This window comes from Peromyscus leucopus, chromosome X, assembly GCF_004664715.2.
Source record: "Peromyscus leucopus breed LL Stock chromosome X, UCI_PerLeu_2.1, whole genome shotgun sequence".
NCBI lineage: Eukaryota > Metazoa > Chordata > Mammalia > Rodentia > Cricetidae > Peromyscus > Peromyscus leucopus.
Window position 1 is genome coordinate 20021524 of NC_051083.1, and position 121896 is coordinate 20143419.

At 43.6% G+C, this 121896-nt stretch overlaps 2 protein-coding genes and 1 long non-coding RNA gene across 8 annotated transcripts; all 3 read right to left on the reverse strand.

Moving 5' to 3' along the window:
- Positions 1–3791: 3791 nt before the first annotated feature.
- Positions 3792–14539, reverse strand: LOC114702861. 2 transcript variants are annotated; one of them, XR_005090032.1, is made up of 3 exons: positions 14010–14539; positions 13668–13901; positions 3792–4585 (listed from the first exon to the last, which is right to left on the reverse strand). It is a non-coding gene; the product is annotated as an uncharacterized LOC114702861 (long non-coding RNA). The 2 variants fall into 2 exon arrangements; XR_005090031.1 differs by having other exon boundaries at positions 13673–13901; positions 14010–14537.
- Positions 14540–43588: 29049 nt separating this feature from the next.
- Positions 43589–68414, reverse strand: LOC114702862 (protein FAM156A/FAM156B-like). The gene is made up of 2 exons (XM_028883438.2): positions 68331–68414; positions 43589–46292 (listed from the first exon to the last, which is right to left on the reverse strand). Exon 2 carries the CDS (start codon positions 46167–46169, stop codon positions 45555–45557), a length of 615 nt encoding a protein of 204 aa, XP_028739271.1. The 5' UTR covers positions 46170–46292; positions 68331–68414; the 3' UTR covers positions 43589–45554.
- Positions 56189–117933, reverse strand: LOC114702863 (protein FAM104A). Of its 5 annotated transcripts, XM_028883439.2 has the most exons (5): positions 117830–117933; positions 109879–110016; positions 104041–104152; positions 68331–68430; positions 56189–57210 (listed from the first exon to the last, which is right to left on the reverse strand). In XM_028883439.2, exons 2-5 carry the CDS (start codon positions 109928–109930, stop codon positions 56977–56979), a joined length of 498 nt encoding a protein of 165 aa, XP_028739272.1. In that variant the 5' UTR covers positions 109931–110016; positions 117830–117933; the 3' UTR covers positions 56189–56976. The 5 variants fall into 5 exon arrangements, with proteins under 5 accessions (XP_028739272.1, XP_028739276.1, XP_028739274.1 ...); XM_028883443.2 differs by lacking the exons at positions 104041–104152; positions 109879–110016; positions 117830–117933 and adding an exon at positions 83126–84712; XM_028883441.2 differs by lacking the exons at positions 104041–104152; positions 109879–110016; positions 117830–117933 and adding an exon at positions 82914–82988.
- Positions 117934–121896: the final 3963 nt, after the last annotated feature.

Consider the following 121896-nt stretch of genomic DNA (forward strand, 5'->3'; position numbering starts at 1 on the left):
ATGAACCAATTTTGATTGATTTAAGACCTACTCCATGAAGTGGGACCCAAACCTGGCACTGTTAAAGTGTCCAGGATTCTGAGACTACTTAGATCATGGGTCTACAGGAAAAGCTACTACTATTGATCTTGTAAAGGACCATAGCTATAGGTATAAACTAATTCCTAATGAGATACTGCTAACCCATAGATCAGTACCTACTCAACACACATTGGAGAAGCTTTTTGTTGCAGCATATGAGAATTAACATGGAGAACCATGAATGGACAATGTGCAGAGAGTAAGAGACTTTGGAGCACTTAGTGCAAAATGTGATGTCTTTATCAAAAGCTTCTTCTCAAGGCTCAGGGATATATGTAGAAGAGGAGGAGAAAAGATTGTAAGGGCCAGAAGCAAAGGGGACTCAAAAGAAAAAGTGTCTTTTGCACAAAACAGGACCAATACACATGTGAATTCACCGAGACTGGCAACAGGCACAGGACCTGTACAGGTTCAAGCCAGACTGTGTCCCAGCACTGAGAAAGGGAAGTGGACACAGGGTCTCACCATAACCATGTGGCTATTTGCAATTGACATCTGCTGGCAAAGGGAAAACCAGTTTTCTACAATGAATTGTCACTGGGTGTATCAACCACAGTCCAGGACAGACCCCATGCTATGGAATAGTTGGCCAGGACAAATGAATCTGGGAGGAGTTGGAGTAGTGTAAAAACATGATAAAAATATATTGTAATGGAGAAATTTTAAATCAGCACAAAGAGGAAAAACAAACAAACGAATCCTAAAACCTAATGCAGCAATACACAATGACAAACAAAACAAAAGAAGTCATGACAACAAACAAACAAACAAACAAACAGAATACAGTGCGGTCCTGGGCACTAGAGGGAGCCCACTACTGCCCCTTCCCAGACCAGGACCCTTTCCAGCTGCACTCTGAATACTTATCCTTATATGCACAGATGAGCTTGGTTTGCAGCAGAGGGAGACTAGTACAGAAATGCAGAACCGGGGAAATTGTTGAGAATACTGACTGTGGGGGCTCATCTCCAACGAATATATCTACAGCACAACCCCAATACCAAACGCTTAGGGAATATTTTGAAAGATGGGGCAGAAAGATTGTACGAGCCAGAGGACCAGGGCGTCTGAGATGAAAAGGTGTCTTCTATATTGATGGGGAAGCTATGGTCACCTAAACAAGGCCTACACAATGACAGTATCAGTTTGCATACCAACGTGGATGGTGAAAATCTCACCAGGCCCTACACCTAAAAAAAAAAAAAAAAGAAATCACATGCACACATATACATGCCACCACATGCATGTGTGTGTGTGTACCACAAACAAAAACAAATACAAAGAGATAGTGTATCAGTCAATAATGTTTCTTCCTTGTTAGGATGCATTTTACATTGTCTCCCTCTCTGTGATTTTCACTCAGCAGAGACCACTAAAAGGGGAGGTGCAATTTGCAATAGCAGTGTAAGTGTGTGGAACCAGATTAGGGGTGTGCATTACCCCAGTGAAATGTGTGTTTTCTAATGTATTGAATACATATATAACTTCTAATAGTTTTACTTTTGATTGCATATTACTTCATAAAGTTTTAGGATTGTTTCATTTGTTTCTTTGTCTTGATAGGGACTGAACTCACGTTCCTCTGCATGCCAGGTAAATTCTCCAAAATTGATCTATATCTCTAGCTAGAACGTTTTTCTTTTTTTTTTTGCACTCCTAATCTTATGACTAAAATTCTAGTATGCACCATATACTGCCCTTGTTTATCCTCCAACAGTTATTGAAGGGAAAGGGGCCAGTGTTTTTAATTGGCCCGTAAAATATTTGCATATTGGATACATGTAGCAGGTGTTGTTGTTTCCACAGTGCATATCCGATGTCCCACAGTTAATATAGAAGCCAGGCCCCTGACCCCTGAATGTTTTTCTTCCCCGTGTTTCTCTTTTCTTTCTTTCTCTCTTTCTGTCTTTCTTTCCTTCCTTCTTTCTTTCTTTCTTTCTTTCTTTCTCTCTCTCTCTCTCTCTCTCTCTCTCTCTCTCTCTCTCTCTCTCTCCCACCCTCCCTCCCTCTCTCTCTCCCTTTCTTTCTTTCTTTCTTTCTTTCTTTCTTTCTTTCTTTCTTTCTTTCTTTCTTTCTTTCTTTCTTACTTTCTTTCTTTCCTTCTTTCTTTTTCTTTTTCTGGAAAGATGGTATCTCTTTTTAATAGTCCTAACTGTCTTGGAACTCACTCTGTAGACCAGGCTGGCCTCACACTCAGAGATCTAATGCAGTAAGTCCACGGGATTCTGGTTAAGGAGTATGCAGTAATTTTTATTGAGGAAATACACTCATGAATAGAGATCAGAGTAGACAGCTGAGGTTGTCCTCTGATCTGACCAGGAGCGAATCCACCTGGCAGTTCGATCAGACCAGGCAGCAGGCAACAGGGACAAGGGGCTTGTGACCCTTCTCCCTTTCCTGTTAAAAGGTCACCTACAACAAGAAGCACCACCTCCTTTGGGCCCTATGGCCCAAGGTCATGGGCAGAGCAAATACCACCACAGAGATCCACCTGTCTCTGCCTCCCAAGTGGTAGGGTTAAAGGCATGTGCCATTACTGCCCGACTCAGGCCCCCTGAGGGTATTTTTTTAATTTAAATTTTTTAATTCATTTTACATACCCAAAATCCCCCTCTTCCCTCCTCCGACCCTCCCAGCCTCCCCGTCCCAACCCATCCCCCATTCCCTCCTACAAGAAGGTAAGGCCTACCACTGTGAAGTACATTTAGTAGAGGCAGGCCAAGCCCCTCCCCCAGCCCCAAGGCTGTGTGAAGTGTCCCATCATAGAAGTGGCCCCCTGAGTTATTTTACAAGTGGTTTTGATGGTAGTTTAAATCAAACAAAAGAAAATCTTGCCATGTCGCCCAGAGATTGTACTTTTGGGTCTTTGTCCTATTGAAAACTTCTGTACACACACAACTTTTCATTCCATTGTTTATGGCAGCTTCCTTTGTAGCAGCTAGCCAAACTCTGGAAACCAAAGTGCCCAACAGATGAGTGAAAACAAGAACTGACAGCACACCAAGACCATGGTATGGCACACAGCGATGAAAAGGAGTAGCAGGAGAGAGTCCATCTTTGTTTTTTCTTGTTGTTGTTGTTGTTGTTGCTGTGTGGAGCTGGGGATTCAAAGCTAGAGTCCCACACATGCTGGCCAAGCAGCTTGCCCAAAGCTACATTCCCAAAGAATAGAGTTTTGATATAAGCAATCAAGTGTGTAGAATGAAGGGCATGGCGGTGAGTGGAAAAGGCCAGCCCCAACATTTATATATGATGTCCTTGAAATGATTGTGGAAATAGTGAGCAATGCAGTGTCTGTCCCAGGTGAAGCATGCTGCTGGGCGTTAGCATAAGAACTAGCATGAGTAAGATGTTTCTGAAGGAACAGAGAAGAAACTGGATTGCAGTGGGAATTGCATGAATTTTCCCATGTGATACGATGACGGAGAGGTCTGTACACCCAGTGCACGAGTGTGAGTGCCCTGCTTTTGATATGTTATAGTTGTGTCACATATTAGGTGGGCCAATTAGATGAAGAATGCTCTAGATGTTCTGATTCTTCTCTATCGATAATGGTTTTGAAACACAAATTTCACATAAACACACACACACACACACACACACACACACACACACACACACACACACCTCCACCACACCTAGTGCTCCTTCTTTGCTCCAGTCAATAAAATGGAATGGAAGCAGTTTTGAAAAGGGCAAGCCAGAAACTCTACATCGATGTTTTAACTTTATTGGCAACAAAGTAAAGGAGGAAAAGCCGAGACCCGAGGAGGGGAAAATGGTAGATGGCCCCATGGGAACAACAGCATGGGGAGTACAGAACCATCGCTATCTGGTTGCCCTAGCCAAGGAGCATCTGTTCCCAGAATGCCCCAGAGGGGATGCCAAAACCACTAAGAAAACGACTGTTACATTTCTGGAAGAGGTTTGAAACTCGCCATCTGAAGGTATTATTGTCATCAGGCTGGACATTTTTACTCCTTTTGACCATGCTCCCAAAAAGATTTCACCCCAGGGTTTGGTGATGTTGACATTCATGATCCCGTGGGTTCTGATCTTCACATGAGGATAACAATGCCAGAGTTATTCTGTCCATTCGTGGAGAAGCATTTGATACATCTTTTTGTTTTTCTGCTGCCAGTGCGTTTTGTTCTTTTCTCTCTTTTGTATTTCTTGCGCAAGAGGGGGCTGGGTGGCATCAGGGTTGAGTGACAAGTTACTGAGGTCTAGTATCAGGTTTTCACAGGAGGGTGAATGAGAGGCTGCTTCTGTCGTGGTCCCCATTCCCATGGAGACCCCAGACATGTTCCCCACATCCTTCTGACAGTAGCAGCATTCACATTTGAAGATCTCCTGATCTACATCTTGAGGGGAGGAGGGTCTTCTTTTTCTCTCAGTTTGGTGAGGCAAGAGAAACCTAACACGTTTCTTTTTCTTGATTTCAGCTAGTTTTGTTTTCTTTTGGGGTGATTTTGAACTCTCCGAATGCTGATCTTCTTCCATCCTTTCCAAGAAAGAAAGCACATATTAGAAACACAAGGGTCTACAGAAAACAGCTCATGCTGTCCACATGCCTGGAGCACCTACCAACATGCGCAGATACACACACATCTCAGGAGACCCTGATGGTTTCAGCAAAGGAAATCTTAGCTTCTAACTGCTTTGTGCAGCCCTTTTCGGTTTGTTTTGTTTATGGGTACCCACATATCAATGAGCAAACGGTGTGTTCTTTGCATTTGAAATGCTGATTTTAGCCCAGTTTTCCTTGTACTTGATTATGTGTGCCACCAGGAACCCCAGGACAGAATTCCTTCAAGGAGAGCCCACAGATCACTACTTCTTAGTGTAAGATGCTGATGTCTTTAGAAGCGATGCTTCACAAATAACCTCTTCTTTAACTTCTCCTTAAGGCTCTTATTCTCTCCACATAAATGTGATTTGAGGCAGTCCCCTCTCAGAGGACGTCTTTGAGGTTTGAGGCTCTACAAGTACAGTAGGTTCTAACACTAGTACTTAGGCCTTAAGAACAGTGATACATTTGCAGTCCAATTTGTTTGGGCAGGAGAACAGGACCAATCAAAAAGACCTCCCCTAATCCAACTTCAAAGGACCCTTTTGTCCATCAGCCACAGCCACATTAACCAGAGAGGGATAAATGTGCAGCGGGACTCCTGGGCACAGTATGTGCTCTATGTAACCTGCAGCTCAGGCCATACTTGGTTTACTCGCACCCCTTGCTGAGACAAATACAATAACAGAGAACAGCAAAATGAACCCAAGGAGAAAGCCACTGGACACAGATTGAGGTTGGTCTGTGATGTGCCATGTCTTCCAATCTTTTAGTAGCATGGGTCAGATCCTGGAGAGCACAGAATGCCGTGCTAACAGCAGCAACAAAGGCACGGACCATCTTTCACATGCCGCAACCCTGTCCTTGCAGCTAGTAGCTACAATGATTCTTGGGACAGAACCTGGGGTTGGAGGTCGTGTGTGGGGGTGTGAGTGTGGGCAGAGTGGGGTGATTTCAATGAATAAGACTTTAGATAATTGTAATTCCTAGCTATGGGTGCATTTGTGGGGGGCAGGTTTGGGATCCAGGCATGAAAGGGTTGATGCATGGGAGAAAAGCTGACTGTTTTAGCAGGGGAAAATTTGGTTCCTGGCAAGATCTTTACCTCTCTGAACTCATTTGCCTCCCGCATCAAAGGGTACTACAACCTACCACTCCCAGAAATAGTTCCTAAGAGTGATAGCACAGAGGTTATGCACTAAAGGAGTTTATTGGGAATGACAGCAGTTTCCCTTTGAAACCTAGGAAATAACTGGACTAGCAAATGAAGATTTGTGTGCAAGGATGCTTATGCTACCTCGCTCCACATACACATACACATAAAGGGGGAAAAAATGAAAGCAAAGGCCACATGCAGGACTTGGTTGAATGAGTTAGGAAGGCTTTGCACCAGGATATGTAAATCAGTCTGACCATTTTGAGATAGTTATGGAGGTGTCTCAAAACATTTCAAATAGAATGACCACATAGTCTACCCATCACGCTCATGGCTATAATGCAAAGGAATCAACAGTGCCTTACGACAGTGATAGCTGAGTATCCATACTACTAACGAAAGCCACATAATGGATTCAGCCTAGGTGACAGTCAGTGGATGAATTGATATGGGAAATGTGGTACCCATACAAAGGCAGTTTCACTTGGCTGCAAAAAGGACGGAAATACAGTGTTTGAGGAAAGACAATGGATCTTGTGTGAAAAAATCAGATTTGGAAAGACAAATATCACGTTTCCTCTCATGTGAAAGCCATAAAAATCAAAAGTAAGCTAAAAGCCAATAAAAAAGGAACATAAAATTAAATGAAGGAACACTGGGGCTGTAGGATGGGATTGGGGAAAGGGGAGGAGAAGGGATAACAGAGTAGTAACAGGGGTGAAGACAGCCAGGTTCTACTACGGCGTATACAGAACTATCATAACTAAAGCCTCCTTTTGTATGGTTAATATACACTAACATAAACTGAAAAAGACAAAGCCGCTTTGGATGGGTGGCTGGGCACTGTGCCCTCCAAGTGTGCTTTCAAGTTACCAAATGTAGCAAGTGATGTTTGACTCCTGAATAAAACAGATCAGAACAACAAGCTTTATCTCCTTTGAGTCCCAGTACCTAGCACATGCTGCTGTGTGGGTCCTTGGGAGACTTTTCCCACACATCTGGTACCCTGGACCCAGTCCAGCCAAGCATTAGGTGTCTTCCCCTGCCTAGCACAGTGTTTGCATGCCTTGCCACAGACTCTGAAACTCTCCTGGATCTCCTGTACTCATTCCTCCTGTTCTGACTATTCCTCCAGACACCTTTACACCCCGATCCTTCCCTGTCTTGATCTATCTGCTCAGGTAGGATCTTGTCGGTAAGGCTGGCCCTGAACACTTCATTTAAAAGTGCAAGCTGGGCCAGAGCTGGGCGTGGTGGTGCACAACTTTAATCTCAGCACTCTGGAGGCTGAGAACCAGGACAGTCAGGGCTATGTAGACAGCATACCCTATCTCAAAAACAAAAGAAAGCAAAACCACAGCCACAAAAGGATTTGCCCTGGCATGCTAACCCGAAGCGTATAATACTGACACACGTACCTTGTCTGTAAGCAACAGCTTTCAAATTAGACTTAGGATTCACTCAAAAAAGAGAAATCATGCCTGCTCCTGGAACGCCAGCCAAGTATCCCCAGTCTGATGCGGTCATGAATCTTGAAGGAGATTCCACAACTGCCATTTTACTAAAGCAGCATAACCCCCAACTACATTCTAAGTATTTTCTCTCATACCCACAGACAAGTGTGGTCCTCAGGCCTCACTGAGGAAACCTCACTTTGGGACAGACAGAGGTCAATACAGAAAACCACAACCAATCAAAATGCAGAGATGTGAAGCCAGGTCCCCACAGGTTCATCTACATAAAACTCCTGCAGTTACGGCTCAGGGATCATTGTGGAAGAGGGCCCAGAAAGATTGTAAGAGTCAGAAGACCAGGGAGATTGCTGTGAGACTAGGCTGTGCCTCCTGGGAATGTCAGAAGCTACACACTTATAAAACTCCACCGGCATGACCACATAAACATGAGCTGAACACAGACGACCCAAAAGACATGCTGACATGGATGGGGTCGGGGGTGGGGGCGGCAGGTGGGGATCCTGAAGTCTTAAAGAACTACAGGTAACTAAGGAATGCTGAGACCAGGGAGTCATGGCCTTCCCAGAGAAGGTCCTCAAAAACGGGTTGTCTAATACCATATGCTCAGCCTTGAAAATCTATACCTAAACGTAACGTATTACAGACTGAGCAGGTTGTCTTTATGCATTTAGGAATATGTATACATATATGAATACAACAACGATTCAGGAAAAAGAGACAATGAATTTGAAAGAGAACAAAGGAGGAGTATATGAGAGGTTTAGAAGGGAAACAAGGAGACAGGAAATGATGCAATTTTAATCTGAAAAAAATATTTTTAAGTGCATGCCCAACAATCACCACTGGCAACAGTCACCGCAACCACCCTCCCATCCCCCATCCCTGCTCTGCTTTCCTAACAGCAAAAGTCTGCTTCCTACTGCACTACACAGCATGGCATGTTGGTTCAGTAAGTTCAGTGTTGATTTCTGTAGACCACAGTACCACGTAAACTCCACAAGGGCTGACATTTTCAACAGTGCCCTGGATCATGTCCAGCTCCAAGGCCACTTCCTGCCACATGTCCAGCTCTTGGGCTACTTCCTGCCACGTAGAAGGCCCTCAGTAAATGTACCTGGAGAAAAAGAAGTGCCTGGCATGGAGAAAGCCTCCGTAAATTACAGCCTTTGTTATTATTGCCCTCCATCCCTGTTGGGTGAAGCTGGAGAGCAAGCAGAGAATCAGGGAAGGAACAGTAGAGTCTGATGAACCCCAGAGGGAGAGTGGGCATTAATGGGTCATCACAGGCCACACAGTTTGTGCATACGAGAGGCCTGGAAGTTACTCTCCATTGGCCGAGCATCTCTCACTCTCCAGGGAGGTACACCGTAAGTAGTCACCATCCATATCACACTCTTGGAAAGGACTTGGAGAGAAGCCTTGCCATAGACAGTGGGAGCTGAGTTCCCATCTCTCTTCCTCCAGAGCACGTGGCCAAGCCTCAGGCTCACCTTCTAGGTGCTTCCAATTCCCAGTTGCCCAGTGTTCAGGTGTACACACCAGCACCAGAGCCAATACCCCGTGACACTGCAACTGTGTCTCTCCTGACTACTGAGAACAATGGAGAGCAATGACCAAGACTGCTCCGTCCAGACACATATCCACACTATAATATCATAGCCCCTGCAGATAAAGGAAATGACAGTTTAGCCGGAAACAGAGGCAAGCCTGAGGGAACAGAGCCAGTCACAAGGATGGCACTGACTGGAACCATGGTAGGACTAGCTCTGGAGCCTGTGAACTTACCATCCCACGTTTCAGATGGAAACATCTACATCCATGGGGGGAAATGTATGTGTCAAAGTGAAGGGTCAGAGGGGGAATGTTAATAGACCTGAATGACTTGAAAAAGAACATCACAAGTGGGGCTTAAGAGTAGAATCTGTTCCTGAGTGGAGAAGTGGTGGCACACGCCTTTAATCTCAACACTCAGGGAGCAGAGCCACGCTGAACTCTGTGAGTTCAAGGCCAGCCTGGTCTACAGAGCGAGTTCCAGGACAGCCAAGGCCACATAGAGAAACCCTGTCTCAAAAAAACAAAACAAAACAAAACAAAACAAAACAAAACAAAAAAAGGGTAGAATCTCTCCCTTTTTAAACTTTTTTCCTTCGTTCGAAAATAGATTGTTTTCTCACAAAATCAATCCTGATTACGGTTTCTTCCCCTCACTCTACTCCTCCCAGTTCCTCCCCACCTCCCCTCTCCTTTTGTGTCTCTCATTAGAAAAGAACAGGCTGCTAAGAGACAATATGGAAATATAACAAATTAAATGCAACACGGTAAAACAAACACCATCACATCAATGAACAGCATCGAAAACGGACTTGGAACACCTACCCGTATCCCACAAACAGTGGCTCCGGGGAACTCAGTGTGTTCAGTCGCCTGATGTAAAATGGAAACAAGCCGTTCCAACTGAAGGCACAGAAAGAAGATGGAGCCACACCCAAAGTCACACGCTGGTACCCCAAGGCCAGCAGTGGGAGTGTGGGAAGGCATGCAGGGAGGAGAACTGGGGAAGATATCTGAGATGTAAGCAGGTGGGGACCAACCGGGATGCACCATCACTGCACCACCCACAGAGGGTATCAGCAGTACTCTTCCTTCTCGTTCTCACTGAAGCCACAGGCACTGGGCTTTGTTTGCTTGCTTTCTAGAGCAGGTGTCTCACTTCCACTGCTGGACTCGAACTGACCACCTAGTGAAGGACTAATGTGGATGATCTTGACCTCCTGATCCTCCAGCCTCCACCTGCTCAATCCTGGGATTACAGGTGTGCGCCCCCAGGCAGGGCTTTATGCCATGCTTGTGTGCCCTGTGTGAGAGGCAAGCATCCTAACCACAGGGCTACATCTACAGTCCGCGATGGATATTTTCTAGGGAAATTTGTCTCGTAGAATGAAGTATAAAGAGCACACACGTCCACTTCACAAAACTATGGTCCATAAGAGGTTCTGAGAACGCTGGTACTGGAGACATGAGTTTAAAGAAGGACTTGTATTATTTAAGAATGGAGGCAGTCAAGAAGGCAGACGGTGTGGGAAATGATAGATAGCAAGGACAATCCCCTCCAATGAATGGCTCTCATAATGCATCTTTGTGGGAGGAATAACACGGATCAGGGTGGAAACTATTCTGAGCCCTCCATATGCCTTCCTTGACTCAGGGCAATGTGACCGGAGAAAGACTCACAAACGGTCTCTTAATTCTTTCCCGTGTGTTAGTTCTCTGCCTCTGTGATCAAGGCACATGCCCCAGGGACAGAGACAGCGCAGTCTCTGGTTCTGCCTTCATCCTGACAGATATTCTGGCAGAATGGGCTGACAAAGCATTGGAGTTCACAGATGAAAACCTTGACCTCATGACATGCTGGGCCGTCTGGAATGACTCAGGAGAACTGAGAAGGCTGCCTGGCAGCGGGGAAACCACTGAAGGAAAGAGGAGCCTCAGCCTCAGCTCCCCAAAAGTCTATCCTGGGAGGACGCTGAGCCACCAGAGAAACGGCACAACCAACCGGACAGGGGGTGGAAAACGCAAGTGAAGGAGCTCACCGAAATATCTCAAGTCATGGGCATGAAGACCATGTTTCCTGAGGGCTGCCAGCTCGGGGTTCACATTGCTTGTGTCTATGTCCCAGCTAGAACACCTGTAAGCTTGTGTCTGTGTCCCACTCCAGCATTTGTGAGCTTGTGTCTGTGTCCCACTCCAGCATTTGTAAGACATGCTGTGTTGTTTTCTCTCAGCCCTCCAATGTGCTACTTAACACAGCCCATGCCCAGAGTGTTAAGTAACTCTCACAAGAGGTGTGTGTGTGGGGAGGGATAGTGGGGTGGGTGTGTGTGTGTGTGTGCGTGGGTTGGCAGGAGAGCATCTTAAATCTATGTCTGTTGAAATGCAGAGCCTTTATTTACCCTGGGAGACTGTAAGCAATCGCCCCACCCGGAACTGTTCATCTCTTTTCATTTTCACTCACAGGCATCTTTGCTCCCTGTCACACTCTTCAGTCCTTCTCAGTATCTAATTTAGGAGCTCTCCCGCCACCTAAGGGATGCCATGACTGTGACCTTGCCCTACATCTGGCATGGACTGAACCAGAATTCTCTGCTGAGTATCAATACGAGTCCTTTAAAAATCCTGTCCACATGCAACCACCAACTGGAAACCCACAGCTCCTGCAAGTCTGTACACATATGCTATGGTAGGAGTTCATAGAATGCCCAAAGTGGCCATGCACCAGATAATGATGTCTCCTAATTTTCCCACTTGTGCATGGCAGCTGCTGGACTTGGTTTAAAATACTGCTCGTCTGGATGCAGAGACACACAGCCAAACAAGTATACATAGAAGGAGCCCAAATTGCAGATCTGCTTCGGTTTCCTCACCTTGGTGCTCAAAAAACTTCCTCAGAAGAGCGGGCTGGGAGGTGGGAAGATCTGTGGGAGCCAGGGGGCTGTCAAGAAAACTAGGAGAACAGGACCCACAGAATCTATTGAGCAGGGCCCTTGGGAGCTCACAGAGACTGAAGAAACGTTCACAGAGCCTGCATGGTTGTGTCCTAGGTCCTCTACGCGTATGTTGTGGTTGTCAGCTCGGGATTCTTAGGGAAATCCTATCAGTGCAAGTGGGCATATCTCTGACTCTTTTGCCCGCCCGTGGGACCCTTTTGCTCCTACTGTTTTTCCTTGTCCAGCCCTGATGAGCGGGTTTGTGCCTTGTCTTATTGTAAATTGTTAGGCTGTGTTCTTTTGATATCTCCAGGAGCCTGCTGTTTTCTGAAGGGAAACAGGAAGAGAGGATCTGGGGCAGAGGGCAGGTGTGGGAGGGTCCAGGGAGCAGTGGATGGAAGGGGGACTGCTCTGCTGTGGTCAGGATATATTGTATGAGAGAAGAGCAAGAAAAGACTAAAGACAAAAAGAAAAACTCTGTGTGTGTGTGTGTGTGTGTGTGTGTGTGTGTGTGTGTGTGTGTGTACTGCTGGCCAACCCTTTGTAACTTTCTTATTTCCCCATCTTATTGTCTTCATCACTAATGACTGGGCAATGAAGCCAAGGAAAGCTGGGAACACCTGATTGTTTGGACATGTCACTCAGGTCACTCAGATTTCTAGTCACATTGCAGTTCCAGTGGTCACCACCTTGCAGGAGTCTGGCTATCCACGGTGTGGCACTCACTAGAGATTCTGGACAAGCTTGGTTAAACAATAGCCAGTGCAGGAATGCAAACGCTTGCTTCATAAATTCTGACAACACCCTAAGCATTCCAGGACAAGGGCTCTCTGATTGCTTACCTCCAGGGTAATAGGCCCTACCCAAGCCAATTGGTGTTCTGACAACGCTCTGCCAATCAGCCACCAAAGCTGTGGCTTCAGGGTACTGAAATTTCTCATGCGATCGAATCCCCGCTTCAGAAGGCCATGTAGGGTTGGCCATATGCCCTGCCTTGGGGGTTACCAGGCCCCAAGCCAGATGTCCCTAGTGCTGCTCTCAGTACAGGAGGTCCTGAAGGAGCTGCCGGGTCCAGGCTCACTCCAGTTGCTGGGGGAGTTTAGCTCCTTCGACACGTGGGCGACAAGACCCCTGCACCCCTGCTGCCCAGCAGCTGAGCACAGTTGGGTGCAGCTGGAGAGGCTGCCCCAGGTCCCTCCTGTGCTCCCCTACAGCCTCCTCCAGCAGCCCACTCCCGAGACAAAGCCCTCTCTCTATACCTAGGTCCTGTCACCTGTTGCTTCCAAGGTCCAACAGGAGCAGGAAAGAGATGCTGGCACAACTTCCGGGAGGGTCACGAGGGCATTCCCTTCTCCTGACAATGCACACAAGCGCTTGAGTCATTTACCTCACCGCTACTGTGGTGACCCTCGTTAGCATTCAATATTCACTTAGTACTACGCCACAGAAGACTTCATATCATCCAAAACGAGAGACATGGGTACATCATATTTTAATTACCCTATCATCAGACATCTAAGACATTTCCAACCCTGACAGTTATGGAGTGCTCAACAAACATCATTTTATACACACCTTCCTCTACATACTATCATGCCCTGTAAATTCTGGGAAAAAAATGGGGTTTGGGGTTGTTGTAAGTCATGTGGCCCAAAGCCTGAAAATGGAGTCTCTTCTGTCAGTCATTCAAGTCTAGTTGGCTCCCGATGGACATACAACCTATGGAGGTCCAGTTTCTCCAACCAGAAAGGGACCAAAAATATTCTGAACAGGGTTTTAGATTGTTAGATCATAGTCATGATCTAGAAACAGGTTACAATCCCTTACTTGGGAAGCCCATTGGGGTTGATAAAGAAAGATCATATATATGTGCCCAGTCTGGTGGAAACACCCAATCTCACCTCACCTGATGGTAGCAGATCACCTTTCTCTGTCTCTGGACCGAGTCCACGCTGCCTGGATGTCAAACTCTGCTCCACTTCTTCCTGCTACTGGATGTTGTACACTGGAGAGTGGCCTAACGGGATACAGAGCTGAACTCCTGGAGCTGAAGGCCTACAAGACAGTGCGGAGAAGATGGGCCCTCCTTGCCGAGGTCTCTGTGGAACTGGAGCCTGGCTGTGTCCAGAGCCTCTCTGGGGAAACAGGATTCTTTCTCAGGAAGATTGGCTCTCTCCCTGAAGGGAGAGGGTAAGTTGGGGAAAGGAGACAGGACTAGGTCGAATTGGTGATCAGCTTCTTACCTTTCGGAGCCAGCTAGATTTCTTTTTTCTTTTCATGTGAAATCAAATTCCACTCCCTGATTGAGGGCCCTGAGACCATCAGCCCCCCACACCACTCCCAACCCATGTGGACAGTGTGGCAGCCCTGGAGGAGACCTGCCAGAGGCTCTGCGGCCTTGCTGGGATTCATTGTGACCAAAGAAGAGTTTCCAAGGTGCTGAGAGTGACCTAACAGTGGAGGGAGGGAGATCTGGTCCCAAACACTGTCCTCAGGGTGGTGGTGTAGGGGGAAGTGTCCGTGGTTAGGCCTGCCCATTGAAAAGGAGGGAGAACCACTGTGTGACAGGCTGGGATTGCCTTTCTGTTAGAGTCCAAGGAAAGGAGGAATTCAATGTGAACCCTTATGTATTTATTGAAATGAGTTGAAATTGGATATTTATCAGGGTTTGGAGGTCAGGGTCTCATGTAGCTGAGTCTGGCCTCAAATCTCAAATTCCCTTTCTTTTTATTTATTTATTTATTTATTTATTTATTTATTTATTTATTTGGTTTTTTGAGACAGGGTTTCTCTGTGTAGCTTTGCGCCTTTCCTGGAGCTCACTTGGTAGCCCAGGCTGGCCTCGAACTCACAGAGATCCGCCTGGCTCTGCCTCCCGAGTGCTGGGATTAAAGGAGTGCGCCACCAACGCCCCGCCTCAAATTCCCTTTCTAACCAGGATGATCTTGAGTTTCTGATCCTCCAGCCTCCATATCCCAAGTGCCAGGATTGGAGGCCTGTGCCACCACACCCGTTTTATGTGAGGCTTTGATCAAACCAAAGGCTTCCTGCATCATCGGCACGTCTGTCAAATGAAATGCAGTCCCAGCCCCATAAAGGGTTTGGAAGAACAGAAATGACGGGTTTCTTCACAGCAGTGCACACATGAACACCGTTGTACCCAGCCTATACTCACCTGCTCCACAGGCCTCACTGGTCCCCCTCTGCCCTTCTGCTTAGCCCCTTCCTCGACAAAGCAGCATCTCTGTAGAGCCGATCATCATCTACAAAGGCCACATTATCGTTCACTAAGTGAAGGCCGCAGCATCTCGGTGTTACCGTCACCTTTTTGTTCCCATCCCTCTCGTTGAGACTGTGAAGTGGGGGAGGCACAGAGGGCTTTGACATGCTGTACCCAGTGAAAGATTTAACAGGTCCTGGAACCCCCATGTGAACCTAGGCATGTTGGGTCTTAACTGCTGTGCTGTGTCGCCATCTACTGATGACTCCCAGCTCCACAGCTGCACCTCCATCTTGGAGATGGTCCTCAGTTTCTAGTGTCCTCCCAGTCCCCTCTTACCTGATAGTCCCAGGGATCCTGGACTCTCTGAACTCACCATCGCCAAACATTTGTGAACCTCTGTCTCCTCTAGTCTGGGTAATCTTTGAAAGCCTCCACCATCTACCGGACTGGCCCACTCCCTGACAGTCCTCCACTGCCCCCACTGTCCCTAAGACATCCAGATCGTCTAGACGACCTGCCAATTCCTCTCTCATCCACTCATCATCCTCTTCCCCTGCTTCACTCATCACCATGCAAGGAGGGACGAAGCAACACAAAGAGGGTGCCTACTATTCAGAGATCTCTTCTCAGGTCGTCACGTCATTGTTACTTGGACAGTGTGTAAGCATGCATGGTGAGTATGTAAACATGTGTGGTGCCTGTGCACGTGTGAGGGGCTGTGTGTGTGTGTGTGTGTGTGTGTGTGAATGCATTCTCCAAGAGCCTCGCAGATGCATGTGCACAGTTACCTGGAATCCCCAGACTGCAGCAGTGTGTAGGAGGTTGAATATGCTTTATCACAGTTGGAAATCAGGTGCTGAGAAGCAGCGGCATTACGTGCAGACAGGAAAACCAAATCTAATTTCGCACCTTACACAAAGGTGGTCAAGACTGGGTGAAGGACAAAGGGGAAGAAGGATGTGAAATCTTGACGGAGCAGACTGCTGGGGAGGCTCTGCCTTCCCTCCACTGGACTTAAGATAGGACTCTGGTTTCTGGGAATGCATCCCTTGCTCTCAGTGTGAAATGTGCAGTGAAGAATCGGCTCCCCGTCAGCCACATCACGCTTTCCCACTTCCCATTGCTCTTCATGAACAAGGTGGCAAGGGAATGGGTGGAGAGGGAAGAACAGCACCACCAGATGTGATTTAAATGACCGGAGAAAAACTCTGTGCACGGACACCACATCATCATCATCGGCCGTCATGGTTAGAATCGGCCCCCAGTCCAGATGGTATCTTCAGGCAAATGGAGCTGCACATCTGAGAATTCTCATTCTGCTGGAGTGGCTGGGGGCCTGTTCGACATGCGTTTCCAGGAAGGAGAGAACCATCTGCCTGACAGCTTCTGGAGTGCCATTCAGAGACATGAGGAGGCCTCAGCCATTACACTTGTATCCTCGGAATGCACGACCCACTCATGACAGCGAAAATCTCATTTCCAGTGATGGACATGGAAAGCCTCCTGTGGCGGCTTCACTCACGGTCTGTCATTTTAAACCACTTAGCACACGACGCCTAAATGTGGGGAGGTATAGAGAATCAAAAGTAGGACAGGTACAGATGCTGTACTTACAGTGATGCCCTTTTCCCTGGTCACAGGTAATCCAGAACTCCGTGCCTGTGCCACATCCTTCTCCTCCTCAGAGGCCGCTGTCTGTCCCAGGGCCTGGGGGGAATACAGGCCCTGAGAAGCCGCTTTGGATTCTGAATAAAGAAAGAAAGCATCAGATCCTCACTTGGGCCCACAAGGTAACTAACTACAGTGAAGGACAAAAGTCTGGCATCCCTTTCCTGTGGGTCTCCTTTCCTTTGTCAGACCCCTGCCTCACCCTGCATATCTGCAACAGTCACTCAACGACTGTCTAAAGAGCCATTTGTACCTAACCCTGTCCTCACTCCCATCCAGACTGAAGGCCCAAGTGGAGTCATCCTCCAAAACCTGTAGTCACCCTGGATTCTAGGAAGAGCAGAGTCCCTCAGCAGAGGGACGATTACACTCCCTTGAGACCAGTTATCCATGATGGCGAGGCTACACATCCTGCAGGAGCCAGATCCACGTCCTGGGGGGTAGGGGGTGGCGGTATAACAATTTCTGCAGGTAGTCTTACAGAACCAGACCTGGGCAAGACAAGCTCAGCTTGACTTTTGCTCTGGATGTCTTTGTTATGGACATTCCTTGACTGTTTTCCCAAGTTCTTTCTCTCCTTAAACTAAAAGCATATGTCAGGATCAGCAGAAGGACCTTGTGGTCACCAATCCATGTGCCCATCTCAGACCGGATCACCTCTCATCTCTTAAGAGGTCCCGGGCTGGGGAGCTTAGCCTAAATTTTGAAGTAGCTGAGGCTGGAGGGGTTTCTCTGAACTCTGATTACAGCTGGGATGTTATATCTCCATGCCTCTCATCACGGAGAGGGGGTAAGGAGGGAAATTAGGTCTCAGGGTCTCAATGCGTCCTGACAGGTGGATCACCACCTACAGGAAGCACAGGCCAATACGAAAATGGTTCTCTGAAACTCTCGATTAGACACCGCCCGCCCCGCCCCCACCCAAAGCTCTCTGGACTAGGAAGGCTGGCAGTGTGTTTGGAGTGCTTGGAAGAATGTTGTTTTCCAGGCAGGCCAGAGGACATTTACATTCCTTTTGACTCAAAAACTGTGACATAGGAGAAAACCAGCTAGACTGCCCGCAGGCCTTCTCCTGTCTCTGTTCCCCCAGATTCATCCTCCCAGTCTGGTCCCTGGTGCTGCAACAGGCCACCAGCCGGAGCCTCCCCCTCTCCCCCTAGAACTCCCATGGATCCCACAGACCGTCCCTGCCTAGTCTTCCTCCCCCACACATGGCTGTATCCAGGCTCCCACCTCCAGCAGGCACCCCTGCTAAAGCATGGGCCACGGCTGTCAGAAATCAAGGTAGCAGGAAAGCTGCCTGCAGATTTCTCCTCTCTATGTTCATCCAGATGCATTCCCCAGTCTCTTCCCCAGCTCTGCCCCTGCCTCCATCTACTGGCTTTCCCACAGAGCTTCCCCTTCCAACATCACCCCCCACACTTGTTGCTTTGGTCCAGAAATCAACTCCAGCAGGCACCCCTGCTAACCCAAGGGCAACTCCTTCCAGGCCAACAAGTAGGCTGAAGGCAGACCCATACCTCTCCTACTGCTCCTGAGATAAATTCCCCCAGTCTCATCCCCAGCTCTGTGGGAGGAAACCTGCTGTGGTCTCCCTTTCCTCTCTGACCCATCCCCAACAGATCATGAGGACCTTCTCCTCCAACCTTCCTTCCCCCAACTCATCCAGTATCCCAGCCTCCAACACCAGCAGGCATTCCCTGTAAACACACCGATTGAGCAGGCCAGGAAAACAGGCAACACATGGCCATAACACACTCTGAAAATCAGAGAGGAAACAGACACCAAGGAACAAAACACCCACCCAATGAAGACAATACCAGATATCAGCATCTGGAATTGCAAACTTCCGAAACGCAGATGCCTAGATGCCAGTGTATAAACACAACCAATAGCACCCAGACAACATGTCACCACTAGAGCCCTGCTGTCCTTCCATACAGAATCTGAATATTCCAACATAGCTGAATCACAAGAAAAAGGCCTTAAAACAGCCTGTATGAAGATGACTGAGGTCCTTAAAGAGGAAATAAAGAAATCCTTTAAAGAAATCCAGGAAAACACAAATAGTGGAAGGAAATGAATAAAACTGTGCAAGACCTGAAACTGGGAAAGGAATCAGGAAAGAAAACCCAAACCAAGGTAATTCTACAAATGAAAAGTTCAGGAAATCCAATAGGAACTACAGAGACAAACTAGCTTTACCGTCAGAAGACAAGAGATGAAAGACTGAATCTCAGGCATGTAAGATATTATAGAAGAAATGGATACATTGGTCAAAGAAAACATTGTCTGTAAACAAACTTCTGACACTAGGCAAAGACTAAACCTAAGAATAATAGGTATAGAGCAGTGGTTCTCAAGCTTCCTAAAACTGTGGCACCTTAATACAGTCTCTCATGTTGTGGCGAACCCCAACCATGAAATTATTTCGTTGTTATTTCATTTGTGTGATTTGGCTACTATTAGGTATCATAGTGTAAATATCTGATGTGCAGGACATCTGATATGTGACCCCTGTGAAAGGATCTTTTGACACCCCCCCAAAGGTGTCACGACACACAGGTTGAGAATTTGTGGTAGAGAGGAAGGAGAAGAAACCCAGCTCAGACGCCCAGAAATTGTTTTAACAAAGTCATAGAAAAAAATTTCCTAACGTGGAAATAGGGAGATGCCTATTATGGCACAAGAAGCATACAGAATACCAAATAGGTTATAGTGAGAAAGAAAGTGAACCCACCACATAATAATCAATACAATAAATGTACAGAACAAAGGCAGAATAATAAAAGCCTCAAGGGAAAATGACCAAGAAATATATAAAGGAAGACTTGTTAGAATTACACCTGACTTCTCAATAGAGACTCTGAAAGCCAGAAGGGCCTAGGCAGATGTGCTACAGACTCTTAAGAGACCACAGATGCCCAGGCAGACTACTATACCCAGCACAACTTTCAATCACCATACATAAAGACAGGAAGATATTCCGCAATAAAGTTAAATTTAAACAACATCTATCTACAAATATAGCACTACAGGAGGTGCTAGAAGGAAACCTTCCACACACAAGGAGGCTGACCACATCCATGAAAATACAGGAAATATAATCTCACACCAGTAAAGTCAAAGGAAGGGACTCACGCATACACTCAAGTGGTGCACCACCATCAACAAAAAAATAACAGGAGTGAACAATCATTGGTCTTTGGTATCTCTCAATATCAATCGTCTCAATTCCCCAATAAAAAGATACAGGCTAACACAATGGATGTGAAAACAGCATCCATACTTCTGTTGTATCCAAGAAAAACACCCCAACATCAAGGAAAGTGCTTGGGTAATAGGTAATTTACCTCAGTGTAAATGGCTTGAAAAAGATATTCCATGCAAACGGACCCATGAAGCAAGCTGTTGTAGTCATTTTAATATCTAACAAAATAGACTTCAAGTCAAAACCAATCAGAAGAGATAGTGAAAGACACTATATACTCAAAGTAAAATCCACCTAGAGGATATTACAATTCTTATCATCTCTGCAAACCAAACCCAAGGGCACCCAATTTTGTAAAAGAAGCACTACTACAGCTTAAATCGCATATCGACCCTCACACACTGAGACTGGGAGACTTCAATACCGCACTCTCACCAAAGGACAAACCATCTAGTCAAAAACTATACAGAGGAATGCTGGAGCTAACAGACTTTATAAGCCAAAACTGGCCTAACAGATACCTTACAGACCATTTCACCAAAACACACATAAAAAAAAATCTATATTCATCTCTGCACTCGATGGAACTTTCTCTAAAACTGACCAAGGCAAATCTCAACAGATACAAGAAAATGGAAATAACTCCCCGCACCCTATCTGACCACCAGAGATTACAACTGCATATCAACAGCAACAGAAAGTTTACAAACTCAGAGAAACTGAACAACAACCCTAATGAATAAAAAAATGCCCCATGAATGAAATTCAGAAAGAAATTAAAGACATTCTAAATTCAATGAAAGTAAATACATAGCATTTCCAAACTTATGGGACACGATGAAAGTGGATCTGAGAGGAAAGTTCACAGTACTAAGTGTGTACATAAAAAAAAAAAATTGGAGAGCTCACATACTAGCCATTTATAATAGCACAGAAGAAAGCTCTAGAATAAAATTAGTAAGCACACTCAAGAGGAGCAGATGGCAAGAAATAATCAAAAGGAGGGATGAAACCAATAAAACACAAACAAATCTTTATACTAACTAATAAAAAGGCAGAGAGAAGATCCAAATTAACAAAATCAGAAACAAAAGGTAGACAGAACAACAGACACACAGGAAATTCAGAGAATCATAAGGACATAGATTAAAATCCTGTACTCCACCAAATTATAAAATATAAAAGAAATGGATAATTTCTCAATAGATACCACTTACCAAAGGTAAATCAAAATCAGATAAAAAATGTTAGTAGACCTCCAACTCCTACAGAAATAGAAGAGGTCATTAAAAGCCTCTTCAAATCAAAAAAAAGAAAAGAAAAGAAAAGAAAAAGAAAACTAACCTCAGGGTTGAATGGTTTTATCACAGAAGTTGATATCAACCTTTCAAAAAAGACTTAAAGCCAACGCTCTTCAAATTATTCCATAAACTACAAAAGAAGGAACATTTACCAATTTATTATATGATGCCACAGTTACCCTGATATCCAAACCACATAAAGACTAAAAAAAATGAAACAGAACGGTGGCCCCAGCAAACAGAAAGCAGCATCTTCCACTGCATCAGTGACCCCAGGAGACACAGGCCCCACCTGCACCAGTTAGAGGAAGAGATGGGTAGATGGCAGTGTAAGAATACATTCAACAACATAAAGGTCAACATGGCAACACCAGAACCCAGTAATCCTACAACAGCAAGACCTGAACATCCCGACGCAGATGAAGCAGAAGAAAATGACCTTAAAAATAACTTTATGAAGATGTAAAGAGGAAATGAAAAATTCTCTTAAAGAAATTGAGGAAAACACAAACAAAAAATGGAAGAAATCAATAAATTCCTTAAAGAAAGCCAAGAAAAAACAAACAGGTGAAGGAAACAGTTCAAGACTGGAAAATTGAAAGAGCAGCAATAAAGAAAACACAAACCGAGGGAATCCTGGAAATGGAAAATCTGGTTAAGAGAACACAAACTACATATTCAAGCATAACTAACAGACTAAAAGAGATGGAAGAGAGAATCTCAGGCTTTGAAGATACAATAGAGGAAATAGACTCATTGGCCAAAGAAAATGTTAAATCCAACAAATTCCTCACACAAAACATCCAGGAAATCTGGGAAACCATAAAAAGACCAAACCTAAGAATAATAGGGATGGAAGAAGGAGAAAAATTACAGCTCAAGAGCACAGAAAATATATTCAAGAAAATCATAGAAATCTTTCCCAACCTAAAGAAAAACATATAAAGGTACAAGAAGCTTACAGAACACTAAACAGACTCAACCAAAAAAAAAGTCCCCTCACCACATAATAACCAAAACACTAAACATACAGAATAAAGAAAGAATATTAAGAGCTGCAAAGGAAAAAGGCCAAGTAACATATAAAGACAGAACTATCAGAATTATACCCGGCCGGGCGGTGGTGGCGCACGCCTTTAATCCCAGCACTCGGGAGGCAGAGCCAGGCAGATCTCTGTGAGTTCGAGGCCAGCCTGGGCTACCAAGTGAGTCCAGGGAAGGCACAAGCTACACAGAGAAACCCTGTCTCAAAAAACCAAAAACCAAAAAAAAAAAAAAAAAAAAAAAAAAAGAATTATACCCGACTTCTCAATGGAGACTCTAAAACCTAGAATATTCTGGACAGATGTTTTGCAGACACTAAGAGACCACGGATGCCAGGCAGACTACTATACCCGGCAAAACTTTTAATCACCATATATGGAGAAAACAAGATATTTCATGACAAAACCAGATTTAAGCAATACCTGTCCAAAAATCCAGCAATACAGAATGTACTGGACGGAAAACTCCAACCCAAGGAAATTAGCTACACCCACGAAAACACATGCAATAGATAATCCCACACTGACAAACCCCAAAGAAAGGAAACACACACACACACACACACACACACACACACACACACACGCACACGCACGCACGCACGTGCACGCATGCACACAGAAACGATAGCCCACACAGTCATGATATCACCGCCACCAACAATACAACAACAACAACAACAACAACAACAACAAAATAACAGGAACTAACAATCACTGGTTGTTAATATCTCAATATCAATGGACTCAATTTGCCTATAAAAAGACAAGGGCTAACAGAATGGATTTGAAACATGATCCATCCTTCTGCTCCATACAAGAAACACACCTGAACTTCAAAGACAGACATGACCTAAGAATAAACGATAGGGAAAAGATTTTCCAATCAAATGCAACTAAGAAGCAAGCTGGTGTGGCTATCCTAAAATCTAACAGAATAGAATTTAAACTAAAATTAATCAGAAGAGATGGAGAGGACATTTCATATTCATCACAGAAAAAATCCATCAAGATGAAGTCTCTATTCTGTACATCTATGCCTCAAATACAAGGGCACTTTCATTTGTAAAAGAAACATTCCTAAAGCTTAAATAACACATCAAAACCCACATATTAATAGTGAGAGACTTCAACACCCCACTCTCACCAGTGGACAGGTCTGCCAGACAGAAACTTAACAGAGAAACAAGGGAACTAACAGATGTTATGACTCAAATGGACTTAATAGACACCTACAAGACATATCACCCAAACACAAAAGAATACACCTTCTTCTCAGCAACTCACGGAACTTCTCTAAAATTGACCACATACTCTGTCACACAAATATGTCAACAGATACAAAAAAAATGGAATAACCCCCTGTATCTTGTCAGATCACCATGTGTTAAAGTTAAGGGTTCAATAACAACACAAACTACAGAAGCCCTATAAATTCATGGAAATTGAACAACTCTCAACTGAATTATCACTGGGTCAAGGAAGGAAGAAAGAAAGAAATTAAAGACTTCCTAGAATTTAATGAAAGTGAATGCATAACATACCCAAATTTATGGGACACTAGGAAAGCAGTGCTAAGAGGAAAGTTCATAGCACTAAGTGCCTACAGAAAGAATGTGGAGAACTCTCACATGATCGGCTTAACAGCACACCTGAAAGCTCTAGAACAAAAAGAAGTAAATACACCCAGGAGGAATAGACGCCAGGAAAAAAATCAAATCGAAGGCTGAAATCCAAAAAATAGAAGCAAAGAGAACAAAACAAGACATAAATGAAACAAAGAATTGGTTCTTTGAGAAAATCAACAAGATAGACAAACCCTTATCCAAACTTACCAAACGGCAGAGAGAGAATATCCCAATTAACAAAATTAGAAATTAAAAGGGGAACATAATATCAGGAAATCCAGAGAGACACTAGGCCTATACTCCATAAAATTGGAAAATCTAAAAGAAATAGACAATTATCTTGATAGGTACCATGTACCAAAATTAAATCAAGACCAGATAAACAATTAGAACAGACCTATAACCCCTAAGGAAATAGAAACAGCAAAAAACAAGCCCAGGAGCAGATGGTTTCAGCGCAGAATTCTACCAGATCTTCAAAGAAGAGTTAATACTAATACTCTTAAAATTGTTTCACACAATAGAAACAGAAGGAACATTACTATCCTCTTTTTATGAGGCTACAGTTACCCTGATACCCAAAACACACATAGATGCAACAAAGAAATTACAGACCAATCTCCCTCATGAATATTGATGCAAAAATATTTAATAAAATACTGGCAAACTTGCCGGGCGGTGGTGGCGCACGCCTTTAATCCCAGCACTTGGGAGGCAGAGCCAGGTGGATCTCTGTGAGTTCGAGGCCAGCCTGGACTACCAAGTGAGTCCCAGGAAAGGCGCAAAGCTACACAGAGAAACCCTGTCTCAAAAAACCAAAAAAAAAAAAAAAAAAAATACTGGCAAACCAAATCCAAGAACACATTAGAAAAATCATCCACCATGATCAAGTAGGCTTCATCCCAAAGATGCAGGGATGGTTCAACATACAAAAATCTGTAAATGCAATCCACCATATAAATAAACTGAAAGAACAAAAATCACATGATCATCTCATTAGATGCTGAAAAATCCTTTGACAAAATCCAATACACTTTCATGATAAAGGTCTTGGAGAGATCAGGGATTCAAGGAACGTACCTAAACATAATAAAAGCAATATATAGAAAGCAGACAGCCAACATAAACTAAATGAAGAGAAACTCAAAGCAATTCCACTAAAATCGGGAACAAGACAAGGCTGTCCATTCTCTCCTTCTCTATTCAATACAGTAATCGAAGTGCTAGTTAGAGCAATAAGACAACAAAAGGAGATCAAGGGGATACAGATTGGTTAGGAAGAAATCAAACTTTTGCTGTTTGCAGATGATATGATAGTGTACATAAGTGACCCCAAAAGTTCTACCAGGGAACTCCTACAGCTGATAAACACTATCATTAATGTGACTGGGTACAAGATTAAATAAAAAAAATCAGGAGCCCTCCTATATACAAATGATAAACTGGCCAAGAAGGAAATTAGAGGAACATCCCCCTTTACAATAGCCACAAATATTAAATATCTTGGGGAAACTTTTTTTTTTTTTTAGTCCATCTCTTTATTGATCTAAGTAAACTACTCTAAAATCTACTGCTTCTTTTCAGATCTCATTCTTAGCTCCTCTCTTGCCTGACTATCCTTATATTTCTTTTTTTTTCTTTTTTTTTCAGGCAATTTATTTTGTTCTATTCATTCACAGTTAATACAGAAAATACTTGGAAACATTTCCATATAATGTTTGACACAGAAATCATCAAATAGAAGTATACAATGTTGACAGGAAGCAGTACATTTATTATTTATAACCCCAAATGTATTTATAAATTAGAAATGGAAAGATCTACAAATGAAATTATGAAGGTTCACCAAAGTCATTTAATCTGTCAGTTTCTCATTCATTTTTATGTCTTAATAATATTCTATTGTATGAATAAGCCACATTTTATTTCTCTCCAGTATTTAATAGCTATTTGAGTTGTTTTAACTTTTTTACTATTAGCAACACACTGCTGTAAACCTTCATGTACATGTTTCATAGGTGCACATTTTCAGTAGTTTGAGGATATATTCCTAAGGGTAGAATTGTTGAGTAACAGAGTAACAATGTTTTGCATTTTGACCAACCACCAAACTGTTTTGCCAAAGTGGCACACCATTTTACATTCTCACCAAATCCTTGTTTTTAAGGCTCTGATTTTTGTACAAAAGCATTCAATCATTCTGTCAGACCAAACCAGGAAAAGTAAGCTATAGTTCAGAGCTGTTCTATTCCATTTACTATGCAAAGCCATTCTTGGCATTTGCAACTCTCAGCCCTTTTGAGTATTCTTGCAGTGTTCACCTTTTCCTCCACCACTTTTTTTCTTCTTTTTTTCTGGTTTATTTCTTTTCTTTTTTTTTTTTTTTTTTTTTTTTTGTCGAGACAGGGTTTCTCTGTGTAGCTTTGCGCCTTTCCTGGGACTCACTTGGTAGCCCAGGCTGGCCTCGAACTCACAGAGATCTGCCTGGCTCTACCTCCCGAGTGCTGGGATTAAAGGCGTGCGCCACCACCGCGCGGCTTTTCTGGTTTATTTCTATCTATTACAAATGTATAAAAAATCCTCCATCAACGCTGCTGTTAGCAGAACTTTGAGAAATATACCTTTGGTTTGCCTCGGAAAAGGAACACATATTGCACTGTAAAGTTTATAAAATTGGCGCAAAACATTGTGATAATGTTACAATACCAGTTTTAAGAGTTCAGTGACTAATGGGGAGCCGATGGGATACATGCAGAACTGTGAAAGCGATCTCACTTAGCCAGCTGTACACGTAGACTGTAAATCTACATTCAGATCATTTCTGAACTAAGACTATCATCTCAGTTTATCTGTTGAGGTCAACCAGGAAACCCTAGAATATACCTTGATTTTTGCAAAAAAACAAAATAGGGGGAGGGGTTTCTTCAGCATTTCAGTCCATGAGTAACAGTATCCTAACAGGCAAAGTGTTCTCTCACTGTCAACATAGAATGAACTGCTGCTGGAGGTCAACTTGGGCTTTAATTTGCATTAGCACTTACATGCATAGTAGTCCAAGTTGTTGACCTTATGACTTTTAAAAGTAACTCTAAAAAAGTAAAATGGCCCTTCTTGGAAAACTAAAGAAAGACATCCAGCCACAGTTGTAAAAAGTCTCATCAAAACAATATACCCTTTTATGAATTATGCCTCAATAAAAAAAAGTAGCCCCAAATAAGAAACAGCTCTGAAAAAGAAAATATAACTTAAGATATTTGAAAAAAACAAGGTGAATACAGGTTCAAAAGTAATTAAGATACGTTTTCTTGAGGCTATCTAGAATTAGGCTTTAAAGAATTCTACCATTTCAAGTTTACCACTAGTTACTAGATACCTATTTACAAACAAGATGTTCACCTTTTTTGTTCCTTTATCAAGAGAAAAATCTACCTTCAGACTATGAGGGTGGTGATGGGGAGGGACTAGAAAACATGATTCAAACAATCCCATGCAAATATCACATTTTTCAAATGGAAGAACTCCAAACTGCACTAGAAGTTCCAATCACTAAGATACTTTCCATTGAAATGATTTAAGTACAACTACATGGCACCAAGGTTTCGGCCTAATATAGGCCTGACAACCAAGTCCTTGTTTTCTGGAAGAAAGGCCTCAAAAGTCCCACTCAATTCCACATAACAATACTTCAAAGATCAATTAGGTTTTCCTTTCCTTAATATTTTTGTTTTTGACTTCTAATCTTAAAGACTAGATTAAAACTTAGCTCATTTCCCAGAAGGCATTGCTTCCCTTTGCTCTATGAAAGAGTCCACCAAGACCTCTTCCTCAAAACCATCTAGCCCCTAGCCTCCAACCTGTGCTTGTGATGCATCTTTCTCAACATCCTGAAAAGGTAATGTAGGTAAAATATGCTCATAAACATTAAAACTAGTTGTTAGAAAGACGTAACTAGCTTTATAATTTATGTTTTAAAGCATAAATACTTGCAGCTTAATCTGTACTGACAATGATTGTCAAAGCCTAGAATTCAACATTTACAAATTCTCATTCACACACACACAAAACACACTATTATCACACAACTTGTGTCTTGAGAGAATCTTCTGTTTTTTAAATCTTTGGCCTCCCAGTCAATCCCAAGTTCTACCAACTTTTCCGAGTTCTGGTAGTTACCTGGACCACTGAGGCATTGCCACAAGACTTCTTCTCTTTTGAAACATCCTTTTTCTCTAGATATTAGGATAGCTACACCAGCTTGTTTCTTCTGTGGTGTATGTTGGTGTGGGATTATCTATTGCTTGATTTTTCATGGATATGTTTAGCTTCTTTGGGTTGAATTTTCCCTTCTAGTGCTTTCTGTAGGGCTGGGTTTGTAGACAGGTATTGATTAAATCTGGTTTTATCCTGGAATATTTTGTTTACTCTGCCTATGGTGATTAAGAGTTTTGCTGGGTATAATAGTCTGGGTTGGCATCCGTGGTCTCTTAGTGTCTGCATGAGATTTGTCCATGATCTTCTAGCTTTCATAGTCTCTATTGAGTAGTCTGGTGTTATTCTGATGGGTTTACCTTTATATGTTACTTGGTCTTTTTCCTTTGCGGCTCTTAATATTTTTTCTTTGTTCTGTGTGTTTAGTGTTTTGATTATTATGTGGCGAGGGGACTTTTTTTTTGGATCCAGCCTATTCGGTGTTCTGTAAGCTTCTTGTATCTTCATATGTATTTCTTTCTTTAGGTTAGGAAAGTTTTCTTCTATGATTTTGTTAAATATATTTTCTGTGCCTTTGAGTTGGTATTCTTCTCCTTCTTCTATCCCTATTATTCTTAGGTTTGATCTTTTCATGGTGTCCCAAATTTCCTGGACGTTTTGTGTTATGACTTTTTTGTCTTTAGTGTTTTCTTTGACTGACGAATCTATTTTCTCTATCATGTCTTCAGTGTCAGAGATTCTCTGTTCCATCTCTTGCAATTGGTTGGTTATGCTTGTTTCTGTAGTTCCTGTTCGTTTTGTCACGATTTCTATTTCCAGCATTCCCTCAGCATGTGTTTTCTTTATTGTCTCAAATTCATTTTTCAGATCTTGGAATGTTTCATCTGTTTAATTGCTTTTTCTTAACTTGATTTGATTTCTTCCCATTTTTTGTTCGTTTTTTCTTCCATTTCTTTAAGGGAGTTTTTTATTTCCTCTTTAATGGAGTTTTTCATTTCCTCTTTAAGGGAAGTTTTTATTTCCTCTTTAAGAGAGTTTTTCATTTCCTCTTTAAGGGAAGTTTTTATTTCCTCTTTAAGGTAGTTTTTCATTTCCTCTTTAAGGAAAGTTTTTATTTCCTCATTGAGGGAATATTTTATTTCTTCTTTAAGGGCCTCTATCATCTTCTTAAAGTCATTTTTAGGGTTGATCTCTTCTGTTTCTTCTGTCATGGTATGTTTAGGTCTTGCAGGTGTAGAATCACTAGGTTCTGATGTTGCCATATAGGTCTTTATGTTTTTGCCTGTATTTTTGCACTGGCGTCTACTCATCTTTTCCTCTGTGTGGTGCAGGTGGTGTCTGTGTCTGAGAGTGCCTCTCTTGTTCTAATTTTTAGTCTTGGTTTAGTAGGGGTTCTTGGTTAAATTGGTGCTATTGGGCTGTTTCTTCAGGGACAGCTAATTTCAGTCGGTGAATTATATACTTATGATTCTGGTGATCTGTTTTGGTGACTGGGTAGCACCTTCTTCTGTGTTCCCAGGTCACGTTTTGTTCATTTGTCAACTCCTCAGCTGATCTTGTTTCTTTAGACTTCAAACTGTAGGCATCTGAATCCTCTCCCAGATGGGTTTCAGCTGAGCAGGGTAGTCTCACAAACACCTCCAAGTTGTTGGGTTTCACAGGATCAGCAGTTGGGCCCTGGGTTGTCCCCAGACGGAGTGTCCAGACTCGCCCTGGTTCCGACCCACGGAGATAGCCTCTTACCCAGGTGTTGGGGCTAGGGGCATCCCCCTTTCAAGCTGCATCCACCCCTCTCCGTCCCCGGGCCTGTCCACCCCTGTGGCCCGCTGCCACAGGCCCACCTGCGTCCACTTGTCTCCGCCGCTGGGCCTGTATGTCCCTGTCAGCTGCCGCTGGGTCTGTCTGCCTCTGCGGACCGCCAATGGGCCTGTATGTCTCTGCCGGCTGCCACCGCGGGCCTACCTACCTCTGCTTGTCACTGCTGCCGGGCCCATCCACCCCTGCGGGCCGCCACCGGGCCTGTATGTCTCTGCCGGTTGCTGCTGGGCCTGTATGTCTCTGTTGGTTGCTGCCACCGGGCCCTTCCACCTCTGCGAGTCGCCGACCTGGGTCCGCCTGTCTCCGCCGTGGCCTGTCTACTTCTGTGGGCCGCCGCCGGGCCTGAATGTCTCTGTCGGCCACTGCCGCCACTTCTGTCCACCTCTGTCTGCTTATCTCTGCCGCAGGGCCTCTATCCTTATATTTCTAACAGGAGTCTTGTTGCAATCCTGAGAAAAGTTTCAAAACCCTCAAGGTCATAGCTTATTCCTCTAGACGGACTAGTTTTTCTCACATCCACATTGCTGGTTCATCTTTCAGGAGACCCAGTGGGACAGAAGAGAGCAGTGACCAGCATTTTTACATTCTGCTTGTCCTGGCGGCGCCTGGCAGGCAGTGACTCCTTCGCCTTCCTGGTTTTTTATTTCTTCTTGGGGAAACTTTAACCAAACATGTGAAAGACCTGTAAGACAAGAACTTAAGTCTTTGAAGAAAGATATTGGAGAAGATATCAGAAAATATTAAGATCTCCAGTGCTCATGGATCAGTAGGATTAACATAGTAAAAATGGCAACCTTACCAAAAGCTATCTACAGATTCAATGCAATCCCCACCAAAATTCCAAAACAATTCTTCACAGATCTCAAAAGAAGAATGCTCAACTTCCTATAGAAAAACAAATAACCCAGGATCGCCAAAACAATCTTGAATAATAAAGGAACTTCTAGAGATATCACCATCCCTGAATTCAAGCTTTGCTATACAATAGTAATAATAACAGTATGGTATTGGCAAACACACACACACACACACACACACACACACACACAAAAAAAAAAAAAAAAAAAAAACCAAAAAAAAAACAGGTGGATCAATGGAATCAAATCAAAGACACTGACCTAACTCCACACACCTATGAACACCTGAATTTTGACAAAGAAGCCAAAATTATTCAATGGAGAAAAGAAAGCATCTCCAACAAATTGTGCTGGCATAACTGGATGTCAGCATGTAGAAGAATGCAAATAGATCCATATCTATCACCTTGCACAAAACTCAAGTCCCACTGGATCAAAGACCTCAACATAAATCCAGTTACACTGAACCTGATAGAAGAGAAAGTGGGAAGTAGCCTTGAATGCATTGGCACAGGAGACCACTTCTGTTCTGAATAGAATGCTAGTAACACAGACACTGAGAACAATAATTAATAAATGGGACCCCCTGGATTGAAAAGCTTCTGTAAGGCAAAGGACACTGTCAATAAGACGAAATAACAGCCTACAGAATGGAAAAGATATGCACCAACCCCACAACTGACAGAGTGCTGATCTCCAAAATATATAAAGAACTCAATGAACTAGTCACCAAAACACCAAACAATCCAATTAAGAAAAGGGGTACAGATCTCAACAGAGAAATCTCAACAGAAGAATCTCAAGTGGCTAAGTTACACTTAAAGAATTGTTCAACATCATAGCCATCAGGGAAATGCAGATCAAAACAAATATGAGATACCATCTTACACCTGTCAGAATGGCTAAGATCAAAAGCACAAATGACAGCTTATGTTGGAGAGGATGTGGAGAAAGTGGAACACTCCTCCACTGTTGGTGGGAGTGCAAACTTTATACAGCCACTTTGGAAATCAGTATGGCACTTTCTCAGAAAATTGGGAATCATCAACCTCAGGACCCAGCAATACCACTCTTGGGCATATACCCAAGGAATGCTCAATCATACCAGAAGAACACATGCTCAACTATGTTCACACCAGCATTGTTCATAATAGCCAGAACCTGGAAACAACCTAGATGCCCCTCAACAGAAGAATGGATAACGAAAATGTGGTACATTTACACAATGGAATACTATTCAGTGGAGAAAAACAATGACATCATGAAATTTGCAGGCAAATGGATGGAACTGGAAAATATCATCCTGAGTAAGGTAGCCCAGACTCAGAAGGACAAACATGGTATGTATTCACTCATAAGTGGATATCAGCTGTAAATTAAAGGATAACCAGGATACAATCCACAGCTCCAGAGAAGCTAGGTAACAAGGAGGGTCCTAAGAGGGATGCATGGATTTTCCTGGGAAGTGGAAATAGAAGAGATCTTCTTGGTAAATTGGGGGCAGGGGCTGGGGATGGGAGGATGGGAACAGGAGAGATAGGGTTGTGCTTGTTTGGAGCATGATGCACAGAGAGAGAGTATTGAAAGAGATAATTTGATAGGAGAGAATTTTGGAGTTAGAGAGAAACCTGGTGCCAGGGAAACTCCCAGTAATCCACAAGGATGACCCCAGCCAAGACTCCTAGCAATGGTGGAGAGGGTGCCTGAACTGGCCTTCTACTGTAATCGGATTGTTATGAGAGAGCATTCATCCAGTAACTGATGGAGGCTGACGCAGAGATCCACAGCCAAGCACTCTGTTGAAGAAAGGGAGGAGGGGTTGTACAAACCTGGGGGGGCAAGTTCATGAAGTGTGGTGGGAACCCACAGACACAGCTCACCTGAACTCCTGGGAGCTCACAGACTCTGGATCAACAGCTAGGGAGCCTGCAGGGGACCAACCTTTGCATGTGGGTAACAGTTATGTAGCTTGGTCTGTTTGTGAGGCTCCTAGCATTAGGATCAGGACCTATGACCACTATGGGAATCAATATGTAAGTTCCTTAAAAAATTTGGAATCAATCGACCTCAAGTTCCAGCTATAACACTCGGGCATATGTGCAAAGGATTCTTCATCCTACTTCAGGGACACTTGTTCAACCATGTTCATTGCTGCTCTATTCATAATAGCCAGAAACGGGAAACAACATAGAAGTCTGTCAAAAGAAGAATAGATAATGAAAACATGGTACAATTACACATTGGAACAGAATGCAACTTTTAGAAATGACATGAAATTTGCTGGCAGTGGATGGAACTAGAAAAAAAAAATCATTCTGAGTGAGGTAACACAGACACAGAAAGATAAATAATTATGCACTCACTTATAACTGTGAGTTAGCCTTTAAGTAAATGATAACCACTGGGAAGTGGTGGTACAAGCCTTGAATCCCTGCTCGTGGGAGGCAGATCTCTATACATTCCAAGCCAGCCTGGTCTACAGAGTGAGGTCTAGGACAGTCAGAGCTATACAGTAAGATCCTGTCTCGAAAAAAAAACAAAAGAAACAAAAGTAAATGATAACCAAGCTTCAATCCTTAGACCCAGAGAGGTTAGGTAGAGAGGAGAGGTCTAGGTGGGGATGCATGGATCTTTTGGAAGGAGGAAATATAGATTTTAAGATAGGGCTGGGGGCAGGTGGGAACAGTAAGGAGGTGAGGAATTAGGTGGGGGGGGGGTTGGAGGGAGAGAGTGTGGGAGGGAAGGTTGGATTTGGGGAACACTTGGGGAGTGGTATAGAAACCTAGTGAATTGAAAACTTTCTAAAATCTATGGAGATGATCCTAATGAAAACTCCTAGTAATGGAGGATGGACACTGAGTCGCAACTGACCATCTCTTGAAGCCAGCCAAGACTTTCACTGGAGGGACGGGTTGCATTCAATTGAGTTCGGGGCCAAGGTGAGCCCATGGAAATCCTCAACCCAGGCTGTGTTTAAGACAAAGGGTTGCACTCTGAAAACTGACAATTGTAAACCATTGCTGAGGACACACAACTCATTGAATATGGAGTTCAACTGCCTACAAGGAACTTTCGCCCCTATGTTCTGGTCCTTTTGGTGTGGGAAGGTACTCGGCAGGCCAACTAAAGACAAATGTGGATGCCAACACAGCCACAAAACCATTGACCTACAATTTGTCCTGTTTGCAAAATGTGCTGGAGCAGTGGTGGTACAGAAAATGTCAGAGTAGCCAACCAATGTCTGATTTGACTTAAGACCCACTACTCAAGAAGGAATTCACACATGGCATTATTTGGATAACCAAGAACCAGAGACTAGAGAGCCCACAGACCTAGGGTAAAACCAAACACTGCTGGTCTAAAAATATCCATAAAATATTTTCTAATGATGATCTGCTATGCTCATAGATGAGTGCCTTATTCAGTCATCATCAGAGAGATTTCTTCCAGCAGTAGATGGGAACAAATGCAGAGACCCACAGCAACATGTTATGAGGAGAGAGAGTCTACATTGGAGGTCTCCATCAAATCTCTCCCGTCAGAGTTCAGGAAATCCCAGGAGGCTAAAGATTGTAAGAACCAGAGGTGCTGGAGGACACCAGCAGAAGAAGGCCCTTTGAATCGACTAAGCAAGGCGCATAGGAGCTCACAGAGATGAAACAGCAAGCACAGGGTCTACCTGGATCTACACCAGGTCCTCCGCATAGGTATTACACCTACTGGCTTAGTATTGATATGGGACTCCTGACTAGGAGGACATGGAGGGTCTCTGACTCTTGTGCCTGCTGGTGGGACTCTTCCCCTCCTGTAGGAACACCATGTCCAATTTGATATGATAGTTTTGACTTCATCTTATTTTATTTATTTTGTTGTTTGGTTGTTATCTCTTAGAAGCCTGTTCTTTTCTAATGAGGTATAGAAAGAGAGTGGATCCAGAGGAGAAGGAAGGTCAGGAGGAATTGGGAGGAGTAGAGGAAGAGGAAACCATAATCAGGATATATTATATGAGAAACAAATTTATTTTCCATAAAAAAAAACTGTGAATAAAGATATTGATGTTTGGAGTATATTGGACACTAACTGAATCAAGAGAATACCAGTTTTTAAAAACCTCTTATTTCAGTTTGTGTGTGTGTAGGTCTGTGTGTGTATGTGTGTGTGTGTGTGTGTGTGTGTGTGTGTGTGTGTGTGTGTGTGTAAGGGACGGGATCTTCATGTAAGTACAGTGCCTGTGGAGGCCATAATAGGGCATGGGATTCCTTGGAGGGATAGGCTTCTTTGCATTTGTGGGGTGCCCCACAAGGTTTTCTGGAACCAATTCCCAGTCCTCTGCAAGAACAACACATGCTGCTGTCCATTGCCAGACCCTCTGCATTTTATTATGTTCACAGAACTTCTTGGGCATACTTTTGATTTCTTTACCATTACTACAGGCACACTGCACTTCCTCAGGATCGACCTGACAGAAAGTGGGACAAGCTTTGTTAATGGAACACAAGGAAGATCCAAAGAAATCATGACTGAGAAATGAGGCTCAATTGAGTTTGAAAGGCTTTGGACTACAAATGTGCAAGCTGGTGGAATCCATCTAATGGATACATAGTCAGATACTGCCAGGGGGTCCTTTCTCCATTCTGTTCCCCTCAGTGGCCAGATATCACCCATGGGACTTTCTATCAAGCACAGCACTGGAGCCTGCCCAGTTGTAGTGTGACACACAGCAGCCCAGGTACATTCTGAAGGCAAGGCAAGGGACCCTTCATCGTGTGTGCAGCAAATACTCAGGATGGTGTACATGGCTTGTTATATTTGCTTAAACGCCACAGTGAGCTCTGGGGATTCATTGGCGAATGTGGAGAGATCCTAGCATGGATGCTCTTGGGAACAGGTCAGTCACAGCGTCCTGTACCTGGAGGGTGCCAAGAAACCCTTTAGCCACCGGGCAAAGGAGAAGGTGTGTTCATGGGGGATTTAAGTCTTCCCTGAGTTCCCCATGCTTCTGAGTAAGTTTATGAGGGAAGGTGTTGATTAGTGTAGGAAGGGGGAGGAGTATGTGAGCTCTGTGGGGGAGGGGGCAGGGAGGCAAGACAGAGGAGGGAATCCAGAGGCTGATGGGCAAGACAATTGTTGGGCAAGGGCGAGGTATGCCAGAGTAGTTTCATGTTGAACAGGGAGTCATGAGTTCACAAGAAATGGGTCATGAAGGATGTCCTCTGGGGACGACACAGACAAAGGGGTGACTGTGTGAGGAACCTGGTGAGGTATATATGGCGTCTCTCATTCTTGTGAGTCTTGCTCCTAGGCTATGGAGTGTGAATATGGGAAATCTCATGGTCACATCATTAATTACCACAGAGGAAGTGGAACTGAGACACAATTAGAGATCAGTGTGTTACTAGAAGGTCAGTGTTCTTGGGCCGGGAGCAAGTATAACAGACAAACTTTGGCCAAAAGGAAAGTACTTCTCTTTTCTTTCCTCAGACTCTGGGCATCAAAATGAGACCAGATTTGGAGACTATAACCTGGGCAGGGTAGCAGAGGTAGAGGTTTCAAGAACCAACTGTTTCCTACCAGAACTACAATATCCTCTAGCTGGAGGGGCCATCAGGACAATACAGGATCTCCCTGTTTGGTAAGGGTGAGAATCAGTCTTACCACACAGACTCCTGAAGGTCTACAACTTTCTGGGGATTCTCAGGAAGAGGACCCTCTCAGCCACAGATTAGATAAGAGGGAACGGGCACCCGATGGCGGAGGCGAAGGGAAAAACGTGGTAGTTGGCTGTGGGTCTCTTGGATCACGAAGCTTGGCTGGGAAGAGAAAGTGGCAGGGGAACCGAGCATCCTAGCCATGAATTCTGGTCCCTCCTCTTCTGAAGAACGGCAGCAGAGGCTGGCTAGCCTGTGAAAAGGAGTGAGGCAAGAGCAGGGAGAGGGGCTTCTGAAGACACATGTCCCTTTGTCCTGGATGAGCTGTCACCGTCCCCACACCATACTCTAAGGTGGGAGCAGCTTCCGGTAAGAAGAAGAGCAGCTCCTTACCCTGGGGGACTCTAGTGGATTATCCTCCTTTGTCATTGGCTTCAGGTCCCACAAATGTGTCAGCATGGCCAGGATCTGTCCACTGCCAATGGGAAGTCCTTCTTTGCACAAAGAGCCAAAAGGAACTCCAGAGCTCCGTCTTGAGGTACAGTGACTGTGATCTGGATTTTTGGATCTGAAAAGATCAGTCGTCCCTCCTGAGACTGACCATTTGGAGAGTGGTTCCAGGAGTCATTAGGAATGAGCCTCTAAATTGTTTAAATAGGATGCCACAAGCCACTGGGTCACTTCAAAGGAGAGTCTCATGGTTGGAGAGTGGCAGGCTTTGCCTTTTTTTTTCTGTCTTTCTGTCTCTATCTCTTTGCCATGCTCTCCATGAACATCCTCTACCACACAGACGTGATGGCTGTGGTTGAGTGTGTCCCCTCAGGCTCACAGAAAAGAAGCTTTGTCCTCTAAGGAGCAGGGAGAGGAGTTGGTGGGATGCTTAGATGTGGGGCAGAGGAGGAAGAAGTGAAGTTAAGGCCAGTTTGCCTCCAGAACATCTTTGACGTATGTCTGTGTTGTTTCTGTGGATGTCATATGTGAGCAGATACATGTTTGGGGGGGGATATGTACCCAAGGGGAAGTGTGTTTTGGTCATGACACCCACACATGATTCAGGCATTGGCTACCTTGTTCGTGGAGACAGTCTTTCTGGTTGATTGAAGCTCATGATTAGCCTGGCCTTGCTGGGCGGTGATCCAAACCAATCTACCCACCAGTCTGTGCCTCACCAGATCTAGGATTCTGAGGGCAAGCCGCCATGCCTGGCTTTTCCCACTGAACTCAGGCACTCATGTTTGGGCTGCAAGCACCATTACTGTCAGAGATAACCCCCAGACTTTTCAAAACGGTGTTTCACAGATCTCGCGTGAACCTGCCCAGGGTTGGTGCTTGCTGTCTGGACTGCTGTGAGTTCATCCCTGCAGCTGCTCTTGGACATGCACACATCCAAGAAAATTCTTTTTTTTTTTTTGGTTTTTCGAGACAGGGTTTCTCTGTGTAGCTTTGCGTCTCTCCTGGGACTCACTTGGTAGTCCAGGCTGGCCTCGAACTCACAGAGATCCACCTGGCTCTGCCTCCCGAGTGCTGGGAATAAAGGCGTGCGCCACCACCGCCCGGCTAACAAGATGCTTTTTTTTAAAAAAACATTTTTTTTTTTTTTTGGTTTTTCGAGACAGGGTTTCTCTGTGTAACTTTGCACCTTTGCTCGAACTCACTTTGTAGACCAGGCTGGCCTCGAACTCACAGAGATCCGCCTGCCTCTGCCTCCCGAGTGCTGGGATTAAAGGCGTGCGCCACCACCGCCCGGCCCAAGAAAATTCTTGTAGCACACAGTGATCTTCAAGAAAAAAAGTCTTCAGATTTAGGTGAATGTGGAAGGTTGGGTGGATCTGGGAATAATTGGGGGCAAGGGAGTGGGGATGATGAAAACAAAGTGTATGAAAATCACAAAGAACTAGTAACGGTAATTTTAAAGGTATGTGATAGAGGTCATGACCTCTCAGATTCTCTCTCATTTCCTGTCTCAACTGAGTGTCCTGTCATCCTGTCCTATGTACCCTACAAGAAGCTGAGCCTTTGCTGATGGGACACTCAGCCCCCAAACTGTCACCGAAATAAACATTTGAATGGGGTATGTGGTGTTGTCATTCATTACCGGAACTGGAGTTTCAGTAGCCGTGAGTCTCTTCATCCAGCGGGTAATAATGCCAGCACATTTCCAGTCACAGTATATTTCTTTTGGGGGGCAAGGAGGGGGGGTTCGAGACAGAGTTTCTCTGTGTAGCTTTGGAGCCTGTCCTGGAACCCACTCTGTAGACCAGGCTGGCCTTGAACTCACAGAGATCTGCCTGCCTCTGCCTCCCAAGTGCTGGGATTAAAAGCATGCCACAGTATATTTCTTACGTCCACAGTGAAAAGGTTTCCTGTGATGTTTACCAACCAGAGGAATTCTAGGACACAGAATACATGAAAATCTGAGACCAGGGAACAGCCAGATGATAAACCAATGTGTAAGCAAGCCTTTTGACCTGAGTAGAGTTCCTCGACCCCATGTGGTGGAAGGAGAGAACAGACTCCCCGTGTTGTTCTTTAATATTCACATATGTGTGCTATGGCGTGCACATCTGTGAACACACACACACACACACACACACACACACACACACACACTTTTGAAATGTAAGAAAATAATCAGAAAAATTGGAAATTATATTCTGGAAAGCACTTGGGTTCACAGCACCCAGGAAAGACACCGTCTTTTGGTGTACAGGTGCCTAGGAACATGAGAAAGTCAGTTTGGACACTGTTGCTTGCTCTCCCCAAGGCCTCTCCTCAGCCAAGCACGGAGGGAATGGAGGACAAAATGGTTATGCAGACAGAACCCGGGAACTGTTGCTGGTGAGCCCCTTCTTCCTATGCACGTGCACTTTCCCCTAAAATATGACCTTCCTCCCAGGATCCCTCAATGGTCCCAGCTGAAAGAGACAATGCATTCCATGGCCCTCACATGCAAGAGACCTGGACAGGACCAGAGCTGTTGAGTCCTCTGCTCTAAAGCTGTCTTTCTTTGTTCTCCAGACTATTTGGAATTCAGCTCCACGTTGTGTGGACCGAGGGGAACAAGCCTGCCTATTAGATGAGTGTGTCCCTACCTCTTCCCAGAGGACTCCCCTTAGTAGCTGCTAGGAAAAGATGCCAATCAGGCAAGCAGCAGTCCCATTTGGACAGTGAGTATAGGAGCTCAGAATGCCATTAATACTACTGAAGGTGTATGGGTGGGGGATTCACTGTCTTGCTAGAAGGTTCCTGTTCGGGCAGTAGGGTAGGTGTTTTGAAGGACTCAAAGCAGAGTTTCTTTCTCTGTCCTTTCTCCTGGTATCCGGGTTTTCAGTTCCTACTGCTCACATTGCCCTGAAGCCCTATAGACTATCCATTGACTTCAGGAAGGAGAGGCTTCTCCCGTCCCACAGTTTCATCTGTCTTATGTACCCAGACACCACAAAGCAAGGACATCCATTGAAGTCTGAAGTCTGTTCAGCAATTTCAGCATCCAGTCCCCGGCATCAACATATCTGGAGGCCAAACCTCAGACCAGGCTCAGTATAGAGCAATGGACAGAAATGCTGAGGGCCACCATCAAGAAAGCAAGCAAATCTATAAACCCATGAGGATGCCCTTTCCGAGGTCAGTACCAACACCTCACCACCCCCACATGCACAGCACTCAGTTCCCCATGCGTCGTCCTGTGTTGCATGTGCTCTGTGGCACACGGCTTACCACAGGACCTCACTATAAATGGGGACAGTCGCACGTAAAGTTGAGAGTCTGTAGGTGGCTTAGTTAGGGTTTTCTTGATGTGAAGAGACACCATGACCATGGCCACCCTTACAAAGGAAAACCGTTAACTCTGCCTGGCTTACATATCAGAGGTTTGGTCCATTATCATCATGGTGGGAAGCATGGCAGCATGCAGGCAGACATGGTGCTGGAGAAGTAGCAGAGAGTTCTACATCTGGATCCACAGGCAGCAGGAAGAGACAGTGAGTGAGCTCCTAGGCCTGGCTGGAACTTCTGAGACCTCAAAGCCCAACTACCAGTGACACACTTCCTTCAACAAGGCCACACCTACTGCAACAAGGCCACACCTCCAATAATGCCATCCCTTGTGAGTCTCTGGGGGCCATTTTCCTTCAGACTACCACAGTAGGCATAGCACCCATTCACTGGACATACTCATGACTGTTTCCATTCGAAGGACAAGGAAGTCATTAGGAATGGAGACTGAGCTGGGCGTGGTAGGTCTCACCTTTAAACCCAGCATGCAAGACCCAGAGGCAGAGAGATCTCTGTGAATTTTCTTCCTCACTGGGATATTTATAGAGTTCTGGGACAGCTACAGCTACGCAGTGTTGCTCAAAACAAAAACAAAACATAATGGAGATGAAGGCAGAATGCCTGCTTCTCCTATCTCATCCCACTACCTTTCATGTCCTCTAATCTTGTTCCAACTTCTTTTCTGGCAGAGCTGGATATTCACACTGGGTCTCATGTAAACTCTGGTGGTACCCACATGCAGTGCGTTTTTGTAAGGTTGAGTAGATCAGACATATGAACGCGGTGGGATTTGGCCCATGGTACTAGACAGGCAGGATGAAACATTGCACCTTAGGGGCATTCATCATGGGTTCGACCCTTTCCTTGAGAGGCACCTGCACAGGGTCTGTCCATCCCAGTCTTGACTTCCACCCGAGTCAGGGCGATAGAGCAATGGCAGCTCATTTCTTATATTTTCTTTTTTCCCCTTGATTTTGGGGAAAAACATGAACGGGAATTGTTATCCTCAAACTCCATGGTTGGATTCTGCTTGGAATCTGTTGTTCACGCTTTTGAAGTCAAGTCTCAGTCAGGGCACATGTGTTAGCGATTTTACTTGGCATACAGCTCTGCATACGTCACCAACATGCACCTCACCATGACGAACAACTTATTTCATCATTGTGAAAACAATATGACCATTTTTGGTCCCACACACAGTGGGGTCATGCAGTATACATGTATACATATAGTCAAGCTCATTTACCTCAGAATTACACCCTGTGGGTGAATATATGGTGTGGAACATATGACACTTTCCTCTGTTCTGTGTCCTAACAGAGCAACTGAGAGAGAGGGAGAGATGGAGTGGGAAGGTGAGGGAGAGGTTCTTCTGTAATCTTGAGAATTCCTTTGTGCACCCGTGAGACCATGGATTCTGAGCTTGCTCCATTGCAGCCCCTTTGTGAAAGCACCCGCCCATGCAGCACAACAGGGCGGGCGGCACAGAGAGCAGAGCATCTGTGGCCCTGGGACCAGGGCTGCACAGGTGTTCCCAGACCCGCTCCGGGTTGCCAGCAGGAGGAAAGGAGCTGCCCCATCTGGACGCTCTCACTGCTAATCAATGGGCCCTGTAGCTAGTGCTCGAGTCCCTGTTCTTGTCCTCTCTGACTTTGCTTCTCACAAACAGGCTCAGAGTACCTTCAGGAAACTCCTAATGTTGAGAAGGCTCTGAAATACTGAGCATGCTCTCCCACACTCTTGCTTCAAGTCTGGGTCCTGCAGAATGAGGCTGGTCACGTGGCAGTCTCCATGAGCCCTGGCTCTCTCTCCTGGTAACCTAGGCAACCACCCGCACTCCATCCTTTCAGAAAAATCTCTTTTGCTCCCAGGTTATTGATTTCCTCTGGCACAGAGGTGTCGGGATGAAATTACCAACCCACACCTCTGCCACCGCCTCCTTCCAGAGTCCTCACAGGGCCTCACACTGAGTCACGACATTTAAGGAACACGTATCTCCAACCTTTCATGAGAGAAAATCAGAATGGGGCACTGGGGGAATGTCTGTCCATTTCAAAAGGGCTGGGAGGGGTTGGCACGACACAGTCATAGAGGTAAATCATGTTGCACGATGAAAGGTATTCCAATGGCATCACCATGACAACTCCAATCAAGGCATAATTAGAGTCTCTCTTGTAGCACCAGCTTTTGAAACGTGCTTGAGGTTTTGAGAGCGGCAGAAACACACCTAAGGCACTGGAAAGTGCTCGGGAAGATGCTGCCTGCTGTGAGTGAGTGTGAGGAACACCTCCTGGTCTTCTCATCCAAGAAACACCCCACCAAAGACTGTGAGGCAGGAAGTGGGAGCACACTGTGCCTGGGGGCTTTACGAGTCAGGAAAGAGCTGGTGTTGTTTGAAGGTAGATTGCAATTGATTCAAAGTGCACAGCTCAGGGCTGGGGAGCCAGGTAGCTTTTAAAGTGTCTGGCTCATAGGCAAGAGGCCCTGAGGTTGGATCCCCAAGCACTCAGTCAAAACCCAGGCCTGGCAGGAACACCCCTAATCCGAGGGTTGCTAGGCAGATAGAAGAGGATCCCTGGAACTCACTGTCTACCTGATCAAGCCTCACTGGTGACGTCCAGGATCTTGGGAGAGATCTGTCTCAGAACACATGATGGAGAGGAATAGAGCAACACACACAGAGTCAACCTCAGACCGCCAGCCACACAGGCATGAGGGCCCACACTTGCACACTCCTGCAGGCACTCAATCATACAGCACACATATGTAATTGTACAGCTCAACCCCTGGAGCGGGACGGAGAAATGAAATGAAAGGAGGTAAAGATGATGAGTCAGTAGTCATGGTCAAGGGAGAGCGTCAATGGGACTCAAACAACCGAGGACAAAGTAAGGAGACTACCTCGTCCGAACAGAAGACCACCCCGCAGGGGAAGCAGGGAGCATGCGTGAGGGCTCCAGTGACCACTAAGATGCCTGGGGTGGAGTTCTTGGCCAATCCCTCAGTGTTGTCATCCATAGAAGGCATGGAGTTTTCCGGGGGGGGGGGGGGGGGGGGGCAGTGGAGCTGGCAGCTGAGCCTGGACCGTCCTGCCAAAAGTTCCTGCATCCACCATGCCAACAGAGTCACAGCGGATCCTGTTGTTGGTTGAGGTGGCTCACTTGACTATCCAGGGACGTGGACCTTAGGCCACATGGTTCAGTGACCTCCTCCTACTCTGTCATCTCTCTCTGAAACTTTACCAATATGTATTCTGACGAGGGGCCACGTGGTCTTACTGCATGAAGAGGCACCATCAGGAAGACTGTCAGGCAGGTGAAGAATCGGGCAGGGGAAGATGTCACAGGAAGAAACCACCTACTACAAGAGATCCACTGTTGAAAAGGACAAAAGTAAGCATTGCCGTATCAAGGAAGGGATATCGTAAAGTAACACAGAAAACTTAATTGTACTGGAAATTTAACTCATCACATTATCAGTAGCGTGGCTTAGACCATGTGTTACAAAACTCACAATGTGTTGAACAAACAATTTGTCTCCTGGATTAGGGTGGAGACCACTACACAGTTTCCTCACCTTCCCAAATCCCTGACAAAATGACATGATCACATTCCAGTCCACATTAACAACAGGAGGCAGTTGGTCACAGAAGAGAACATGTTTTCACATTTGGAACAGTGCATTTCACGGCGTCTGGTACAAGCACAGGACACTACAGACTTGAAAAGAGCAAATCATTCCAATGTTGGGGGAGGTAAAACCCACTTGTAGGCCCTGACACCACTGATGAGACAGAGGTCCGGGTGCCCTGTCCAGTGACTACAGGTCAGGGGGCACGTGAGAGGTCAGGGCTACAGAGAGCACAGTGAGGAACACGTCTCACAGGCTCCCCTTGTAGTCCAGTAGACAAGGTTTATCCTGACAGGATGCCATCACACACAGAGCTATCAAGGCACCCGTAATGGCTGGCAGGGATGTGTTTCCGAGCCTCCACCAGCTCCCTCTAGCACTGAGAAGTTATACACTGAGCACTGCACAGCGGTTGCTAAGCAGCCACCTGGAGCAATGGCCAACTCCCTCACTTGAATAAGGCACCAGCCCCTCCCCGACCTGTGTGGCATGTAGGCAGGTCACAGGCTGGTCCTCTTGTCAATTCAACGAGGGGTGCTTTCTGCCCTCCCATCTCCTCTCTTGAATCATCAGAGTCTTTTAGCAGCTAAGAGATGCAGAGCACACACAGATCCCCAACACTACCACTAACAAACCTATGGAATACTTTCCACTGCTGGCCCTTGACCTGTAAGAACAAACTTAAGGGCAAACGGACCTCCCCAGCTTCCTCTCTATAATATGTGTATACCCAGGCCACGGTTATTTATACTGTCATTACTGGAAAACATGGGACTCGTGAAGACAGTCCTTATGACATTCGCCACGTATCACCAATTTCTGGTGATAATGCTATGTACACCAATGTCCGGCACTATAATGATGCCACCCAATCCTTCCTTCAGTACAGTCCTTGCCCATTCCCCAGACTGTCCATGCTGACCCCAGCATGCACACTTGACCTTCGTGTCTCTTTGTCTCCTCGTCTACATGAGACTACGTCTCTCCTGACCTGGCTGCATGTCTTTAAATGATTTCATTGAGCAGATGAAGAGGCAGGGGGTTGATTGTGATGCAGTTATGAAATTCCAAGTCAGCCTCTGCTATGGCAATAATTGAGTGAACAACAGGGAATTCCTGCAGAGATCCAGAATTTGGTATGGCTAAGGGGGGACTCTTCCCTTGTTCCGTGTAGGTTCAAACCCTGGGTATTTTACCCAATACAGTGCATTCGGTAGCTTGCTGCGTTAAGCTTCATTCCCTTGCTTCAACTTCTAGAAGCTGCAAGTTGATCTGCCTCTGCTATCCAGAACATGCATCCCATCGTATCTGTAAGCCCTTTTCTGGGGCACTCAATAAACTAAGATCAAGAAGGCATATAGAAGACATATACATGTCTTATATATACATCATATATACATATATACATATACACACAGAGACGATGTTGGTTCTTTTTAAAAGGAAGATGGGGGGCATTGAGTTCCCAGAAAAATGAGTGAAAACTCTCTGTGTGTGAATCACAACATGGCGGTTCAGGGATCCCTGGTCCCCAGTTTTCTTTTGTATCGGCTAACACACACCACCATACCCACAAAGGCACGCTTCAAGACATAAGCAGGGAAGTTGAAGCCTTCCTAGGACAACTCCCATCATAGCACAGTGTTGGGGCTCATCCAAAGGCAGCTGACTGCCTTGATCCAATAGGGTCTGGGCCCCTGAGCTGGCTGTGCCGCACTGTCTGAATCCGTTTTCACCTCCGTCCTCTGGGAGCCAGCTCCGCAGCCTTCTTCCATCCTCTACTTGAGCATCCTCTGGAACATCCTCATGCTTTCCTGCTGCCTCTCCAGCTGGAGCATCTGCTCTGGGTCCTGCTGCTCCCCAGGCCCTTCAGGCAGGGGGCTCGCTCTGTTGGCTCCCAGGCTGAGGGTGAGGCCACTGAGGCCCTGTACCAGCGTTTCCCAGGAGGGGGGGTTGGGAGCCTTGTTCCTGTCTCCGCTCATCCCAGCAATGTTCGGCACGTGGCCCTGGCACCGGAGCTGATTCTGAGCTCTGTCACCTGAGGGAGAGCCTCTGAGATCCCTTTCAAGCAGGTAAGGTGCCATGTGATCACGGTGCCAGCGTCTCGAGTGTCTCAGGAAGACTTTCTTCCTCTGAGGAAAGCCCTGCTTTTCCCAGTACTGCTGCCACAGGGCCTTCTTCTCTCGGGTCTGGTGCTGGAGCAGTCCCTCGGACAAAGGAGCAGAGGCAACAGAGGCAGGGCTGCGGCAGAGGCTCAGGCCACTGAGGCCCAGGCTTAGCTTTTCTGAGGAGGAAGGCTGAGAGCCTGCTGAGGCCTCTTGGGAGCTTGTCACAGTGGCCATGCGGGAGGGCATGGAAATCGACATTGGATCCCATTTCTGCAGCGGATCCATGGGGCTCTAGTCTGAGGCGGAGGCCACCCTGAGCCCTGGTTCCAGGAGGAAAAGTGAAGGCGGAGACTTGTGGAATAACTAGGCGATAGCCAGGAGGAATGGGCGCAGCCGGGAAAATCCAGACTGTAACAAGAGGTGAGAAGAGAAGAAAGAAAGCCCATGATTATTCACCTCACTTTGTCCCTCATCTTCAACATAGGGCCACCTCCCAGGCTTCTTCCGAGGGCTACACAAGATGACACATGTCCAGAGAGCTTAGCACAGGTCATGGTTCATCAACAGCATTCCGGGATGGCAGCTGGTACTCTTTCTCATGCCTGGCAGCTCATGAGGAAGGGATCATATGGTGAACCACATCGATTCTTGCCTCACTCCCCGCCCCTTTCTCAAAGGCAACTCAACAGCAATGAATGGACAACGATCGCCATTCTTCACAGATGTGTCTACATGAATCCATAGGGCTGATTTTTTTTTATGAGCTTACAAGGATTTGAGACCTAGTACCTCACCTATCTCTGATTTTCACCCCATGGATCATTGGCTTGCCATGCTCTCCTAGAACCTGCTCGGTTGCCTGTGTGAACACTTCCATGGCATGTACTGAGATCATAGCCAAATTTCCCTCCTTGTGATGAGAATGATAGAATCTTGGCAAGGGCCTTTCATTGACTCTGAGGTGGCTCTTTCCTGTGTAGCAACATGTGACCTTAGACAAAAGCCTAAAAGTAAACGTTACCTAAAAGTAAAACTTACCATTAAGTTTCAGCCACAGATGTCCTGACGTAGCGCTCAGAGCCAACTACTGCTCAACTGCTTGAATATGGTCTTGCCTCTACCTCCTGTATTCCTACACCTACGCATCAGCTGACCTGTGACGACCATAGCCATACTCCATTCTTGCACTCTGCAAGGCCAGGGTTTTTGTCCTTTCACTTGGGCATGCAAACTGCTTCCTCAAACTATGTCTGACAGCTCCAAACTGTTGCGTTACACAGAAGAGTCTGCTCACCCAGGGGAAAAGCAAGGCCCGTGACAGGCAGAAAGTAAAACCAAAGGGGCATTGAACGACCTGGGTAAAGGTGCCATCAGTGAAAGAGGGCAAAGTTTGCTTCGTGGCTCATCAATTCGGACATGGGAGTCACACCTCTGCCTGCAGATAGCAGCAAGGTAGAGTTGCCCATGCTCTGTCCCAAGTGACTGCGTGTTCTGCACACTTCAGGAAAGACAGAGAACTGTGGAAGCTGAGGAAGGCAGCCTTCAGGAAGGCTCCCTATGCTAAGGCATGGGGGATAACTGAAGAAAGACATTCTGAGTATTTGCTCACCTGTGTGTGTGTGTGGCGGGGGGGGGGGGGGGGTGATCAAGTTAAGCTTGCTACTGCATGGACGGGAAGAAACTGCTCCAGGAAGGAGACACTGAATAATGTCCCTGGCCAGCACTGCCAGTCAGCTGCCATTCAATCTTGTAGCCTCCTGAGCACGAGCTTCAGGAAATTCAAAGACAGCCAGGGATGCCAAGAAGGGAGGGGTGCGGGAGAAGGAACGAAAGTGAGGGAGAGACTTGGAGAGAGAAACTAGTCCCACATTGTTCATGGAAGTCATCAGAAAACAGGCCACTGCTTTTTCACCTCCTCTGGACTTGGTTTTTGCTCTTCTACGCAGTCACTGGAGAAGGTCCCTGGCACAGCTCCAAGGTCATTGTCCTTTCCACTCGACTTCCCTCTGCTCATCCAGCTACAAACGGCAGCCATCATCACTGCGAACATGGTTAGCTTAATGATACCTGGTGACAGCCCATTTTCAGCACAGTGGTTTTCTGGACTATGTCCTCCCTCTTGATGATCAAGGTCCTCCTCTCAAGATATTCAGAATGCTATGCGTACCTTTCAAACCCAACATGTCCGTTCTTGGTTCTTCCCTGGACACAATGGTTTCATAGGAAACCAACTTACTCCTCAAACACCAACTTGCCCTTCACCAAGGCATGGATCTCTCCACATGCATTATGTCCCTACTGCAGAGGAGCCCTCCTTACCAGGCCTATGAGGGCCCATCCTTCAGAAAGATAGCCATTCCACAGCTCAACCTGACACACCATGTGTTGTCAGGGTCTCTCATGTGTCCACCTCCAACAGAGGAAGACACAGGCTTGGATGGGTGGGAATGAGGGACGTAGAGTGCACACTGCTCTCATTGAGCTTTTCCAGAAGAAACTGGAGGAGTGGGGCCATGATTTTTGTGGGCACCCATGTGAAGGCTCATCTTTGCCGAAGGCTGCTGACACCTCCATCCCTGCAGTGTGACTAGCTCTAGTCTATACTGGAGACCAGGTTTCTGGTCAGGGCACTCACATTCTGTCTACTGCTCAGTAAGTGATATTCATGGGGAACTTACAGGCGCTCTAGGAGCTGAGCTGTGAACTCATATGGATCCTTTTATCCAGAAAGCAGAATATTTGGGGGTGGTGGATATTACACTCAAAACATAAATATTATTTGGCTTTGGTCTTGATGCATGAACAAAACTCCAATCTATCTCAGGATCAGGTAGCACAAAAACCAAACCAAACAAAGCCACCCCAGGATACCTGAGCAGGTAACAACCTTTGCATTGCCAGTTATGGGAGGACTAGGAATCCTTTGGGATAGTGTGGAGGGCTGGTGGGGGTTTGGAACAGAATCTGGGTACAAGGACAGTGTGGTTGAGGGTTTTGAAGTGGGAAGCAGGGTGTCACAAGAGGAGTCTATAGATGTAGCGGCTCCCACGGATCCATGAAGCAAACGTTGTGGGGCAAGGGCAAGGGTGTGGGCACGTGACCGTTAAAGCAGTGGCGAGGTTGCTGTGACTGCTCAGAGCATGCCAGTCCCCTCACTCTATCCCTGCACTGTCACGGATATTTAGCGCCACTCATCAACTGTGTTCGAAGACGTATTTCTATAGATGCGCCCAATCATACAGAGAATTCTACAGATTCGAACAAGAGAATAAAGCCCTTAAATTACTCGCTTAAGAATTCAATGGGACCTCAAAATGTCTTGATGGGGTTAAAAGTGATGCCGACAGCCAGGGTGGGAATCTTACCAAGTCCAGCTGAGACAGGCTGATGGAACACTAGTGAAGCTGCAGTTTACTGGACAAATTCTAGGTGGAGGACTGAAGAGAGGACTTGTTGGGGTCCTGGTGTTGAGGTTGGATGAAAGGGAAGAACAAGCCTGAGAGCTCTATACCTATGGGGACAGTAAGATCATGTTGGAAATCAGCAAGTTGGAGATGCTCTCTACCTGTTGGGAGGGGATATTAATGATGTGGCAGAAGAGAAGTTCCAGGCCAGCCAGGCGTATGCATTTGAAGCCTCTTGGCATAGACATGTCACTCAGGGCTAGTGGACAGCAGCAGTGAGATGAGATCACCAAAAACTAGGCCTTGAAAATGCCACAATGCAAATGTCAGGTTTGGTGGTTTGGCTAAATTAAAAAGAAAAGGGCAAATAAAATGAAATACAGTGGGTGACAGAGCCACACCATCGTTTTAGGACAGCAATGTGGCAGCATAGTCTCATGTCAGTCCTGCTGTCCCCCTTCTTTCAGGAAACACGTCCTGATGACTGAGTCTCTCTAGAAGAATTTCTAAATGGTCTTATTAAATAAGAAACACAGAGCCAAATATAGGTGTAAAAGCCTTAGATATTAGGGAAATAGTGAGAGCCACCAGCAAACCTTAACCTCACCATGCCACCTTAGCATCCCAAGACAGCTACTTCCTGTCTACCCAGGCTTTTATTGCCTTGCTGTTCTGCCCTCTCATTGGCTCTTAGCACAGCTACCTCACTTCCTGTTACTGCATGTCTGTATAGACTTCCAGGACTCTATGGTTGACACTAGGATTAAAGATGTGTGTCACCATGCTTGGCTGTTTCCCAGTGTCTTCTTCAACACACAGAGATCCTTCCTGCCATGTGATCAAATTAAAGGCATGTTATACCACTGCCTGACTTTTGTGTTTACCTTCAAATGCCTTGCTATTCCCTTTGATCTCCAGGCAAACTTTATTTATTAACATACAAATGAAGTATCACCACAAGTCACCCTGGTGCTCCCACCTACAACAGTAGCTACCCTGTCCTGGAAGCTCAGTGCTGGCAGACAATCAAGTCAGGTAACAGGATTTCGGTGGCCCTGGGGTATATGCGGGTGTCCTTTACATGACAGCAATGAGACTAGGACAACGGCTCCACTACCCACTGTAGCTGCTCCATTCCGAAAGCCGAATGTGTCCTTATTAACTTACTAAAGTTCCATGTTCAAAACACACAGATTTATGCATTCATTTGAAACCCTTTTATGAATGTATTCTTTATTTTTAATTTTTTATTTCAGGTCTCACTTGTAGTGTAGTTTGGCCAGAAACTCACTATGTGGCACAGAATGATCTCAAATTTCTGGCCATCTTCCTGCTCTGCCCTCTCTGGGATTATAGGAATTGGCCACTATGCTTACTGAATATGTGTGGATGTGTCTGTGTCTTCCACGCTTATAAACCCGCTCTCACATGCAAGCTACGTGTGTGCAATGTTTGCCACTTGGCCTGGATCTCATTAGGCAGCCAACCAAGGCTTGCCTCCAAGTCCTGATGCTTTTGCCTCTGCCTCCCACGATCCTGCCTGAGAGACTTGCTGACACCAATCTGCCTATCTCTACCACTTACCAAGGCATCTAGGTTCTTAAGCTGAAAATGGAGAACATGGCTCTCCCAGTGTACGGAAATAAATCCCCATTGCTCACTACTGGATTCTTAGTTCTCTGCCTCAATTACACGTTTCTCAGTGGGAATGGGGGCATTCTGATTGATGGGGAAATCCTGCCCTCACTACACTTGACATGAGCATTCTTCTTTAAACTTTGATAAAAGATTCCAAAAGCTGATCTCCAGTAGTTCCACACAATGTGCTCCTGAGTTTTACCCTTGTAGGTTCTCAGCACCAGCCGGTCCCCTCCAGATGACCAGATCCTAGCAAACAGATCAAGCATGTCACTCTCCATCCAGATTGAGAACCTACACCACATAGCTCCTATTATTGCCTGCATCAGTGAAATGTGCCAATGTCCATTTGCCAATAGTGGCTCCCCAGGTAGTGTTTCAGCTTCAGACCTTGTGGGTCAACTGCTTTGGAAATTAGAGTTTAAATTGTAGGTTCAACTTGACTATTGCCTTTCTGATTCATCTTTCTTTGATGAGCCCTACAGACTCAAGTAGGTCCTCACTGTGGAGATTTAGTCTCTGTCTTTGACACACCTAGAGCCATGGACTCTGCATAAAAATGCCATGGAATCGGTCTAAGGCATTAGGGAAGCATATCACATAACGAACATGGGCAAAACCTCAGTATGCTATAGCTCATACCCAAGGACCACCATATATCCACAACAGTATCAAAGTAAACACAGTCCTGTTCATGACTGGATGCTGCCAGTCAATACGAGACTGTTAGCATTTCAGTATATGCATCCGAGGCCACTCAGAGAGTTGAGAAATCACCAAGCATGTGTCAAGTCAACATCAACAATAAAGGCCCTCAGAACATAAAGGAGACTCCAGACTATGCTTAAGATGAGCAGTAGGAAGTTAATGTCCAGTGCTGGGTCACATGGATACCTCCAGATGAAGTATTGTAAAAGAGAGTGGCGGGGGCTGGAGAGATGGCTCAGAGGTTAAGAGCACTGACTGCTCTTCCAGAGGACCTGAGTTCAATTCCCAGCAACCACATGGTGGCTCACAACCATCTGTAATGAGATCTGGTGCCCTCTTCTGGCGTGCATGGATATGTGCAGACAGAATACTGTATACATAATAAATAAATAAATCTTTAAAAAAAAAAAAAAGAGCCGGGCGGTGGTGGCGCACGCCTTTAATCACAGCACTCGGGAGGCAGAGGCAGGCGGATCTCTGTGAGTTCGAGGCCAGCCTGGGCTACCAAGTGAGTCCCAGGAAAGGCACCAAAGCTACACAGAGAAACCCTGTCTCAAAAAACCAAAAAAAAAAAAAAAAAAAAAAAGAGAGTGGCAATGGAGGTTATGATTGCATCCGTCCAGTCCTATTTGTTGAGTAACTTACCAGCTTGTTGTCCTGTGTGCTACATCATCTCTTTGTGACTTTCCACTAGCAGGAAAGAAGATCCTTCTGATCTCATACTTACATTGACTGCTGAGAGATGATTACATTGGGAATAATTCCATAAAACTTATGGACACTTTACTGGGTTTTTCTTTATTTGTGTGTGTTTACTTTTGTCTGTACATGGTATTGAACGTAGGGCCTGATATAGAGTAGGCATAAGCTACCACTGGACTATATTTATAGCCTTCTCTTGAAATTTTCTTTTGCACAAACTCTCACATTCTTTACAGAGGCTATGCTTAATCTCAGTCTGTAGCTCTGCCTTAGAGCCTGTCATCCTCCTGCCTCAGCCTCCCAGCTATCTGGGATTACAGGCTTCCACCAGCAGGCTTGTGTTTTCATTTCTATTTGAAGGCAAGTCCTTGGACATCTTTCCTCTTCCAGGAGGAAAAAATGACCAGTACTGTTTCTCTCCAGAGGGCCATCAATTATCGGCTCTTCCTTTTTAGCTACATTTACCCTGTATGTGCTATGGTGTTTTGAAAATTGACAACTAAATTTAATTGCTCAACAGGAAATCTCAGCATATAAAAATACAGTGGTCAAAAGTGTGGCAAAGACCAGTCAATCAGGATTGTAACCGTATTGGACCTCTCACAAAGGTCAAGAAGGTGTGCCATGTTCATGCACCTGGTCCCTATCAAACTCTCTTACTTTAAAGAAACACACACACACACACACACACACACACACACACACACACACACACACACACACACGGAAAGTCAGACTACCTTGTGAAGAATTCTGGATCTCCCCCCGCCCCCGCCCTTGTCTTGGTTCATAATTTTAACCATTACTTCTTTTTAGAAAACAACCTAGCCAAAATTACATACAACTGCTCCCAAGCATTACAGGACAACAGTTATAAATTAGAGTCAGCTCTGAAATCTGCCTCAATTGGTGGGGATACAAATGACCTTATTATACAGATCTTACAGGATAGGGGGAAAATGATGATAATATAGAGAATGGAACAAGATTCAGAAAATCCTGTAAGTTAGGGTTTGATGGAGAGCTCAAGGTGACCTTTGTTTCAGTCTGTTCTGTGTTGTGGTCAAGTAGACAGAAAAGGATTCCCCAGAGGAAATGATCTAATGATCACATTAATCTGCAGCAGGGACCATGTGAGAGTAGGTAGAAAGGACAGAACGAAGACTGTAATATCATGCAGGTGACGGTCATGTCTCCCATGTGAAAAGTCACAAAGTGAAACCAGTGCCATCTGCCAGTGGCCCAACCGAGGAACTTCACAATAATGCTGGCGATAAGACATCCAGGAAGGAATACATGAGAAACTCCTCTGCCCATTAGGACTTGTCCAGGCATCATTCAATGGGTACAAACAAGGCCACCATCAAGTTTGTCCCTCAAATTCCCTCTTGCTTAACTTGAGTCAAGATATCCCTCTTGTCTGTGCCATGAATAGACAAGCCCACCCCGACTAAAGACATTGAATTCCTCCATGCATCTAATAGTAGTTGTGTATGAAAAACCACCAGAGGATGTGGGTTTCAGGTCAAAGATGGAGGGAGTAAAGTCAGGGAGAGAGGGAGGAAGGGAGAGCTAGAGAGAGTGAAGGTCAGAGATGGAGGGAGACAGTGTGTGTGAGAGAGAGGCAGGTAGGGCAGACAGAGAAGCAGAGAGCAGAAGAGAGGAAGGAGAGACTGTTCTCAGTCTCTGGTCCACTGTACGCATCATGGATGGCATCACTAGGCTTAAATACTGTCTAGTTGCACAATGCAATGAGAGGGCATCTCCTGCTGAAGTGTCTAGAATCTCCTGGCCTTGCCTACAACAGCCCACCTACATTAGAGGAGAGGGAGCTTGTACTAAGTTGAAAAGACCTGGTTTTCAACTCTTGTGTTCTTTCTCTGCAGTTATGTGCCTCAAGCTGCTCATGGACTCCTGCCACTTTCTTCAGGATCTGATTCCATGGGTGGACAACTTGTGTCAAGTTTCCCTCCCTGCCTCTGACTTCTAAAGCTCACCCTACTTCTGTCTCAAGGGGGGTTGGGAGGAACTCACTGGAGTACAGCACATACTAGGTTGTTCCTAGAGGCCAGTTAGGTCCTTACTCCCTAAAAACAAGCCTTGTATCACCCTTGGCAAAACCTTCTTTCCTTGTTCCAGCTACTTGATTCTTCACTGGAAAAGGATCCCTTCTCTTGCCTGCTGGTTACTTACAAAATAATTGTACTTTACCTGAGGGACCGTTGTGGAGGATGAGGTTACACCATTCCAAAAAGGACTTGGGATCTGTTAGGTCCTAGGCTCGTGATAAGCAGTTAAATAACTTGCAAAAGACAGTAAGGTGTTGACACGGGACAAGAGATGAAGCAGTCAGATTTCCAGGACTTTGAGTCCAGCTGGAGGTAAATAGTCAATCCAGTTCCAGCTTGGTAACATGGTCAGAGCCCGACTTCAAAAACAAACACAAATAATCGTTTTAGAAAGATCAGATATGAGGGCACAAACAGTGAATCCTAGCACACTGGAAGCAGAGGCAGGCTGTCCACCTCTGTTCCATGACAGCCTGGTTGACATGGAGAGTTCCGGGCTAACCCTGGTGAAATATGAGACGAGAAGAGAAAGAGAGAAGAAAGGGAGAGAGGGAGAGAGGAAGACAGAGGGATGGAGGATAGACAGAGAGAGAAAACTTGCTTTCAAGAGGGCAGAGGACCACTTTCTGGAGTCCATTCTCTCCACATCACGTGGCTATGAGGCATTGCACTCAGGGTGTCAGCCTAGGTTAAAAGCACCTTTATCCCCCAAGAGATCTGCGCTGCATGACTGTTACAGCTGCCTACTCATGGAGAGCAGCCTGCTGTAGACTTCACCCTGCCGTATTCTCCTTCGGTGGTCTGCAACTGTGCTGCACGTATGCAGTTTCAGATTTCAGATTCCTTCTCCTCTTTAGTATTGGGTTGTTTGCTTTACTCTTACAGAGGAAATGTTAACCAAGTATTTGTTAACTGTTGCCTGCCAAAAACACTAGGGTCTTCTCCTGAAGACCTGCTTCTCCAACTTTGGAAACAGGAGCCATTAAAAAATGTCCTTTGCTTGGTCTCTGTTGGGGGACCCCTGGCAGTGGGATCAGAATCCATCCCTGGTGCATAGGCTGAATTTTGGAGCCCATTCCCTATGGTGGGACAACTTTAGAGCCTTGAGGCAGGGGAAAGGGCTTGGACCTGCCTCTACTGAATGTAACAGGCTCTGCTGACTCCCCATGGGGGAAGCCTTACCTTCTTATAGGAGGGAATGTGGGGTGGCTTGGAGGGGAGAAGGCTGTAGGGGCAGAAGGAGAGAAGAGGGGGAATCTGTGATTGGTATGTAAAATGAATAAAAGATTCCATGAGAAACAAAAATGTCCTTCACATGGCATGTAGTTCCCTTTATAGAGAGCTTGCTTAGCAAACAGAGTAAGGCTATTCCCATTAAATGTTAAAACAAGTTGTAGCCCTCACAGATATAGGGCAGGTAGTATGATGCCTTCTGCTTCCTTGATCACTGACTTGATCACTGAAAAAGTGTAAGCATTAAAGAAGTGAGTCCCTGCACAGGTTGGATTGGTAGCTAGATATGACTGAACTCAGGGACAGATCCATCACTAAGTGGCATTGCCTGTTTCTTCTAATGGTGCCTCAGTTCACTCATCACAAGCCACAGGAATTGTGCTGATATTTGTACCATTACTGGGGTCTGCCACAGGGTAAACAGGCACTGTTCCACTGGCCCACCCTGCCCCAAACAACTGTATGGATTTTGATGATGTGAGATGCCCTCTTCCCCATTATAGAACGGACAGTCATCCCACCCAGCTCTACAACACCTCTGAGTCAGATATCATGTCCAGTAGCTTAGACTTTATCAACATTAGACATAATAGATGGAACTGTAAGGAACAATACATAAGTGGTTCACAAGTAGATTTTGCACTTAAGCCACGGCATTGCTATGCACTTCTCTGACAGAATTACAAGTGCTTTGCACAAGGTATGAAGGGCACACACAGGAGCATTAAAGGAAGAAGGCTTCTCCCTTGGAATACAACGAGTGCAGTTACTAGACACAGGCTTCACATGTACAACTGCATGGCTGACATTGGCACCATTGTAAGTAGAGATTGATTTCTGTAGAACATCTCCCTTCTGAGGAGCGGCCCTGTCAGTCATTTCAGAATGAGAGCCAGTCACATTCTCCCTCCTACACAATGCTCATCACCGGTTGGTGTTGGCTTGTCTCTTGTTGCTGTTTCTTCTTTCAAGTTTTAATGAAAACCAGCCATTCATTTTTGGGCCACTTAGCTTTTCAGAAGGAGTCACATTTTAAAACGACATTTAACATAGAGACCCTATATGAGTGACTTGGAACCCAACCCGAATTGGACATATAAGTCATTCAGTATCAGGAGAAGTCCTCATGTTGCTATTTTAACATGAACTGGACACCAGACTTGACAGAAAACATATTAAACTGTCATGAAGGACCATTTGAAATCGCAGTGGTGGAGCAAAACAGCAAAAGATTACAAATGCCCATTGACCTCTTACTGAAAATACAGACAAAAGCCAAGACTGCTTTATGTGAATGCCATTGCTTTTTATAAACAAGGGAGGAGGACGCCTAGGTGATCATGTCGGAGATTGTCCTCTCTGCTGTAGGCTGTAGAAGTGAGCCTCCTTCAAGATCTGGTTAATGTGGGAGTAAGGATCATGACCTTGGAACAATGCATAGTCCTCGTGGGAGAACTCGGGGATATTGGAGTTAAGTTCGGCAATGTTCTGGTTTAAGCTGCTCTCTGGTACACTTTCTCTGTTGGGGTTATTGATGCTGCTGTGGATCCTTTCATTATCACTGCTTGACGACTGGAAGGAGAAAGACAGAAGGAGGATGGCTATTATGATACTGTCATCATTTCCTGGTCAGCTTGAAGAATACTGGCATCACACTCTACAAAAGGCTTCACAGTCTATAAAGTGCAATCACTTGGTTAGTTCATTCCTTTCTCACAGCAGCACTATAGCTCAAGCTGGTGATAATGATACCCATTTGACAGAACAGGAAAGAGATGTCCCACAGGCCCAAAGGTCAGTCTCTGGGAATGTCAGGGAAAGGGTTCAAAAACAGGCTTTCTCACTCCAAATGCGTCCACATATCCTCTGGCCCTGTTTGTACCGTGCATTCCAATTACCTGCACCAGGGAAGTGTGCTCCCAACCTCCAGGAGAAAGCAGCAATCAATGCTGCAGACTGAGATAGGGATTTGATGAAACAACTAAGATGGAATGCAGGTCCATTTTCCAATGTGGCAAAGAAATGATGGGGAAAGCTCCATTTACATATATATATACATGCACAGGTACACACACAAATAACAGGATCTTTCTGTACCTGCCCCCAAGAGTGGACATAAGTGTTCTTCCTATAGCAACTCAAGGCTCCACTCATATCTCACACTGGCCTTGATAGTTTTAAATGACAGCTGTAGGCCAACGCTCAGCATTTCTAATATCTGATACCCCTTGGTCTCCTGTTTGTGGTTCAGTGTGCTTTCTATACTGTGTGTTTGCTCTTAATATTGTCTTTCACAGAAATAACTTCACTCTGTCATATTGATAATATTTTGTGTGATCCCCCCCACCAAAAAAAAAGACTTATTTTGGAATTCTGTAGATTAGGAATGTAACTCAGTGGTACAGCACTTTCCTCACATGCATGGGACCTTGGGTAACAACACCTTGAGTACAGGAACACACACTTGTACACACACTCATGGACTGCTTGCCTTTAATCTTAAGAAGTTCAAAGGGGGAGGAGGTGATCACAATGACCCTTATCTGAATAGAAATGGTGAACAATATTGGTATTGTATGTGGGTTTTTTTTTTTTGATGTTTTGTTTTGTTTGGTTTTTTGTTTTTGGTTTGTTTTTTTTTTTTTTTTTTTTTTTTTTTTTTTTTTTTGAGACAGGGTTTCTTTGTGTACCTTTGGAGCCTATTCTGGAACTCGCTTTGTAGACCAGGCTGGCTTCAAACTTACAGAGATCTGCCTGCATGCTGGGATTAAAGGTGTCATCCACTACCACTCAGTGGTATTCTATGTCTTATAAGGCTATTTTTCATGATCGTAGCTCTAAGAATGACAGACATCAACATGTGTCGTCATTCTCAGGTCATGCGGATCTCCTCATCTCACTACATCACTCACAGGTAGCCAATGGCAGTATATGTGCAATGAGATTCATGCATTCAAAGACTGTGAGACAGACAGAAGGCAAGTGAACCTGTGTAACTGTCAAATAGCTTTGCATGGATTTAAGGGCTATGCTTGTGAAAGAGGTCTCAGAGGAACCCAGACAAACTATACCCCTTAAAGGCCTCCAGTGTAAAAATCTAGACGTAGCAATTTTACTGTATGTTTTGCTTATAAACACTCAAAAGCAAGTTAACCTATCACATTGAATAAAATCACCAAGTACACACTCTTGTTTCCCTTAGGTAGATTTCCTTTCTTGGTTGTTTGGTGTGGGTACCTTCTTCTCTTTCTTTTTTCTTTCTTTCTTTCTTTCTTTCTTTCTTTCTTTCTTTCTTTCTTTCTTTCTTTCTTTCTTTGTCTTCCTTCCTTCCTTCCTTCCTTCCTTCCTTCCTTTTTCTTACTTTTTTTCTGCTGGACTATATTCTGAACAATATGGCAAGTAGGGGAACCATCAGAAACGGGAGCATATTTGGTTTAAACTCTTGTGACATGAAGATTATAGTATCAAATGGAGAGGAATATAGTACATTAAGTGGCTGAGGATATGGTGACATGGGTAGAGAGCTCACCTAGCACACAGGAAATACTGGGTTGAAGCCCAGTTTAGCACACCAGGTGCTGAGAAGAACTGGTGTAGAACCAGGTGGAAATTGGAGGATCAGAATGTCAAGGTTATGATCATCTTAAGCAAAATAGTCATGTTGAGGTGAACTTGATCCACCTGAGACTCTTCCTATGAGAACTTAAAGAAAAACTCACAGCCCTGAATGGAATTCTTCAGAGCCATTGAGAAGAAAACAACAGATGACCAGCCTCTCATTTCTAGTTGGCATAAAATTTTTACCTCATTTGTATATAGGCATCATTATTACAATAATGGTCATTGATGGGTTTTACAACTTCAGTGTCTCAAATATTAACAACCAGAAATCACTAAACAGTTTTTACAAGGGAAGTAACTGCCAGGGCATATTAGCACATACCTGATATACCAGCACTTGGGAGGCAGAGGTAGGAGGATCTGGAGGTCAGTCTGGATTACATAGTGAGTTCCAGGCCAGTCCTAGCTGTGTATTGAGAATCTGCCAAAACAGCAAGCCAGACAGGTAGAGAGGCAGGCAGACAAGTAAAAAGAATGAACGACAGAAAGAAGTCTGAAAAAAATCTAATTCATCTAAACAATATTATTTCTACTAATTAAATAGAGTCTTCCGGCCCATTTCTGGTAACAAGGAGGGTACAGTTGTGTTTTCGGTGATATAGAATGATGTTCATGATTTCTTATGGGATGTCTAATTCTCAAGTCGTTTCAAAGCATTAATGGGTTGCTAATAAAACTCAACACTAATAATTGGTTGGAAACACACTAATGTTGTCTTTGTTACTTTCTATTGTTGTGAAGACACCATGACTAAGGTGGCTTACAGAAGTGCTACTGGAGACCTACAGTTTCAGAGGGTAGTTAGAGTCTGTGACCACCATGGAGGCTGCATGGCAGCAGGAAGGCAGGCATGGGAGCATATAACTGGACACACAACCATGAGGCAAAGAGAGAGACAGAGAGAGAGAGAGAGAGAGAGAGAGAGAGAGAGAGAGAGAGAGACAGACAGACAGACAGACAGACAGACAGACAGCAAGTGCAAATTGGGAATGGCATGGAATGGGGGTTTGAAACCTCAAAGCCCACCCTCATAGCGACACACCTCCTCCAACAAGGCCACACCTCCTAATCCTTCCCAAACGGATTTAGCTACTGAGGATCAAGCATTTATATATATGAGCTATTGGAGCCTTTCTTCCTCAAACTACCACGCACTTATACAGCTTGAGACAGGAAACCATTATTTCTATGTTTGGGATATCTTTGCTTTCCATCTCATCTATAGCAAGAGGTTTATAGACGAAGATTCACTTTGTAAGTAACTCAATCACGCAATGCTACCACACTGCCAATCAAATTCTAAGTGAGACTCAGTTCCTCCTGACTTCCAACAAGAGATTAGAGAAATGAAGTGTAGTGCTGGAGAAGAGACCTTGGGAAGAGTGCTCAGTGTGCTCCACTGTGGTGAAGACAGACTAACCTCCCACTCCCCAACAGTGCTTTCTCCATCCACAGTGGCTAGTCATCTAATCAAGAGTCCTCCCACTTACAAAGCCTGGACAATGTAACAGTCCTGCTGTGAGAATGACCTTGAGCAGGAATCTTTGAATTAAGAAATAGTTATGATGCAGGACCAACTGTGAATTGGTTTACTGCTTGATCGGCTTGCCCTTTTGACAGCCCAAACTGCTCTTCATAGCAGAAATATTTTCACCTTCCTCCACCTCAGTTTCAGAGGGGAGTTCTCTTCCCAGAACATAAAAGACCTGAAATGCTTCAAGACTGTCCAAAATTTTATTGACACATGAATGCTTCTTAGCATGTCCTGACTGGTCCCAGAAACGTCTCTTCAGAACGCCCACTCAAGTAGGAAACCCAATCCTTTAGGAAAAAAGGAAGATTTATTGGCTGGGTTGTAGTGGCACATGCCTTTAATTCCAGCACCTGGATCGTGAGGAAGTTGGATTTCTGTGAGTTTAAAGCAAGACCTGTCTACAGAATGAGTTTCAGGACAGCAAGGCCTATACAGAAAAACCCTGTCTTGAAAACAAACAAACAAAAAATGATTGATTGATTCATGTCTTCTTGAGTAAATGCTATGTGCACCATAAGTACTTAGGTGCCTGTGCAGGTCAGAACAGGGGGATGCAAGCCCTCCAACTGGAGTTACACGTGGAAGGAAACCCCTCAGTATGGATGTCCATGTCCTCTGAAAGAGAGGCTACTGTTCCCAACTGCTCAGCCATCTCTTCAGCCACACAAAGCCCACTCTTGTTTATCTGCACTCTCCACATAGGTTAGCACTTGTTTTGGGCACACCCTTGCAGGTCCACAGACTCTATAAAATAAAAACATATTTAATAAGAATCTGGGGAAGAACACCTCAACATTTAAAGATTCCAGATGTGCTAAACAATGATGATGTGGCCCAGGTGCATGTGCATGGGCAAGGTTATACTTTGTTCAAGGCCTTAATAAAGTCTGCATGTTTGCCTCAGAGCCAAAGAAGCTGTGTGGCCAGCAGAGAACAGGTAGAGCTCTATTTGAGGACAGGACAGAGAATCACATGTGGTGCTTTTTTCTCAGTAGACTCAGAGCCATATTCACTTGGGCTGCACTTGTGAGAGAATGCCTGGGTAGACACATGCCCTTGGGATGCCCAATCTACCCAAACATATGCTTCTGTATTTACTAATGGAGCAGGAATCTCATCCTGTCCCCAGAGGCCCCTGAGCTGGAACTGACCCGAAAGCCTCCTCCCTGAGGACTAGCTATCATGGCTGACTACCTTTGTTGAGTACAAGATTGCAAAAGAGGGATGCATCCAGCAGTCCTACCCAGCTATGAAGTCTGTGAACCACAACAACCAACACCGCCAGATAATCCTAAGGGTGCGATAGTGGCACAAACATCAGTGGTAACCTGCAGACCCTTAATCAGCCTTCAGCCCTGATCAGTAGGAGGGAAATCATACCTGGTACAGGAACCCTAGCCAACTACACCAAGGGTAGAAGTAGTAATGGAATCTGGAGAACCAGTAACTGCCACTTTACCAAGACAGTGTATTCCCTAACTACATTTATCTTATACCCACAGAGAAGTGTGGTCTCCATGCATCATCATGGAAACTTCCTTTTGCAACAGACAGAACCATTAAAGAAAAGCACAACTAATGAAAATGCAGAATTGTGGAGCCACCTCAAAATGGACACGAGGAAAATAGTGGAAGAGGGGCAGAGAGATTGTTAGAACGGAGAATCATGGAGTTTACAATGAGACTGTCTTCTAGGAATGACAGAACTGCACCCATAAAGTCTCACCACCAAGAGGGCCTAAGCATGAACAGAAGAACAACCGTGACAGACATGCCCAAGTGGACAGGGAAGGCCTGAGTCACTGAATGTTTCAAAAACAAAACAAAAGGAAACAAAAATAAAACCTATAGGCAACTAAGGGGACAGTGAGAAAAAGAGCACACCATCTGCTTATCCAATACCAAATGCTCAGTCCAGAAGACATGCATAAAAGTAAGGTTATACTGACGTTCGTAAGATTATAGTGACTTTATTTTTCAGTCCCTGCGTGTGTGTGTGTGTGTGTGTGTGTGTGTGTGTGTGTGTGTGTGTGTGTGTGTATGTGAGTATAATCACATTAAAGAAAGAGAGGCCAAAAATTTGACAGTGAGCAAGAAGGGTATGAAAGGGTTTCAGGGGACAAAGGGAGGGGGAGATAACATAATTATATTATGATCTGAAAGAATAAAATAAATGACTGAGAAAAGGATGAAAGGAACCTGCACCAGCCAGTGTAGGACAGGCAGAATATTAACAGGCAGAACAAGAGCTCAGGAGTGTGAGGAAGATTTTGAGAGGCAGACACATGATGATAAGAATTTCTCCAGCCATAGCAAGCACAAGAGCCATCATGGCAAGAACATGTGGAGGCCTGGGCTTTCATGCTGAGAACTCTATTGAGCTGAACAGACAGATATTCTAATGGACGGATGGGAAAGAGGACAAAGAACACGGAGGCCACCCACACAGTTTTGCTAAGTATCCCAACAGGCTGTGCTCATCTTGATGATGTTGGCAGAAACACATGGAACATGCACTGGTACCCAGAGAGTGGAGGAGGAAAGAGTCGCTGAGAGCTCTGTACATACACACAAGAACATCCCAGCCACTGCAGAGGACTCCTGGCCGGGTAAACATACATTCCTGGGACTGAGTTTAGCAGGCTTCCCAGGTTGAGTTCTCCAGTGTAATCAATGGCCAAGGAAGGGGCAGCTGCAGAAAGTAGGGTGCAGTGAGCAGCTCTAGAAAAGGAACCGCCACAGAGATGGTGGCAGGGATGCAGACAGCAGCTTAGAATCACAGGAGAGAAGGAAGACAGCACCTGGAAGAAGGATGGCAGGTCTCCAGGCTCCACAGGAGGTGGAAAGAGACCTTCAATTGGCTAATGATACAAATGACGGGAAAATGGAAACGGAAGCCATAGGAACAATGTGATCATGAAACAGCATCACAAACACTGAATGGAAATCCACGTGTATTCATGATATAGAACTGGATAATGCTTCCTAAGTGAAAAGCAAGTGAATCCAACATTTTTCTACCTTCAACCCAGCTTTCTGTGTAATTCCATTCCTGTATACCTGAGAGACATTTGTTTCTGAACCCCAATAGTGTAACAAAACTCATCCTTAAACCTGCTGCACCCGCGGAATTAGATGCTGTTTTTTACAACTGAAACTGACAAGCCCAACCATGCCCACTGAAGTCTTTAGACTAAGAACTCCCAAGGCTCCTCACATTTGCACTGGCGGCCCACCTTCTCTGATCCCTCCAGAAGGATGCACACTCTCTTGAGTCAGAAGACTGTAGAATCACTACTACTTTGTTAATGAGCAAGAGAATGAATGATGTTTATGTCCGAAGTTCTGTGGGCAGGTAGTCTAATCCAGGCTCTCTGAAGTCCAGAAGGTAAAATTGGGCCAGACCTTGAGTTCTAAGCTGTATTTCAACTGAAAAATTCAACCTCTGATATAAGCTATGTCACCTCATCTGTGTGAAAGAAGGGAATGGATTTCAACAAAGCAAACAAAAGATGACTAGGAAAGCCTCACCTGAAGAAAACACGTGGACATGTTTATCTTCAATCCACAACTCAGCTTCTAACGTGAACTTGCACATGAGAGTTCTTGCCATACTTGGGCATGCTCCATGGACAAGGGTTCTTAAAGTGTCTACAAGCTATTAGGCCATCAATGGCCAGGCTCTCCCACCCCATGCACACCCATTCAATGAATGTATCTTGCAAGAAGGTCATTTCAGGGGTACCCACTTTGCTTAGGCTTAGACAACACAACTAAGGACATCTCTTTGGCTCAATAAGAGACTCAGAGCCCTCTAATGTTCTTCTGTCTTCCAGATCATACAAAGAAATCAAGAGCGATGTAAATGGCCCCCTACTCAGTTCATTTCTGTTGCTGTGATAAAACAACCAGACCCAAAGCAACTCAGGGTTGAAAGTTTTTCTTTGACTTACAGATCCAGGCTTTCATTCCTTACTTCAGGGAAGTCAAAGCAGGAATTTAAGAGCAGCATCTCACCTCCAGTCAAGAGCAGAGAGAGAAAGCACAGGGATCCTTGCTTGCTTGATCATTTGCTTATAGCTGGCTTTCCTTTTCTCCTATACATTCTGGGTGCCTTGCCCAGGGAGTGGCACCACCTTCAATGGGTTGGCTCTTTCTACATCACCAACAGTCAAGACATACCCCACACACGCACCCCAAACTGATTGAAATAATTCCTCAGGAGGACTATTTGAAAGTCAACGAACAACCTTGGAAACAATTAGACAGAGTAAGGTCACCCAATCCCCAACAGGAAAAATACCACATCTTTTCACTCCTATGTGGGTCCAGGCTTCGAATATTTTGTTTTGTGTGCTTATCCTGGAGTCCATTTTGAACCCAAGAAACTAGAAACAGGCCATTGCGTTGGGGGACGTCAGCTTGCAGAGACGGGAAATAGCAGAATACTTGTAAAATGAACGTAGAGAGCAGAAATCCTCGAGTTTGAAGGGCTCTTGCAGTTTCTGGAGTGATGGGAATGGGAAAATCAGGAGTTGGGGTAAGGGCTAACCAAAATGAAGTGTGCAGAGAGAAGATGTGTGAGAACCCATGGCCTTAGACCCCAGGTAAAATACATGTAACAAGAGGAGGTTGTGGAAGGCATGTGATATGAAAGAATGTGAGGGGAATACGGGGGGGTTGAAGTTTAAGTGAGAATAGGGGAAAGGAGTGGAGAATAGAAGGCAGGATGTGGACATGCTAAGGAAAACTAAGGATGTATGAACAAGCTTTATGGAGATACACTAGATTGTAAATGAGGTCATACATACTATTTTTCAATGATTAGTTTATCCTATGTGTATTGGTGTTTTGCCTGCATGTATGTCTGTGAAGGTGTCAGATCCCCTGGAACTTGAGTTACAGACAAGTGTGCCATGTAGATCTGGGAATGAACCGAGGTCTCCTGGAAGAGCAGACAATACTAATGAGTGAGCCATCTCTCCAGCCCCCATACATGCTATTCTGAACAAGCATGTGGATGAACAATGGTATTCCCAGAAGCCGTAGGTCATTAAGTAAAATCTCCGCATGGCACATAAATTACCTCCCTATTGTCTGGCCAGCCTCAGAGGTGACCAAATAATGAAGGCTATTGCCATTACTCTTGGTTGTCCAACAGAACAAGATGGTAGGACCCTGTAGCTGAGACACTATACACTTCTGTTACAGATCACAGGGAAATCAGTCTTGAGTTCACCAAGAAACTCTCCCAGCTGGCCAATGTCCATAGTCACAAGAAGGTATATATGTTGGCTGTCGTGAAGGAAAAGACATAAGTGTTCTTACCCATTGCTGGACCCTGTACGGAATAATACTGGCCCGACAGGCATGATGCGTCCACTGGTGGAATAGTTGCAGTTCTGTGCCTGAGGCTAACCAATTCTTCTCCTGATTGGATCTGAGGCCTGCTCCACATGAGTGAGTGTATGCCTAGCACTGTAAACCTAGTCAAAACCAATTAGTAGTGAGCCCACAGTTCCTCCAAAGTGCTGGGGGTGGATTTACTGTTGTTCTGCTAAATGGCTATGTTGCTAAACTGTCTTCTGGATATTTATGTTTGCATGCATAGGTCTGCACTGCTCTCAACACTGGTTTCAGAAGCTTCTAGTTGCAATGAGTAGTGGTCAACGTGGAAACACATAACTGTTCAAAGCGCTGACACTAAGCAGCTGTGAGTGCTGAGCACAGATGGGACATCTACAGCCACCTACCCCTGCCATTGGGCTCAGGGAATATTGCAGATGAGGAGGCAGAAGGAATGGAAGGGCCAGATTACAGGAAGGAGTGCTGTGAAACACTGTCCCCTGGTTATGGTATGGCTCTTGCACATGGGAACCCATGGTAGCTGTGGTTATCTGCACATGATGTAGCCAGGTTAATCCCCTGGGAGGTGCTGTTGTGGCTGGACCTCCAGCTAAGGAGCTACTGGGCACTGATGGCTGCTGGAGAAGGAAGAGTCACTTCTCTCTGGGTAGATGGCCCCTGGTCAGTTACCTTGGACTCAGTGGATCACCCCAAGGCTCTGTGCACTTCAGAAGCACTAGCTGGACAGAGTGGGTTAAACAGGTGCATGGATACACAGTGAAAGGGAGGCTCTGACATTTAGACCAATATTGGTTGGGGGAGTCCAGGGTAGAGCTGCAGGGAGAGATTGTAGGTGAAGATGATCAAGAAATATCATATCCATGCATGACCTTTCAAAGAATACAGATGAGTATTAAAAAGAGATCCTCCTCTCAGGTGGTTCCATGTCCTGTGAGGCTGGCAGTTAAATTAACCAGCATGGACCACAAACTGCTAACACCAGAAAGAAATGCAAGAGGCTACCAAACATTCCAGCAGACAGCCTAACTCACCCTGCATAAAACAGTGGAGTCACTAAGAGCTGTAGTCCCAACCGTTGGGGAAAATCAAGGATGCTCAGAAGTCTAACCAGAATAGGTGTGAAGCCCTTAATGTATTTTTCCCATTTGTCTTACTGCTTTTTAATTGGAACTTGAGCATTAGTTCCCATGTGATCAATAGCAGAGTGAAGGTCTGGGATCTGTACTAGTGACCCACAGCTACCCCACACTGCCCATTTCTTCTTTTATTCAGCCATCAGGAAAACACTGTGAAGACAGACATGTACCAAAGCTTTCTGTCTTATGTTTGCACTACCATGTCTCATACCTTTGTTCCAGGGAGCAGGTTTACACATGGAGGTCTAAGGATGCTAACCTTGGAAACAAAGGCCAGTATTCATATTTAGGTGACCATATGCAACAGAAAACTCAGTGGGTCAAGAACACTCCTTGCTTGACTAGGGTAGGTCTGGGTACATTTTGTCCAAAACCTACCTGTGTTTGTGTCCCAGAGGAAGGCACCTGTTGATAGGCCTTTTATCTCTTGTTCGGGAAAGGAAAAATTGAGCCATACTTACTATTACCTGATGAGACTTGTCCAGCAACCCTTTATAGTGCTCCCTCCTCACTAACTTATGCTTCCATTCAAACCATGCTGCATTACCACTTACTGGTTGTTAAAGTGAAGTCTGTTGAGGTTGAAATGCCAGCTCTTCAGCCCAAGCATCACTAAAGCTTTCCCAAATCCCTTCCCACAACCCCCACTTGCCTCTTAGGTTTTTCAGGGAGAAAGCAAGAAAGCACTGTAGCTAGTAGCATGCCTCTCTGTTCTTGCAGTTTATTTCTATCCTAACTGCAGAAGGGGTTCGATTCTCCCTCCTCATTTGCAAGGTGGAGGAATTTCTGGGACCCCATTCCTCCTGGTTGTGCCTAGGAAAGCTTCTCTGCCAGCCCTGTCTCTGTTCTGATGCACAGAAAAATCACGCTTATGTCAATACTTAAAATCCTGCTCTACCTCAAAGCCATTGCAGCCAAGGAGAAGACTTTCCCGAGGACATCTGGGAGGGTTCTCTTGCCTCATGGAGATGGAAATGAACACCAGAGAGCGGGCAATGAGTCAAGTGGAGAAGCTGGGTGGCCATAGTTCCTACCTCTATAGCACGCGGGTCCTGGAAGGCCTGGTCCTTCTTATTCCTCTTCGAATGACGGGGAAGGTGGGTGTCTTCCTCCTTGTCATCTCTTCTCCTTTTCCTGAAAAGAGTTTTAAAGGGAGAGGAACATCTGTCATCATTCAGCAACTGATCTCTCGGGTGCTTAACTTTCAGCCCCGTGCTGATACCCAAATTCGCAGCCTTGTCTGGGGATCCACCAGTCAGAGCTGCTCTGATGGATTCAGATTCTGCAAGCAGATGGCACTAGGCAGTGGAGGAAACATGTCAAACAGGAATTCTATGTATACCCAAAGCCCAAGTTCAAGTTCCCCAATCAGAATCTTAATGTGAACCACTGCTTGGGACCAAAACCACAAAGATGTTATGCTCAAATGTTGAAACTCTACCTGACCAGCCCCATTGTCCACTGAAATAACCGTTCCAGATTATATGGTTCTCAGCTCTGCCATAGGGCAGCTCTCAAGACAGGTGCGGCTTCTAGCGCCTATTTGCTCTTATGTCTCTTCAGCCAGTGGCTAGGAACAGACACTTCCTATGTACTGTCAGATTATTCCTGTTGCTATGGCGACAACTATTATGTCACTGGAGCTACTTCACTGCCATCACCACACTGTGGCTGATTGCTTCCCTGAAACTGTGTCTAGAAGTGTTTTAATGAAACTATATATAGTGATGTATGCCTGTACTCCAAGCCCCAGGAATCTGGGGCATAAAGATCTCTAGTTCCATTGCTACTTGGACTACAGTATGAGTTTCAAGCCAGCCTGAGCTTTATATAAAATATATGGTAAGACACTGTTTGGGGGGGGGGAGTATATACCACACCATTTAATCTCCAATTTTTTTGTGGTGTTTTCCATTATAATTCATATCGTTCTGTTTTCTTTTATTGTTCAGGGTCTCACTCTATAGCCCATTCTGTCATGAAACCCACTATCGTGGCTTAGCTGTTCTTTAACTTGCTGCAATTTTCCTGTTTCTGCTTCAAGAGTGCTAGAAGCCTTGCCTGGTCTTAAAATTCCCACAGAAATCCTAGAACTGATTAGACAGACATTCTTTTTAACCACTTAATTAGAAACCAGTCTTAACAGTTTGGCACTCCTTAGTACTGTTAATTCTAACGATGTCCATTATTTCTTTCGTCTTCAATCTTCCATTCATGTCTGAGACTTGAAATGCTATCAGACTCTTTTTCAAACACCTTCCCCCTCTTTTCTGTTTCCATAAGCAGTGTGTAATAGAAAAATGGGGACTACTGAGAACATGGATGTTTAAGGACATCCCTCCTTGGATCTACTTTCCTTTGTCAAGTGCTATCCTCTCAAAATTGGGGAAACATCCTAGAGAAATGAAGTGACTAGATAATAAAATAAGGAAGAAGGACAAAAGTAACTGGAGACAAATTTTCTTGAGTAATCACCCCATCCCCTCTTCTACAGGAAGGGAAAAAATTAGTGCATAATTGGATAGCTATTCAAACATTTTTTTGCTTTTTTTGGGGGGGGGGTTGTTTTGTTTTTATGGCAAAGAATTTGATAGTGTAGCTAAAGTTATATTATTTGTATAGAGTGGTATTTAAAAAGAAAATTCTCAGTAGCAAATACATGATTTTTTTTCCAGGTATGTCAGGCATGCCAAAGCAACATCAAAACCAGTAGCTGGTCTTAGAGAATAAGAAATATTTCAATAAGACTAGCTTTCCTTCAAACACATTGTTTCCCGTGAAATAATTGTGTTCTTAATTACAAGAGTACATTGGTAGTTTGTCCCCTAAATTCATATTTCTAAATTCTATATTCTTCTGAGTCCCCCTACTTCATACATGATGCAAATAAAAATCCAATGTAACAATTTAAGCTAATTACAGATTTTTAACTCTTTCTCAGTTATCCTTGAGATAATTTCCAAAATCTTAGTTGCTATGACTTGCCTATGATACAGAACAGTGTCCTTGAAATACAGGAAATATAGTGAGATCTAATCAAATCAACTCATGGAGCAACAATAACAAGTCCATCCCATTACCCAAAGAAATTCTGTGATATATAGCATCTAGTTAAACCTCACAGAATAAAGGAAAGCACTTTGAACTTAGAAAGATCAGGGCTCTGTTTGTTACCAGCTAGCTAAATGGTTTCCCTTGAGTGAACTAACCAGGCTCACGCTAATAAAATTGATTTTCAAAACAAAATAATAAATAGAAAAAATTATGTAGAAAACTCTTTACAACACAATGCTATGAGTACAGTGGCACATATATACACAATGAAAAATGCATATGTTTTATTTCGCACCACTCACTGAGCACAGACTACAGTAAAGACATTCCTCCAGGTGATGCGTTCTGATTAAGCATAAATCTCAGCTCCTACCCTCACAACACTGTGTGCTGATGACTGTCCTTGAACTATGAGTTCAGATATTCTGATCTCCTATTTAACTGAAGCTTTTACTCCTTTACATTTTAGTTCTTAAACAAAAGTGTGTATAATGTAAAAAAAAAAAAAGGTATTTTTCAAAAATCTAAAACTGAGCTCTAAAAAGCAGTATGTTTAAGTTATAATAAAACATGAGCTGGGCGGTGGTGGCATACACCTTTAATCCCAGCACCCAGGAGGCAGAGCCCAGAAGGTCTCTGTGAGTTTGAGTCTAACCTGGTCTACAGAGTGAGATCCAGGATAGGAACCAAAAACTACATGGAGAAACCCTGTCTCGAAAACAAACAAACAAACAAACAACCCATGCCCTCAGTTTAGTTAAATATACTTCATGAATGAAAATATCTAGGAAAATTATCGCAGTTCATTATGAAAGTTTAATCTTTCAGCAAGGGGACTATGCAGAAGATTAGCTTTCTGTATTGTATATCAGCCTTCTGAATTTTCTACAGTGAGAAAGAATAGTTACTATAAAGGATGAGTATGTTGAGAAAGGCCTGTGAATCCCAGGACATCAATGGGTCCAAGAAATCAGAAAGATCTTTCAGAGAAGCAGAAATGCTAAGTTGCTAAGGGATCTATGCAGTTCCAAGGGAGAACTGAATGTCTCTAAAGGGTTGTATCACTAAATGATGACTTTTTGTCCAGAAGGCAGCAGCCCTACCACAATAGGAAGGGCTTCTCCAGCAAAAGGCATGGCTTTTTCCAAGGTGAAGCGCAGGGCAAAAGGCGGAGTAGCTGTGGCAAGGCCATCTCTAAATCTCTAAGTCACTGCCATCTCTAAATCAGAGGAAAATCTATCTTTGCAGCCACTTTTCTGTGGAAAACTCAAGAGACTTGGCTGAGGAAACCAAGTGCGATGAAAGGGAAGATAATGAATGAACTGGTACCAGCAAATACGCCAGCACAGAAACGTTAGTCCTGCCTTCAGAACCATGGCAACAGCAACAGGGAGTATATGAGCCACAGGAAGCATGAATGAAGTGGGAGAGACAGGAGAGGAAGTCTACCCTAAGACTGGCAGGTTCTAGGGCTGTATAGGAACCCAGAGGTCACCTCTAGTCTGCAGCCTGGGGTTTGCCTAAATATTCCTTCTAAAGCTGCTGTGAACTGCAGGCTAAGAGTTTAGAGCGCACTGACAGAGGAAACACACTGCCCCATTATTCCTGCTGTGCCGGAACTGCGACAAGTGCCAATTCCCTGGACATACTCTGCCCACTCCGGTGATTGCACTGTCTTCTTTGCAGCCCTCAACCTTAACTGCCCACCTTGGTGTCCACAACACTCCGAAGGCCACCAGTGGGTCCTCTCCCTGGGGACATTCTCATTTTCTCTTGCTAAGCCTCCCTGCCTGTGGCCATGCCATGGGCAGCCATGGGCAAACTACGCCTTTCCATGGTGTCCTGTTCTTTCATTCTCCTCTCTGATCACCAGTAGTACCATCTCCTGACCTTCTAACTCCCTAACGGTTCCACATCATATCTACAGCCTTCAACTTCTGGAGGCTCCACTCTACTGGCCACACTGTTTCTTACCATATACAAGACCTGTAGCTATGAACCCCTCAAAACTATTTCCGATACTCCTTCTGTCCTCCTCTTTAATCTGCAAATGCTCCAATCTTAGACAATGTCTATGTTCTCGCTCCTTGGCTTACAGTAGCCTTCCAAGAGCACCAACACCAACTCTTCTCATGCCGTTCACCAATCATTCCTTGACTAGGGTCTAGCTAAATGGTTCAGTTGCTTGCCCAACCAAGCATAAGGACCTGGGTTTGTATCCTTAGCACCCAGTAAGCATACTTTGTAACCCAGAGAGGATAATAGGGGAGACAGGTAGATTCCTGGAACTTACTGGCCAGCCAGTTTAGCCAGGTGTTCAGCTCCAGGTTCATTGAGAGACCCTATCTCAAAATAATAAACAAACAAACAAATAAGGTAGAGAGAAAGTAAGAGGCAGTAGATCTCAAGGTCAAGGCCTGCCTGGGCTATTCAAGTTCAGCCTGGCCAGCCTAGTGAGACACTGGGCAGCAAGAAACAAAAGAAGACAGTATCTGAAAAGAAAAAAGTAGTCTGAAAGGGCATTATCTTGATTGCTAAGAGAGGATTCAGGTGACCCAATTTCTGTCACTTTGTGACAACTGACCCCAGAAGCTGTTGTGATGGGAGCAGGAGAGTTGGGAAGCAGATATGAAGTGTGTGACCTGTGAAGATGTAGCTGTGAACTTCCTCTTAGAGGAATGTGTTTTGCAGGATTTTCCCCCATATAAGCTCCATGGATATGTGATGCAGGAAACCTTCAGGAACATGGTAACAACAGAAAGACCAGAACTTTGAAGATGACTACAGAAATTCCAGGAGAAATCTTAAGACATCAAGTCACAGAGAAACTTTAAACATAATAAAGATAATCCATGTGGCAAAAAATTCAGCTGGATTCTAGATCCCACTGTGAAAAAGAAAATCCTTGTCGAGTCAAATCATATGAAAAGCAGGTGTGTGGAGATGGAGACATCCTTGATGTTCATTCATCCCCAAATGTTCACATCACATCTCAGAAAAGAAACAAACTAGTATTAGGAACAGAAAAAGAAATAGGGTGAATGTAAAGAACATGGACATGTCTTCGCTTCTTCTCAATGTAAGGATTCACATTATACAGAAACTGTGAAAATATACAAAATGGGAAAGCCTTCAGCTGTTCTCGTTCCCTGTGAAAACATATAAGTTCACAGAAGAGAGACAGAATATGAGAAGGTTCCATTATCCCAAGATGGCAGCACATAATAAACAAAACTCATCAATGTTAAACACCTGGGAGCATCTTTGGTCATGTCAGCTCAATTAGTAAACATAAAATAACACCTTGGTGAGAAATCTTGATTAGAAGAGATATACAAAAATCATTAGTTTACCAATAGAGAATGAATACACAATGGATCAAAACCACATAAGTGCAAGACAAATCTGTCATCTGTAACAATGTCGGAAACCTGGGCAAATTCCTTATGTAGTGGAGTGGCACAAATACAAGTAATAGGACGTGCTTGATACAAAGCAATTTTCACACAAGGCTCCCAAAAATACATAACTTTGCAGAAGATGTTCTGAATGTTTTAAATGCACTGTGTCTGTCAGGTACTCACTGTGAAATTAATAAGTGTTACATTTCTCAGACACTGAGAAGATATCTGCAAGACAATCATCACTTACATCAAATATACAAATATTTTTAAAAAAGGCCCTGGGCTCAGTGGTCAGGTGCTTGCCTAAATGCATCAATCTTTGGTTCACTCCCCAGAACTGGACAAAAAAGTAAAAAGTAAAACAAAAAACCCACATGCATGGATATTAAAGGTATGAAAAGATACTAAATCTCAAAATAATTTAAAAGATGTTATTTTCATCTCTACTTTAGCAATCCACAAAAGGTATATTGTCTGAAATTAGAGAAATGACATATTAATGGTATTTGTACAATTTTTCTAATTCAGATAAAAATATAGGAATTTCAAAATGCTAGAATACTGAGAAATCTGAATTTCCAAAAATGTATTATTTAATATGAAAACTTTAGAATTCAGTATTGGATAACATACTTTGAGAGAGTATATTTTAGTGTTTGAAAATGTGGAAAAATTAATGTGATATACAAAACACATTGAAATAAGATGTTTATGCGATTTTCAGTAATGATTATTTGCCTTATTATTTTCTGTGTGTTCCAAAAATATAATGGAAATGAATTGTCAGGCCAGCAAGATACCTCAGCAGGTAAAGCTGTCTGCCTCCAAGCCTGTGGACCTGAATTCAATTTCCAGGATCCACTTGATGGAAGGAAAGAACCAATTCCCAAAAGCTGTCCTCTGAATTCCATATGCGTATCACAACTCTCTCTCTCTCTCTCTCTCTCTCTCTCTCTCTCTCTCTCTCTCTCTCTCTCTCACACACACACACACACACACACACACACTTTTAATTTTTAATTTTTTTTAATTTATTTTATGCATATGGATGCTTTCCCAGCATACAGTTTATTCACTGTATGCATTCCTGGTTCCAATGGAGGCCAGAAGATGACACTGGATATCTCAAAACTGAAGTTACAGATAGTTGTGAGCTATCCTGTGGGGAGCCAAGAATCAAACCTGGGTCCTTTGGAAGAGCAACCAGTGCTCTTAACCAGTAAGCCATCTCTCCAGTCCATTAAACAAAAATTTATAGAAATGAATTTCATTTTTAAAGTAAGAGTGAATGCATGAAGAGATCTCCTTGGCAGATTAAGCAGGGAGCAGCCAGCCCTCTCCATCTAAACAATGAAGTCAGGTTGCCACACATCAAAGAAAGGAAGCAGATTTAAAACAATTTCACCATGCAAAAATGGACGCCCTCTTTAAGTGTGGAAATGGTAGAACAACTGTGATTAGTGAAGCCATTGCTCTCTCTCATCCAGAATAAATGAGCTGGCAGAGAGGAAGACTAGAACAATATGCCCTATACATACTACCAAGGCCTACATGTTAAAAAAAACAGTATGAGCGCCGGGCAGTGGTGGCGCATGCCTTTAATCCCAGCACTCGGGAGGCAGAGCCAGGCGGATCTCTGTGAGTTCAAGGCCAGCCTGTGCTACCAAGTGAGTCCCAGGAAAGGCGCAAAGCTACACAGAGAAACCCTGTCTCGAAAAACCAAAAACAAACAAACAAACAAACAAACAAAACAGTATGAGCAAAAAAGCCTGCACTATGCAAATGACCTATAAATGTGCCAGTCCTCCATGCTTCTAACCTTCCTCCCAACTCCCCACTTCTTCCCTTGGAAGTGCATTCCTTTCTGATGAATTGTGTCTATTTCTGCTGTTATCTACATTTCTTTGTCTAGCTCCTTATTCTGAGTCATAAGAACCCAGAAATCTCAATAGATGTCCACAAAACCCCAATATCTGCTGATATCACAGGTGCATGTAATCTCAGCACTTGGGGAGACTGAGGATTCCCAGGAGTTCAAGGTTAGCCTGGGCTGTATAGCAAGTATCAGATTAGTCAAGGCTACATATACATAGCAAGACATGTCTCATAAAAAATAAAGGGTCATTACTACATACTGTAGCAAATACAGTAGATAACAAGAATAATAGTGAATCTACCCTTGCCAGGAGACAAGCTATAAACATCTCTTGACTATTATGCAAAGCATCATCTCCCTGAAATAGGTAATTATTTACTACTTTTAACATATGCTTCCAAAGACAGCACAATACACGCGTGGAGTCAGTTATCAATACATCAGGAAACTTGAAGGCAAGCATAAAGGTTTACCAATGGCCCTCGTCTATCAAGTCTATCAGTGGCTTTGAAGATGCTTTTCTGTCCTGTAATCCAAAAAACGAGTAAAAGACATACCAAGTGAGAATGTCAAACAGCAAAGACTATTTTGGTAAATTGTAATAACAAACACATCCCCACAAGAAAGTGGAAGGAAAGATCATTTAAGAAACTGCAAATATGCCAGGCAATGGTGGCGCACTCCTTTAATCCTAGCACTAGGGAGACACAGGCAGGTGGATCTCTGTGAGTTCCAGGCCAGCCTGGTCTACAAAGTGAGTTCCAGGACAGCCAGGGCTGGTACACATAGAAACTCTGTCTTCAAACATCTCCCCAAGAAAAAGAAGAAAAAAGAAACTGTAGACATTACAGAGTTTTATGAAATGACACATGCATAAACAAAATCAATTAACCAGAAGAGATGCTCCTGAGTTCAACAGATGCTGGTGTGGAGGGCAGGCTACTAGAGCTGTTCTGTTGCTGTCCTGGTGGAGGTGGGAGTGGGGGATGGGTATAACTAGTAAAGCTCCTATCCCAGGGACAAGTCCTTTGTTGTTTAACATTTACATAGGAATTCAAGGGCTCCTTTTGTTTTCCATGTGTGTTCTGAAAGAACTGTCATAGCTGTAGCTCATTACAAGGATAAAGCTATCATAGGTTGCTAGATATGTGGGCTTTGAAGGTAACTCACAGTAACTGTACAGGTAATGAGACTCACAGCAATAATCCCACAGGGTTTTTGTAATGTGCAAATATGGATCTCAGTATGCTTTAAATGCACCTGTATGGAAAACCTCTGAAGCAAGGATCACAAAGTGGAATTAATGGTGATCCCTGGGTGACAGGACTGTGAGTAAAAATTGTTTTCATTAATACTCCCAGAAAATGTCCAGAATGCAGTGAAATACAATCTATACTGGAAGAAAATATTCGCAAAGGTGCATAAACTCCAAGGCCAGAAGGGGAAAAAAATGAGTTCCTAGGCTGCCCCACTAAAGCAAGGCCAAGGAGAAAAGAAAAGAGCTTTGTCCAAGAGGTAGGGAGTTGGGAGGGAACCTCAGAGGAAGCTGGTAACTTAATCTCCTGCTCCAAGACTTTTTTTTAAAGCCTCTACATTAGAAAAAATGCTCCACAGCAGGGGATTTTTTTTCGACACAAGAAGGGAGGGGGATGGTGCAGAGAGGCCCACTGCACTGAGAAATACTGCCATCTAAGGGTCAGAGAGCCGTAAAGCACCAATATCAGAGAAATGTTCATCTTTTCTGGGAATTTTCTGCCCCCAGCCCATCAAATGAAGATGAAAAAAAGCCAACCTATTGAGACGACTGACCAGACAGATGATACAGGAAACTCACACCTCACACCTGCCCAAGTAGCTAATCGGTCTACACCAACCAAGGAAGCCTCCCTTAGTTCTGCTCATGGACCACAGCAACAGCAAGAGGAAATCCCTACCACATTGCAAAGATGCTGCTCCTTGTAGTAGTGGTGGTGAACTGCAGCCTGAGCACAAGTGTCCTCCCGAGAGGCCTTGGCAGCTCTGTCCTGAGGCAGGCCTGCACTTCCCTCCAGTGCTGTAGTTCTCTGCTGACCAAGGAATGCAATCGCTGATGTAGAATGGGACCGCTGATAAGGAGGCCCTCTTGCCCTGCGCACCACGCAGCACCACGTGAGATGGCTGCCAGTCCCTGGACACACTCCTCCCACTCCTCCCAGCCTTTGATCCTGCTTCTCAAGTGGCTGCCCTCACTGTCTTCCTTGCAGCACTCATCCCCTCTAATCCTAACTCCCTACCTCAAGGCCCCATGACACATAGCAGGCAGCCAATGGAGCCTTTCTTTCCTCTTGGGGACCCTTCTCTTCCCCTCCAAAGTCTCCTACTCATGGTCATGCCCTGGGCAGCAAAGAGCCTTTCTTTCCTCTTGGGGACCCTTCTCTTCCCCTCCAAAGTCTCCTACTCATGGTCATGCCCTGGGCAGCAAAGAAGACTATGCCCTTCTGTGATGTTCTACCTTATCCTGCTTGCACCTCTCTGCTCTTAATTATTTTAACTCAATCCTCAGAGAAGTCAAAGGTGGGGGGAAAACACATATTTACTCAAAAGGGGAGAGGGAGTTAAACAGTACTGTGAGCAGGGTAAGACAGGCCTTGGCCAGGGCTCAAGAGATCACCCCTTCCAGTCTAAGATCCATCAGCCTCTCCTGCTTTACTGGGGGGAGGGGGGGGAAGTAACCTGACAAGGAAAACGATTTGTTCTCTGGGCAGGCTGTTTCTTCAACTTTAAGAAAAAAGAACCAGAAGCTGAGGGTAGCAGCAACCAGGCAGGAGAGTGTAAGAGAAGAATCTCTTCATCTACACCCCTCCCCTAACAAAGTTTCTTACACTTAAACAGTTTGAAATCTACTGGTTTCAATCTCTCTAAGCTTTCCTCCTGGTGTCAAAGGATGTGACAAAGGGAAGTAAGAAAATAAGTAAACTTAACCATCCTTAATACCAGGCACCCAGAAGTAACCCCTATGCTTAGGTCTGCAACACTGGTAAGCTGTTAGCTGGGGATAAACTAATCAAATGATATAAAAAAAACAAACAACAAAACTTTTTTCCAAGGTAGTGTATCTTTGCTACCTTCTTGTGCCCTATCCACATCCACCATTGAACACCTCTCTACAGAGTTGGGTCCTCCTTCTTCATGTGATTGTGTGCATCATATCTTTTCCAAATAGCACAAGGTACTTTTTCCTCAATTTAATTATCTAGTATCACAGGTTTTAACACTTTGTTGCAGAACTGTCTGCCATTTTGAAGATGTAAGGAAATTTTGTGTCCCCACCCCACCCCTTAAAATTTGTGTCTCCAGAGTTTGTGGTCTTATATGGCTAAGACTATACATATAAGCTTCTGAGAATCAAAGCCCGAAAGCTTCTGCTGCAACAAGACACCACAATATATGGTTAGGATTGGGTCCTGTCTTATAACATGACCAGTGGTTCCCACAAAGGAAGATATGTTCTGTCCTCTGCAATTTCAGTATGGCAGGATCACTCAGAAATAGCTAGCTCAAGGTACTGGGATGTGAATGGGAGGAAAGTGATACACGTTACCCTGTTTCTTTAACTGATAGACACCGGGGAGAATCCTAAGATGGACCAACTCTAGAACTGAACCACAATGACAGTTTATGTAGGGTAGGCCGTCTGTGACTATGATCTTTCTCAGATTATAAATCTGCATATGGAAATGTTTGGGGTGCATGGCTGACAGAATGTGCCTCAAGAAATGTTTGGATTGGTTTAGTGCTTATTTATTTATTGTTTGTTTGTTGTTTTGGTTCTTTTTTGTGTAATTGGATTTACTTGCCCACTTGCTATGAAAGCTCAGTACCGCTGAGACATACTCCCATGCCACAATATGTTCCTTTTAAAACCAATATCACATATGAAATCTTAAAGTCATTTTCACAGAGTATATAAAAATGTATGAAAGAGCACTGAATCACAAATAATATAAAAGATATTTTTAAAAACTAAGACAGCAAACTCAAATCTCAGCATAGTAACATTCTGAAGGTTAGCAGTAATCTCAAAAGGCAATGGTGCAGATACTGGCACGTTTTCTTGGTCAGAGGAGTTTTGCAGCATGTATCCACTTGGCAGAAACCACAGTAGGCACATTGTTTAAATGAGGGCAATGACGTACTAACAATGTTTATTGTAGCATTATTTTTTCTTTTTCAGAAATAATGAAGGAACTAATTCTAACCATATTGTAGAAGATATATATGATAGACTATTGGGAAATTTGAATTTTAAGAAAATATTCTTATTACCTAGTAGGAAAAAAACTACTTCATAATCTAATATTGAACAATATATTACCACAACTACGAAAAAATGAATGTAATATTTAAAACACATTAAGAAAAGGTCACACTTTTTCATTTATTCTCTCCCATATATTCCAAGGCGACTACAATAGAAATGAATCGGAAAGTCAGGCTTGCGACACACTTGTTATCCCAGAACATAGAAGGCTGAGGCAGAAGAACAGAAACACATTGGACTGCATAGGCATACCGTATCTATCTCAAAAAAAAAACAACAAAACAACAAAACAAGCAAACAAAAGAGACTGTCATGTCATCATATGGAATTCATGATAGACTAACAGTGAATGTGTGAAACAATTTCTTCAGCAGGTTTGTAAACTCCCACACCCACTGGACAGGATCAAAGGAGTAGTCAGCCTTCTCCGTGGAAACAATAAAGTAAGACTGCCAGAGGACAGAGAAAGCAAGTGGAGTTCCTGTAGGTCTTCTCTCAACGCTGACATTCCTTCTAAGGTGGAAATGGTAGGAGAGTCATGGTTAGTGAAGCTACCACTCCCAGCCACACTCATCTCTTCCCTTGGTAACACCATCATTGCCTACTCTCACTACCAGCAAGTCTTCGCCCTTTCGGCCACACTGAAGGAGGGAGATAACTGCTTCCACAACTACCAGCTCTGCCCTCATCGGTGAAGGTTAAATTTAGGTACATGCATGGGCAGCTTTAATGACTCAGAAGCTGTGGGATCTAGTACTTCTAGTGAGAGTTTAAAAAGCATGTAATTGTGCTAAATGACTACAAGTTCAGGGATATACAGAATAGACATATATTGGAGTCCTAGAGGGTAGTGATTTTAGCAAGTTGTTAGGGAAAACCTTAAACATGTAGTTACTTGGAATTTTTATTTATTTGAGGTTTTCAAAGCATTGTGATGGGGACTTCATCAGGACAGTGAAAAACTAAAAAGATTAGGCTAAAAATAAGTGGCAGGGGAGGTAGGGGTAGATGGCACTTTCAGCTCCATGCGAAAGAATAAAGTGGTCGACAATGGGATTCAGCGCTGGGAGGAAGGCAGAGCAGCAGTTCAGTGGTAGTGTGTTCATCAAGTCTCCAAGTTCTAAGTTCCACCCCGACAGAGAGGTGGGGTGGGGGAGTACTAATCATTATATAGCTAAAGACCACAAACATCATTAAAAAGGAAAACGTTTATAATACATATGTTACAGTGGGGTTAATTTCTACATTTGCAACATAAAATCAATACTATTTTTCAAAATTTATAAATGATTATGAGCACACAAAAACCCAAAGTTCACATAGAATGGGAATTAACTTTCATGCACGTACCCATAGAATAAAAGTTTGAACTTATATATAATATCATCAAAAACAAATTTCATTAATAAAAAAGTTTGGACTTGTAAAGTCAATGAATCTACTTGTAGAAATACAGTAAGAATGTATGAAAATATTCTTTGTAAATTAAAGAAGCAATATCGTTGAGTAATGTATTAATATTTTCCTCCTTGACTCAGTTCACTCAAAATTACATAATGCTTTTCCTACTAGAAGGTAGAAATGGGAATCTCAAGAGGTTACATTTAAAAAGATTTTATCACACCCAGACTCAAATAAAAAAAAAAATAAAAAGCTGGTTTAAAACTCTCTCCCTGCTACACATGTCATGGCCACCAGGACAGACAGCAATAATGTGACATCTAGCAGTGAGGACCCAAGTAAAGAACCTGTTGAGCTATGTATGCAGGCTATCAACACTGAAGCAGATACTGCAGTCACCACCTTTTATATTCATGGCAACTGTGACACACAGATGTGGGATCACATTCTAAATTATACACTCTTGTAGAACACCTTTTTGTGCTAAATACAAGAAAAAAACAAGACACTCTGGAAAGGAATGTAAACCTGGAAACAAAGGTGGTTTTACGTTCTAATAATATACTTATTACTCACATTGTTTAAATGAAAAGAAAAAGCATGTAGGAAACTAAACGCTACAGGATATTTCAAAATGTCACACCCTATTTACAAACAAAATTACCCCGCAGAAATCAAACACTAATTCTTACACACAACATATCTATTCAGAACACACTGCTAGCCACTTTTTTATGTGCCTAAATATAAATGGTGAGCAAAAAGGAAGCAAACTAGTACAAATCTTGTCCTCAGCAACAATACTTTTAAAATATTTGACAATAAGATGGGGTTATGGGTTGTTTGTATTTTTCATATTAGTTTTTAAATAATTTTGTCACACTGAAGAAAATGTTCAAGTGACAAATAACTCAAGCTAAATATATGAGATTTTTAATGTGACATATAGCAATTACATATATCAATGGAATTTGGTCTGATTCTATAAAAGGGTTTTTAAGATGCTAAAGCAAAGGCACAAATATGCATCCTAGTATGTTTAAAAGACCCGTATGGATTAGAAAATCACTAAGGCAATTACCATAAAATACAATTAATGGTGACCATGAGGCGATGGGACTGCAGGAAAAAACTTGTTTTCATTAACACTTTACAGAAATTTTCCAGACGGAAGTGAAACAAATTCTACATTGAAAGAACACAAACCCCAGGACAAGCAGGGGGTAGAATAATAAGACCTTTCAGGGAAGCCAAAATACAAGTAGCTGTAGTGTCTAGGCTGCCCTACAATAGTAAAGCCAACTTGAAAAATAAAGGGTTTTGTTCTAAGGCTGTGAATATTAACAAGGTAAGTCTAGAATTTATTAACTCAATTGCCAGTTCCAGGCAGGCACAAATCCTACCAGAGGAAAAGGAAGGGGAGGGGAGGAGAAGGGGAAGGAAAGGGGGAAAGGAAAGGAAAAAAAGCCCTTTTAGTTTAAAAAGACTCACAGTATTTTTTCAAACACATAGGACAGAGGAGAAGGGGCTGTATGGCGCAACACTGCCATCTAAGACTTTAAAGAAACAGACAGGCACCCACATCGGAGGATCGTCCATCTTCGGAGGATCATCCATCTTTTCCGCTGCTTTTCTGCCCACAGCCCATAAGATGAAGGCTAGGAAAGACAGGTGGGATGAACAACACACAAGCACTCAGACCTGAGCAAGGGGACTAGAATACCATTCAAACAAAGGAAGCTTCTCTTAAGTCCCGCCCGCGGAACCATGGCAACAGCAACAGGAAGTCCCTACCACATTGGAAAGATGAGCTCTTCTTAGTGTAGGATTGGCTGGTTCAGAGTCTGCAAGCATATGCTGGCGAGGTTGCTGCTAGTCTGGCTGGGAGGCTCCTGCACTTTCCTTCCAACGCTGTAGCTGCCTGTTGCCTAAGAGACGTGGTTGGTGATGTCCAGAACCTGTTCCCGACAGCCCTCTGCGCCTCACGCTCAAGACGTGTACAAGGACACGCTCCTCCCACTCACCCCAGCCTCGAACCCACTTCTGACGCACTCACTGTCCTCCAGGCCCTCACCTAATCTGAATCTAACTGCTCACAGCAGCAAGCCAAGCAAGCCGCTACTGGGGCCTCTCATCCTTTGGGGCCTCTTAGGTCACACATGAGCATCAAGGAACAGTGTGCCTATTGGTCCAATAATGCATAGATGCCCTAGCTGTTACTGAGCTCCCAGGCAATGACAAGAAAAATCGCAAAAAGCCTTCTGAATTATTTTAGCTCTATCCAAACATAACTGAAAAAAATCATATTTCATAAAAACAGGTTTGATTTTTGTTTTAATGACAGTAGGTTTGCCATAAAGACAGACAGGCAGTTCTTTACGTTTCACAGGGTCTCCGGGTGGGCCAGAGACTAAAAGAACTCCCTTTCATCTGAGTTCCGCTATTTCCCTGAAGTATAGTGCCTTATTTTCTGGGCATGCTGTTTCCTCCACTGTAAGGATAAGAAGCCAGAGAATTCTGTATTCAGGCGAGGAGCTGAGAAGAAAGGCCTTGCTTCTGCTGTAGCTCCGCCATGCACAGCACTTTCCCCTCTCCTGCGAGTTTCTATCTCTTAGAATTTAAAATCCATTGGTCTACATGATCTCTAAATTTCCTTTCTACTCAGTATCCCATACAGACAGAAAAATAAGAGAAATAGGAAATGACAAGAATGAGTAAACTTTGTCATCCTGAAGAGTACCCAGACACCCAAAAGTAACCTCTAAGCTTAGGGCTACATCAATGACAAGCTTCTGAATTAAGAGAAATTTTCATTCTTAAGATATTTTTTTTAGTGCCCTACTGTGTCCTACCTAAAGAGTATGGAGGTGCATGGACAACAATAGCAACTACTAAACTCCATAGCTATTTGAGTCCTTCTATTTTAGGTGAGGTTTCTTTTTTTTTAACGAACTTTTTCAAATAGTAAGCTTTTTTTGCCAGTATGTAGTTCCTAGTGAAAATGTAGGCTGTGTTGTTCTGTTACAGCATCTTTTCTGATTTGAAGGTGCATGACGAACCCTTTACTTCTAAAGTCGTGACTCCAGAGCTTGTGGTCTGTCAGAAAATCATGTATGATTTGAGTATACACTTAAGAATCAAAGCCTACAAACTTCAGGTTGCAAGTGTTACTACAGCCAGAGCCTAGGCCCTGGCAGACCACCTATCCTCAATAAGCCAATTAAACAAAGTAATGGTAAAAAGTGGAAAGATTTGTTTACTTACTGCAGCCACAGTGGGCACAGGAGCATAGAACTCCAGTGATCTGCCCCAAAGACCATTTTCCACTATACAGAAGTGACTTTTAGTTTTTTGGGGTTTTTTTTGTTGTTGTTGTTGTTATTGGTTTTTTTTTTTTTTTTTTTTTTTTTTTTTTTTTTTTTGGTTTTTCCGAGACAGGGTTTCTCTGTGTAGCTTTGCGCCTTTCCTGAAACTCACTCTGTAGCCCAGGCTGGCCTTGAACTCAGAGATCCACCTGGCTCTGGCTCTTGAGTGCTGGAATTAAAGGCATGCGCCACCACCGCCCGGCTTAGTTTTTTTGTTTGTTTTCTTTAATTAAGAGATTTTTCTATTCATTTTATACCACCAACCACATTCCCCTCCTCTCCCTCCTCCCGTCCCCAACCTCCCCCCCCCACCTCCTCCAAGGCAAGGTCTCCCATGGGGAGTCAGCATTCAGTTTAGGCAGGTCCAAGGCCCTCCTCCCTGCACCAAGGCTGCACAAGGTGTCCCACCATAGGCACTAGGCTCATGCACCAGGGATGGGTCCAGATCCCACTGCCTGGGGGCCCCCTAAACAAATCAAGCTAAACAACTGTCTTGCCTATCCAGAGGGCCTAGTCCAGTACCATGGGGGCTCCTCAGCTATTGGTCCACAGTTCATGTGTTTCCAATAGTTTGGCTGGTCATCTCTGTACATTTTCCCATCATGATCTCGATGTCCCTTGCTCACAGAATCCCTCCCTCCTCTCAGCCAGGCGGTGGCAAATTTCTCCTCTCTCATCGATTGGACTCCTGGAGCTCGGCCTGGCCATGGAACTCTGCATCTGATGACTTTTAGTTTTAAATAGAGGGCAGAATAAAGTATGCAGAACTAAGCTGTCTTGCTCAAGGTGTAGTCCTAGCCATCATCATATTTTAGACTCCAGTCTCTTACAAGGTATGCCAAGGTATCAGAACTATGTGCAATCTCTTTAAGAGCAGCTTCTCCCTGTCCTGGCACAGGTTTCAGGATTTTAGTTCCCCAAAGTGAAATTCCTGGGGAAATTTCCAATTCCTTGAGGTCCACTGTTGAACAGATAGCCAAAGGAGAAAATATTTAAGTATCTCTTTAGGACATCTTAATTCCTGCCTGGACACTTACACAAGGAAATAGCAAATAACACAGTCAAGAACAGGACTTGCTATTTCCCAGAGGAAAGTCTATGTGCTCTATCCTTGTCTTTAATCTTAGTGTGGAGAGATTGTTCAAATACATCCAAGGCAAGGTATCATAAGGTAAAAAATAAACACGTGACTTAAATTTAGTAATTTTTGTGAATCAGGGTCTTAAGTAGACCATGCTGACCTCCAACTAGCTATATAAATGAGGCGATCTTGAACTGCTGATCATCCTGCCTCTACCTCCTAAATGCTGGGATTACAAATTTGCAGCACCGTGCCCAGCTGTGATTCAAATATAATGCCTATTCAACTGATATACACAAAGGTAACAAGGAGGCTAGACAACTTCAAAGCTGAGGCAGATGGTAGTTTATCTAGGACAGGGAACAGAGTTTGTGGTTGGTGACTGTGTTCCACCTCAGGTTCCAAAACTCGTGGTTTCTGTGAGCTGTTTTCCACCCCCTTTTAAACATGTACTTATGAAGTTCTCTTTCTTTTTTGTTATTACTCTTTTGTTTTTACTTTTTGCTGAGCTGGGGATTGAACTCAAAGCTTGCAAGTGTTAAGCAAATGCTCTAATACTGAATGTATAGTTCTGATCACAAAGTACTCATTTAACTTTTTTTAATTATTTTTAATTTTTATTTATTTATATTTTATGTATGAGTTCTCTGCATGTATACCTGCATGCTGCCAGAAGAGGGCATCAGATCCTATTACAGATGTTCGTGAGCTACTATGTGGTTGCTAGGAATTGAATTTAGGACCTCTGGAAGAACATCTCTCCAGCCCCAAGGTACTCATTTTAAATGAACAGTATCTTATATGAAATCTTTTAAGCTCATTTTTATACAACAAGTATGAGAAACAAATGTATAGGTCTTAACTGAAAATGTAGACCTTTGGTGTAATTTAAGAGGATTTATTTTAAAACAAAAACAATATAGCAATGTCTGAATTTAGTAACATTTAAAAGGTCAGCAATAATCTCAAGGTACAGTAATGCAGACACTTGATAAATGTTCTCAAAGGAATTTTGCAAACTGTATCTCTAACAATCTCAGCAAGGAGCCAAGATATTCTAAAGAGAGACACTTGTGCCCCTGCCTCGGGCTATCAAATTATTGAGAGACAATGAACCCTAAGAAATTGGCATTTATCCCAAGAGTCCCATTCTGGGAAGGAAAAGGCTGGGCCCAGGTGCCAGTCAGAGGGGAGCTTGTCTCCTGGAAAGAGATTTCACAGACTGCTGACAACTATATGGCTGACCCTGCAGGGCTGACAGTGAAGTATCAGTTCCTGGGTAGATCACATCCTGACCAGGACTGCTTAGTCATACCTAAGTGTCAACCCCTGCTGAATCCTAACCCAGATGTCAGGACCCAAAATGGAGGTGGCTGGCCCTTTTCATTGGTTCCTCTTCCCAGTGTGGACACACTGAAATCTCCTTTTTCTGCTCTCCACTATTAACCATCTCTCTAACTGGCTTATTGATGATGAATGAATGGCAGAGCCTATCTTGTGAGGACTGCCAGGACCAGGCTGCTGAAACCCAGCAATTCCAGAAACATGTCAACTTGTAGAAATCAACAGGAGAATTATCCTCTCAAATGTCGACAAGGATTTATTAACAATATTTGTTGTAATAGAAATAATACGCCTTCCCAGTGAGAAATTGCTCTGCACACTGAACATTTTAATTATGCATACTACATAATTAAGAGATTAATGAAGAAAAAAGCTCTTTCTAGCACTTGTCTAGCTCTGGCTAATGCTCAAAGAGGAGATGGCCAAAAACAGAAGATTTCACTAGCTTAAGTACACTTCAGGCTTACAAACTTCACACATTCGGTCATCCTTAAATCTCTTTTAGATCTCAGCCCCAGGTTACACTTTGAGCAATTTAAACAGGCAGCAGACTCATGTCTGGCCACTTGGGCAGATGGGAGAGTTATACAGCAGAGAAATCGCCAGAATTTTTTCTTAAGTACACCTGTGTTGTTCTTTTCACTTAGTTGTTACCTGGGTTCATTTTTCCACCTGGCAGAATTATGCTTTTACTGAGAAGAGGAAGGGGAGTTAATGGCAGACCAGGACTTAATGGTGCCTGTGACCCTGCACTGCCCCCTAGCATTGCCCCTTAGAGGCATGTTCTTTGATAATGGCTGGTTGTAAGTCAGGGTTATCTCCTTTTGTTACAGGATGGAGCCTAATTGGAGGATAATCTTGCTGAGTAAACATCAGCAGAAACTTTCCCAACAACCTTAAACTTCAATTGTGGCACAGACTTGGCTTTCTCGGTTTCTAACAAGTCTTGTTAGTGCACTACTTCTCTTCCAGTCTTTCTTTTTTTAGGGGAGAGGGTAGAGATGGGGTTTCCCTGTGAAGCTTTGGCTGTCCTGAAATTCACTATGTAGTCCAGGCTGGCCTCAAACTCAGAGATTCATCTGCCTCTGCCACCCAAGGCTGGGATTAAAGGCATGTACCACCACCATTCAGTCTTATCTTCCAGCCTTCTTAGAAGCAGCAATCCTTTAGCTAAATTCTACTTTGTATAGTTGAATAGTTTCTAAGCAAGCTTATTTAAAAATCCTTTATATTTTTGACAAGGAAGCCAAAATTATACAATGGAAATAAAGCATCATCAACAAATGGTGCTTGCAAAACGTCATCATGTAGAAGAATGCAAATAGATTCATATCTATTACCATGCAGAAAACTGAAGTCCAAGTCAATCAAAGACCTCAACATAAAACCAGATACACTGAACCTGATAGAAGAGAAAGTGGGAAATAGCCTTGATCGCTTCAGCACAGGAGAAAACTTCCCGAATAAAACACCAGTAGCACAGAAAGTAAGATCAACAATTAATAAATAAGACCTCATGAAACTGAAAAGTTTCTGTTAACGCAAAGGACACTGTCAATAAGATAAAACAGCAGCCTACAGAATGAGAAAAGATCTTGACCAACCCCACATCTGACAGAGGGCTAATCTCCAAAAAATATAAAGGACTCAAGAAACTAGACATCAAAAAACCAAATAATCAAATAGGCGGTGGTGGTGCATGCCTTTAATCCCACCACTCAGGAGGCAGAAGCAGGCACATCTCTGAGTTAGAGGCCAGCCTGGTCTACAGAGTGAGTTCCAGGACAGCCAGAGCTACACAGAAAGACCCTGTCTCCAAAACCAATAAATAAATAAATAAATAAATAAATAAATAAATAAATAAATAATCCAATTAAAATGGAATACAGATCTAAACAGAGAATTCTCAACAGAAGAATCTCAAATGGCTGAAAGACATTTAAGGAATTGCTCAACATCCTTTATCCATCAGGGAAATGCAAATCAAAACAACTCTGAGATACCATCTTACACGTGTCAAAATGGCTATGATCAAAAACACTGAAGACAGCTTATGTTGGAGAGGATGTAAAGCAAGGTGAACACTCCTCCATTGTTGGTGGGAGTGCAAACTTGTACATCCACTTTGTAAATCAGTATGGCTGTTTCTCAGAAATTTGGGAATAAAACTACCTCAAGACACAGCTATACCAATCTTGGACATATACCCAAGGAATGCTCAATCATACCACAAGGACACTTGCTCAACTATGTTCACAGCAGTTTTATTCATAATATCCAGAACCTGGGAACAACCTAGATGTCCTTCAACTGAAGAATGGATAAAGAAAACGTGGTACATTTACACAATGGAGTACTACTCAGCTATTAAAAACAATATAATGAAATTTGCAGGCAAATAAAACTAGAAAAAAATCATCCTGAGTGAGGTAACCCAGACCTAGAAATACAAATATGGTATGTACTCACACATAAGTGGATATTAGCTCTAAAGCAAAGGATAACCAGGCTAACAATCCACAGACCCTGAGAGGCTAAGTAACAAGGAGGACCCAAAGGGTGACTCTAGTATCTCCCTGGGAAGAGAAAATAGAAGAGATCTCCTGGGTAGTCTGGGGTGGAAACATAGGGAATCAGATTGGGTGGGTTGGAGGGGGAGAGTACTGAAAGAGATGACTGGAAAAGGGGTGCATTTCACGGTCAGATAGAAACCTGGTGCAAGGGAAACTCCCAGGAATCTACAAGGATGACCACAGCTAAGACTCCTAGCAATAGCAGATACGTAGCCTGAACTGGCCATCTGCTGTGACCATGCAAAACTTCCAATGGAAGGATTAGGACACCAACACCCAGCCACAAAACCTTCAACTTACAGTCTGTCCTGCCTATGGGATGTACTGAGGTAAGGATGACACAGAGATTGTGGGAATGGCCAAACAGTGAGTGGTCCAGCCTGAGACCCATGCCACAAGGGGGAGCCAACCTCTGACACTGTTTCGAGCACAAGGACCCAGAAACCTATGATAAAACCGAACATAATTGGCAAAAAAAATTCATAGACTGGTGTCTAGCCCAGTTGTCATCAGATACTCTTCACCAAGCAACTGATGGAAACAGATGAAGACCCACAGCCAAATGTGGTGATATACTATGCACCCCAATAAAACTTATCTGGTGATCAGAGGACAGAGCCAGCCACTAGATTAGACATAAAGACAAGACAGTGATAGCACACACCCTTAATCCTATCACTTGGGAGACAGATCTGGATCTCTGTGAGTTCAAGGGCACACTGGAAACAGAGCCAGGTTTGGTGGCACACACCTTTAATCCCAACACTTGAGATCTCATGCCTTTGCTTAGGAAGCACACACACCTTTAATCCTAGGAAGTAAGATGGTAGGGCATAAAAAGGTATATAAAGTATGAGGAAAGAAGAACTCACTGTCTTGAGACTGAGGATTTCCTAGAGGTAAGAGCTTGTGGCTGGCTTGTTCTGCTTCTCTGATCTTTCAGCTTTCACCCCAATATTTGGCTCTGAATTTTTTTTATTAATAAGATTCATGTTACATTTGGTGCCCAACATGGGGCTGAATGATTATTTTTATAAGTAGCTGAGGGACCATGGGGCTGGGCAGGACCTGAGAAAACTGACGACTACATTTGCCAGTGCCCCAATCAGAAGGAAGTAGCCTAGACCACTATGCCCACATTCCCCCCCAAAAAAGGATTATTGATGTTTGTGTTTGTTTAGGTTGTTGGTTACAAATTGTTATTGGTCATAGTCAATCTCTAAAAGAAAGGGGGATATGATATAGAAATGTAAGATATAGAAATGACAGGATAGAGGATAGATTATTGAATCTATGCTGAAAAGAAAAAAAGAGGATATAGATATGATAAGATAAAAGGTAGATTATTTAATCTACTCTGAAAAAAAAGTATAGAAATGATGGATAAAAGGTAGATTATTGAATCTACTCTGAAAAAAGACAATATGGATATGATAAGATAAAAAGATAAATTAATGAATCTACTTTTAAAAAGCAACTACTAGTTTTAAATATTTTACATTGGACTAGATTTTTATATATTATATACAAATTATGTATATTGATACAAATTTGAGATTGATTTTGTTAGAAAATACTGTACATATATTTCTAATCTTGTTCAAGGTATTGTACATATAAAGTTCATTTAACAATGTAATGCAAATTGCTAGTCCTTGAAAGTTATTTTTTTGTTTTGTTTTTTGTTTTTTGTTTTTGGTTTTTGTTTTTCGAGACAGGGTTTCTCTGTGTAGCTTTGCGCCTCTTCCTGGAACTCACTTGGTAGCCCGGGCTGGCCTTGAACTCACAGAGATCCACCTGCCTCTGCCTCCCGAGTGTTGGGATTAAAGGCGTGAGCCACCACTGCCCGGTGAAAGTTATTATTACCAACTAATTGGGATATAAAGAAATGCAAGTTAATAGTCATTACAATCAAACTTGTAGTCATATTAGGTATGTTTTCAAGGTTAAACAGAAATATATTTTAGATAGACAGGTCATCCTGAAACACTTAGAGATCTATAGAATATGGCATTTAAGATGTTTTAGTAAAATAGATTCTATTTATTATTACTATGAGACATGTCTGCTGCTGGCAGCACCAATCTACTTCAGAGAAGATGTTGTGCATTGAAGAAACTCCTTAATGAGTTTACTTTTTTGTTGCAAATTAGCCACTGAGCAAGAAAATGTACATCAACTGCTGACAGTATGCTGTCCAAAATGGACAAACAGGACACAAAACAAAGGACTGCTGATCCTTGCCAAGAAAAGGTAGGGAGACCCTTTAGAAAATCCTGCTTCACAGATGAGTCTGTCAGATATGCTAGGCCTGTAGGCTGAAGATGGATGTCCCAGTGTTGTAGAGAAATCTTGGGTGATTGTCCAGGCAGTCAGCTGTTTCTGTCATTTCACACACTTTTTGGAAGTCACTTCCTGCTTATTCAGTAAATATTATTCCCTTCTCAGGTTCTGAGGGAGTTGAAAATTAGATAGTTATAGTTTTCATTGTTAACATATTCAGAAAAGAAACTCACTAAGGTGCATAAGTATATAAATTTGAAAGACATCAAAAGATAGTTTTCTGTTGGCAAAACAAGTTAGGATAGAAAGTGTATTAGGTGCAAAATTTTGGAATCGCCAAAATAGGCTAAATAATGGAATTTTCTGTCGGAATCTGTTAAATGTTAATGGGCTGGTCATTGTTAATGTAATTCTTGACTATATATATAGCATATCCTTATTGTATTTATTGTATATAGTTTTTCTTACATAGTTATAACCTTTTATTATTTTAGACAAAAAGGGGGAAATGTGATGATATATTGTGCACCCCAATAAAATTTATCTGGGGATCAGAGGACAGAGCCAGCCACTAGATTAGACATAGAGGCCAGACAGTGATAGCACACATGCCTTTAATCCCAGGAAGTAAGATGGCAGGGCATAAAAAGGTATATAAAGTATGAGGAAACAGGAACTCACTGTCTAGAGACTGAGGATTTCCTCGAGGTAGAGATTGTGGCTGGCTTGTTCTGCTTCTCTGATCTTTCAGCTTTCATCCCCATAATTGGCTCTGAGTTTATTAATAAGACTTTTCATGTTACAGTCAAACATTAGGCTGAGCTTGGGGAATCCTGCTGAAGAGAGGGTGGAAAAATTGTACAAGCCAGAGGGCTCAAGGACATCACAAGAAAACCCACAGAATCATCTAACCTGGGCTCATAGGAGCTCAGAGAGTCTGAACCAACAACCAGAGAGCCTGAATGGGACTGACGTAGGCCTTCTACATATATGTGACAGTTGTCTAGCTTGGTCTACTTGTGGGAATCCAAACAGTGGGAGCAGGGGCTGTCCCTCTGACTCATTTTCTGGCTTTTGGGAACCTATTCCTCATACTGGGTCACCTTGCCCAGCCTTAATACAACAGGAGGTGTCTAGTCTTATGTCAACTTGATATGGCATGCTTTGTTGATATTCATGGGAGGCACGCCCTTTCCTGAAAAGAAATGGAGGAGTGGATGGAGGGAGCAGAGGGGAGGTAGTGGGAGGGAATGAGAGGAGAGGAGGGAACAGAAACTATGGTTGGGATGTAAAATAAATAAAAAAGTTTAATTAATAAAATAAATCCTTTATAGTATCAATTTTACTACTTCAAGTTTCTCCTGCATCAGTAGCATATATTTTCTATTTCAGAGACAATGGAGGAAATTTTAAGCATTTTATGGCAGATACTTATGCTGAATTATTGAGATTCTGGGTTTAAACAAAATATACTAATTGTCTAATAATAAACTAAACAACTTCAGAATTCAGTATGGGGCAATATATTATCTCAAATACAGAAAAATAAATGTGACATACAAAATGTGTTGGAAGTGGGGACCTGTTAAAAGGAATGTATGTGAGTAGCTGAGCCACAGCTATTTTTTTCCCTTCTATCTTGTCTGTGTATTCCAAAATGACTACAATAGAAATTAACTGTTAGGCTGGACATGATGACACAAGCTCAAAATTATAGGTCAAAAAAAGACTATCAGGATAATCAGACTTCCAGGCCAACTGGCCTGCACAGCCAGACCTCTCAAAATAATATACCAAACAATATAAAATGCCATTTTAGAGTAAGGGATTAATGATGAAGTGAGAGTATGAGTACATGGCTTCACCAGACTTTGTAAACTACAACCCACTGGGCAGACTTAAGGGAGCAGTTAGGCCTCTTCATGATGACAATGAAGTCGGCTTGTCAGTGGACATATAAAAGAGGTATAATTTATGCTGGTCTTCTCTGCAAAACTGATAACCCCTTTAATGTGGAAATGATAGGACAACTGTGGTGAGTGAAGCCAAGGATCCCGTTGTTAACGAATACAAAAGGATTCGCAATGGATAAAATAAGCAAAACCAAAACATAAGAGTGAAGAAAGACTTATTATCTGCAACATGCAAGGAGAGCACAAGGGCTATTTTCAAAGCAAAGCTCTCCTGGAACAAAGAAGCATGGGCATTTTATTCAGGGATCTATACATATTCATAAGGGGTGGACCCATTCCTAAGAATGTTCAGCTTAAGGTCAGAGAGCACATGTCTAAGGAGATTAAAGTGATGAGCAGGAATGCTTTTCTCTGGCTTATTTTCTCAGGCTCAGCTTATACCATAAAATTCTAGCTGAAAGTAAATGAAAAAACACCTTGAAGGAACATTAATACAGGAGTCTGTCCTGAAAGTAAAGGTCAGCGCTCTCTCTCTCTCTCTCTCTCTCTCTCTCTCTCTCTCTCTCTCTCTCTCTCTCTCCAGCAAAATCTCCTCCTTGCTCTCAGCATCCCACCCCCAGCAATTCTTGGCCTTTCCACCTATTCCAATAAAGAGGCCAATTTCCACAGCTGTCACTCTGACTTCCTCTGGGTGGAAATTAAAATAATGTACATGTTCAAGAAGCTTACTAAATCAGAATACGTGGGGTCCAATATTTCTATTGAAATTATTGGACAGGGTCTAATTGGGCTTCATTAGCACAAGTTCAATGATTATAAGGAAAATAGATATTAAAGGCCCAGGGCTATAGAGATGGCTCAGTGGTTAAAAGCACTTGCTAGTCTTCCAGAGGACCCAGTTTCAGTACCTAACACCCACAGCAAGTACCCTACAACTGTTCATAATTGCAGTTCTAGGAGATTCAATATCCTCTTCTAGCTCCTAGAGGAACTGCATACACAAGTACACATACATTCAGGCACAAACATACACACGTAAATAATACATACATACATTTTTTTTTTTTAAACAGGGTTTCTCTGTGTAGCTTTGGAGCCTGTCCTGGATCTCACATTGTAGACCAGGCTGGGATCGAATTCACAGAGATCCGCCTGGCTCTGCCTCCTGAGTGCTGGGACTAAAGGCGTGCGCTACTGCCGCCCAGCATAATACGCATTTTGTAAGAGTCCCAGAAGTATTCACCTTCACAGGTAGTGAGTTTAGAAAAACAGTTGGTCTGTGCAGTGGAGGGGTGCTGTGGATATCATTTTGTATGCTGTGAATGTGTTGCTCTAATTGGTAAATAAAGTACTGATTGACCAGTAGCCAGGCAGGAAATATAGGTAGCACAAAGAGAGAGGAGAAATCTGGGAATAAGAAGGCTGAGTCAGGAGTCACCAGCCAGACACACAGGAAGCAAGATGTAAAAGTACCAGTAAGTCACAAGCCATGTGGCAACTTATACATTTGGGTTAATTTAACATATAAGAACTAGATAGCAAAAAGCCTGCCACGGCCATACAGTTTATAAGTAATATAAAGTCTCTGTGTATTTACTTGGGCCTGAGCGGCTGCAGGAGCCATGTGAACACAGGAAAACTCCAGCCACAAATGGCGCCAGAACATGGGGCAAGAGTTTCCACCTAAAACTTGAGAAAGCCTAAAAGAAAAAGATTCTAAAACAGAGCTAAAAACAGCTTTCTAGTTGTCTCTCTCAGGTTAGCCACAGCCTGCATGCTTGAGCTACTATATGGCACGTTCCTGGCGTGCACACTTCACCTGCAGTATGGTGGGAATGAGGCATCTGCAAACTGCACATTACACTGCTTGGTGGATTTAGCCTTTGCTAGTACAGGACCCCCCCCCCCCAAAAGAAAAAAGGTTTCTGAGCTACATGCGGCTTTGACAGAAGCAAAGACCCACTGTTTCTGAGAGTTGATGGTACACATGGCTCCCTGACCCAGAGCTGGTGGTAAACATACCACCGCCATGTTGGGAAGCTGAGGTGGGCAGAAAATGCTACAGTTTAAAGCAATAGATCACAATAAGACAGATTAAGATGGGATAAACCTCTAAGCCATTTACAATGTGTTTTTATGTATGTAGGCTTGGAAGAGAGAAAAAATGTAATATATTCAGTTATATAAAGAAATAGATAAGTTTTAAAAAATAAAGTCTTTAAAGAGAAAGTAAAAGTAATATAAAAATAAGCCACATAAAGATGGATATCACACAGAGAATATGGATTGTGTTGTCTTTGGCATTTTTAACTGCAGAAAGACATTTGATTGTAAAGGCTGTTCAGTTAAATCAATATGTATATTTTACAGGTACCTTGACTTCAAAATTTGGATCTAAGGATACGTTGTTTTGGAAAGGAGGCTCTGCTTTTGTTTCCACAGAAAGCAAGAGGCTGTGGATTTGTTCAAGATTAAGATACGTCAGGTTGGACCAGCCAAGACCCCCTGAAAGGTCTCCGATGACACCATGGCACAGATGATCCAACATCCAGAACGGTTTCAAGGCAACTGGCCCAGACAATACAGCCTCATGGACTACTCCATAATCCTAAAATTTTCTTTATGTCCCCATAAGAATACAGCACCCTCATCCAGCAGGAAGTAGTATGAGAAGCTATGCCCAAATTCCCAAATATACCAAGCTGGCTTTGGAGATGAAATTGGCTCACCACTTCTCTAAACCCAAGCATATTGCTAAAAATAAAAGATTGAGAGATTCTCCTGTCCCATATCAGAAGAGCCCTCTGGTGTGGGACAGAGAAAAAACACTATTTTTATTTAAAGCAGTTCAATTATAAATACAATCTCTTTCTAAAGAAGAAAAGGGGATAGTATAGATATAATAGGATGAAAGGGTAGATTAATGAGCCTACTTTTAAAGAACAACTTGTTTAGAAATGTTCTACATTGCTATGGATTTTAGTTTATTGATACAAATATAAACTTAACTTTGTTATACTGTATATATATATATATATATATGTATATATATATATATATTTCTACTCTCATTGGAGGTATTATGTTTATGTGTAACTCATTTAGAGTGTATGGATAATTAAAAAATACAGATTAATAATTAGTCTTCTATGACAGTCAAACTTATAGTCATGTTAATTTTTCTAGGTATACATAGATATAATTCAATTAAGTGGGTAATCTTCAAATACTTCAAAGACCTACAGAATACGGCATTTAAAATGTTTTAAAAATTTAGACTTTCTGGACAGTGAGACATGTCTGCTCCTGGCAGCACCAATTTACTTCAAAAAGGAAGATGGGCACTGAAGATACTCTATATAGAGTTTATCCTCTTCTTGGCAAAAGTATTCATTTGGGAAAGAAACTGTCCTTGACTGGACTGCCTGATCGACTGGACATGCAGGACCTACAGGAAGGTGACCACTAAACTTTGCTTTGCAAACTTGTTCTTCAGGTTCCTGCTTTGCAGAGGAAACTGCCAGACATTCTACAGGACACAGAAAGAAGTGACTGAGAGACTCTAGGCCTGTGGGCTGAAGACAGATGCATGAACTTTACAGAGGAACTTTAGATGACTTTCCAGGCTGCCAGCTGTCTCTGTCTACTCTCACAAGACTCCTGAAAGTTGCTTGTGTCCTTCTCCCATTCTCAGGTAATATTATATCCTTCTGAGGTCTTTGATGTAGTTGAAGACTAGATAGTTATAATTTCCTTAGTTATGATAGAAGATGAGTTAGATATGAAACCTTAGACTCACAAATATAGGCTAGAAAGGATACCTTCTTTAATTTTTCCAAATACAAATAGATTAGATATTATAAAGACTAGATATTGTAGTTATAATTCTTGTTTTGTTATATGTAATTTTACTATGTTAAAGTTAAAGCCCTCCTTTTTGAAAAAAAGAGAGAAGGGGAAGTGCTGTGGATATTGCTTTGTATGCTGTGAATGTGTTGCTCTGATTGGTTAATAAATAAAGTACTGATTGGCCAGTAGCCAGGCAGGAAATACAGGCAGCACAAAGAGAGAGGAGAAATCTGAGAACAAGAAGGCTGAGTCAGGAGTCACCAGCCAGACACAGAGGAAGCAAGATGTAAAAGTACCAGTAAGCCACGGGCCATGTGGCAACTTATAGAATAATAGAAATGGGTTAATTTAAGATATAAGAACTAGATAACAAGAAGCCTGCCACGGCCATACAGTTTATAAGTAATATAAAGTCTCTGTGTATTTACTTGGGCCTGAGTGGCTGCAGGAGCCGGGTGGACACAGAAAAACTCCAGCTACAGTGGGGCACGCCTGTAATCCCAGCACTCAGGAGGCAGAGTCAGGAGGATCTCTGAGAGTTCAAGGCCAGCATGGTCTACACAGTGAGTTCCAAGACAGCCAGGGCTATTACACTGAGAAATCCTGTCTTAAAAAAAAGAAAAGAAAAGAAAGAAAAACAACTGGGAGCCGGGCAATGGTGGCACACACCTTTAGTCCCAGCTCTTGGAGGCTTTGGCAGGTGGATCTCTGAGTTCGAGGCCAGCCTAGTCTACAAAGCAAGTTCCTTGACAGCCAGAACTGAGCAAAGCTGTTTAAAAAAAAAAAAAAAGAAAAAAAAAAGAAGAAAGAAAGAAAAGAAAAATAGCTAGTATTATTCTTAGGCACTTCTGGAGTCACATGTCTGCGTATGCGCTGTCAGCAGTCAGACAAAATGCTTAGTCACTCATATAATCTGTGCACAATGTGGTCATGTAATCTGCACAGAGCTGTTTGGGTGGGATCTCCACCACACAGCTCCTCCCCAACCCCACCCCTTCAGAGCCTGCCAAACATAGCTCCTCCCCCATTGAGGCTAAGGACGATACCCACAGGGGATATATAAGCGGACTCCTGGTTCTTCCAGTCTCCTCCCTTTCTCCTTTCTGCAGGGCCAGTGAATCACCAGGGAACGCTTCACCCATTAAACCTGGGCTTTCCAACTCGGTCTGATTTGGTTTTTTGCAAAGGTGGAGAGGCCTTCCACAGGCCTAAAACTTATCATTTGGAGGTTCCACCGAGGGGGAGGTTGATTTTTCCCCATTGGCACAGGGCCACTTGGTGGGAAAACAGACCTCTCCCCCACATCTGCTTTCTGCCAGACTTAGATCGGCTCTTGGTTGGGTAAGTTGCCCCTTTCAAGTCCTTGTCTAGGAGGCTCAGGGTCTCTCTCTTTTTTTTTTTTTTCGGGGTGTCTTGCCAGAGATGTGGCCATGCCAGGCCCCCAACCCTTTCCAGTGCAGAGGGCTGCCTCCACTCCACCCAGCCCTTTCCGGTGCGGAGGCTGCCTCGGCTCCACCTGACCCTTTCAGGTAGAGATGGATGCCTCCGCTCTACCCGGACCGTTCTGGTGCTGTGGAGGGTTGCCTCCACTCCACCTGACCTGTTCCAGTTTGGAGGGCTGCCTTCACCTCACCCAACCAGTTCCAGAGCAAAGGGCTGCCTCTGTTTCATGGGACCCCTTCTCCAGAAGATGTTCTGTTGAAGGGAATTTCACACACACACCCTAGTTTTTTTGACCCAAGACTTACCACATTGTGTTAGGCTTCAGGTCCCCGGCATAGACTTGAGAAAGGGCACTTGCCATTCAAAGCCTGATCCCCAAACACCCTGCTGGGTCTTACAAAATTTATTCAAACTGGGGCTACAGAACTGCCCCATGTCCATGGTTTTTGGGTTCTGTGTTCCAGCCCTCCCTACAGTGTCTTACAGCACTGACCTATTCACTGCTGGAGACACTGACCCCTCCCCCACTTCCCCCAAACTCGACCTACCCAACCCCCTCCTCTGGGGCCAAGAATCTAAGACCAAATTCCTCCCTCATCCTCCTTCCTGTCCTCCCCTCCCCCACCCCCCACTGCTTCCCCCTGTCTCCCAATGCCTCAACCTACACACTGGCCTATCGCCCTCAAATCTTCCCCAGTTTCTTCTCATACTTGGTCTCACGGACTCCTACCTTCCCACCCATTTCATTTCTCAGTCAGCACCAGAAATTACAAAAAGAGAAAAAAGAAAAAAAAAATGTAAAGGCTGAGGAGGATCCCCAAACTCCCCTACAGGAATTGGTGAAAATGGCTCCTAAAGTTTTTAATGCTCGAGAATGACAGCCGAGTCAACCCGACAGACAAGGCTGCAACAGAATACACTCCAAGGCCAAGCCTTAGCAGCTGCTCTGAGGCCGCCAGGGGCCCCAACAAGGGGTCCAAAGGAAGTCGGCCACAAGGCTCCATCCCACCAGAGCTCAGCCCAAGTCAACTCCTCCAAAACCTTGCTTCAAATGTGGAAAGCAGGGTCACTGATCACGGTATTGCCCTGACCCCCAGCTGCCCAGGAGGCCATGCCCTGTCTGCCAACAGGCTGGGCACTGGAAATCAGAATGCCCCTGTGCAGGCTCATCCTCTATGCCATGCCATGGAGGTCCAGCCTCACCAACTCTGGCAACTGAGAACTCCTAAGCCTGGCGGAGAACTGACATGGCCTAGACCTGCTGACTCCCATTGTCCTCTCGGAGCCTAGGGTAACGCAGCGGGTAACGGGTAAGTCCACTGACTTTCTTTTGGACATGGGAGCTACCTATTCTGTTTTGACATCTCACTTAGGTCCTACAGTTCCCTCACTAATTTCTGTCATGGGGGTGGATGGGATCCCTTCCTTCCCACTTAAGACCCTGACACTTCCCTGCATTCTTGCAAGGCGATTCTTCTCACACTCTTTTTTTCAGTCGGTCATACTTGCTTGCCCTGCACCTCTGCTTGGTTGCAATATTCTCAGCCTTTTGGGGGCCATACTCACCTTGGCCCCCACACTCTACTGAGTATTTCACAGGTCCATTCACAGGAGGCCCTCCAGATATGTCAGCCTCTGCACCAGCTTCGAGGACACCAGCCAGGAGGTTGAGAAGGCCAATGGACTCATCAAACTCTTCATTGAACTCAGAAACAGATGCCTGAGGTCCCCATGATGACAATTAACCAGATGCTCCTCCACTCACACCTCCTGCTGAATGTGAGCTCACCAATTCCCGACTCCTCTTCCCCACGTTGCCCCATGCCTGCAGGAAGTAGTCAGACTTGAACCGGTGTCCCTATACCCAAAGTGTCTGGAATGTTTGGGTGGAAGCTCCACCTCACACAGCTCCTCCCCAAACCCGCCCCTTCAGAGCCCGCCAAACACAGATCCTCTCCAAACATGCCTCTTCAAAGCCAGCCAAACACAGCTCCTCCCCAATCCCACCCCTTCAAAGCCCACCAGACATAGCTCCTCCCCCAGAGAGGCTCAGGAGCTCCCACAGGGGATACATAAGTGGCATCCCAAAAAACATACTCGAGGTTCTTCCAGTCTCGTCCCCTTCTTCTCTCTGTGGGGCTGGGGAATCACCTGGGAACGCTTCACCCATTAAACCTGGGCTTTCCAATTTGGTCTGATTCGGTTTGTTGCAAGGTGGAGAGGCCTTCAGGAGGCCTAAAAGTTATCAGGAGCATAATCACATGATCTATGCACATGCATAAGTAGCTACGTGAGCCCACATATGCATGTGCAAGGTGACCTATAAAAAAGCAGGCTCTACCCACTCCCCTCCCTCCCTCTCCCTCTCCCTCCCTCTCCCTCTCTCTCACCAGAGGTAGCATGTACCTCTCCCTCTCCTTCTTTCACTATATGACTCCATAACTTTAGCACTAACCAATAAAATTCTGATAGCAGAGTACTAAATACCATAGTATCATAGCTACCAGCTCAGGATTTGAAATTCTCTTCAGTTGCTTCTTATGTCTAAAATCTGTCTCCTTCACGAACTTAAAAATTCTTCTGAGCTCCAGGGAGTTGGCTTGAACCCACCCAGAAAGGTCAGATCCACTTCAGCTTGTGGGGTCCAAGCTGTCAGATCCAAGCAGCGCTAGATGATTCCACAGGGCTCAAAACAGCAGGAAGACCATGAGCTGCCTCAGAATGTCCGACTACCTCAAGAAAAGCCCCTCTCCAACCCCCCAAGAAATTAACCAACACCCACCAAGTCAGCTGGAAGCAGTTACAAGAGACTGGAGACCCCGTCTCTCAGGATCAACTGACCCACGTTCAACTGCTGTTCACACCAATGTTGTATTCTAAAAACAGCTGAAAGGAGTCACACCATACAACAGGGCCCACGTGGGAGGTTTATTGAGGGGAAGCGGGGAGAGAAGGGGCAGAAAAGGGGGCAAGGACTGATCCTTGGAGACAAGGAAAAGAAAGAGAAAAAAGACAAGAGGTGGGCAAGGCCCGCCTTTTATAAGGAAATGTAGCGAATGCGCACAGGGGGTGCTCTTAGTGGCTGTAGCTGAGGTCTATCCTGTCAAGACCCTACAGGCAGGCCAGTACAGATGCCTAAATGCTAACATTCCTCCCTTTTGTTTATTATAAAAAGGGGAGGAGTTAGAAAGGGGTAGCAGGTGCGGTGGGGATGAGGTCACCATATGCTCAAGACTGCTTCCTGCTGGCCTGGGGGACATCGATCATTTCTGGGGGACCTGAGAGAGCTGGGATGCTGACCATGTCCTAGGGGAGCTGGCTGTTTCACTTTACTGTCCAGGCTCTATGGACCTGGAAAGATGCTGTTCAGATGGATCCAAGTTGACTCCCTGGAGCTCACAAGAAATCATGATGAGGTCACAGCCAAGAAGGAGGAGAGTCACGTGGTTGCTGTTAATAGTTACATGCACATACACACAGAATTAAACAGGAGTTGAGTAAATAGAAAGGGAGAACCATTGTGTGCTGTGCAAGACGAAGCTGGTTTCTCCATCTGATTCACACATTGCAGCAAACAGAACATTTAGGGCGGGAGAGCAGACAGACACTAGCAGGTCTTGGAGCAAAAAAAAAAAAAAAAAGGGAAGAAAGTGGAGAATTCTTTCTCAGTTCCCCAAGTGCCTGGTCCAAAGAATGGTCAGTGGGTCTCCAAAAGACATCCCAATGGAGGGAGGAGGTATATGACACAGTTCCCAAGGATGAGGCAGAAAGAAAGTCCAAAAGCCTGAATGTTCTGGCATTCCAGGGATCCAGGGAGGGTCAGATAAGTGGGCACAAGCTGTTCAGTACGCTGTCACGCAAGAACAGGAGCCGAGGGCTAAGAGCCCAAGAGACACACAGTCGCCTGGTGCCAGGACTTCGAGAAAAGCCAGAAGGCGAGGGGAGGACTGTGCTCGGGAAATGAAGCCACACATCTAGGGGAATATTCCAGTCAGAGGCGGGTGGCCCCACCAGAGACCCAACTGGTGGTATTGAATGGGAGGCAAAGCTGTTGGTGAATGAGAAAGCAGATTTGTTGCAGGTGGAAGAGAGCAGATCAGAAAGCAGATGTGTTGCAGGTGGAAGAGAGCGGATCAGAAAGCAGATGTGTTGCAGGTGGAAGAGAGCGGATCAGAAAGCAGATGTGTTGCAGGTGGAAGAGAATGGATCAGAAAGCAGATGTGTTGCAGGTGGAAGAGAATGGATCAGAAAGCAGATGTGTTGCAGGTGGAAGAGAATGGATCAGAAAGCAGATGTGTTGCAGGTGGAAGAGAATGGATCAGAAAGCAGATTTGTTGCAGGTGGAAGAGAATGGATCAGAAAGCAGATGTGTTGCAGGTGTGAGGGAGGGGGAGCACAAAAGAGTGAAAGAGTGAAAAGCTACATTGGAGTAGGGACTTAATAAGAGAAAGCTTGAAAGCAAGGTACCCCCTTCCATCTATCAGATCACTAGCAGAAGTTGCAAAGGCCCTGTAAAATACCAGGCAGGATATGGAGTACTGGTAAGCGGTCATTTACCCAGTCCGACTACAAAGGCGGATAAGTTAAGCCCTTATGGTGGTAGGCACATTTTCCATGAGTGAGGTAGAAAAGGTCCAAGGGCTGGAATCTCTATGAGATTCATCGAGGACCCACAAGAAGGCACAAGCTGCTCAGGGGACCCTCATCCAAAAAAGCAGGGGCCGATGGACTAGGAGCCCTTGTGAGACACAGTCGCCTGGTACCAGGACTTCGAGAAAAGCCAGAAGGTGGGGACTGTGCTAGAGAAATGACGCCTCATTCGTGGGAAATGGCCAGAGGTGGAGAAGGGGTGGCTTACCAATCGTCGGTGTTAGATGAAGAGTCCCAGCGATCCGTTAGGTGGGAAAGTAGGGCTGTTGCAGGCAGACCAGGTTCCAGGGTCCCAGCATGTTTCAGACTGCTGGGAGAGCCTTCCTGGTCAGGGAACCAACGTTGTATTTTAAAAAACGGCACAGGAAGGAGTCACACCATACACCAGGGCCCACAGAGGAGATTCACTGAATGGAGGGGAGAGAGAAGGGGGAGAGAAGTGGGCAGGGTTCGGTCCCTGGGGACAAGGAAGGGAAAGAAAAATGGACTGGAGGTGGGCAAGGCCCGCCTTTTGTAAGGAAATGTAGCGAATGCGGCTGTCCTGGCTGCAGCTGAGGTCTATCCTGTCAGGACCCTGAGGGCAGGCCAGCACAGATGCCTGAATGCTAACAGCTGGGAGTTAGAGAAATCACAAGTGTGAATTTTGTTTGGAGTCTTTCTCAGTAGTTCAGGGAGACTTTATCACTACAGTGGGAAACAGAAAAGAAAAATAGGGGGAAAGTGACAGAAAAGGTCAGATCAGGATGACATTTTCAGTATGAAGCCTTGCAAAAAAGGGACAGTGTTGTGGGTATGTCTCAATGATAGAATGCTCAATTAACATTCTCCATGGACTGGGTTTCATGGTCAGCAGAAACTGTCATGGACTTAGCTACAGAAAAATGAAATTTTATATTCATCCTCAAACCAGAAGCACAATTAAAGAGCAAATCTCAAGGAAAGTAGTCACAACATTTGTGACACCTGGGATTCATTTCTATACTTGCAGCTATTAATTATGTAATACCGTGATACTTTAAAATTCATAAATGATAGTGAGGGTATATACCCAAAGTATAAAGAGTCTAGGTTTTTAATACAATAAGTCTACTTCAAGAAATATATTACAAACAATTCAATATAGTAAAAATCAATACATAAAAATTCATTTTATAGAAAGGACATCTTTGAGAAATGTATAAATGTGCTTTCCTGATTCACATTTCTTTCATGGATTTCCCTACAGATGACACTTCTTTTTGTGTTAGAAAGCAAAAAGCTCAATATATATATAACATACATGAGCTGTGACATTTAAAGAGTGTATTTGGGGCTGAGGATCATCAAGCACAGTTGGTAGGATGCTTACCTGGCATACACAAAGCTCTAGGCTTGATTCCAAACCACATATGAACTGAGTATGGAGGTTCAGAGCTGATATCCCAGCACTTAAGAAGTGGAGACAGGAAGATCAGATCATTCTCAGCTACAGCTAGCTTGAGCTGCATAAGAGTCTGAGCCTCTCTCTCTGAGTCTCTGAGTCTCTGAGTCTCTCTCTCTCTGGTTTTTTTGAGACAGAGTTTTTCTGTGTAACAGCCCTGTATACCAGGCTGGCCTTGAACCCATACAGATCCTCCTGCCTTTGCCCCCTGAGTGCTGGGATTAAAGGTGTGTGCCACCACTGCCTGGCTATCTTTTTTATTAAGGTACATTTTATCACAGTTTCAATTTTCTAAGAAGTGTCTACTCCACATTTTAACAAATATGAGAAATAACAACAGCATGCCATGTAACATTAGCAAGACATACACTAAGAGCCATCACTTCCTGAAGCAGGTCCTTCTGCCATCTACTGATGAATTCTCTTTGTGGGAAAGATGCCATACAGATATGGAGCCAAGCATCAAGAGTCTCAGGACACAGCAAGGAAAAGAGGCATGTTCATCAATGCCCCTGATCTCTTCCACTCTACACTGTCTATGGCTTTGCAAAATGCTTTCCTGTTGCTAAATACACAGGTGAAGAATTGTACTTTTACATTTTTAAAGATGTATTTGTATGTGAACATTTTGCCTGAATCTATTTCTATGTGCCATGTGTGTGTGTGGTGCCCATGGAGGTCAGAAGAAGGCAAGGGAGAATCCCCTGAGATTAGAGCTATAGATGGTTGTGAGCCACCATGCAGGTATTATAACTTGAACCTGGATACTCTTCAAAAGCAAGCAACAAGTGCTGTTAAACACCGAGTCATCTCTTTAGCCACAAAAGATTAGAATAAGGTGCTAAGTAGAAAGAAAAGTCACATTAGGTAAGTGTTCAAATACTAGAGTACTATGAAATATTTTATATTTATAAACAAAATTACCAAAAAAAAAAGTTGGCATGATGACTTAGCAGTTAAGAGCAAGTAATGTTCTTTCAGAGGACCTGAGTTCAGTTCCTAGCACCTACGTTTGGTGGCTTACAACAGCCTGTTACTCCAGCCCCAGGGGATGAAATGCCTCTTAGCTCTGTGGACACTTGCACTCATGTGCACATACACATGCACTCACACATACATGCACACATACAATTAAAAATAAATCTTTAAAATGTAGTCTTCTAAAAGTTCCTCTGAAGAAATTGTCACTCTATACACATTGAACAAAATATACCTATTTTGTGAGAGCACAGTTCTGGGCACTTTTTTGGTGTGCTGGGAAAACAATGGTGAGCAAAAAGAAAGCAAATAGAATAGGAATCATGTTTTGTTTTGGGGTTGTCTTTTCTTTTGGTTTTCTGAGAAAGGGTTTCTCTGTGTAACAACAGCTTTGGCTGTCCTGGAACTCACTCTGTAAACCAGGCTGGCCTCAAACTCAGAGATCCCCTGCCTCTGCCTCCTGAGTGCTGGGATTAAAGGCATGCACCACCACGCCCAGCTGGAGCAATGTTTTATGTAGAAAAATGTTCATAGCTTTTCAAACGATTATTTGGTTAAGGTGATTTATGTTAAATATGAGATCGGGTAATACAGGTGTCAGGTCCCAACCCCCAATAATGGCAGTCTGGGCTCAGCATCTTCAGAAACCTTGTAAAGTGAGTTTCTGCTTGCCAGGAAAAACCACTGCTTTCTTATCTGCTCCTACAGCTCCCCAACCTCTGAAAAGGACATCTAGTTCTCCGTTAAGTCAAACAAGCCTCCAACAGACCAGAGCCACAAGCTGGTTCGCAGGCTGTCTCAGCTAACCTGCCGTTCTCCCAAACAATAGAACCCCTTAGAACTAGCAGGCCTCTCCCACCAGTTTTGCTATCTCCTCTGCTCTCACAGCCCTGGCAATTGCCAGTCTGCTCATCTCTGTCCAGGAGAGGTAGCCATGGCACATTTCCCCCAGATGCCTTTGGCTAGTCACTCTTACCTATAACCAAACCTTCCCCACTAACCATGGAGCAGCCAGCGTGGTGGTTTCTTTACTGAGCCCCTAGCTGAAAACAAGTATATGAAGTTTATTGTGATGATCCTGCGTGTGTGTGTATGAAAGAAAACTGCAAAGAAGCTGTGTCTACAGAGACTCATTGCTAGAGAAGTGTGGAGAGATTGGGATGGTGCAGGTACAGAGGCTACTTACCTTATCTTCGGCTAGTTCTAGCCCTAAGGAAAAATAGCCATTCCTTGTCCACCTCTATGTTAGAATACCTTGTGACTCACAGAAGCCTTTGGAATCTATCAACTTAGCAGAGCACTAGCTTCCAGCTACCCAAAAGCCTGTCAGCTAGCATCTTGGGCCTATAGGAAAACTTCCCTCATCTCAGCGTTCCTGTCTCTTTGATGTATCCTCCAATGTATTTTAAACTTGCCTTGATTCACGACTTTCTTTATTCTCTAAAACTATAAAACTCCATGAAACTGCTTCCAGGTGGGAACATGGAATTTGGAGTAACCTAAATCTGGGTTCGTTCCTGGGCCACTGTCATTCAAATGGCTCCAAAATAAACTATCTCTTATTTCCTTTAAGATGGAAAGCTGTGGTTTTTTGAGTTGACATAGATGTATGTAAAAAGATGTTAAACACACCAAGGCAGATATGGATCACAGTATGTTTAAAATGTACCTTTATGGAGGATAAAACCCACAAGGCAATTATCATAAAATATAAGTAATGATGACCACAGGGTGATAAGATTGTGGTAAGAACTGTTTTCATTACACTTTACAGAAATTTTTAGACCAAAAATTGAATTTAGTCTTTATTGCAAAAACGTACCCAAAAAAGTCCATAAGCCCCAGGGTCAGTAAGAGAAAATGACCAGACCTTTCAGAGGTGAAGAAACACTAAGAAGCCTGCCTGGGTGCCTAGAATGCCACCACAGGAGAAATTGCAACTTAAAAACCAAAGCATTCCAAATTCACAGACCCTGAACTGTTGGGAGGGAACCTCTAGGACTCAGCAAATCAATCCCATAATCCCAGCAGACAAAAATTCCACATCCATTTTTTTTCAAGCACGAAAGGTGGGGAAACTATGCGCAGGCTCACATCTTAGAGTAACACTGGCACCTACTGGTCAAAACACCCAATTCGCACGCCTAAGAAATGCTTTCCCTAAACTGGCTTCCAGCTGGAATCACTGAAAATGACATGGCAAGAAAACGGCAGGATGACCGAAACCTTTCCCAAAAGGCTCTCATTTTGCCAGGTGGACCCAGAAAATGACCCCCAGCATGAAAGCCTTCTCTGCTGCGGCCCTCAGAACCAAAGAAACAGAAGTTCTTGATTCCCCTCCCCAGAAGAACTCAGCTGTCCCTACCCAAGAATGAGCAGGATCTGAGCCTGTGCAGAAACAGCCAGTGAGGTCTCCAGCAGGCTCTGAGTCTCTGCGGAGATAGCCAGTGAGGTCTCCACAACTCTCCCTCTTGGGGCCCACCAAGACATACCTTCCCAACGTCATAGCTGCCTCTAGGCTAATGGATGGGACTGCTCATCTCCAGAACAGCTGCCCTACCCACCAACAAATACCTGTCCTTTGGACACTACACCCACTCCAGCCAGCCTTGGAACTCATTCCTCTGGAGGAGCACTCACCGACTTTCTCTTAATCCTCACACTAACTACCCACCACAGAGCCAAGGACACAGAACAGGCGGCCACTGGACTCTCCTCCTCAAAAGCCTTCGGGCTTCTCCTTACTATGCCCATCCTTTATCATGCCCTAGGCGGCAAGAAAGCTTTTGCCTTTCTGTCACAGACAATAATGGACAGGTGCTCTGGATGTACCTGAGCTCCTGGACAGAGATAAGAAAACCATACTCTTTCTGAATTATTTGCCTCTATTCCCTGCATAACAGGAAAAAAAATCACATACTGTACCAAAACAAGCTTCCATTTTAAGCACTATCATAGGCAGACATTATCATAGGCAGACATGGTTTTCTGAAAGGCAGGTCTTAGACCCCAGAGAATTTCCTTCCCATCCCATCTGTCTGTCTGTCTGTCTCTAAGCCAGTTTAGCCTTGGTTTTAAAAAAGAGAAAAACTGGAGTGAGCAGCCTGCAGGGGGAGACCTGGTACTTCAGACCAGGAACTGAAGATCCATTTGTCAACAAGGAAGCTGACACTGATAACCCAGTGTCTCATTGGCTGCAGAGGGCCCTTTCATTCTTTCTTCCTGCCTGGCATGGTCTATCAGCGACACGAAAAACTATAGAAACTTGAGTTTTTATTCCAAATTCGTCAGATTTTCATGACAAAACTTTACCAAATAGCACATCCTACCTTGCCCTATACTTAACTAGCACTGGCATAGGAAGTCGTGTTGTTTTGTTACAGACCCGTTTTGAAAGCAGAAAGGCTGCTTGGCTGGGGTGAAGACAGAGACCAGCAGGAAGAGGAAGGCAATGGTGAAAGGGAGTGGGCCAAGGATCAACACAAAGTAGTAACAAATGCCATAATAAAACCTGTTACTCATTTTAAAAACAACCCTTGGTTTCCATTTTGAAGATACAAAGGAACTCTGTATTCCCCATAAAATCATGATTCTAGAAATGATGGTCTTAGATATTATAAAATCACATGGCTAAGACTGAGTACTTACTTGGAGGAATCAAAGCCTTCAAACTGCAGGATACAGGAACTCCAGACCACATAGCTGAACTTTCCTTTTCCCAGTGGTGCTCAAGACCTTGTGTTCTCTGCGCTTGTCTGAAATCTTAGTTTTGAGGGGTTGTTCAACCTGTCCAAGCCAAGGTACCACAATATGAATGAGAAAAATAATAATTGATTTATACTTAGTTTATTCAGCTGAAGCACACCAATGATGATGGGGAGACTGCTAACTCCACAGCTAAAGCAGGACTGAAATTCCTCTAGAGCAGTGGTTCCCAACCTTCCTAACCATAAACTTATTTTCATTGCTACTTCATAACTGCAATTTTGCTACTGCTATGAATCCTAATGTAACTATCTGTCTGATATGCAGGATATCAGATAGGCAACCCCTGTGAAAGGGTCACTCAAACCCAGGGGTTGAGAACCACTGCTCTGGAGCAAGGAGAAGTCCACATGAGTGCAGTCAGCCCCAGAGAAATTGGACTGAAAGGCCTGATGCCAGCCAGAGGAGGAACTTGTCTTCCAGGGATGGATTTCACATGGTTCTGACAACAGACTGCCCTGGAAGAGAGATAGAATCTAAGCTAATGATGTGCCAAAGATGAGTGAGACCACCTCTTAACCAGGACTGCAGTTAACACATACCTCTTGCCCTCTTTATAAACCTACATCTCACGCCAGCACCCAGAAGATGGACTTGGGAGGAAGGGCGTCAACAGAGCTGTCCCTCTTCCCAGTGTGCCCACATAGACTAAATGTCTTTGCTCTGCTTTTCACTATTTACTTGTCTCTTTCATTAGCCTACTAAGGATAGGTGACAAAGCATAGCTTCTTATGGCTGTCAGGGTCCAGGCTGTGACCCTAACACCAGTAACACTAAGTTCCAAATACCAACAGGTGAGTTAGACAGCTATGGTTTCTACAATGATCCTAGAGAAAGAACCCTCTTTTTTTTTCTTTTTTTTTTTTTTTTTTTTGGTTTTTCGAGACAGGGTTTCTCTGCGTAGCTTTGCGCCTTTCCTGGAGCTCACTTGGTAGCCCAGGCTGGCCTCGAACTCACAGAGATCCGCCTGGCTCTGCCTCCCGAGTGCTGGGATTAAAGGCGTGCGCCACCACCGCCCGGCAGGAACCCTCTTCTTTACTGCTATGTATTTACTTATGCTGTAGGGTTTGTTTTTCTGAGATGAACCCAGGCTTTGCATGTTCAGTGTACTCATTTTAAAATACCTGGATATGTAATCTTCGTAAAGAAGTAAATGAGTCTCTATTTAAAATGTCATGATTATTGACATACAAAAATCTAAGAAAGGGGCTGGAGAGATGGCTCAGCAGTTAAGAGCACTGGTTGCTCTTGAAGAGGACCTGGGTTCAATTCCTAGCACCACACAGCAGCTCACAACTGTCTGTATCTCTACTTCCAGAGGATCCGATACCCTCAGACAGACAGACAGACAGACATGCAAGGAAAACACCAATGCACATAAAATAAAACCAAATAATTTTTTAAAATCTAAGAAAAAATACTAGAACTTAAGTGGATTTAACAAGTTACATAGTACTTGTTATACTCAACAGCTTTTATATATTAGTAACAAACAAGAAAATTAAAACTTTAAACTCAGTTTCTAGCACTGTGATGGTTAGTTTTAACTGTCAACTTACCACAGTCTACAATCAATCACCTGGGAAGAAACTCTCAATGAGAGATTATCTAGATCAGGTTGGGTGAGCACACCTATAGGAAATTGTCTTGACTGTTAATTGACATGGGAAGACCCAGCCCGCTGTGAGCTGTGAGCAGCACCATTCCCTAGCCAGAGCAAGCAAGTAAGAATCCATGTTTGTTCTCCCTGTATTTGACTGTGGATGCTTTAAATTCCTCCCTGGACTTCCCTACAATAACGAACTGTAACCTAAAATTGTTAACCAAGTAAGTCCCTTCTTCCCTAAGTTGCTTTTAGTCAGGGTTCTCTTTTGAAGAAGCAATGAAGTCGCATTGTCAAAGGACAGAGAAAGCAGGTGGAGCCCTGAAGCCCTGGGGGAACGGGAGAACAACACGGATTAATGAAGTCACTACTCTCATCTGCATATCCTCTCAGCTCTCCCTTTAATAGCAAAAGCATCCCTCAATCATCCCCCACAGGTCTCTCCAACAGCTACTGCGGTCCTTCCATCTATTCTGAGGAAGAGGCCTATTCCACAGTGGCCACCTCTGCTGGTAGGGAGCGAAAAACAATGTGCATTCTTGGGCGAGTTACTGAACCAGAATTGGACAGGTCTGACACTTTGGAGAAGGGAAAGACAAAAGTAAGGAGATTATTTAAGAACATCTAATTGGGACATCCTCTCAAAATTCAACAAGTACTTATGGGTGGGCATTCCTATATAATTACCGTGGGTTTTATTTTTAGTGGGGAGATTAGGCAGGGTAAGTAGAAACTCAAAAGAAGAAAAAAGACAAAAATAAATGACAAGAGAGGTAAATCAGAGGGGATGTTTTCAGCTTTCTATCAAAGACTAAATCCCTGAAAACAAGGCATGAATGAATGCTAAGTGATCAGTGGCGCTCTGCTTACAAAGTCTAAACACTGAATTTATCCCAGCATAGGGGCAAAAACCAATAAATTTGGTTACAGAAAAAAAATTATACAGCTGAAAATGACAAACATAACTGCAAAGTTTAAAAAAGTCAAGGATTTACAGTTCAGTGTTTGCTTCAGCAGCACCTATCTTAAAACCGGAAAAATCCAGAAACGCATGGATGGTCCCTATGCATAAGAAGACATCCAAATTTGTGAAACATCCTATTTTTTTTTTAAATCAACCTTACCACCTGGGGGAAAAGCTTGTTTAAATTAACATAGTTCACATTAAAAAAAAAGAGAGAAGAATTTGCAATGCAGATGACAGATGGTAGCTAATTTCTATACCTACAACTATTAAAATCAATAAAATAACTACTTTAAAAATTAGGGTTTGGATTTCTAAACATAATAAAAGCAATTTATAGCAAGCCAACAGCAAACATCAAATTAAATGGAGAGAAACTCAAAGCGATACCACTAAATTCAGGAACAAGACAAGGCTGTCCACTCTCCCCATATTTATTCAATATAGTACTAGAAGTTCTAGCTAGAGCAATAAGACAACAAAAGGAGATCAAAGGGATACAAATTGGCAAGGAAGAAGTCAAACTTTCACTATTTGCAGATGATATGATAGTATACATAAGTGACCCCAAAAACTCTACCAGGGAACTTCTACAGCTGATAAACTCCTTCAGTAAAGTGGCAGGATACAAGATCAACTCAAAAAAATCAGTAGCCCTCCTATACACAAATGATAAAAGGGCTGAGAAAGAAGTCAGAGAAACATCACCCTTTACAATAGCCACAAATAATATAAAATACCTTGGGATAACACTAACTAAACAAGTGAAAGACCTTTTTGATAAGAACTTTAAATCTCTAAAGAAAGAAATTGAAGAAGATATCAGAAAATGGAAGGATCTCCCATGCTCATGGATAGGTAGGATTAACATAGTAAAAATGGCAATCTTACCAAAAGCAATCTACAGATTCAATGCAATCCCCATCAAAATCCCAACACAATTCTTCACAGACTTGGAAAGAAAAATACTCAACTTTATATGGAAAAACAAAAGACCCAGGATAGCTAAAAGAATCCTATACGATAAAGCAACCCTTGGAGGCATCACCATCCCGGACCTCAAACTCTACTATAGAGCTATAGTAATAAAAACAGCTTGGTACTGGTACAAAAACCGACATACGGACCAATGGAATCGAATTGAAGACCCTGACATTAATCCATGCACATATGAACACCTGGTTTTTGACAAAGGAGCCAAAACTATACAATGGAACAAAGAAAGTATCTTCAACAAATGGTGCTGGCATAACTGGATGTCAATATGTAAAAGATTACAAATAGATCCATATCTGTCACCATGCACAAAACTCAAGTCCAAGTGGATCAAAGACCTAAACATAAATCCAGTTACACTAAACTTAATAGAAAAGAAAATAGGAAGCACTCTTGAACGCATTGGCACTGGAGACCATTTCCTAAATAAAACACCGACAGCACAGACCCTGAGCACAACCATTAATAAATGGGACCTCTCAAAACTGAGAAGCTTTTGCAGGGCAAAAGACACAGTCAATAAGACAAAAAGACAGCCAACAGATTGGGAAAAGATCTTCACCAACCCCACATCTGACAGAGGATTGATCTCCACAGTATATAAAGAACTCAAGAAACTAGACATCAAAGCACTGAACAGTCCAATTAAAAAATGGGCTAAAGAGCTAAACAGAGAATTCACAAAACAAGAACTACAAATGGCTGAAAGACATTTAAAGAAATGCTCAACATCCTTAATCATCAGAGAAATGCAAATCAAAACGACTCTGAGATACCACCTTACACCCGTTAGAATGGCTAAGATCAAAAACACCAATGACAACCAATGTTGGAGAGGATGTGGAGCAAAGGGAACACTCCTCCACTGTTGGTGGGAATGTAAACTTGTACAACCACTGTGGAAATCAGTATGGCGGTTTCTCAGAAAATTAGGAATCGAACTACCTCAAGACCCAGCCATACCACTCTTGGGCATATACCCAAAGAATGCTGATACATACCATAAAGATACATGCTCAGCTATGTTCATAGCAGCACTATTTATAATAGCCAGAACCTGGAAAAAACCTAGATGCCCATCAACGGAAGAATGGATGAAAAAAATGTGGTACATATACACAATGGAGTTCTACTCAGCAGAGAAAAACAATGAAAGCATGAAATTTGCAGGCAAATGGATGGAACTAGAAAAAATCATCCTGAGTGAGGTAACCCAAACCCAGAAAGACAGTTATGGTATGTACTCACTCATTGGTGGATTCTAGATATAAAATGAACTATCAGACCACAACCCATAGAACCATAAAGGCTATATATATATAGCATGGAGGTCCCTAGCACGACTGTGGCATATAATAAATTTCAGTTTTACTCAATTATTGAAAAAAAATAGCCAAATGAATGGAAACACATGAACTATGAACCAAAGGCTGAGGGGCTCCCAGCTGGATCAGGCCCTCTGAATAGGTGAGACAGTTGATTGGCTTGATCAGTTTGGGAGGCATCTAGGCAGTGGGACCAAGTCCTGTGCTCATTGCATGAATTGGCTGTTTGAAACCAGGAACTTATGCAGGGACACTTGGCTTAGTCCGGGAGGAAGGGACTGGACCTGCCTGGACTGAGTCTACCAAGTTGATCACAGTCCTCGGGGGAGGACTTGTCCTGGAGGAGGTGGGAATGGAGGGTGGGCTGGGGTAAGGGGAGGGCGTGGGAGGGGGGAGAATAGGGGAACCCATGGCTGATATGTAGAACTGAATGGTATTGTAAAATAAAAAATATATATCACAAAAAAAAAAAAAAAAAAAAAAAAAAAAATTAGGGTTTGGGCTATAGCTTAGTGGTAGAGCATTTGCCTAGCATGTATGAGGTCCTAGGTTCAATGCACAGTACCACAACAATAACAATTATTATTAATATATATTTATATTTAATAATTAAATGCTACTAAACTAAATTTTATTAGTCACATATAAGCATAAATATCCAATATTTTAAAGTCAAAACAATTTAATAAATATCTAATAAATTAATATTTAACATAACTATACAAGATAATGGCTACTATTTAAATGTTAGTTTATAATATTTATAATAATTTATTATATATATTTATAATAATTTGCTATTATAAATCATAGTAAAGGCATGGTAAACAAGAATCCTCATAGAATGAGTATTGAAACTTTCTTCCAAGAGTGAATGAACTAATAAATCTATTTCCAAAAATGCAAACTGTGGATAATTGGGAGATGTTGAAATAGTATGTCAGTACAAAAATATTCTTTTCACTTTCTGGAGGAATTATCTTTAAGCAATGTACTGATATGCTTTCCCCTGACACTACACCCCTAATCATTGAACTTGAGGATGTGGAGACAGGAGGATCAGGAACTAAGGTCATCCTCAGCTAGACTAGCCATTTCAACGCTACTCTGGGCTAAAGAGCCTGGAAAAAAAAAAAAAACAAAAAAACAAAAAACTGCTCAAAGGAAAAAAGTCAAAATCAAATCAAAACAGTATCCATGACTACTAGAGCACAGGCTAAAACCCTGTTGGCCTATACAGGCCAACACCCCCCCCCCCAGCAGGCTCTGCCACCACTCTTAGTTACGGAAACTGTGGTACACAGATATAGACATGGTAACCAAGGGTATCCAGATGAGTAAAGAGTACCAATATTTGCCAACATACCTGGTCCATCACTGTCTAATCACTTGCCTGCTTTGTAAACTGCTTTGCTGCATTAAATACAAGGATGATAACTGACATGCTAGGCAAGCGGCCTACTATGGAGCAATATCTCCAGCTCTCCTGATTTTTTTTTTTTTAATTTCAGGACAGGGTCTCACTAAATAGTCCTAGCTGACCTTCAGCTCATTCTGTAGCACAGGCAGACTTTGAATTGCAACCCTTCCTACCTCAGGCTTCCCAGTAGCTATATTACAGGCCTGTACTACCAGGCCTGAACCACCAAGCCTGAACCACCAGGCCTGCTCCTACTCAGTCATGTTGTATGTATAGAAAATGGTACCCTGGCCAGGCAGTGGTGGCATACACCTTTAATCCCAGCACTCGGGAGGCAGAGCCAGGCGGATCTCTGTGAGTTCGAGGCCAGCCTGGTCTACAGAGTGAGCTCCAGGAAAGGCACAAAACTACACAGAGAAACCTTGTCTCAAAAAACCAAACAGAAAAAAAGAAAAAGAAAATGGTACCCTGAAGAACTCAGGCACTTACTTGGTCATCTGTTCAAGAGATACCAATGTTGAGAATACACAGCTAGCCACTGTTCTGATGATGGTGAACTATAATGGTGAGCAAGCAGAAAACAAAGCAACTATGGTACAACCCTTAGGTACACTACTTTATGATGCATGCCACTGACATAAGTGGGAAATTGGTTATTAGATGATTTTGTCACATTTGGAAAAAATGTTCAAGTCTTAAAATGATTCATTTTTATCACTTTGCAATTATATGTGTCTGTCTGTATATGTGGGTCCAGATGCTCAGTGAGACCAGAGGTGTCTGATCCCCTAGAGCCAAGGTAGGTGCTGGAAAGGGTCCTCTGTAAGAGCAGTACTAGCTTTTAACTGCTGAGCTGTCTCTCTAGTCCCTCGTGTCTTTTTCAAATCATTAAATAACACATAGTAATTATACATGTCAGAGGGGTTCAATGTGATTTTTTAAAAGTTGTTAAAAGCAATAACGTGAATACTCATCTCTGCGTGTTTAAAATATACCCATATGGATTAAAAGAGGAAAAAAAAAAAAAAACCTGAACCAGCTATCATAAACTATAAATAGTGAGTACTGGGTGATAGTGAGTAAGAACTGTTATCATTAATACTCAATACAAATGGTTAAATGAAAGAACAAGGATGCTTACAAAGATCCTTAAATAATGACACGTTAAAGAGAACGACTTTTGGAAAAGCCAAAATACAAGTAGCTTGGGTGCCTAGGCTGCCAACAGGAAAAAAAAGCGCGCCAATTTGAACAGCAAAGATTCCTCCACTGACAAGTAAAAAAAAAAAAAAAAAAAAAAACAGGAAGCATAATTTAGAAAACCTTTTTTTTTAAGCACAAAGGGCGGGGTGGAGCAGGAAAGGGTTACAATAGCGCGTTTACACTGCCATCTAGCGGCCTCGGAAAGTGCGACTCACCCACACAGGACTGAAAATTTTCCGCTGTTTTCCAGTCAACCGCTGTAGAAATGAAGGCTGGGGAAGGTAAGCGGAATGGGGAAGACCACCGAAGTCTCTCCTACTTACCTAAGAGAGAGCGGCGAACCGTCTCCGCGACGAAAGCCTGTACGCCCATCCTCGCCCTAGCGAAACATCAGCAGAAGTCCCTCCCTCACCGGAAGGAAGTTGCCAGGCGTGGTCTAGGATTGGCTGATTCAGAGCTTGCGCAGTGATGCCAATGAGGTCGTTGCCAGTCTCCCTAAGAGTTGCCCGGATGTTTCTTTGAATCTTTTACCTATAGGACAAAGCAAAGCGCTGGAAACAGCCAGGGTCGCCCCATGTTCAAGCCGAGATCCTGATCTCTAGGACGTGCTTCTCCCACTCAGCCTTGCCTTGAATAACTGTCTTCCTCGCAGCCCTCACCCCTCTGCTCATAATCTTTTGGGATGATTTTACCTGTTCCCTAAAAACACTGAAAAAAAATCACATCTTTTACCAAAAGAAAGTATATTTTGAACAGTATTGTACACAAATGATCTGAATTTTTTTTTTCTTTTTCTTTCGTTTTTATTTGTATTTTTGTGTGTGTGTGTGTTTGAGCCAGGGTCTCCTGTAATCCCAACTGGTCCCGAACTTGCTATTTCACCAAGGCCAGATTTGAACTCGTGATCCTCATCCCTCCACCTCCAGAATGCTGGGATTACAGACCAAGTTTGGCAATGGGAATGAATTCTTACTGACAGTTGCTTTAGCATCGGGACTTTTGTTTGGATGTGCAGTTTATTAGTTTTTACTTCTCATAGGGTTTTATAATGGAGAGGCCAACCTTGGGGTCAGGACTTAGAAGAACTTTTCTTCCAGTCATAACTATTCCTGCCTTTGTTATTTTCCTGGAGTAAAGTCCCTTTGTTCTCTGGGCAGGCTGTTTCCTTAACAGTAATGACTAGAAGCCAGATGGAGTAGCATCCAGGCAGCCGAGATCTGTGTCGGGCCTAGTAACTATTCCTTGCACTACACTTTTTTTCTCCGAAGTTTCTTTTATTTAAACAAAGAGTATTGTGGTAAAAATTCATGAAAAGAAGCTGTGTCTGCTTGTGTTTATGTCTGCAGAGACTGGTGGAGTAATTGGAATTTGAGTATTATGGAGAGATTAGAATTTTGCCGGTTCAGAGGCTAATTGCTTTATCATGGGGTAGTTTTGGGCTTCCTTGCCCCACTCTGTATCTGAAATAACATCTTGTGATAATAAATAAAAACCTCTTAAAAGCTATTAACTTGGCACTAACATTCTGTAATAACAAATAAAAATCTCTTAGAAACTATTAATTTAGAACTAGTATCTTACGATAATAAAAAAAAAACCTCTTAGAAGCTATTAACTTAGCAGAGCACTGCTTTCTGCCAATCCCAGAGCTAAGAATGTCATGAAATAGTATCTTAGGCCTCTAGAACAGGTCTATCTTGTTGCACACACCTCTCCGGTATACCTAACAACACATTTTAAACTTGTCTTGATTTATGACTTTCTTTGTTTTGTAAAACTATTAAAAAAAAAAACTCTGTGAAACTGCTTCCACTTTGGAAAATTGAATTGGGGTAACCTAAATCTGTGCTCCTGGGCCAAGGTCACTCAGAATGGCTCCAGAAGAAACTATCTCCTGTTCCCTTTAAGATGAGAGCTGTGGGTTTTATGTCAACTGTACAAAATCCACTGGTCTACGTGCTCTCTTGACTTTCCTCTACTTGGTATCCCAGACAGGAAAGTAGAATGGGAGGAAAAGGAAGTTAGAAAATGAGTAAACTTGGTCTTCCTTAGGATTATCATACACCCAAAAGTAACATATGTAAACATAGTTAGGTCTGCAACGTTGTAAGCTACTAAAGCAAACCTTAAGACATTATTTGTCAACAAAATTTCTTTTTAAAACTAATTTATTAGTTGAGTGTGATGGCACACACCTTTAACCATAGTACCCAGGAAGCAGGGGCAGGTGGATTTCTGTGAATTTGAGGGCAGCTTGGTCTACACAGCAAGTTTCAAGCCAGCCAGAACTACATAGTGAGACCTTGTCTCAAAACTAAAAATAAATAAATAAGTGAATAAAATATAAAGCTAATTTATTGCTACCACCTTATTACATAGTGTAACCCATATAGGAGCATATGGACTCCATAAAGACTCAATGAAAACTGACCTCTGGAAATATTTGAGTCCTTGTATTCACCTTCAAGTGAATGGATTTTGAAGACCTAACTTTACCAAATAGCATCTTGGGCTTTTGTCTATATGTAATTCCTACTGGCATCTTAGATTATATTGCTTTGTTACAGCATTAGAAGCTGGAGGGAACTCCTAACTCACCCTAAAATCTGGATTCCAGAGTTTGTGTTCTTTTCTATTAAAAAAAAAAATTACATGGCGGGATCTTTGATTGACGTGTAAAATGAATGAACAAAATTTCTTAATAAAGAAATCACGTGGCTAAGACTGAGCATGTGTGTCTAAGCATCAAAGCTAACCAGCTTCTGAAGTGAAAGAAACACAGGAACACATGGGCAGGAGGAGAATTCACCTTTCCACCTCTCAGTGGTTTCCAAAAGGGGGATCAGTCTGCTGAGTCCTTTTGTGAAATCTTAGAGTTGACAGGTAGTTCAGACCTATCCCAGACAAGGCACCACAGTGCCAAAGGCAAAACAAGACTTGCACTTTTGAGATGGCCTTTCATGCTCTCCCTCCCACTGAACCCTCAGGGATGGCGAGGTCAGATAACTGTACAACTGAAGCAGCATTGGAGTTCCCATGCACTGGTTAGTCTGAGCTTCCAAAATCTATGATGGGAAACATTGGGAGTTTATGGTGGTTAGAATTGTCCTTTGAGAGATGTTTTTCTTTACTGATGTTTGTTCATTTATTTACTTATTTTTGATGGTGCCAATGGTCAAACCCATAGCCTCACATGTAATTGCAATTGCACTCCCACAGAATACATTATTTAAAACTAATAATATATGAACCTTATGAATTCATTGTACACAGAGAGAATATAAAAGTGGGTATTAAAGATATTAAATGATAGTAAACCTAAAAAACAATTTAAATGATGTTATATCAAAAAAACCAACAATCCCTTCTCAGTTTAGCAACATTTACAAATTCATAGATGGGTACATGTTACAATGACACGGACAATGGAAAATGTTCTCAAAGAACTTGGAATTTTGTGTCTACAGTTCTGTTAGACAAATAATAATAAAAATGTTCTAGGGGGTTGTAGAGAGGGCTCAGTGGTTAAGAGCATGGGCTGCTCTTCCAGAGGACCCAGGGTTCAATTCCCAGCGACCCCATGACAACTCACAGCTGTCTGTAACTCCAGTTCCAGGAGATTTGGAACCCTCACAGAGACATACATGCAGGAAAAAATAAAAATAAATATAATCGTTTTAAAAAAATTGCCTTGGCTGAAAAGTCAGGCAGGCACATGCAAACTACGCGCGTTAGACGAGTCTGTCGCTGTGAGAAAACTGATGCTTGTCCACTGTGGCCTGTCTTCTCGGCTCACTTCTGCAGTACAGCAGCCTTCTAGATCCTCTTGTTAGGGTTTGACCTAACACTGTTGAAGGTACTTTGCTACCATGAAACATTGAAAAGATAACATTAAAAAAAAAAGCTAGGACAGGCGGTGGCATAAGCCTTTAATCCCAGCACTCGAGAGGCAGAGACAGGAGGATCTCTGTGAGTTCGAGGCCAGCCTGGGCTACAGAGTGAGGTCCAGGACAGTCACCAAAACAACACAGAGAAACCCTGTCTGGAAAAAACAACAACAACAACAACAACAAAAGCCAGGAAGTAGTTGGTGTACGCTTTAATCCCAGCACTTGTGAGGCAGAGGCAGGGGGATCTCTGTGAGAGCAAGGCCAGCCTGGTTTACAAAGCAAGTTCCAGGACAACCAGGGATGTTATACAGATAAACCCTGTCAAGAAAGAAAGAAAGAAAGAAAGAAAGAAAGGAAGGAAGGAAGGAAGGAAGGAAGGAAGGAAGGAAGGAAGGAAGGAAGGAAGAAAAGGAAGGAAGAAAAGAAAGAAAGAAAGAAGGAAGGAAGGAAGGAAGGAAGGAAGGAAAGAAAGAAAGAAAGAAAGAAAGAAAGAAAGAAAG

Coding starts and splice junctions, on each gene's coding strand:
- LOC114702862 (XM_028883438.2), bottom strand. CDS start 46,169: ATGGATCCGCTGCAGAAATGGGATCCAATGTCGATTTCCATGCCCTCC.
- LOC114702863 (XM_028883439.2), bottom strand. CDS start 109,930: ATGTGGTCTGGAGTTCCTGTATCCTGCAGTTTGAAGGCTTTGATTCCT. Junction 104,153..109,878: donor GAAGGCTTTGATTCCTCCAA/GTAAGTACTCAG, acceptor CTGACCAGGAAG/GCTCTCCCAGCAGTCTGAAA. Junction 68,431..104,040: donor TCATCTAACACCGACGATTG/GTAAGCCACCCC, acceptor AACTCTTTTCAG/GAAAAGGAGAAGAGATGACA.